The following is a 143,882-nucleotide window of genomic DNA, read 5'->3' on the forward strand; positions in this document are numbered from 1 at the left end:
ATTAAATTCTAAATAAAGCTCCAAGTTTTCAGACATTTTTTTTTGTTGCAGCTTGATCAAACATTTTCTATTGTCCTACTTACATATGAGTGCGTGCACACACACACACTGGAAATGGCTTTTTCTATTCTTCAGCTTGTGCTATGCAGTAAAATGGTTATAAAAATAGCAACATGGCAACAGTTGCTTGCACATGTGGATGTCATAAACATTTTGTGTTCCTTTCCAGCCAAACTCAATCCAAAGCACTGTCACAGCAGTGGGCCCACTCCAGGAGTCAGCACGGGAGAGGGGCTCTCAGGCACCAAGGTGATTTGCAAGTTGCAAGGGAGTAATACATACGGTGTGAATTAGCTGTAAATTAAATGCACAAGTGTTTTCTTTATAAGTGACATGTATTTCGGTGGAATTTCTTCACAGAAAGAGTGATTAGACATTGGAATGGACTGCCCAGGGAGGTGGTGGAGTCTCAGTCCCTGAAGGTTTTTAAGGAAAGACAGGATGTGGCACTTACTACCGTGATCTAGTGGGCACGGTGGGATTTGGTCATAGTAAAAAAAGCAAGCAATCACACTAATCACACTTTTTCTGGGTTGTGAGTGAATATGATCCAGGAGACTGCCCACAGTTATCAGACATCTCTCCCAGTTCCCCTTAGCCATTGCCCATCCAGGATCCCTCCCTGACTCCTGGCTCCCAGTGTGGGTACCCCTCGCTCGCCATTGAGCTCCTTCCCCAGCACAAAGCGCTGTCTTGATTCTCACCCAGGCTCGGGCTCCCATTCCAGTGTTACATGATTCATACAGCATCCCGTTCTAGGACTGTCAGTTCAGGAAAGACACTGAGGTACCGGAGCATGTCCAGAGAAGGGCAAGTGAGATGGTGAAGGGTCTGGAGCACAGGTCTGATGAGAAATAGCTGAGGTAGCTGGGGTTGTTTAGCCTGGAGGAAAGGAGGCTCAGGGCTGACCTTATTGCTTTCTGCACTGCCTGAAAGGAGGCTGTAGCCAGGTGTGGGTCAAGCTTTTCTCCCAGGCAACCAGTGACAGGACCAGAGGACATAGAATCAAGTTGTGCCCGAGGAAAAAACAATTTCTTCACAAGAACGGTGATTAGACATTGGAATGGGTAGCCCGGGCAGGCGGTGGAGTCACCGTACTTTGAGATCTTTAAGGAAAGACTGGATGTGGCACTCAGTAGCGTGATTGAGGCGGTGGTGATCAGTCATAGGTTGAACTTGATGATCTCAGCAGTACTTTCTTAAACTGACTCCGTGATTCTACGGATGCGCCGGGGATACTGGTCCCGAAACCCAGCTCGGCCGCGTCCTGCCCGGCCCAGCTCAGCCCTGGTCTCGCGATCCCGGCCTGCGGCCGCCCACAACGGGGCGCTAACATGGCGGCAGCAGCCACGACCGGCGGGCAGGTGAGCGGACGCCGCCCGTCCTCTCTCCTCGGCCCGCCCCGGCCCGTCGCACCCGCCCGGCCCCAGCGGCCTGGGCCTCGCCCCCTCGCTCTGCGAGGCGCGGCCACCGCACCCCGAGGCGAGGCGCGCTCCATCCTCCGCCGGCGGCGGAAGGTGCTCGGCTCCGCGCCCGGCCCCGGGGCGGCAGAGAGCGGCTCGGATCCTCCGAGAGAGCCGGGGCAGGCCTTGCTATCCTTCCCAGGCAGCGGCTGAGCACGCCTGAGCCTGGCGGGCCCCGCCGGGGCCGCGCGGTGCTGCGGCGGAGACCCGAGGCTGGCAGGGACGGGGCTCCAGGGTAGGAAGAGCATGAGATCTCGCATCACGGAGTATTCGAAATACGAATCTTTGAGCACAGCCTGACTGTGGAACGCGACACCCAGGATTGGTGCTCTCTGCCTCTCTGTCGCGGCGGCACTCCCCATCGGTGTGTCCCGCAGTACCGGGGCCTAACATCGGCACACTCGGGGTGGCTCACAGCTGCTTTACTCCAGAGATCACTTGGTGTTCCGTGGGCAGATTTTGCACGTGTAGAAACAAAAACTATGGCTATTTATGCCAGATCTTTCTCCTACCCGACAGCTGCAGCTGGCAGCTGACAGCTGGCCGTGCCGAGTTCTGGGCAAGTGGCAGGGCCCACACAGCGCTGTGTGGAACAAGCGGCCTGTGAGTGCCTGCCTGCCTCTGGTCAGAGCGTGACACAGGTCCCACACATTTGCAAATTATTTTGTGTAGGTTTAGTACACTCAGAATACGCAGGAGTGGTTGTGCAGCCAATACAGGCCACTCTTGACATGCCTGTGAGTGCTTCCAAGCCATTTTGTACTTGTAAAGTTGTACCAATTTTAAACAATAGTGATCATAATGATGTTGGGCACAATAGCTCATGTAATAAAATCATTTTTGCTGGTACACATTTTATCAACCACTAGTAAGAGATCCATCAGTCTTATGTTAATGGGTTTTGTTGCTTTTGCAAGTTATGACGCATCAGTAATGTACTCTGAAAATAAAAATCATGTCTGCATTTTACAATGTTAAATTTACAAGCAGAGTTTCCTAGATGCACAGTTTTAAGTTTTAAAGTAAAGCTGCATAAAATAAAGTTGTAACTGCCATGCAAAGTAAGCAGTTTCCTTAGTACTGTTAGGTACTGGTTAACTGATCTGAGGGAAAAGCCCATTCTCCAGTTAATTTTTCTCTTCATTTCTACCGACTATGATTCTCCACAAGAAAAGAAAATTAGTGTAGGTGTAGTCTAATCACCAGAGTATTTTTATCGATTTAAATTAGAGTCTGGAAATTTGATAGTTCTTTATCTCTCTTAGACTATGTTACAGTTTGCTAGGATACATGTATTACAGTAATTTCACGAATACAAGCTGCACCATTTTGACTAAAATTTTGCTCCCACACCGGAAATGCGGCTTACACTCAGAGGCAGCTAATATGTGAATAATTTTCTGACATTTCCAACCCCGGAAGTGCCAGCCAGGGTGCCGAGCCAAGCACCTGCCAGTAAAACCCAGGATTTCGTGATTGTTACAAATTGGTTACTGTGTTACGCGGCGGGTGGGGCCAGCTCAGCGCCGGCACCGCGGGGCGGGGAGGCAGGGGAGTTCCCTCCTTCAGGCGGGGGAGAGGCGGGGGGCTCTCTGCTGACATCCCCACGGCTCAGGGAGGAGGCGGGGGCTCCGTGCTGCCATCCTCGCGGCCCGTGGGGTAAGCGGGGGGCTCCTGCCCCCGCCTGCCGCCACAGGAGCAGGCAGGCTCCCCCCCCGTCCTCTGCTGCCGCGGCAGGAGCGGGGGTACTCTTTCCCCTCCTGCCTTCGCCACTGCGGGAGCAGGAGGGCTCCGTCCCTGCCTGCCACCACGGGGCAGTGCTGGGCCAGGGTGAGCGAGCCCAGCAGCGGCGGCGGCCAGCCCTGAGCAGCAGCGCTGAGCGGCCCCACCGAGCTGGACCACCTGGCCCCATCGGCAGCCCTGAGCGGGCCGAGCCTGCGCAGCCTGAGCCAAACCAGTAAACCCCCTGCCATGCCACGGTTCTGTTACTACTTGGCAGCTTTGTTGCACGCAGGTCCTCGCTGCGAACGACAGAGCGGCTTATAATCAGGTGCGGCTTATTTATGGACAAAGAACGAAATGTTTGCCAACACCCGGAGATGCGGCTTATAGTCCGTGCGGCTTGTATTCGTGAAATTACTGTAATTTTGGTCTGCATGTTACTTTAATCACAGAGTTCACATATGTTACCATGTAATGAATCCACAGTGATGCAACATATTATACTGACAAACGTACTCTATACTGTCAGGCAATAGAAAACCAGCTGAAGATCTGTGGCTATAAGAGCAGTGTGGATGTTGTAGCCCTGTATCTGGCTGGACAGTAAGTAAAATGTTTCTTGTTTTGACTTTTACTAAAAGTAGAGCATGTAGTAAATGGTAATCTTTCATAGTGCTTTCTGTGTCAGGAACTGTCTGAACATAATTTATATGTGAAATACCAGTAAATGGTATTCTTACATTGTCCATACACGTGAATGAAGAAGTGGTGAAGGTGCACTGACACGCGGCAGAACTATGCTCACAGCTAACAGCCTCATCCCTAGATACACAATCTGTCTCCAGCAACCCAGAGTTTCTTGATGGTCTGTGAGTTCACAGAGCTGCACATGAATTTCTGCCATGGGGAGCAGAGGAGTGAGACCTGATGGGCTGATCCCTGCCTGTTCTAACAGGCTCGTAAGGCTGGGTGGAAGGAGTATCAAGAAGGCAAATGGAAGAATATGGGACCTGCCCAGTCTAAGAACTGCCAAATTTCTGACCTCCCTGGAGAAATGTGTTACTGCAATGGCAAAACTCAGTGGTACCACCTTTGAAATTACCTGCATCTGTACTGCTAAGAACTGAAGAAAGTGCAGGGCAACATGCAGTGAATACAAGCACAAGAACACTTATTTTGGGCAGGCAGTACTGATGAGAGAACTGATCTCTTCTGAGACATTTATGAAACAGCTTGAGATGTAGGGCAGATGAGGAGAAGAAGACGTGCTAAGTGAAGGAAGGCAAAGCTTTCATGAACCTGTGGGTGATCTAGGTTGATAGAGGTGTATGTTGTAATATGAACATGCTGAGAGGCTGCCATAGGAGGGATGGATACATGACAGGACATACTTCAAAGTTTTGGGAAAGCATGCTTTGAATTTCTGGCCAGGGCACAATTCCAAGTGTTGCATACCTGTCTGCAGCCTCACAACTGCATTCACTGCTCAGATGGTTGATAGCTCATAGAAAAACTACTATAATTTAATACTTCAGGGACAAAGTTTTCAAGGTCTCTTGGTCCAATGAGTTAAAAAAAAAAAAGTGTTAAGGGATTTCAGTGTTGTCTAGTCTGTTTTTAGTGGAAATAATTTGAAAATCTAAATGTGCTTGCTGATATGTTTAAATTCCTTATCACATATCCTGATTTACACCAAGAAAGCATTTTATGCTTTGTGAAGTAAAACACATAGTTACTGTCAATTTTTTAAAAATGTGCATTTTAGAAAGAAGAAAAAGAACAACATTTAAGTGAGAAGTTTAAATAATGGGAAGAGTACAAGGTGCATATATACATGCTTTCTAAACAATACAATTATTATACCACACATGTAAAGAATTAAGACTGTGTATACAGTCTTAATTGACATATTTTCTGTTTTTAAATGCTTAAATGTGTGCCCTCACTGACTTTCAAGTATTTTTATTTGTATAGAATAAAAAGAAATGTTCACATGGCAAATACAGGAATGATCTGTCTTCCCATTAAACTATTTTGGTAAAGATGATGCAAGATGGATTCTTTCATGATTGGATAGAAGTGAATTCTTTTTATTCTTTATCAGTTTATATAAACTTGAATCCCAGCCAAGCTCAGTATCAGATCATACCTCCTTTCTGTTGGTTTGACATATTTTTCTGCTAGCTGAAATAAGAAAATGGAAAAAAAAATAATTAAAGTCAATCAAATAGCAGGGAATGAGTTTATATTTTTAAACCACTGCTATTAAAGGGACATGAAACAATGTATTTTGGACGCTGAAAGCTGTCATCCCAGGAAACCTGATTAACTTGGCAGTAGGTAGAAAAACAGTGCTGCAGGCCAAAAAGGATCAGTTTATAAAAGACATACAGAGTCTGGAAATATCTAGAAAAGGACAGGTTCTTTTAAAATGTTAGAAGAATTAAGCTCTACCTGGGGCAAATTAAATACCTTAATATGAAAAAAAACCAAAACCAAAACACCAACAGATTGTGGCTTGGGTAGTCAAGATGAGGCTGTTAATAGACAGGGAGTAAAGCCAATTAAATGTAAAGCTGTAAACTGGTTATAGAGCGACCCAGGATATAAGACATTTTGGCTTTGCTACCTGAAATGTAGTTCAGAGATGCACAGAAGAATGAGACAGGAGCTCTATGTTCTGTCGACAGCCATCTGCCTGTCCCTGCTACTTGCAGTAATGTCTTTTTCTGTTACTTGTGACAGTAGACATATTAAGCTGCAGGATTATTTTGTATGGTTTATCTGAAGAAGCCAAATAAACAGTTTAAAGTAACAACCTGAGAGGACAACCTGATTTTCGGTAATACAAGGGACTAAAAGTAGAGCACCTTAACTTTGTAGGGTTTGCTCATGACAGACTTTTCATGTGCAAAAGCAAGATGAGAAAATGCATCCACCCTCCCTTTGTCTGTACCTGGAGGGTGTTTTGGAAAAAAAAAAAAAAAACCCAACAAATAAAAAGACAACATGGAAAGATAGAGACCAGACTTCACAGCTGGAAAACAAACACGCCTTTAGCCTGATGATATGAGGTTAATTTTTATCAGTCCTGTTACTTTCTGAAACACTGGCCTTCATCTTGCAACACATTAAAATCCACAGGGAAATTTTTATTACGGCAATTAAAAAAATGTCAGGTAAAAATAATCTCTAATTTTTCTAGTGGAAATTAGGAACATTTATTTATAGAAATGAAAGTAAAGAAAAGCAATTAGTTAAAATCACTTGGCAGCTCACTAATATTTTGGTGGTGGTCAGTAGGTAGTTTTTTATTTATAGTACACTAGCAAGCTCTAAGTGGTGGATACACAATGAAACATAAAACCATACTAACATGTGGGAGATCATTTCAGCTTCAGTGGATGTACTAAGTTTCTATGAGAATAGGATAGGAGTGGGAAAAAATCAAAATATTTCACAATATACACTAATATGAAAAATAATAAAAAATGCACATTGCTGTGCTTGATATCTGTCTTCTGTTGGCTTCTCTGGCCCTGTGGCTGGACAATCACTGCTGCACCTTCAAAGGAGTTTTGCTTTTAGCTTCATGTCCCCAGGGTGCCAAACTTCTTGTCCGTTGCTCTGAGCAGGATTTCTACAAGCTGCAAAGTACATGTCACTCAGACTCATAACTCATGCTGTTATGGAAAAGCAATTAATGTATCCCTTATTTTGTTCCTGTTTCTTTACCACCTGCTGCCTTGTTATGTTTGCAGGTGTGCAGAGTGCTTACAATGTCTCTGCCATCTTTTCTTTGTGTCTTTGTCTGCTATATATTCTAAGGAAGTGTACCTTTCTAGTTCTTGTATAATATTATTTATCGAAAATTAAAATATTCATAAAATTAGTAAGCACACTATTAATATTAAGAAATTCATTAATCTTTTTTTTTCTTCTACCAGAGGACTAAGAAGTATCCCAAGTCTATCACAGTTTCGGAGATTAAGGTATTTGTGGATTAACAACAATAAGGTAATAAAATATTCCTTTAAAGAGCAGAACAATGCTCAATCTATACTCCCTTATTATTATTTTGTGGTTTTTTCTAGCATAAAGTATTAGATAATGGTCAAAAGAATAAGTTCTTCTAAATTTCCAGGCTAATTTAACTGTTGAATCTAACAGATTTTAAGAAAACTTTTTTTTTGTTTTTTACATTACATTGTATAAGCTAATGTATTTTCCTTTAGATTCACATCAGATTTATTAATTTTGTGTATTTAAGAAGCTGAGGTTTTGTGCTAATTCCTGAGCTCCCAGTGTAGCTAGAGCAGGCAGTTCTTTTGAAGAGTGATGTGGCTGTAGGACAGGATTGCAGGAAATGCATGGCTGTTCTTTTACATTCTTGCAGACATGCATAGTTTATTTCCCGGCAGGCTGGTGGTCGAGGTGAGGCTCCTTTTTGATGTCATGCACACAAGAGTGACATAAAACTCTGTGAAGTGAGCTTCTCCCTGTGCACAGGAAGCAGCACTGCAGCTCTAGGGATGACAGGGTAGGAATATTTTACTGTACAGTAGGTTACACGATTTTCATAGTGAGTCCAAATTCTTAAATCTCCAGAATTGCTTGCTCAGGTAAATAAGTAGTGCAGCAATTTCACGATTATAAGCCGCACTGAGTATAAGCCACATTTCCGGGTGCCAGCAACTTTTTGTTCTTTGTCCATATATAAGTCACACCTGATTATAAGCCGCACATTAAAACACAGAGTGTGATAAAAGGTATCGATTCTATCACCATCTGTTGAGGGTGGGGGCAGTGATCCTTATCTCAACGGCAGATATTCTGCTAATGGGCCATCCATTGAAACCAGGTTGGGCATTGTTCTTTATCTTTTCACAACCCATCCTTCCTCCAGCGAGTCATTTTCTGCTAATGGCCCATTGAATCCCACTGTGTGACTGATAAAATTACTGCATCCCATTGGAGGTTGCTCCAGCCAGGTGGAAGAGACCAACATTTCTTACCAAAATAAAAACAGAGGTTTGGGGACACTAAGGGAGCCCCTTTCTCCACTGGACTCCAGAGGAAAACCGGATTTCTCCACATCACCACTGGACCTCCGGAGGGAAACTGCACCTTGTACAGGAGCACTGCTCCAACTGAATCACATCTGTCACTGCAGGAGGATGCAGCCACCATTTAATGGGACTGCTACCAACACCCTGCCTGATGGGGTGTCAGGTTGTACTCTGTCAGGCTTTGGAGTTTTTTTCTTTGTAGTACTGCATTTCTATTTTAATTTCCCTAGAAAAGAACTGTGATTCCTAATTCCCATATCTTTGCCTGAAGGCCCCTTGATTTCAAAATTATAATAATTTGGAGGGAGGGGGTTTACATTCTCCATTTCAAAGAGAAGCTCCTGCCTTTCTCAGCAGACACCTGTCCTCGAAACTAAAACAGCAACTTTTCGTTCTCTGTCCATGTATAAGCCGCACCTGATTATAAGCCGCACTTTGGGTTTGGACCAAAATTTTAGTCAAAATGGTGTGGCTTATAATTGTGAAATTACTGTATATTGGATTTGACCTTCTCCAAACAAGGAGGTGTGATTCCATAGGGGCTGAAGAGAACTCTTTATTGGAAATACACCCATACATAGAGTGATTTTTTTTTCTGTAACTCTAATTGATTCTCTAAATATGATTAGATGACATTTCTGGTAAATTAGAACAAATTTGTACTCTTTGAACCTGCTGGTGAAAAAATAATTTAAAAACATGATGCTGGGTTTATTCCAATAAATTTTTTCAGGAATATTCTTAAATCAACGTAGGATTATTACACTCTACAAGGGTCTTCTCAAAAATTATTTCAAATGTGAATGGAAGTAAGAGAAAATGTGGAGACCAGTCATTCAAGGAAATGTTTCCAAATACAAACATTAAATCTGTAGTTCAAAAAATCAGTTAAGGCTGTACTACTTGTATTTGATTTGCAATTAGTATTTCTAATGAAGGCTCAGCTTTTAAAAGAGTCCTTAAACCAAGAGTCTTAAACAGAAATACAAGAAACTACCTGTGGTTAAACAGTTTTTAAGAAGACATATTTGTAATTCTATAACACTACATTTAGAATTACATATAACAATTTGTCTAACTCTAATTTCAGATCCAAGATTTAACCTTCTTGATCAAAAACTATTACTTGACTGAACTCTATCTCAACAATAATGAGCTGACAGATATATCAGGTACCAGTCTTCTCTTTTTAGGTTGTTGAGCAGAGGCCTATACTTTCTTTTTTCTGTATTGGCATTCAAATTTATGAAACTAGATGACTAGAGCATGTAACTTATTGGTAGAAAGCTCCCATGTATGCATAATTAATATATGCTAATTCTTAGGTATTTAATTTTTCCAGCATACTGGAGTGGCAATAAGGTGATGTACTCATTCTGGTCTAAAGGATGAAACGTAATTTACTTTATGTCAGGAAATTGTGAAATATTTTTGATCTTACATGACCATATTTAATATTGAGAATTTATAACCAGAAATATTTTGCAAAGTTAATGCCAAACTTGTTTTATTTTAAAAATGCATGTCTCATACTTCTATTTTAGTTTTGCTTGCCCTTGTAGATTAAAATGGTTTTACCAGACTAGTGAATTTGTGAATGGACAGGCCAAAGCATAATACATTTCTAAATATTTTAGACATTTTAAATGTTATTTTTTTTTCTGTCCCTATAAAATGCTGGGATGAGAAATAATGTTGATTAGTTTTTGTGAGATTGCATGCAAACTTCATCTTTGAAAGATATAAACATGGATACAACAGACAATTCAGATGATAACAAAATATGGGTAAACATAAATGTATCATTAGTAGAGAAATTTAGATAAAATACTGTATATAATTTGGAAAATGAGATGTCTAATCTTGATGTGTGAGGATGTGAACACAGTCTGGGTCAAAACAACACTTTGAAATAGCTTTTTAATACATCAATAACTGCTTGAAACGGAACTATTTTCTAAGGAATTCAATCTTTATTACTTGTGGACAAAGGTAGTATTAGGAGTTGTTTGTAGGGCAAAGGTAATATTAGGTCAAGGTAAAAGGAAGTGAATTAACCAAACATTAGGAGGAATGAAGGGAGGTAGAAGAGAGGTTGCAGTTGAGGCTGATTTGTTGATGCAAGGGTGATGTGGATAAATAGAAAAAACTGGAATGAAGAAAAGTTAGGCATGTGTTTAAAGGATGCGACTAAAAAGGTGAAAAGGATATTGAAAGATCTTTAATTTACAGTTTTAATTAACATCTCATAAAATGTGTTAGCAAAAGACAGGCATAGATAGATAACTAAAATATGAAATTCAGTGTACAGCATAGCAAAATAATGTTCTAATAAAGGCAGCTATGGTGAAAATGATTAATTATTTTTCATTTTATTTCAGGTGCTCTGAAACACTTATGTTCATTACAGATTCTGTTTCTTCACAACAACGAGTTAAAAAAACTTGGCAAAACAGTGAAGGAATTGAAAGGAATGATAAGCTTGCAGACTCTAAGTAATGCCTTATTTTTATTTTGCAGAACAGCAAGTAGCTTTTTAGTTTCTTATCAGGACATTTCTTGTCTATTTCCACATCATTTGCCAATAGCTTTTGAAGCTAATTAGCAGTTTCAGCCAAATTTGACAGAAGAAAGAGATCTATAAGACATGAAAATTCCACAAAGAGTACCTCAACTGAGGAACAACTGCTAAGTGAGTTCAGAAGTTAACTTTTTGGCTGCTGGCTAGCCAGTAGCTTGGATGAGTAGCTTGGAGGGTGTCTAAGCAGTTTACAGCTGCCTCTTTGTAATGGAGCACAGGAGTGTGGTGAGATTATCATAGAGGTGAAAGGAGTTGAAAAATGGCTGCTACTGCTCTTCAGAGTGTGAGTGATAGGTTATAGAACCCAAATTCCTGCCTCATTAATTCTCTTGCTTATAGAACTTCCTTTCTGCATCTTTTTGGTGGACTGTGGATTTCTGAAGTCTAAGAATAAATGCACTTTGGGTATTATTCATAACAATATCTGTTAAAGAGCATGCTTTCTGATACACTGGCTGAAAATGAAAATAGCACCATGTCTGAAATTTCAAATGAAATTATACAAAACAGTGTTGGCGCTACTAAGTTACAATGTAAGATGTAGCCTCCAGGGAAGGTAGGATTTTGTGCTATTAAGATGTTGAGAGTGAAAATATAAGCAGTCTTTTTCCATGATTCCTAAAGGAATGTCAACATAGGTCATGCCAAATGCTTAGTACTTGGGAGAAGACAGTAAACAAGTTTTGTGCCTTGGTGACATGGTTAAGGAGGTGAATGTCAGAATCTTACCAGGCCATCACACCTCCTTAGGCATTCAGAAAACTGAATGTCTAATTATGGGAAATGAAAATATGAATGAAAAATTAAACTTAATTGAACTTGACCCTGGACCAAAACTAAGAAAAACAAATCAAGTGCTTAGGAAGACAACATGCCAGCCAAACTATTGAAATTCTTTTCATTTTATCCAAGATAGAAAAATTAGTCCATTTAAGAATGCAGTTGTTTGAAGTGATTAGGCAGCATCTGGAGAGACATCCTATGTATGAATGGTGCAGTCACTTGAATTTAATGTTAGCTCTACAAATTAATAAGGAGCTTCAACAAGGACAGGAAGTTGTACTTGTTGCAACCGTCTGTGGGAAATACATAGCAGACAGTCAAAGTGCTGCTGAGTTATTATAAATGGCAGTTACAAAGGCACAGTGAAAATTGGATGTAAATTGGACTGGCCACCACCATAGAAAAGGAAGTGTTTGAAAGAACAATCAAACAATATATATAATATACTGATCTACCCTAATTAAATTTAAAAAAAAAAGTTTTTATAGATTAAGTAGTAAGAATAGTAAGAAACTTAACATCCTTAATAACCATAACTTTGAAGTCATTCCTTCTTGACCTTTGCAGTCATGAAAAAACTGTCAATGTGTTTACTTCAAGGGTATTTTATAATAATGAATGCTTGAATTAACAGGTCTCTATGGGTTTAATAAAATGTCCTGTCATATTTGAAGTCAATTAATTCGGTAAATGAACAAAATAAATTTAAAAAGTCATATCTTATATATCATATTACTATATAATTTATCTGCCTTCTTGCAATATTAATAAATATTAAATGGGTGCAAAGTTTGCCCTGTATAGCTTTGAAAAGGACTGTGCCCATAAATCACTTCTATAAAACAAAACCAGTGCGATTTCTCACTGTTATGAGGTAGATCTTTTTTATTGCCAATCTGATTAAAAAAAAAAATTACTTGCTAGCCTTCAGTAGAGCTCCTGGATGCTTAACAATGTTTTATTATTTTGTAGCTCTTGGGGACAATAGAACTATTAAATAGAACTATTATTGTTTGCTTCAGGAGTAGCCTGCCAAAATATTGCATTTCTCTTCCTGAAGGCTCTCTCGTGATTTTAGCCACTGCCCTGCACTGGATGTGTGGCATACCATCCTTCATCAGGTATCTAGGGAAGACACTCAGCTTCAAAAGATTTACTGCACATGCTGCTTACAACTGCAGCCTTCTGGGAGAGTTTCTTTATGGGCTCACCTTGTGCTCACATCTCCCTTTTGGAATCCAAGATTTTTGTTACGTACTCTGTAAATTGCCTCAACTGATTTATTGTCCGCAGCTGATTTATTGTCCTGCTCGGAAAACTCAGGCCTCAGAAAACTCTCCTGTTCACTGTGTTTCTGCCCCATGTGGCAGAGGCACACTGTTTTCCTACACTCCAAATAGAGAAAACAGACAAAACTGTGGAGGAAGAAAGCATTATCCTAATTTGTAGAACTAAAATTGCACGACCTTGACAAGAAAGTAGATAGCTCAGCCAGGAATTGATCCCAGATGTTTTGTAAAACAAAACCATCTTGATCTGTACAATGGTTAAATTCATTGTAAAAATGAGTAGCAGAAAAATGCACATTCTCTAAAACAAACCTACAAATCAGTGTTGTTGAGCAGGGATGTAGTCCAAGCAGCATCCAGATTCGCAAGTGTTTAATATCAGACTTGGTTTGTGCCTTGGAAAAAATCTCTCTTGAATCTTTTTTCTATTCCACCACCAAAAATATCTGATTTTAGAGATCTTTCAGGAACATTTTTCTCTTTGGAGTGCTATAGTATATTTTCTTGACTTGAGGACAGACTTATCAGATACATAAATAGTATCCTTTCTGATTAACACTTTCTAGGAAAAAATTCTTTCAGTTAAAATATAACTTTCTTTTGCTGCCACCTTGTGGGTGTCTTACTAATTTTAAGTACAGTGATTTTTTAAAAATTGTTAAAGAATTAAAATTAAAAGTTCTCCTCTGAATGTATGAACAGGTGTTTTCTGTGTAGGAGAGGACAAATGTTCATTCCAGCCTTGAAGTTGCATCTTTAAAATACCTGCTAAATCCCATCAAGCACTGAGCCCTCTCAGCAGTCGTATTTGTCCTGAAGAACATGAAATTGCATCTTGTAGTTTGCAAATCTGTGTGGAATATTTTCAGACTCTTTTCTTCTACTATCTCTTACTTGCTTCTGTAATACCATCTTCCTCCATCTAACTGCTAAAATAACATATTTTTTTTTTACCCTGGAGCAAGTATCAGTCACAGCCTCTCCCCAAAAAAACAGATGACTGTAGACTGTAGCAGTAGTTGTAAAAATGATTAATTTAAGATTTTTTTTCCCCCACTCTGGTCTCAAGGTGAAAACCTCCTGATTATTTTTACTGTCTTAGAGGAACAGCATTTGTATAAAGAGATAAAAAGCATTATTATGTTTTTTTTATTTAGAAGAGGTCCCATCCCACAACACTTGTTTATTAGCTCAGCTGTGAATGAGCCAGTTCCTATTTTACTCAGCCTCAGATATCCTTGTCACTAAACAACCTGATTTAGCATGTGAGCTAGGTTAATGTTCCCCACCTGGCAAAGCAGCAGCACAGGCTTCATACTTTTCTCTATGTTACAAAGGTTTGGTTATACAGCTAATGTGAACCTGAACAGAAACATTTTAGCCAAGATGCTAATGGGATTTTGGAGCTTGGTATCTCCAGTCTCAAGGAAAGTAACTGGGACCCAGGTTCTTTGGAATTTAGGCCCTCTGAAACATTTTTCTCGTACATTCCTTGAGTTTTCAAACTCATAATCTGTCAAAATATCAGAAAGCTGAATATTTGCATTTTATATTGTGTCTGTGGGATACAGCCTTTTATCAGCTCTGATAAAGTCTTAGGTGTCCTAAAGCTCATCTGATATTAATAACTCCATGCTCCTACAAATTTTGTCTTATATTTAAGCTGTCACACCTAAAAGACCATTACTATTTAAAATAGGCATTACCTAACAATAAGTAAGAAAATAAAAGCTAACACTTCAGTGTTTTTTTTCTGTAGATCTTAAAAAATAGACAAAAACTGTAAAGGTTTGGAGGGCATGATGACACCTTTACTCAGTTTTTGCCTCTAGTATTTTGCATACTCTGCAGTAGGTCAGTTCCTGCAGTCCATGTTTAGATAAGTGATTTCAGGTGTGTAAAGAGACTACTTTGTTTACCCAGCCGAAGAACAATTTGAATTTGGTATTTTGCACAAAATCTTTGGCTCCTAGTTACCTTTAATTTTCCTGTCTTGCAAAGTTGTTGTTTTGCTGGGTTTGTTTTTTTGTGACACTGTTGTTCTTTTTTTTCTGTATACATTTTGCAGACCTATTCCAAAACCCTCTGGCATATGATCCAGACTACCGGCTTTATGTGATATACTTCCTTCCTTCAGTTCAGCTCCTTGACAGGAAGTGTAAGGATTGCTTTCCTCTCTCACAAAGCATTGACAGTTGCTTTTGATTCTAACCAGTTTGGAAAAATAGGTGAAATTATCCTATCTGATCTTTTACACGCATTTGTTGATATAGAAAGAGAACTAATGAACAAGATACCTATTTTTTGTAAGATTTATCGCGCAAAAAGAGTTTGCATGGCATAAACACTTTGTCAAATGTTTTTGCTCTCTTTTTCTTTTTAAGTTGTGTTGGTATTTCTTGTGTTTTGGTCATTTGGGTAAAGATAAAAGCTTGTGCTTAGACACATGTATCTTCCTTTGTGCTTTCAGACTGTATAGTCACATAGATGAGTGTGCTTACTTAGGTTTGGATAATATCCTGAGCTATCTACATGTTTCTGTATGGTTTAAGTATGTATATACACATTTCTTGAGATAGTAAATGCAGACCAAGCTTTTGAATATAATAAATATTCACAAGTTATCAAGGGAGCTTTCATAGCTTGTCTACTGTAAATTCTACAGAAAAAAAAAATGTCTTAAGAATAGCCAGATTTTAAATCGGTGAATCCACAAACATGCCACAATGTACCCAGAAAATCACCTTTGGTGATTTTTGTCTCTGGTGTTTGGAGAACTGTGTGACTGACAGGACTGACAATTACTGGGGAGTAATGAGAGTAGCTGATTCCTACATCAGCTGTGTAAGAAAGTAGCAAGGAAAAACAGCACTTCTTTGAAAGGGGACTGAGCAAGGCAGATGCAGGACATGTGCAGGTGCTGGGAAGCTGTGCAGCTGCCGGGAAGGAAAGCTGGTGGATGGGCCCCAGCAGGTGCCAGGGGTTGAAGAAGAGTTGCTGGATCTGACCAGGTGCCCATTTGCTCACACAGTCATTTTGCACAGGTACCTCCACTCTCCTGAGCACTTGCTCTTGTATTTCACTTGTGCTTAACACATCTGTCAGGCTGTTACTAAATATCACTTTTTGACTGGGGAGTGATGACTGAAGCTTAATGTGCTGAAAAATAAGTGTTGCATTTGCATGTCTAGAAACACTTCCATAAAACTTCCTGGACTTCATCTCCTAAATACAATTCTACTGTAGTCAGTCCTGGATTAAGACTTGAGGCAGCAATTTGTATCAAGCTGTATCCTGGACTTTCTATTTAGTGAACAGTTTCTCTAAAACATAACAAAGCTTCTTCACCATCTGTAGAACATTACCAGCATAGTCCTGGCTGTCTCCTTCACACAAGACATGTGCTCATGTTCTGTTACCTTCAGGCATGACTGCTGCAGTTCCTTCCTAATTGGTCCCCTAGACACCATGACTCCAAAACTTCCCTGAACATGCTTCTGCCAGTTTCTTGTTCTAAAAGTTTAGCTGACTTCTGTTCCATAGCTGAATACTAAAATAGTATTATAAGATTCATAAAATTGAAGCTACCATCCCAAATTTAACAGTCTCAAACTATTTGTTTAAAAATTTAAGTTATTTCTCTTTAAGTGCAAAACAGGAAAAAATTAAACTTTTCTATTGATTGCACTCTTAGGGTTTTCTTTGTAATTGACCAATGGGAATTGAACTAGCCTTAAACCAGAACTTGTTTTTGCTATTGATAAAGACACTTCCAAATATTTACTGACTTTTGCAAAAGATCTCATTTAAGCAGCATGAAAAGTCTTGCTTTCTAGCATCTTCATTTAAAATTTCTGATCCTATTGCACTCAGAAGAAAATACTTTATTGTAAAGGGCTTCACCCTAAAGCCTTAGAAAGTATCACTCCATGTTTCCATTTTGAATTGCCATGAAATTGTGTAATTAACATCACTATTGTTTAAAAACTGCACAGAAAAAGTATGAATCACCTTTTGTATGCTGCCTTTTCAACCGATAGAAATAAAATTGCATTTTTAATATCCCTTTTAACAGTAGTTACACAAAGAGAAAGGGAGTCAGCGCTTCATCTCTATAACCCCAAAAGGACTTGGGTCACACAGTCAATAGCTTTTGGGAGGAGAGTGGATACATCCCTGGAGACTACAGTGGAATCTAACAGATGCACTCAACCAGCCACGAGACCAATAATGCCCTCAGGTATTTATAATACTTGAAGGAAGGCATATGTTTTTAGGTCATTTGAACTAGGAACCATTTTCTTTATTCATCTGATAAAACGTTATTGGTTTTAGTAATAAAATATAAATGCATCAAGAACTCAGCTGGTTTGCTTCATAAAGTAAGTAGTTGTAGCATCAGCAGGCAACAAATTAATTCTTCTACTGAAGAGTATTGTGGCAGATAAATTCTAGTCACACCCTGTAGTTACAAAATTGTCTTTTAAGATAACTGAATTTTTTTTGTCAGTATTAGTCTTATGTTTAGTTTTACTTATATTTAAAACATCTCAATACACTTCTGACTCTCAGTGCTCAGCATCATAGAGTTTGGATGCCCTCTAGTGCTTTTGCAAGATAATCTCTTCAGGAAAATATTTTCTTCTAGTGTTCTAAATTTTGTGTACCTTGCCTGGTTTTGTAAGCAGATTCATCTTTATGCTTTCTAAGGGGAGAATATTATAATCATGTCTTATGATACAAAACAATTTCTAGAGTTCTTAAAACATTTAGATCTGGAATACAGCATGATCCTGGCATAAGAAAGCAGGCAGATACCACCTGGAACCATGTAACTTGTATCACAATCCAGAACCAACTTCAAAATCCCACACAATTTTGTCAGCTTTTTTGATGTTTCAAAAATTAAAAAACCACCATTTTGCATAGGTAACTGAAACTGAAGCATTTTGAATAGTGTAGATGGAAGTCTGGAAAGTAATCAAATACCTGCAAGTTTTTAAAATGTATATATCACAATAGTAAAACTGAAAGCACAGCATTTAACAATGATTTTGAAGAGGTTGGAAAAAGGAGGATAGTTTAAGCATATGTAATAATTTGTTTTGCTCATGATTATCAAAGCAGGCAGACAGCTGTCTTTATCTCTACACTGCAACCACACACATATAGAGTGACACTATTTTCTGTGAAAGAAAAAAAAGCCTGGGTGTGTAGATCTATAGGATGTAATATGCAAGAAACTTAAAACTACATACACTTAAAAGCTAGCAAATACTTGCTTCCGTAGTAATTTAATAAAATGTCATCTTAAACATTTCAAATTGTGCTAATTTTGAATTTGAACAAGCAATTTAGGATCAAAATAGCAATCAATTCTCAGCTACTCAAATTGCTGTACAGCCAATAATGTCATAATTTGAACTTTCTGTTGTAGGTCATGAATTTGGAAATAACACAAATAAGTAAGTAATGTTTTCAGTGTCTTCTTCCTTTAGCATCTCCAAAGCATTTGAATTTCTCTTCCCATGCCTAAAAAATACCCTAACTGGAGAAAATGTCCAGTAAAAATGAGCTTTTGAAACTGTTTCAGGTCTTTGTATTCAATGTAGCTGCAGTTTGTTGTCTAAAATTTAGTACTGAAAGGTATTCCACATTTGGAAATGGGTACATAGAAATGCTATTTATTTATAAGATCAAACACTGATCACTAGAAAAAGAACGCTCGAAGTATTTGAGCATTAGAATAGTTGTTCTGTATTATGTCCCAGAAAATGTTCTCCTGACTGACTGTTCAAAAATACACTCTGGAAAATACTATGACTTGTAGAATTAAACTTTTTTAGTCTCTACATGATGTTACTTTTATTCTGTTCAGTTTCAAAATCATAGAAGTAAATGTAAAATTTTATCTCTGTGTCTGGATTGAGACAGGAGAAAGGTTGCATTTAATGTGATGGCATTTTAGATGCAAACATTATAAGTGTAGATTTACAAACTTTGCGTATCAGGCTTGGCTTTTCTGTTTAGCTTTACACATGAAAAGATTTGAAAAATGCATTGAAGGAAATAAGGAGAAACCTACATATAATATCCTTTAACAGTACTCTGAGCACAGCTCTTTAAAAACCAAGGTAATTTCAGTTGAAAAATTTTTACCTGCCTTCAGTGCAGTTAGCTGTCCTCATTGATAGAATGGATGAACAGCTGCCTCGAGTCATATTCTGGAAATGCTGAGGCTTTGCAAGGTGCCTTTTGGTTACAAAGTGCATTATACTCAGTGGAAACAGTCCTGTGGCTTATATGAGGTGCTTTACTACAGGGACATCTTTAAGAAATAAGTTCTTATAAGATAAAGTTTTAATACTGTATGTGAGTTGGAAGGTTTTAGTACTTTGTCAGTGCTGCTTTGATGTTGTGAATCTGCTGCTTTTCTCTCACAGACTGCAGCTGTGGTAGGATACATGAACACAAGCTCACAGTGATCTGGATTCAGAGCTTGGAGAATGGATATTTTTCTGCGGGCTAGTTAAGAAACCCACAGTGAAATAAATGTGCATTTCCATTAATGGGTACCAAATCACTTGAATCATTGAATCAGAGCATTAAAAGCACACAAGTATAACTTTCGTGGGTGAAAAAAAAATGAAAACAAAGAAACATTTTAAAATAGTTAATGTTTTAAAAATAATTTACCATTATTTTTTCAGCTAGAATCCCATGAATCTGACCTTTCCTCATTTTGTTTTGCTTTCTTAAATTTGGTAGAAGAAAACCTTCTGAAAATTTAAAATTTTTAAATCCGCCCTCTTTGTGTCATCATGACTACATCTTTCAGTTTCCAGAGAGTGTGTGTCGTAAATTAGTTCTGAAGTGGTTTGGAAATGTTCAGGTAATGGACTTGTTTTTCTCTTTTTGCAGAGTACCATTTGAGGACCCCAAAGATGCAGTTTTAGTACGGGCAACAACAAGATCTTTAATGGAATTTTCCTCTGTGGACTGGAACAAAGTACCCACCTGTCAAGAAAGACGGCTTAAAAACAAAGCAGAAGAGCCCCTTGAGAAGCTGACAGTCCAGTTTAGATGAGAAAAAACACAATTCTCTCTCTAATGTTAACCCCATAAGTAGGTTAACAGCTCAGTAAAACAAGTACACAACAACACACATTTAATTAAGTGAATTTCCTTAAAAAAAATAGTGTAACATTTCTTTTATCATATGTAGCATAGAGAGTGAAGAAATTAAGATAGCAAATGATAAATAGTGGCAATGTTATAATAAAAGTTGTTTGAAATGCAATTCTTACCATAATTTTGTTATCCAAAAGCTGCACATTAATTTTTAGGAAACTAAGGATAAATATTTTATTTCTTATAATACACTTCTGCACATATTTCTCCTTCCATTCTGTCAATGCTTAAAGCCTATGATGCTTTCTAAACGTATCAAAGCCCTTCTTTCAAGTTGCAGCTTGTCTTCTGAGTTCCTTCCTTCTCTCCTAAGTTAGCACAGAGCCACAGGGCAGCCTATGTTGGCAGGGATCTCTGGAGCTTATCTAGCCCAACCTTCCTGTTGGAAGCAAGTCAGAGATGAGGTTGGTTGTCCAGTGGCCTGTCAGGGGGAATCAAAGATTTCCAATGAGCAAGGCAGCACCACTGGGAGAATGTAAACAAGATTGGTGCTGGGGATTTTAGCACACTTCCAAAACCCTCACTCTTTTACCCTGAATCCTTGAAGAGCAACACACCCTTGTGAGCCCCAAACATTATGAGTGGAACAGGGAGGCAGCAGCACTTCCATGTTCCCAGATCTCAGAGTGGAGGGTGACTGCAGCATGACTACAGATCTGAGTTCCAGGCAGATATCTCTTGCTTGCCAATTGTCATGAAGTTAAACTTTTATACTCAAGCTACAGGAGGCCCCTGAATGTCCCATGAGAAAGTCACCGTGTTACAGATGCAGGAAACAGAACTGCCACACAGCCCCCTTCTTTTAAAAAAATTCCCTTTATTCTTCACAATCCACTAATCCTTGAAATTAAAACACAGGTACATTCCCTGCACAGGTGCATTTATGTATTATCACTCCTACAGTTTTCTGAACATTAAACAAAAACTTTCAACATATTAAAGAGTAAAAAAATTAATAGCGTCTTCCCTCTGTTTTGAGGATGGTCCTTACTCCTCTAGTTAGAAAAATACTGTCATGTTTAAACATCAGTGATTCAGTTGACAATAAGACAGTCTCCAATTGTGCCATCCTTACGCAGCAAGTGGCATTTTCAGTTGTGGCATTCCCACTGGTTTCATGAGACACAGAAATAAATCTGAGTGAAAAACAAAGTTGAGGGAAGCTATTTTCTAAATCTGGTATTTAGCTGAAAGCCAAAGTGAAATCCCAGTTGTACCAATGCACACATGAATTTTCTCATCTAATTCACTGAGACCAGTTCAGCCTGAAAAATATTAAGCATTTTTTGTAATGAAGTAGTTCATAAACAGCATCCCACTGTGCTCTAAGGCATCTTTAACTGAAAAATTATTTAGAATACATTAGTCTTGTCAGTCAAAATATTTTGAGTCATTCTGGTCTTTCCTTCATTAAACTTTGGAATATTTCTGACCAAACTAACAGTGAAATACACATTTCACCATTAGATTGAGACACCTGAAACAGCAGTTTCTTTTACTACAATTGCCACAAAATATACATTATTGTTGTGCTCTCACTAGTCAAAAAATTTACAATAATGTCATGAAAAGTTGAGAGTTCAGATGATTATCTTCAGAAACTTAATTGCTACTGAATTCCTTCAGATAAAGCTCCATAAAGTGCTGAGAAAAAAAAGCAATTTAATAGTTGGTCTTCCAGTGCTTTTAACTACAGGTCTATGTACTTGCAGAAAAAAAAACTAAATTAATTATGATTAAAATATGTTTTAAGTTTGGAAAACATGAATAATCCAAATCAAATGCTGTTCATTTTTCACTAAGTGGTTCATTAACCACAGAAACTCAAGAGTTTCACTAGGCTTATTATTGGTATACATACAGATGGATCTATGCCACTAATTTTTAGTAGATAATAAATACCTATCTTGACAATTTACGACAAAACCTGGAGTATTTATAGACAAAGTAGCCAGTATTCTATCTCTTGATGAACAGAGACACTGTCTTTTAAAGGAAATCTTTCACAAGCCATGCTCCAAGAACTAAGACATGGTCAGCATAAAAAAGTCTTTAGTACCCTTGAGAACTCTCAGTCCCTTCCTCCCCTCTTCCTACTCCTCAGAATCTTGAATTTTTTGAACATCAATGTCATCTAAGGCAGTTTCACTTTCCAATGGACTTTCAGGTTGCAGGGCTAGTGCCTCCATCTCTTTGGTAAATTCAGGTTCTTGTGTTCCATCTGTAGGATGATTTGGATCCACTTCCTTTGTAGAATCTGGACCAGGATCTGACTGTTGTTCACTTGTAGAACTACCCTCTATTGGTTGTGTTTCATCTAAACAAAAGAGAAATCACACAATTAATAAACAACTGAACTCCTTTGCAAGCAAATGTTTCTATTGTTGAGAACAATAACACTAGGATACTTTGCATCAATTACAGAAGTTATTAATTTAGAAAATTTTCATTGAAAAAACCCAAAACACTAAAGCTTTGCTTAAGTTGGTATAAAGTTCCTCTGGAACTAACCCTATACAAAGCTCTCATTAATTTATCTTCCATTTTGGCTAGACTTTTTTTTTTATTATTATTATTATTATAGAGAGGAACAGAATAGGACACTACAGTTATTTTAACTTTCAACTGAAACATGCTTTATTGACACTATTCTTATCATCAGCTTTTCAAAGAATGGCTGCAAGCCAGTTAAACACTGAGTACAGGTGAGGTTTGTTTTAAATCAAAAAGGCATGGACACAACTACATAGGAAACATTTCTGCATAAAACAGACTGAAGAAATTATGTGCTTAAAAACAATGAACCTTGGGTTGAAATGAGTCATACTAAAATTTGTAACTTGACTGCATGGAACAGAAGCAGCTGTTGCACCTTTACTCTTCAAGTAATGTTTTCTGAGAAAAAAAAGTCATTAAATAACTTTTTCCCTCTGATTCTACTAAGTATGGCTTGCATACTAGGAATTCTGAAAAGAGGGAGGGGAAAGCCTAATTTGGAGCAGTAGTTAAATCTTGGTTTCTTGTTCTCAGTTGCGATTGACAGCCAGCCAAAACCAGTCACAGCTAGCCAGCCACAACCCTGCCAAGGTCTTAGATGGCAGTGAGCTAAAAGCCTTCAGCGCAGGCTGATGTGTGAACTTCCCTGACACTCATCCCTGTACAGCAGAAATGCTTAAACTCTTGGGTTTGCTTGTAGGTGCAACTGTCACATTTTTTTTTTAAATTATTACTTTCCTGATCCTACAGGATTTGTAGGGCATATTAATAACTTTCTGAAATAAAACTGCTGTTGATATGAAATGCTCTGATACAAAGCCATTCACTAGGTGACCTGAAGCTCAGATGATTTCAGTGTCTTGCTAACAGTGCATAATCTGATAAGGTCTATAGTGTGCTGGCCATGTACCTGAATCAGTAATGAAGATTAACATGTAGATAGTGGAGTAGAAACATAAAAAAACATGTTAGCTTCCCTTTTTAGGCAGGGAAGGAGAAGAGAGATCCACCAAGATCCTGCCCTTCCCTCTGAAAAGGACACACCAGCCACTGACTCCTTCAGTAAATATGAACCTGCAAGGGCGTGTGTTCGCACCAGTGTGAGGCATCACTGTTTACAGCTCATTATGTTTTGCTGTACTAGTACACAATATATCCAGGGAATTTAATATCCTTGCCTCCAACTTCCACAGTCATCCTGATCCCATGTAACAGCAGCTCTTTGTAACAGGATCCACAGAGGAAACTGTTGAAAACTTCAATTATTACTGATTAACATCCTGTTATTTTGAGTACAGCTGAAGTGAACATTACCATTGTAAGGCAACCATGATTTTGCACAGTGCACTTCTGCAATCCTTAAAACAAAGGGAAACCCAGTAAGTTGTAAAAGTGAAAAAGTGATTTCATTCCCTCCTTTCCTATTATTTAACTTGGAGATACATGGGAAGGGGCAATATAGTATTTATTCAGTTATTATGTTTTAATTTCTTATTTCTTGAAGGGAGAAAACCACCACGAGCAGTTGGAAGACTACAGCTTGCTTTCCTCACATTCAAAGCACTCAACACAATTAACTTGATACTGTGATTATGAAGAGAAGTATTATGGGAGATTTAACATCTACATTTGCATCAACCTTTGCAACCCGAAGGAGCAGGTGGCTTGCTTATTATCCAACAAAACATAGAGAAGCATTGAAGTTCTCCACCAGCTTGGTTAAAGATCTGGATTTTGAAACAGCGCAGTGTAAATCAGAACACTTTCACTGTAGAAATCTGTGTAACTGCATCACTAAAAACACATTTGGAAAGTATAATTGAAAATTGAAAGGCCAGAATCCCAACAAACTCAGCTTTGCCGTTACGCTTCATCAAAGATTTTTCTCCCAACCTGAGCAGTTACAGTTTTAAGACCTGTTATATTGCTCTTTGTGATGCAGTTAACACAGCATTAGTTTCAGCAAGGGAACAGATTCTAACCTTTCTTTTGCTTCTTTTCTTGTTTTCTTTTCTCTTTGGCAGCTTCTAATTCTTGTTTCTCGTGAATTTCCTTCAGGGTCTTGCAGACTTTTTTGTGGGTAAACCAGTGTATTTTCTGGCAGTTCTGGTCACAGTACATCACCTGAAAGTTACCAGAGCTATCAATTCATTTTCATGTACTAAAAGAATAGACAATTTCTTTGCATTTCTTACTGCATCAAGTTAAACGTCTATATATAGCACTTAATGGTATTTTTAAAGCAATTTGTAAGGTCATATGGAGTGATTCTAATTTATAAGAATCTATAAAGAGTAATAACTCTAAACATACAGAAACTCTGTATTAACTCTAAACATACAGAAATTTTTCTCTTACTTCATTCTTAAGCATATATACTTGGAAATCCAAGTACAGTAATTTCACGACCATAAGGTGCACCAGACTATAAGGTGCACCCCCCGGGAGTCGGCAAAATTCGCAACTTTGTAGATCAGATAAGGCGCACCGGACTACAGGGCGCACTTTTTTTTTGCAGCGAGGCTCCGCCCCAAGCTCCCCCCGCGCGTTTGCTGGCCGAGGCCCCGCCTCAACCCAGCAGCCACGGGCCCCCAGGCCCACCTGTACCCGGCGGGGCCAGGGCATGCCCGCCACTGCTCCGTGCCGCCTCTCTGGGGCCGGGCTATGGCCGCCACCCCTCCGTGCCCCTTCCACAGGGCCGGGGGTGCCTCTGGAGGGGCCATCCCGCCTCCACGGGGCCGGACTATGCCTGTGGAGGGGCCGTCCTGCGCCTGTGGAGGGGCCGTCCCGCCTCCACGGGGCCAGGGTGTGCCCGCCACCGCTCCGCCCCGCCTCCACCTGGCAGCCATGGCACTACCGGCTCCCCCCACGGCTTGCAGCTCTCACTTCCGGGTAGGCAAATTTCTGAACTTTGTCAATCAGATAAGGCGCACCGGACTATAAGGTGCACTTCTGGGTTTGGGGGAAAATTTTAGTCAAAAGGGTGTGCCTTATAGTCGTGAAATTACTGTACCCCTTCCTACTTGTGAATTTCAGGCACCTTTCCCAAAAGTAGAAGGCTTGAATATCTCCAGTGCAGGCATGCATGCCATTCCTCCTAAGTCTACACAGTAAATAGGGAAGCATCCAAAATCCTCAGCACCACATGGAACTATTTCCTTTGATTCTTACCATTTTACATACTGAGCATCTTTTGTCTGCTCCCTTTCCCCCACAAGTTGTACAGAATTCAGCATCCACAAAACCCACTTGGCCAGTAATCGCTTGTGTAAGCACAGAAAAAGCTGTGGGGTCAGAGCCCTGAAAGACAAGAGGTTTTAATGAGATTAAAACCCAGCAGAGAGGAACATGCAAGGGAAGACCAGGAATGATTAACACAAGTGTCGGTCTCACTGAATCTGCTGCAGCAGTAAAAACATAAAACCAAACCACAGAATTTCAATTAACATGCACAACTTCAGATTTATCTTTAGATAAGCTTTTGTATATGAAGTTAACTTAAGCCTTGAGTTTCTGTAGTATTTCTTCTATAAGTTATTAATAACTCCATGTTCTTTACATCTGTAGATCCTATGCAGCAGATTTTTGCAGCTCAGTCTCTGTGCTGGCACACAAAAAAATGTTTCATTTGTCACTGTTGTGCTCAGTGCACACAGGTGCTACAGACCAAATGGTCAGAACTCGAAATTTTCTACTATTTAGATGTTGTTTGCAGCACCTTTCCCATGCAATGCGAGCAGTAAGCTTTAGGTAACCATACATTAGAACTGTTCTTTTGGGCAATGATGTAAATATTTGGAAAAAAACACCAAGTTGTTCTGGCTGTAAGTAATGCCTTAAACTGTTAGACTACCATGGAATATGTACAATTATAACTACTATGACAACACTGAGATGCCCAGACTAAATCCAGGTAATTGTGCAATGACAAAGGCTTCCACATAAATAAAAATTATAGTATCTCTTCCTTTCCAGTTCTGCATAATGGACAGAAATCCAATGTCATTGCTTTAAAGGCAGAAAAGACTGCAGGCTCTCCTAAGAAAAAAGCAACAGGAAGAAAAATGTTTATTCTAAAGCAAGTTGTAATGCATCACTGGGCTTATGTTTTCACACTGTGTTTATCTTCCTGGCTTAGACAAACAGTAGAGAATGCACTAAGCCTCAGGACATTTTAGCAGACCTGGAGCCACTTAAGATGGAGGCTATATTTAATTGGCTCTGAATAATCCAAACACGTCACAGGGTTGTTCCAATTCCCCAGTGTTTGTGTGTACAACATCTCACTCTCAGAGACCAGAGGGAACATGCTTAAAAAAGAACAGCCACTCTTGTGTAAAATTTATTATGAAGCAATAAATAGTCCTAAAATGAAGACTGTGTTAGCAAAGACATAAGAGGACAACTGAGGTTAGATTTTTAACTTGTAATTTTGATTTCCTAATTTAGATATAAATTTTGCTGCACATTGCATCATCTTGCCTCTCCCTCTCTGTGATAAAAGGAATCTCACAGAACGTTTCTCCTTTTTCTACCATCATATATTACCAACTTCTTGTGTACAATAGAACAAATTAATGCATTAAATCTAGGAAATTATTCAGTCTTAAACTGAATTTAGACACTGCAAAAACAGAGTGCAAATTAAACTTCTTTTTTGTCTGAATCTACCAATTCAATAAGTGAACTGGCATAGAAAAACAGACATCCCAGAGGAGGAAAAGAAAGACAGCTCAGAGACAGGAAAAAAAACATGCATCAGTTTTCTTTAAAAGCTGGGGTGTTTAAGTATTCGTTATGGGCACATGAAAAAAACACAAGTTGAAGTATTTTAGAGCATTTCGCTGCAATATGTAGAATCCAGCTACAGAGTTTAGGGACATCAAAACCCTTTCCTTAATATAATATGTTGCAGAAGCTGAGACCAAAAAGATGTCTCAGTCTGGATTTACTATGCAAGTTACTGAGAAAGGATTTTCGTGACAGGAAAAACTTACTATTTCAACAGGAGCAATACTTCTCACAAGCTGCTGGAGCAATGTAGCTTCACAATAAGGAAACTTCCGGATACTTTCTCGAATTAGCTTCTCTTGATACACAGGAAAACCATCTTTATCTCTCCCTTTCAAGAGGCTATATTTTTTTAAATGCATGTAAAATTAAGAAATCACATGGTAAATATTCAAAAACAAATATATACAGCATGCTGTACTCTGTCCCCTTTCAGATTATAGAGAATATTTCATAATAATTTGGCAACTTCATATGTTAAATGCATATGTTAAAATGCAAATGAAAGTGTCGTTATTCTAATGCACAATCATTATGAAATACACAATATATAAATGCATGCTTTGAAACCAGGACTTACTAATTCAGCCACACAGAAAGATAATCATCTGACTAAAATAAATGCTTTGTGCTGTTTAAAATTGATCATTGTAATAATAAACACTGATAAATGAACAATACCTTAAAACACAAATTCCACTTTAATAACATGTTATAGTCCTTACACCTCTTTGGCTACTGTTTTTTTATATGGATGACTGATGAACTATTCAATTTCATTATGTGAAAGCTGACTACATAATTTATTTTCAGTCTCACAGAGGATTTCAGTAAAAATTTACAGAGGCGTACAGAGAATGTGATCCTTCTAAAAGCTAGGTCACTTACTTTGATATGTAAGATCAGGCAGCTGGTTTGTAACTCAGTAGATTTCGAAGATCTGTCTAAGTGATTTAAGAGTCTAAGCCTCATTAAGAGTCTGTGGGATTTGCAGTTCTCACTTGCTTAAGTGTTTTTGAAAAAAAAAAATCTCTATCTGTATGACTGCTGGAGAGCAAAATGGCACAAGAAATGTTCCCAGATGAACCACATTGGACACTGAGAAATTCGTTTTTCAAGTCTCACTTCCCTTTTTTTTCCATCACACATTGCTGTCTGCTGCTTCATGGTGAATATGTAAATGCCAAGTTCAAATGAGTTCTAGCAAGAGCTGAAATTCTAGGAATGTTTCCTTTGTACCTTGAAAATGTCACTTCAGACAGAAAAAAGGGAGTCAGTGCCACCCTGAAGTAAATGCAGCTGGGATTATTTAACAACTTATTTGTCATAGCCTTCAGCCAAGCCAATCCAATCTATTCCTTCAGTTCTCTGCTTCCTGGTATCTGTAATGTTAGGGCATACATGTGCTTTCAGACCTCTCTGTAGAAAAACTCACCTTTTGATAAACCCATCTAGTTTATCCTCTCGCTCTTTTAAAAATGTAATACATTTCTGGAAGATGCAACTGATGTAGTGCATTTTCATAGCAAGAACTTCATTCATGTCTTTCTGCTTCATGCATTTCTCACAAATGAGATCCAGAACCCTGTAACATTTTTGCAGTGCTTCTACCTCGGCCAACAGAGGGTTCTCTTTCACCAGCAACACAATCTAGGAGAAAGATTGAAGAAAATGTAATCCACTTAAGACTTGTGCATTGGCATTAAAGCTTATATAGCTCATTGTAGATAAATTTCAGTGCAGTTTCTAATCTTCTTCTACTTCTTTCTTATGCCGTGTTCCCTTTTTTTCCCCAGTCATTATTTAGCATTAGTATTATTCAGCATACTATAATTCACATTTCCCATACAAGAAAACATTTAAAACTAAGACTGGTATTAAAAATAACAAGTTTGTTTGGGGTTTTTTCTTTTTAGAATAGAACCTAAAGAACCAAAACTACCTCTGTAAAAAGTTACAGAAACTACCATACACTATCCTAAAATCTCTTTCCTTTTCAACTCTAAAATAAATTGGGTTTGTATGATTTAAGCAGTTTCACAGAATACATCAACCTCACATAATCACGGAGTACTTCCTGTAGCCTAGTAAAGCACTGAATAAAATGTTCTAAGAGGAAACTTGTATGCTCTACTCACTCAATTAGCTGCCACTGGTGCACTACTGTCTCAGTGTACTGCAGATACCTGGCTGGAAACTGTTAAGAAATTCTGGACTTTGATTGGCAAGCCCAAGGAATTTGTATTTGAATTTAGGTGTATTCACTTCTCTGAACTACACTGGAGGAGCAAACCATAAAAGACATTATTGTCAGCAATACCCTGGGAAGTAAAATAAACATTCTCTTGCACATATTTTGAGAAACAGCAGCAATGGTAGATATTACTGTGGCAAACCAGTGACGAAGGTAGGAAGACACATGCGGAGAAAAGCATTGAGAGAACAACGAGATTTTGTTAAGATAGAAATTGTTCTATGTTTCCACCTCCAGTAGGACTGAGAAATAAAGGCAAAAAAAGACAGTTATTTATGGTTACTGATAGAAGAAATAAAAATCTCTCCACTTAAAGGTGTTAGTTCAAGATTCTGGTGTATACAAACACTGAAATAATATTTTCATCACATCTAAACATTGAGACTGATTCTTCCTCATTTTCAGAAGTAGTTGAATTAGCAGATGATACTTTTGATCTCAGTTCAACTTGCAGAAGAGCCAAATGCCTTCTGACACAAAGAAACAGCTCCCACACCAACGAACATACAATTTACATATAACTTCACCTTAACAGGATGCATATTGGTAGTAGTAATAATTTTATGCAGGGGCCCAGCTAATTTTACTGGCAGTTTTGGTTCTTTGTCTAAGCCTTGTGGTTTAGTATAGTAGTCCAGCCTTTCACGTGGAAAAAAGTTGTTGATGACAGTCACACAGTCATGTTGACCTAAAGGCACACAAGAAAAAAATCACCAGTGAAATAATAACAACAACAACAACAAAAAAGCCTAAACCCAAATCTAATACAAACAATAAAAGTGAGAATTACCCACATGCAAAGGAGCCTTGAATGATATATTTTGCACTGCAAAGAGGCAACTCTTGTCATTCTCTCGTGTGTAGCTTTTATCTTCAGTAAGTGTTATTAACGTACTGACTCCCAGCAGGGAATGCCCTCATGAAAATTCATTTTGAACATCCTGTCTGCTTCCTGCATCTTATTTCCCTAGTAAGCCACAACTAAGAATAGTTATTTCTCTCCCAAATTATACTATTCTAGTAGTCACATAATGGTGTTATAAATATTGAAGGTAAGATTTTTCACTTTGTACTTTTAAAATTAATGACACTTGCATTGAGACTCCTAAGTTTTCAGACCTGAAGCAGATATTACGGTATTAACTTATGGTGGGAGAAGTTATAAGATTAGAGTTTACCAAAAATAAAAGGACTGTAATGAAAGTAACAAGATGAGAAGTTACACCCTCTTCTTGTTTTCAACATCTGACAATACAATGGATTACTTGATTAAAGGGAAAATAAAACTTATCTTTTCTAGTCCAGGACCACATTCTTTAAATTGATTAATTTGTCTTGGCACTAATCCTATAATCAGTAGAAGACATAGCCAACCAAATTCCAGCATTTAAAATCCTCCACTGTTTTAGAAGAGACAGCTCTGAGCTAATAGAGCACAGTATAAGACAAATGACAGGGGAAGAAGTATCCTCACTTCCCACACACAGACAGATGAATTAATGTGGATTGGACAAAGAATAAAAAAAGGATCAGGAATAGATTACAATGTGCAGACTTTGACAGAGTAGTGTATCTCAGTATGCCTGAAAATATTTGTGCTACCTTGGTGATGTGATGAGATTTTAAACAAGAATTCTCAAAAATTGTGTTGGAGATAATATTCCCCATTCACTCCATAGAGCATCACATTGGAAAAGACTCCAAATCCAAAGGATAATTAATAGGAATAGACTTTTCTCATACATTAAATGAATAGTTAGGGTTCTGCTGCTCAAATCTCAAGTGAGCAATGTCAGCCTTTTCTTCTTTAAAACAGCAGAATGAGATAGATGGAACCTGAAACTTAGCACTAAATCACTATTCAAGGAAGTAAATCTAAAATGTCAAGGTTGGCTTGAATTCAGAACACCAAAAGGACTTGAAAGGGAATTATCAGGCATTTAAACACCATGAGAGGGTTGCATTTGAAAGAAAATACAGTGAGAGAAAGTTCATTTTTGGTTTTTGGGAAGCAATAGCTGTGCCATTGAAAATGACTCCATTTAACTTAATAATATTTTATCAATTCTCCTTGCTAGAGAAGAAGTGGAACATTAAGTCAGGAACTTAGTATTGTCAAGGAGGGTAAAAATATAAAAGGGGCTTATTAAAAAAAAAAAAAAGACAAAAAAAAAAGAAACACAACAACAGCAAAAAAGCCTGTTGCATGTTTTGCCATAGATAATTCTCCATGCTGGAATGACAAATCTTTATCTTGTTCTTGTGAAGTTCAGGTCAGTAAGTGGTGACTACCTCAGAAGAGGTTCCAAGACTTCTCCCTCTCCCAGAAGCTGGAGAAGGGCAGGAGGTGGCTTGCTGCCGGCACACAGATGCAAAGCCCAGCTGAGCTCCTGAATCCTGGCACTATGGAGTCCTTTCCTACAAGGGAAGCTCCAATCAGCACTTGGTGCTGCACTTTGGACCCCTCCAATGAAACCAGCTTCCTCCTACTATTCCCAAAGTGGTGATATTGCAAAAACTTACACACATGAACAGTAGCACCTGTTCTCACAGGTAAGATCATTTGTGTTTTTAGGAAATTAAACATGGGAATAGAACACAAATTGACTCTTAAATGATGAGATGTGGAAAACAAAGCTCAACAACGTGTCAGTTCAGAACAAGTCATTAAATAATGTTTCTCTAACAAAAAGCATCAGAATCTAACACTTTACTTCTTTAGGAGTTTAGGAAATGATAGTATTTTCATCTTACCCACAAAAGCAGCCATCTGAGCTGCTGTCCTTCCCACAGAGTTGACAACATCAGTTTCTGCTCCAGCTTCTAACATCATCCAGGTGATTTCTTTATTTCCTGAATTTGTAAGAAAGATAGGGGGAATAAGCAAGGACAAATCAGAACTTTTAATTCTCTGTGCTTCAGAAAAACATGTACTGAATTTCTTAAAGGCCAGGAACAACACTGAGGAAAATGAATGTTCCTAATGTTGTTATTTTAAGCATGGATTAAGAGAAAGGCATGTGCTTATTTAGAGTTCCAGCTGGTGTAACTCTGCTCTCTGTAATGCACAATCAGCTTCCCATGGAGCTTATGGGAGTCATACTCATGTAGCTACACTGGAGCTTGGTCCCTCTGGAAAGCAGTATAGAGGGAAATTCTACTAATCTAGTTTAACAGTTCAACTATATTCGCTTTTCTTAGAAGAAAAACACATTCAGGACTATGATGTAGCAGGAACACAGTGAACAGAACAGACTGTTCCTTTCTCCACAGTGGGAAATGGGTGTTCAGACTGGGCTAAATACCAAGTAAAATGAAGCTAAAATTTGATGGGAAGATTAGATGACTTAATTGGTGCCCTTCAGAGACTAAAATAGGACACTTGTCACCACTTCTGCTGGTTTTGCTTTCAAAGGTACTCTTACTTTAACAGTTTTTGTGCAGATGCTAAGTACAGAAAAGTGAATACAAAAAGGGGATGGTGGATGAAAATGAACATTTAAAAACAAAGTCACTGCGTCAGTAGTGCTCATGCACTTTTGTGCTCAGAGACAACAGATCCTAAAGTCAACATTCAGATGCTTTCACACCCAGGATGACAGGTTAAAAGCTCAGCTATGAGAAAATGGTAAAAATCCAACATTTTCCATAAAGCTGCAGTCATTTAACAGCCTTTAAGAGTCTGTTCTCATGAATTTGCTGCAGCTGTGATATTGCTCAATACCACAAAACACTGGAATTTCCCAGATCTTTTTACCAAATTTGTAGCTGAAAAACAATCTAATGATCTAGATAAGGTTCATACACACATATAAGCCTTTTTTTTTTATACTTACAATGAAAGAAAGCAGTTTAAACTCTACCTGCTAAGAAACCTGACTCCCCTAGAATCACATTTTTGGGAAAACCTAAGTGGCCTAGTAAAGAAGATACTTAAAATAACTTAACATTCCCGAATCGATTTTATTCCCCAGAAGGAACAATGTTTTAATGTAGTGTCTTTTTCTCACTCCAGGAAATTACTGTTCCTGCCATCAGGGAAAAATAATAGCAAGAGGAAAGCTGCAAACCATCACTTGAGACAGGAGAAGATATATACAGCTATAAGTGCTCTCGTTAAAAAAAAAGAAGAATGAAAATTATTGTGGCAAAACATGTTTTTAAAACTTACAAAATACATTTTTAAAAGTCTACATGATAGTTGGAAAAATAACGTAGGAGAAAGACAAAATTTGAAAAATGCTGGATTGAGAAGTCTCAAATATTACCAAAAGCTACTGCTGCACCATCCTTATCTGTGTAACATTGTCAAAGTAAACAGAATGTATCCCACTGCACAAGAAAACTGTCCCAGGAAAGTGAACGTTGAGATCTCTAACAAACAGGACAAAGTATGTATGCCTCAAAATGCTGAACAAAATTGATTTTTATATGAGCCTGAACAGCGGCTCTCTTGTTGCACTGCCCACAGGATTCTACTGGTCATGACATAGTTGCATGGTTCACATAAATAAGAACAAACCTGAATAATAAAAGCATATCAACACATTAACTTATGGTAAATTGTACCCATTGATATCATAAAAATCAATAAAAGTGATCTGAGTTTAGTAAAAAGTTACCTGAAAGTCCAGCAAACATCAAGGCAGTGTATCCATGCTCGTGTTCATTGCAGTTTACATCAGCTCCGTGTCTCAAGAGCAATCTGCACATGTCTACCTTCCCTTTGTAAGCTGCGTGCATCAGAGGGGTCATGCCATGCTGCCAAAAGAAAGCACAAGCAAGTAGCATAAAAAAAATAATGTTACATCTCTTGATCTTCATACCACTGATCATTTTTACTTGGCCATACATATTCAATATAACTACCAAAGCCTGACATAGTCTTTTGTTTACAAAAACCTCACAAAATCTCAATGAAAAAATATGGTTACTAACATGCAGCACATTTCCATGCCAGTTATCTGATTATGTTGTGCTACAGATTTGAAAACAGAGCAGTGTTTAACAAATTAAAACCATTTACAGTCAATTTATCATTGTCCTTTCATGTAAGATGTTAGTGTTGAAGACAACTAATGTTTCTGCTAGTTGGAAAAGCTTAGTTTAGAAAACTTGTTAGCATCCTATGTTATTCTTTTCTCCCCTGCTGTGGCTTATATGATAAGTAGCAAGAAAATTAGAAAAAGGCTGTTGTTATTTTAAACGTTACAAAGATTTGCAGTCTCTGAAACCCATCTTGCTCATTTTTAGTCATGATTTCTGGTAATTTTGCCATCCACCTCTCTCCCAATTCTCCATCCTTTTGGCATTGTGTCCATGATCAGCCAAAGCTCTGAAAGCCCTCATAAAGACACACAGCTCTTGTCAGACTGTTACAAACCTGGCTGCTTTGATCAACTGCCCCAGTACAAAAAGGATTTGCTTCAGCATGGGAGGACTGAGGTGTGATTATAAGTGCTAAGCTGGGCAAACCCCAGAGGAAATTTTCAGAACTAGGATGAACTGTTAGTGCAGGCTCTCTCCCTGTGCACTTTCAGAATATAGTATGCTTTTTCCAATATGCTGTTTATTTTCATTGAACATCAGGTTAGGATTCATGTTATGAGCCAAGACACTTTAATTGCCCAAGAACACCCTCCAACACTGCAGACCAGGGAGAGTGCTTTAGTTTGTCCCTGAAGAAAATCAAAATGGCATTCTGTTCCTTTATTTGCCAGCCAAGGCTATGTGCTTGAGTCCATTCATGTACACCACTACTGCAGCTCTGTAAATGCCTGGTAATGTGACTGTAATTGTCAGTTTGAGCCTTCACGTATTTCTTGTTTCAATTTATGACTGAGTGAAACCCAAGTAAGTTTAATTTAACAGCATAATTTTAAAAAAAATCTAAAGGTGAGGGATATTGGAAAAGTTAAAAGTATAATAATTTTAAGGTATTACAGTTTCATTACTCTCCATCCTAACTGGAAATAATAAAAAGTGCTTACTTGATGCATTTTATTTTAGCAACCCACAAATTTTAGTAAACTGCAATATAAACTGGCAGTAAAGAAACAAAATACTTAAAGAGATCACTTCATGAATATGGAACAGACTGTTTTTGCTAGATTTCATTTGGGGTATCACAAAAGTTGAATTAAGACTTTCTGTCCTACTATATAAAACATATTTTATTACATTTCATAATGTTACATCAAAAGCAATTTTACAGGCCAGTCCCAGTCTGGAGTCACAGCAGGGATTTGTCTCCTTTAGAAGCACAGAAAGGTACTGCAGTAAGGGAATATAAACACAGCATGGTTTCTGATGGGAGAAAGAATTTTTAGAAAACAATGACTGTTAAGTTTGGTTATATCTTGAAAGACAGTTGTTTCAACTAAGATCTGAAGGCTATATGAGAAAGTAAAGAACTGGTTTTGTTTTATCCTCTCCTCCAAGAAAACTGTTTCTAAAATCCTTTGATTAATTTTGGAAGTGTCAGGCTGTGGTGTGGATCAAAAAAAAAACACATCAGGCAGAAAATATGTGGTCAGATGCTATAAAATTTGATTTAAAGTCACATTAATATAAGTTTTTCACATTCACAGCAAACAAAACAGGGTCAGGTTAGATATAAGTTTATCTGGAAATGTTTGGTATCCTGTATTAATGTCCCTATACTGAAATTGGGTTGACTGCAAATACTTTTCTCAGAGGTACTTCTCTCATCTCTGTTTTCTCACAGATGGCATTTGGATTGTCAATACAACAAACTTAAAAGACAAAACTTGCAGATGGCTTATTAAGCATTCAGATGAAACAAATTTTGTTCCACTACGAAACGTCAGATGAAGGATCCTTTTTCTAGCAGTTACCATGCAACATTCTTCTGACCAAAAAAACTGAACTTTTTCATCTTATTCCCCAGGACAAAAATGAATCCTTCCCAGGCTTTTTTTGCAGATATGATACATGGTAACATCTCTTCTCTTCTGCACGGCTGTAAGTATCCCCTGTATGTCTACCATACAAGAGGAATAGAGTTCACAGTGCCTCTAAAAATTACCTGGCACTTCTCTTGGCTGGATTCTCCAGCTTACCGACCAACAAGGCCTCCCTGGCAGAAGGCTTTTGGCACAGCCAGCCTGGCCATTACAGAGCATCTTTCCCAGTTCCTCACGTTGAAAATAACCCAAAAGCAGACTGAGGAATGGGATTCCAAGAACTGCTGCCATGGTGGGGAAGTCAATTGATTAAAAAAAACCCAAACATGGCATTTGAGTACCAGAACCTGGGAGGGGTTGGACTCCACCACCAGACACAGAGGAAGAAGAAAGCAGGTCAATCTCTCTTCAGCATCCAGCCAAGGTTTGCTCGAATGGGATGAATAAAAACAAATTTATAAATATAATAAACTGGAAAAGCAACCTTCTGCCTCCTAGGAGCTACAAACGAAGTTTCCAACAAAACTCCTCCTCAACCTCCCTCAACCAGAGGATGGGGAAATACAGGACAGCTAGAGAACAAGAAGTGGGACAAACAAACAAAAAATACACAAACTATCTCCCAATCCAGTGACATGTACATATTTGGCACAAAACCTCTCCATTTTGTGAACATTTACATTGATACTGACTTCTAAGAACACAGACATCACGTATATCATTTTGTGGATAACACGATGACAATTCACCACAGAAATCGCCACATAAATCTGTTAACCGAGTGAAAAGTGCAATCCAAGTGCTCCCAGCATTCCCATCCTCACTTCCCCTTTTTTCTCAACCTTGTCAAGATGTGGTGGCATACAGGCTGGATCACACTAGAGCAGTCCCTCAGCAGGTACTGGGGTACACTAAGACATTGCACACGTGAGTGTCAGCTATTTAAATAGAGTGGGAAAAGTGAAAAAAAAGGAAAGGGCTGTCAAAACCCTAGCTGAAAAACTGCTGCAGACACATGCCAGCAATATTAAAGCATTCACCTTTCCCTTTCCCAGCTCATTTCCCAATGAGGAACACAGGCTCACATAAACACAGAAAGAGCGTCTTATTTTACCCTTTAGATTCAGGCAACAGTTTAAGTCAGAAAATTATAAACAAAACACATAACTCTAGGTTTGGCTTTTACTTGAGACAGTATTTGGGACAGTACTAAAAATTATGTATAAAGAACAGGTGCTACAAGGCAGAAATACTTGTTGATATATATCTTCAAAATCAACTCTCTGGTACTGAATGTTGCTAGTCTAGAAATACAACAATACAACTCTTTCCTGGATGAGAAAGCCTTTAAAAATGTCACCCTTCAAGCTTTTGAATAAGATTGCCCTTACACATCTTAAATTTCCTAAAAGCAGGATTTGGAAGGAGGGCAACAGTTACATGCACAAATGATTTTAGCTGTAGCTAAGTATGGACTAATTAAAATACGAAATACTATTCAGAAAGTGTCGATCACAGCTACAGTTCTCCTTTATAGTCATCCTGCTCAGCTGCTGGTTTTCACATATGTAACACATTAGATTTCTCTGATGATCTTTCAGTTCATCTGCAGTGATGAAAAATTAAAGCCTAAATCAATCAGCAACCTGAATTGAAACCAGATAATTCCTACTAGCAGTGGAATTTTCTTTGATTTGCATATTTTGAAGTACTATGTAAAAAACATCAAAAGACAAAACTCTTCCTCTCAACAAAGGCCAAGGATCTGGGCATTTTCTGCTAGCATATAGCAAGCTAGATTACCTAAGAACCTTCCACTGAACATACTCAGTATGAGTGAAGTTACACTCATCTCAGCCACAAATAAGCAGGCTGCTGCTGTAATTCCCAGGAAGTGCTCAGTTCTGTAGCATGGGGAAGGGGACTGTTTCTAAATGATGTATTATGGAACTGAACAGTTCAATTACCAAACTAGAGGAAAGAAGAAACACTGCTAATGCTAGATGATAGTTCTCTATGTAAGAAAATTATGAAAAACCTTACAGTTATCTTAAATAGAGAAAAAATATGTACTTTTTAGGTCAAGTCTGTTGCCTTGATCTGCAGAAAATAACTACAGTGCTCCTTTGCAACCTTAACTACCAACAGGACCAGAGGAAACTTCCACAGCTGGAAAGCCCATGCGCTTCCTTGAGCCTGCTCTTCTATAACAATCTGAAATATTTTAGCCACATGCTGCAGATGGAGTTCACGTCAGCAAAGTGCTGACAAAAAGTCACAATATTTACAAGCTCTGCAGTCTCAGTAAAAAGTCCTGAACACTTTCTCCCATACTAAGTTTCCAAAAAAAACACTCCCTTTAAAATAGGACAAAAAATTACTAAGCACTGTGCATTTAAGTTAAATATATTTGTGTTTATTTTACATCCATTTCTACAGCCCATGTATTTGTCCTAATGTCTGAGGACATCTGAACTTAAATGTCCCTGGAGTTTCACAGTTGCAAAACTGTTAAAGACCAGTTTTGCAGAATAGCCACTGCATTTCTTTGTTTTCACGAAGACAGTGATTAAGCCTAAACATCCTTCTTTTCTCCATCTACCTAAATCTACAAAGACACAACAAAACAATTTATTTGGTCAGAAAGGGTGTTGAGAAAAAACAGGACTGTATCTGCTGGATATCTCCAACCTTCTGGAAGATGGGCATCTGGGAAACTCATTGGAGTGAAGGAATCTTACTCTGTACTGATGCTCCCAGCAGAGCTTGGAAGAGAGCAGAAGGTGAAGTGTATGAGGGAGTCTTGGAATAAGGGCAGGAAAAGCAAGCAGACTTAGAGGAGTAATTTTTTATTTCTAAATACAGGTACCAACAGCAGAGGCAATGCTGAAATACTGCATCCAGCTCAGATGTATGTTTTTAAAGTAAGAAGTTGAAACAACTGGAAAGGATTTGAAAAAGAGCCACTGTTATAGCTCACTTGCTGCAGAATCGTAACTACAGGCAAGATACTTAAAAGGTCACTGCATCTGGAAGATGTTAAAATGTGACTTGGTCCTTGTCTAAAGGTACACAGATAAAAGACAGCTGATTGTTAGTAGTTTTTAATCTACAAGAAAGCAGATCCAATCAGTTAGAATATATGGTCAAACCAAAAATGAAAGAACAGATTATGTGTGGGGTTTTTTTATGTTAGAAAGTGCACTATATACCAGCCTGCTTCTGGATGCTGTGAGTTCTTTAGCCTGAAATTATTAAATTGTGATTGCATGCTTGCTGTACCACAGCCAGAAGAGAGAATGACATTAAACTTATTTTATTAATGTTAATAAGTAAGGAAGCCCTGAAGACTGAATGCTTAGGTATTGAAGTGGGAGCTCAATTCAGTTAGGAACTCATTTCCATCCTTAAAGACTTTTTCACATGAGAGAATCCACAGAATAAAATAAGTAGCAGTAGTAATATAAATGTCAGTTTCAGGATAAGCAGCTAAGGTAACAGAAAAAAAATAAGACCTGATGCACTGAGAGCAGTCTCCAGTTGTAGCACCAACAAATAACAGATGAAGCTGATGTTCAATTGGGATTTCACACACTCTTACTTATGTATAGATATTATAATAACACATTGGAGCAAATATGGCTTATAAAAGAAAAATTGTAGAGCTGATATGACTGATGGATTTAAGAAACCTAAACAAACCTGAACCCTTTCCTGTTTAATATGCATGATTACACACCATTCTTGGGGATAAAAAGAAGTCTACAAGAAGTCCAATGCATGAACTTTTAAAGTTTTATGGGCCTTATGCATATTTAGTCAGATGTGAGCCTTAGGCAAATACTGTTAATACTATTTCTACAACAATAGCCTGAGGCATAATGTGGATATGGTTTCTTTGAATAAGCTGCATCCTCTTAACACTAATCCTGGATGTTGCATTAACACTGCAGCAAGGCTGCCATCATTCAGCATGACTTCAGCAATTACACGTAAGGAAAACCTTTTGATGCCCATACAACAAAGCACACTTGCAAGCATACTTATATTGCATCTTGGGTTCCCAAAGTTTACTGTAAAGCTTAGTTTGACTAGTTTAACAGAAATTTGTTGACATTCATACAATAGAAATTCAGGTTTTGTATTTAACTTAAGAACAATCAGAACACGGATCTTTTGGCAGAAAAAAAAAGGCTAACAATACCTCATGAAGATATCTAGAAAAAAAAAGAAGTGGCAATTTTTCTCCATTGAGCACTCATAAGACCACATCTACAATAGACCCTGTCCCACTTTGAGCCTTCCAGTGCAACAAAGACATGGATAAACTGCAACAAAATCAATGGAATACCACCACTACACTGCAGGAACCTGAGCACTTGTGCCGTGAAGAGAGGCTTCAGGAGCTGGGCTTGCTCAGCCTGGAGAAGAAATGGCTTCGGTGGGATCCAAGAGAAGCCTGCCAGAGCTATCAGGGAGATCATTGGGAAGACAGACTCTTCACTTATGGTGGTAGGAGGGCAAGACGCACTGAGCCTAAGCTGAGGTTCAGACATAAGTAAAACACTTTTTCACTGTAATCACTGTAAGAGAGTAGAACAAGTTGCTCAGAAATATTGTGCATCTCCACCCTTAGAGATTTACAAGGCCAAACAGGTCAAAACTCAGAGCAATCTCAACCCTGGAGCTGAAGCTGCCTTCAGCCAGAGGTTGAACTAGATACACTACCAGAATTTCCCAGTGATTCCTATGAAATTATAAAGCTCAGAAAAAAACACAAATTAACATCTAAATTTATAAATTACACAGGGATTTAACATATATGATGGAGAATTAGTTTTGTTTGCATGTTACATTTCATATTAATGTTGCATGCTTTAGAAAAACATTGTAAAAAGAAGAAACATGAATATCAGGTAACATTCCTTTCTCCACGAACTTATTCCCATCTCCAGGTAGCACTTCAGGATTTAATCTTCTACATGTCTACCTCACCCACCTGTATAAAAGGCTGTAGTTCCATTTCTGATTGAGCTACTCACCCTCCAAATATGTTAATGGTTTGGCAAAGACAGGGCTTTGGGCAATGCTGTGTCTGCCACACAGACACTAAGCAGAAGGACTACTGCTTGTGAAGGTGACAAGAAGTTAGGGAGTACCCCATGTGTTTTGCTGCAGGGTTTATCTTTCCTTACAAAGCTCATGCTGGAACTTGAGACAAAACACAGTTCAGTCCTTTAAGTACCTTAATTTTTAAACTTTCTCAAAAAATACAGTAAGAACTCTTCAAAGGTTCATTATTCAGCTGCAGGCTGGAAATATCTTGACAACTCTGATTTTCAGGGCTATAGCAATTGCTGTTGGAGCAATGTTATTTAGCAACACGAAGGCCTTCAGACTTAGCATTTTCCTTATTAAACTCAGCACAAAGTTTGCACAGTTTTGCAGTACCTCATCCAGGCAATTGACACGGACATTCTTGTTCCCCAGTAGCCTTCCAGCTTCCTCGGTGTTTCCTTTGATTAAAAAGACACAAAAAGAAAAAAAAGGGGGTGAGAAATAGAATAAACTGAGAACCTGGAGGAAAATGGTCATTTCCATTTCTCATTAGAATCAAAATCTTTGTATGTTAACTGCTTGGGATGTAGATTAACCATCAATAAATTAACTGCACTTAGTGAAGAAGCCTAGGAATAAACAGTGTTATGTTCTAGAAGCTAAAAGACAAGAACGCACAACATCAAAGAACAGTTGGAAAGCATGAACTATAAGTAAACATCCATCTTTTGTGCAATAACTGACCTACACACACAGGAATGCGACACTCACGTCTCATCATAAACAGCACATGAACAGCTCTGAATTAGTATAATGATACTGAGCATTTTAACACATTTTGCTCTTTTGGAGCACCTTTTGTCTAAAGGAGCTGTCTATATTCTCAAAAAAAAATTTACCCCACTTCAAAGACTTTTTTGTTTGAATGAAACCTGCTTTATCATTTACTCACATCATTTTTCCTGTTTCAATTTGAAATTTGCAACATATCACATTCACAGGAGTAGAATGAATTTGCTTCAGAGAATAGAGAAGAAATGACAAGGACCCAGGTATCTTGATTGTTGACATTTCTAAAAACCGCCAAACACATAAGTAAACTGAAGTCTGAAAAAAAAGTGCCAAGAAAAACAGGCTACATCTGTTTTTCAATTCCTTACCAAAATCTTTTTGGCTAAGCCACAGGTCTAAGAACCTGATATAAAGCCCATTGAAGACTATTCAGATATTGCCAATGCAGCTTCTACAGGCGAAGAATATTGCAAGAGTCTGAGTTTGAAGAATATCTATCGCAAATTAACAGAAACTTCTAATAACTGATTTAATCATAAGCAAAGCTCTTTCAGCAGTGATGTGCTTAATAAAAATAAGCACGGCATCCCTTATTTTAATGATTTTTATGTTCACCTTCATTCTTTCAGAAGGAGGTAACCATCTAGCAATTCTTCAGCAAAATAGCTCTTGCAACTTCAGTTTTGGCTAAAAATCCCATTAAAGTACTAGAAATAATTTCTTTCCATAAGGCCTTTTTGTGTGGTTTAACCACACTACAGGAGTTTAAGCCATTTTTCTTTTAATTTACTAATTTGAGGAAAAAAAAAGACAATCACCTGAGTCATCTCACACACTTGAAAAAGACCCCTGACTGACAGTCAGGGAACCATCCACTACCTTACTCCCCCAGACATACACATATTCTAAATATGTTAGAAGCTTCTTAAGAACTGGATCAGTTTTCAGAGGAACATCCCAGCCAAAGAACAAGCATCAGTAAGAGAAAGTCTTCAAGTCGTGATCTTCAAGTAAATTTTAATACAAACAAAGCAAAGTCGCATTTACAAACTCAGAGTTCTGTATGACAAAACACTGAAGGATTTTCAAACAAGACACTAAACTGATGTAAGTCAGACTTCTAGAATTGGCCAGAGCTAAAAGTCCTCATAGTGGTGGCATGGTAGGAAGCCAAGAGGTATCAGGCAGCAGCTGAAATTAAAAGAAGCTTCAGACTGGATACAAGGAAAAACATTTTCATTATGAACCCAGTAAAGCAAAGAGATTGCCCAGAGACACTGTATAGCCTTCCTCCTTGGAAGTTTTCAAGACTTGATGGGATAAAGCCCTGAGCAATCACATCTGACCTCACAGATGATGTGTTTTGAGCAGGAGGTTGGCCTAGAGATCTCCTGAGGCCTCTTCCAACCTGAATTATCCCATGACCCTAATCAGAGGCATTAGGTAAGTTAGACAGAGGTGTCTGCAAGACTAAGATCTGCAACTCTGTTAAAGTGAGTCAATGTAACTGGCTCTGGTCCACAGGAAATTCACTGCTGACTGTCCTATGCTTGTGTCTCTGACACACAGAAACGTTTTAACACAACTGAGTGAAGCACCAGAAGCGTAGTAAAACTTTCACGGGTTCAAACTGCTTGGAAACTACATATCGAAATGTATGGAACACGAAGCAGTTTTAGCTTACCTCCAGCTAATGGATATTGCTTATGATTTTCAACATACCAGTCAGAGGATAACTATTTGGTCTGGGTTATGAAATTCACATTGCTAGACCAGGAAACCCAAATGACAGAAAGTTCCCCTGATAACAAGCACATGTGCCAGATAGTGCGATGAAACCGCGACACTCACATGAAATGTAAAATCACAGAATGGGTCAGGTTAGAAGGGACCACAGTAGTCTGGTTATCTGGTTCAACCTCCCTGCTAAAGCAGGCTCATCCTAGAGCACATGGCAGAGAACGACATCCAGACAGTTCTTGAGTATCTCCAGTGAGGGAGACTCCACAACTTCTCTGGTTAATCTGTTCTTGTGCACAGTCAACTGCACAGTAAAGTTCTTCCTCTTATTCAAGTGGAATTTTCTGTGCATCAGTTTCTGCCCATTGCCTCGTGTCCTGCTGCCTGGCACCACCGGGAAGAGCCTGGCTCTATCATCTTGACACCCTTCCTTCAGATGGACATTGATCCCCTCTCCTCTCTCTAAGAGGACAGTACAAGATGGTATAAGGGATAGTAAAACAGAACATCATAAGGGATAAGAGGTGCACAACACCCCAAACAAGCTCAAGTTCTGGTAATGTGAGAATAACGTGTCTGCAAAGACGCCCTGCTGTGGCAACAGCACGTGGAGATAAGTTACAGCACGCTAGACGACTAGATTACCCCCAAGAAAACGTTGGGGTTTTTTTCTGGCAGTGGACATTAATACCAATATTTATAAATATCAACAAACATTGTCAATAAGATGTAAGCTTTCCTCGGCAGAGTTAGACCCGCCCAGCTGAGCTGCCCCAGCTCGACTTCACCGCAACGCGCCCCCCTCTGTACTCCCTGGGTGCCGCGGGCCTGCCCGAGAGGGCGGTAAACCATGGGAACATCCACTCTCCCCGGCAGGGAGAAGGGCGACGGCCCGAAGGCGGGGCGGGAAGGCAGGCGGCCCTCAGCCCCAGGACCTGAGGAGCGCGGCCGGGAGCGGGGGGAGCCCGCGGCGAGCGGCCGGTAACGGCGCCTCACCCGCCGCCCCAACGTGCGGGACACCAAATCCCTCCCGGGGCACGGCCAGCGGGGCCCGTGGGAGCTGCGGCCCGGGGCCGCGAGAGGCGAGGGCCGGGAGGGCTCACCTGTGGCGATCACTGCCAGCAAGTCCTTCTCCTCCGCGCTCAGGTCGCCTTTCCTGGGGGGAGCCATCGCGGCCCCCGCGCACGGTAAGGCGGGATCAGCCCGGGACGGCGCCCGCAGCACCCCCGACCGCGGCACCGCCCCCTCCCCGCTCCTCACGGAGCCTTCCGCCCGCAGCCCCGCCCTGCCGGGGCCGGCTGCGGGGCGAACCATTCCTGCCCAGGGATGGGGGTCACTGCGTGCCAGCCTCTCGTCCTCCACCAGCTTCCCACCCGGTGCTGTTGGAGGGAAGGAGTCCTTCTGCTCTTGTTCCATGTTTTCAAGTTGAGAAATACATTCCTCTTTTCTTTTGTCTCCCCTTTCTGGCTTCTCCGCGGCTCATTCGTTCCTCCCCCCCGGGGAGGTGCCGGGAGTGGTGCGGGCGGGCGGAGGCGCCGGTGTGTCAATGTGTCCGTCCTTCACTCCTCCATTGTCTCCCGCCGTCGCTGCTGCCGTCGCGCTCGCTCGCCCTCCCCGCCCCGGACCGCGCAACCACCGGACAGGTGCGGCCGGGACAGGGAGCGCGCCGGGCGAGAGCTGTGCTGGAGCCCCGCCGGAGCCCCGCGGCAGCGCTGCCCTGGCGACCGCGGCTGCTGTGGGGCAGCTCCAGCCGGGCGGGCGGGCGCGGCGGCCATGGCGGGGCAGGGCGGGCGGCGGCGTCACAGCCCCGGTGTCGGTGCTGGAGCCGGGGTTCGGAAATGCCGCCGTTCGCGGCTTTGCGGAGCACCGGCGGCGCCGGGTCCGCTGCGGGAGGGCGGCGGTGCGGGCTCTTATGCACGCCGGCCCTTCCCTCCGTGCTCCTGCTTTCCTGCCTTTTTATGGCATCGGTTGGTTGGGTGGTTGGGCTTTTTGTTGTTTTATTTTTTCCAGGCAGGGAGAGCGTTGTGTTCGGCTAAAGCGGCCGAATGGAGCCGTGGTTGTGCCACGGCATCGTGTCTCCAGGAGGAAGCGGGCACTGATGGATCGGGAGGGGAAGGAACGCGCTCGGGGTGTTCGGAGCGGTGCCTTTTGTTGGCGCCTTTCTAAAATTAAACTGCTGGTGGAAAAATAATCTTTGTTACAGATCCAACTTTCCACTATTCCAGCGGAAGCTCGGTAGGCGCAGGGACGATCGTGCAGATTCCCTCCAAGGGACAGAGACTGCGTTTAATATCCTCGATTTTTGCCTGTGTTTATACCAGAGAAAAGAGCAGGACCCTGGTACTTGGTGCTGACTTCTACCCTCCTTTGCCCTAGTCTATATATTTTGCCCCTTCGGTCTATATTTTTTGTATCTTTCTTTTTAAGGAACTCATTTTTTTCCTGTAACTAGCTTTATCAGCAAGCCGAGTTTTCCTTTCCTTACTATTTGCAGGTCATCTCGTCTGTACTTACACACTGAAATTTCTCTAATACTAGTCTTGTTCTCTGTTTTGATATTTGTTGATGGCTTGTTGACTGACTTTCAGAAATGGTGAAGTCTCTGTCATGGAAAAGCATGCTCTCTGAATATAATATGTCTTCATAACTATTTAGGTAAAAAACCACCAGAATGTGACACAATTTTGTTTTAACTGAACAGCCAAATTGTGTATGTTTCCATGATTTTAAAAATCCTGGAAATACAGGGGTCTACCGCCATCTGGTTTTACTTGCATCAACAAGTGTAAATAAGTGATTGGTTTGGACTTCAGATTATAACAGATTCCCTTGACTTTTTTTGTGGGAAACAAAAAATGTCTTGAAAGAAATGCCGTTGAAGCACAAGTGCTTTTAATACTCTGATCCAGAAAACGATCCCCGTGTAGTGCTAACAGAAGTATGTCACTGGCTCAACCATGAAGGCTGAAATTAGGGTTTAAGTGGTCTTTTGTTGGTTCACTGCAGGGTGTGAATTTTACCTGCTGTGAGCAAATTTTTTGATACTACAGTGCCCTGATAATCTCTGTGGCACTATTAAATAAGAAGAGCCTTCAAGCTTCCTTTTGCATTAAAAAAAACCTAAACCAAAACTAGTTGTGCACTCATCACACAAAAGTATGTGTATTAGATTCATTTTATTCAATATGAAAATATCATTATTACCATCCCACCCTTGTTCACAGAGTGAACAGGCACACGCAGTTTTTCCTTGGCAGCCTCACTGGATCTCACTTGGTGACTAAGGCTACAGGAGTGCTCTATCTGCATGGGTAATAAAATACTTTTGGTGCTAGTTAAAGCATGTTTCTCACTCTTACCTGGCTTCTGTATGACCTTCAGTCCTGTATTATTCAGACATTCCACAATCTCCGGTTTATCCTTGTGAGATTGTGATAAAGTGGCATTGCCTCCATATTATGGACATAATTTGAAGCATGGAGGCAACAAGTGATTTTTTTTCAAGGCAGTGTAGGGAGTCCGCGTGAGGGCGGGGAACTGGAACATGAAAATGTAGGTTCTGTGCCTTTGTGTCTTGCCCCTTAATGCATTTTCTTTTATGTGCTGCAGCTGTTTTTTTCACATATTTAAGATGTGTGTATTACTGCTTGGTAATTAATAATTTATATTTTGGGTATTACAGAGGGAGAAGAAAATGTTAACCACACTGTCATTCAGAATATTTTTTAGGTTTTAAATTAAATGTTTACATATGAAAAATTTCCTATTTCCTCATCAGGTGATATATCTGATACTTGTGATTTGTGAAGCAGGGAACAGTGGTGACATTTTTCCCCAGTGGTTTACTGGTTTTACTGCACTGAGGTGTGCTCATGGAGTTTGTGATAGCTATTGTTGCCAATGTATAGGTAGCCCTAAGTGCCGTGTGCAATTGTCAGGAGTAAGATTCATGCAAGAAGATAAGGATTTCTTTAAGTAGCATTCATTTTGGGAGAATTTACAGAGCAGTAACCTTTTTATTGGGTCAGTTTGGGTAGAAGAGGCTGCCCTATGCCCTGGAGAGTGCACCTTGAAGCTCTTGGTCTTTGGACGTGGAACAGAGGGAAAGGAAGTGCTGAATTGGTTTCACTGTTTTCTGTCAAATGACCTACCTTCAATTTTGTCTTGGAGGGTTGCCCGAATTCTGAGCATATACTCTGCAGAGGTCAAAGATCCCATAGTCTCTTTCAGTGCCTGGACCTGGCAGGGTCAGAAACTTGTCTGACCTACTACATTTTGTCTAGGGGAATATAAAAGAATAGGTCAAACAAGTATGCATAGTTCTGTGACTTATTTCCTAGCTCTCATCTCACTGGTTCAGCTAGGGATTTCCTCAGCAAGAAGTGGTGTCTTTGTGTTTACCTTTATATTTGACAGCCTGAAGTAGGCTGGTAGGATTTTTAAATTTAGATAAATTGTGTGTATGCAGCATCCCATAATTATAACTTTCATGACTGCTTGAAAGCAGACCACTTCTTTCCTGTTTTTGAACTGGCTGCTTCATGGTTTTGTTCAAACCCCAGCCTCCAGTTCCTGTTTTGGGAGCCGACGAGGAATTGGTTCCTGTTCAGCCTTGACCTGCAATCATGCCTTGACAGACCTGTGGTGTCCCCTGCCATTGCCTTTTTGCCAAGCTGAAGTCTTCTGTGTATCGAGTCATTCCTATGTAAAATCCACTTCTTATTGTTGCCAAGTGTGTTTTTGTAAATTAGCTCTGTCTTCCTGCATGCCCTGGGCAATAGGAAATCTCCTTCAAGTGGAGCTGAGCTTTGCAGACAGACCCCCACTGAGTTTTGGTCCTGCTGTCTCCAATCCTTATAATTATATCCTGGCCAAAGTTAAGAGGATCTAATAGGATTATTCATTTAGATCAATTCAAGTTCATGCAAGTTCAAGGGGTTTTTATTGCTAGAAACATCCTCTGTTTTTTCCTCTCAGATCTCACAAATAGTAATCTGTGGATAAGTTGCTTCCGCCCCCACTTGATTGGCATTGTATAACTCTTTGACTTCTTTGAGTGTTTTTATTTTGTTGTAAGGGATGTTTTTTCAACTTTCATCTGTTTGTAGATCTCAGGGCACTCACTTGGTCTTTGTTATGATCTGTCAATATTGCTAAGGCCTGTTTTGTAGCGGAGGGTAGATTATAAAACCACAGAAAAATAACTGAAACTGGTGAGCACTGATGCATGTTTTTAAACACAATTGGTGTATCCACAGTAGCTACACACAAGGTATTCCTGTAGCTGAAATGCTAATCTGAGACCTAGATAGAGATCTCTACCTGCTACCAAGTCATTGTGAGACCTTGCACAAAGTTAGGCTTTCCCTGCACTTGGAACTTCAGGAGCAAATCCCAGGATTTTACTCTAGCTGTATCCAAAGTCTGGCAAGATGAGGCTTACTCTTCTTTCATCTTCTCTTAAATTCTGACTTGAAGGATTCTTACATGTATGGGACAGAAGGACGCCAAAATATTTTCCAAAAGGTTGATCCAGACTGCAGGATGAGCATGGTTGAGGTGAGCAGTGTTCTCCAGCAGGAAATACAGGTCAGAGCAGTGTGAAAAGTACCAGTTTGGGACTTGAAAGTCTATATAATGGTAAGGAACTCCTGTCTGGGCTTAGTAGCCTGATTTGACTTGGTATTGGCTTGCTTTAAGACTTGACCTGATTGAGCAGAGCCAGCTTTGGTGGTTTTGCACCTAAAATATATTCAGAATAGCAGTCACCTGTAGAATTTTCTTCTAAGAAAACTGTTCACAAATTTATATGTATGTGTTGCGAAGTGCATTTTTGAGCATATGCTTTTATTTTTGTATGTCTTTAACTGCTAGTCGTGGCAGGACAACCAGAATCTTCCCACAGGGAGTAAAGATTAACAGAGCAAAGAAGAAATTTTGAGGTGCTCAGGTATTGTGATGATGATCATGGGCAATGTAAGTGCCTTAGATGAATGTGCATTTTTACTACTGGGTTAAGAGTTTCCTTTGAAAAAGTCAGGATTGTTTTCACAACAAAATCAGATATGTGTACCTCTTTCTTCTTTTATTTACCCAGCATAGGAAAAAAATAAATTGCTCCTTTGCAGGTTGAGTTCACATTCTCTTAATTGTTTGTTCTAGGTGGTTCTGGTCTTGCTCAGACAATATATGTTTTGTGCTTTTTATGTGTAGCTCTAAGTCACTGTGGTTTTATTGAATTAAAATTAATATAAGCTTTAAACAAATTGTTTCATGCCTATGAATTCCACGTAGGTAGGTACTTGCATTATTTGGAAGAGAAGGCATACAAGTAGCTTTTTGCTGCTAAAGACTGAGATGTGTTTAGTGACAGCAGAGCAATATGTCAGAGAATGACCTTTGCAAAACTAACTTCTTTCCCACTTAAGCTTTGCAGGTGGTAGCAATAACCCAGTAATGCATTATCACAGCTTCTGTAAGAGTTGGTTCTCAGTGGCTTTTCTGATGGCTGTTCCTAAAATAAATTCAGAATTTCAGAGTTATAAAGCAAATAAAATTACATAAAGCTGCAAGGGAAATATATCTGTAGAAGGTGATTGAAAAACTGCAGCACATGTAGAATTTCTGCTGGTTTTGGGGATTCATGAGTGCAATACTGGGAAAAAGAGTGTTAGCAGCATTTAGTCAGTGACAATCCTTTTTTTGGTGAAGTATGGTGGAGACACTTGGGTTAAACATTTAATTAGATCTAATTAGTGAGTAATTTTTTTTAACCTCCAGACAGGATTATTTAAACTCTCCTTACAGTCATGTGCAGATAGATGTACCTCTTTGTAAGCTTAAGGTTATTGTTTAGGACAGAGGAATTAGATCATGCATTGAATGGATGTGTGCTGTTAAATTCAGATTGCTTTGAGACATCATCTTTTATTCCTTATGTTATTTTCTGTCCTCATTCCTCCTGTGCAAATTCAAGAATTCCTACATCTGTGTTGCTCATAAGGCAATAGGCTGTCACCCACATCTGTCTCTCTGCCTGAGCTTACAGGTGAAGTGATTCCATTTTGATATTTTATGAGTAATAAATCACCTGTGAACTGCCATGGTTGCCCATTAAACTGTAGATTTGATTTCTGAAACGGTTTCTTTTTCCACGTGATCCAGTGTTAATTAAAAATGACTCTTCTCCTCAACTGCAACAGTACTTACCTGTTAAAGTAGTAACTATCTGTTCAAAGATAATACTCAAGGATCACTCAGACGTAATGCTGGTGTGTGAAAGGAAAATTGACAAATTAAAAAAAGTCCATTTTTTCTCCCTAGAGAGAAGTCTGTGGAGTGCAATAATACTCTGCCATGCCTGAAAACCTTTTTAACTTGCCATACCACAGTTCTTAAATGAAGCTGTAGATCTTGTAAGAGACTGCAAAAGGCAAAGTAAAAAGCCAAACAGAGTCCAGTACCCATGTGCAGTGTTGTGGTGGCCATTTTACTGCACTGTAGTGTTCTTTACCATTCTTGCATGCTGTGCAGCAGAGAGAAGAATGAAACACTTGAGTTTCAGAGTTTAACAGCTTTGGTCTTCTGTAAAGTGTGGTTATATAGTGCAAGCACAATAGAGGGAACTCATATGTTTGTAACAGCTCACTGGTAAAACTTCTGACTTGGATCACTGTTTGGGCTGGGGATGGTTAAATCCAAGTGTGGCAGCTCATGTAGATCAGAGTGCGGGACTGTTCTCACTCCATCTTTAGATTTTTGTATGCTAAGCTAGTTTTAGTAAAGTAAAAAGTCTTCCTCATGTGTGCCGTATAAAACAAATAGTCAATGTTGAATTACTTGTTTTGGTTTTTAAATTGCAGCAAGTCAGGCAAATACGTCCAGGAAGTAAATCAGTAGTGATTCCTGTTTTGTCTATGAGAGCTTTTAGTTGCTCTATGTCTAAGAACTTTTGAAATTAGAAATCTGGGGTTTTTCTACTAGAGAAACTATAGAGTGAATTTCAAAATGCACCGTGTCCTTCATACGTATGTATGGTTTGGCATTCTGTTAAGAATTTGCTCTGCAAAATCTGAGCTATTCTTAGGTTGGATGGAGAAGTTTTGTGTAGAGATCACTTACAGTTTTTGCAGAGTTGTAGTGGCAGACGGAGATTACTGCTTTTATTCAGCCTCTAAGATCATGGATTACCTTTAGTGAGAATTAAGACTGAGGACAGACAGGTCAGACAAAGGAAAAGCTAGACCTAGTCTGGGACAGAGGTTGGCCAGGGACATTGGAAGGAAGTATCTTCTGTGATGTCTTGAATGTCTCTATGAGTTACACCCTTCTACAATTCCTTCAGCTACTGCAAGCAGAACAATTAAATATGAATTTGGGGTTGTACTTGCTTGTAATTACTGTCTTGTGTGTTTTCCTTAGATGTGTTTTCATGCAAGAAAAGAAGTCTAAGCAGTTCAACAGTTTGTAATTTGCAAGCTAAAGTGATCTTTTTGTTTTAGGTTTTGTTTCCATAAATAAAATCCTCTAGTTCTCTAGAAATGTTTTTAAGAGGGAAGATACATTCAGTGCATTCAAGTTACACATTAGTGATTTTCTTCTGATAAAACACAGGGCTGAAATCTTTGGAAGATACTACTGAGCATTAGGTGCAGGACTTGTCATTTATTTTCACTACCATTTCATGCCTTGAGTAACAGAAAATTAGACAAAACAAAGTATGTTATTTCTTTTAAATGCTTGAGGGGAAGTCAGCCCTTTAGAAAAGGGAATAGTGAGTTTCCTTTCAATCTACAACCTTCTTTATATGCACCAATATTGACGTGAGTTTGATTTGAGTCTGGTTGCTGGTTTTTTCCATGCACCTTTCTGAAGCCTGTGTTAACTCTCTTTTGTCTTAGGTCTGCTTTGACTATATTTTCCTTATTGTGTGGTTTCTTGTGACTCTGACCTGAGGATCCCAAAATAATCAGCCAGTGCTATAGAAACCCAGTGTTGTGCTTTTGAATACCATATTCTGCCAAGATAGTTGTGTGTTTCTTTCTCTACATTTTGTATAAAAAGAGGCCCCAGTCAGTGTGCCCCCAGGGCCATGTGAGTCCTTGGCTCTACCCTTCAAATTTGTCATCCTGCTCATCAGTCTCCACTCCCTTCCTGGCATGAGGAAACACCTACTTCTATACTCAAGCACATGCATGAGGTCTTCTGCCAGGTTTTCACTTTGGCTGTCTTGTTTTGTGGGGCCTTGTTTAAAGGCTTCTTGAATTAGAAGAAGGAAAGAACGCATATAATTCTCTAGAAGAGCCAAGGGAAGGGCTTTATTTGTTCAGTTGTTTTATTCCTGTTAAATTGTTTATAGGTATATGCTGAAAAGTGCCGTTTTCCCACTGTACTCTACCATCGGAATATCAATTTGCATTGCTGTTGTGCCTCCAAGATTCTTCATGGTGACAGTGGACTGGTTGGCTGGTGATTCACACTGCTGCATGGTCAAGGCATCAGACTCTCAGGTCTCTCCTGTGAGGAAGTTGTCCAGTTCTTGAACTTCTGTCTGTGAGTGGTAGTTCCCAGCTCACTGAAGCCAAAGGTGTCAAGCCAAAGCATTTCATGGGTAACCTGTTTGATGCTAGGATTAGTTTAGTGTCTCAGTGCCCTCCCTAGGCTGTGTAATGTTGAAGTATAGGAAGGTCTCATTCTTTCCCTATTTTCCTTTGTCCTGTCAGTTTAAACAATTGTTGACCTTTTTAGTAAGTATTGGCACTTAAAAAGCAGTGTTACGGTATGAGGAGATACCAAAGTCTTTTGAGGGTGAGGGAGAGTAAGATCTTAATGATGGGGACAAAAACTGTAGGCCATGTTTATTGTTTTCAACATACTTGTTACATTTTTTTTATTGCAATCCCAAGATAAATTGCTCAATTTATGTTGAAAACTAGGCTACTAAATTACTGAGTAAAATACCTTAATTCATGTTCCTAACACTTGGTTAGTAAAGGTTCATCTTGACATATTTTAATCTGAAATATCAACTTTATCTTTGAAGCATTGTCAAGAATAGCAAAAAATACCAGTTATTGCAAAGTCCCCAGCTGAGAGTCATGTTGACTGTCTGCTCTCTTCTGTTTTAGAATTGAAAGAAAATTAGGTTGTCAGTTCTACTTTGGCATTTTTACCCTCCCTTAGCTAAGAGCATATGCTAACTTTACTAGTTTTTCAGCTCTACAGAGTGTATCAAACTATGCAGAGCAGCATTTGAGGTGGGATACAAATGCGTTGGTTTGCATGGCCTTCAGCAGTCAGTTCACTGACTTGGGGAGTTTGGCTGTATCCAATGACTGAACAGCTCTGCATTCTAGGATTTAGCTAGGTTAACTGCTGTGTCTTTCTGAAGCCTCAGAGGGATCAACCAAGCCTTTCATTGCGGTTTCTCAGTCCAGAAAAGAAAAAATCCTTTAGGTGTCTCATTAGTAAACCTTTTGCATTCTTTGTGGTTTGCATCTTCATAGGAAGTGAGTTGTAGAAATCTAATGTAGCTTTTACTGGAGTTTTTGCTGTCTTTCACACATGTATGTATGCATGCACCTACAGATACGCATTCTGTGGAACCCTTATTAGGTTATCTGCAGAAGTAGGTTGCTGATATTGGTCTTTCCAGTGCATGAACAGTGATGCCGTAAACAACAAAATAGATTTCCCTATTAATAGTGTCAAATATCATTGTGCCAAGCTGACGTTGACATAGGCCAAACAACCACAAAGTGGATGCATGCTTTCTCTGAAGGAAGCAAGGCTGTCTGGCATAGTGATGCTTTATGCCTTTTAAAAAAGATACTAAGCATATTCTGGTTAGAAATGCATAACTCCTGCAGTAATGCTTGGCTTCAGAAACTGGGTTGGGAGTGGGTGGATGGCTGTGGTCTGATGCTGAGACTATGCTCTCAACATACTTGTGATACACTGCATTTTGAAACTTCTCAACCAACAATGGAAGTTTTGTGAATTATTTCAGAGAGATAAACAAGCAGGTCTACTGAATTAACTATAGAACTGAATAGTGTAGAAATTGTAATTGCATTATTGTTAATTTTGGGTGAGTAACTAAATTCCTAACTCTGCCTGAGATGTTTATAGGTATCACTGAGCTATAGACTTTCACACAGATGGCCAGTCTGCAGGTGTGAAGTTTGATCTGATTTAGATACCTAAAAAGTGTCTTAAATCTGAAACTGTGAAGCTGTTTACCCATCTCTAAGAAGGGCAAGCAGAATAATTTAGATAAGCTATTTTCTGGAAATGGTTATATTTCTTCTTATGGTGAAATTAGGCATGAATTGCAGGATCAGGCTAGGTGTCATCATTCATTTCTAAAGGTAAGTCAAATGCAGTCCATATTTGTGTTCTGACAGTTGGCTGTTTAGACAAGAAAAGTCCTTGCAACTAGGGTTTTGCGTTGAACTGAGCTGACTGACAGCTCTCTGTGCTTCCATTACCAGTGCGTGGGCACAAAGCACTGCAATGTATTCAGCACTGCCTGCTGCCTCTGTGGTGGAGTGGGGTAAAATATTATATACCTGCTCTGATCTACATCTGGGTGAAACAGATGTCTCAGTAACTTCTACTAGCTTCTTGTAATGTGATTAAGCTGTTAGGAGATGATGCTTATACTGGAAAATAAATACAAATTAGTGACACAATAGGCTAGTTGCTCTAGCATAGACTTTTTTTCTACCTCAAGTGATTTATATTGTTGCTTTATTTGACTTCCTTTTGTGGCAATATTTTTTAGTTCCGAGATTTTGACCACCTGTATATGTAAATGTATTTTTGAGAACTGAGTTTTCATCTGATTGCAATTATCAAAATTGCATATAATTACCACTTTTTCAGAAGCTCAACTTAAGAAGCATTCATAATAGCCATTGCTTGCAGTGCTGTGTTTGTAGATAGACTGTGAATTCTTTGGGTTCAGTTTGATGTATTTCAAAGTCTCCTGAATATAGATTACCATCAAAGACATATTCTTGGTTTTATGCATTTATATTTTCAGGTAAGTCTTGTGTTCGATGTCATTTATATTTAGATACAGGATGGAAGAAGATTAAGAAAAGCAAAGATAACTGTCAAAATTGAGAGAAGATGCAATGCTTTGAGAATTTTCAGGACTGTGTCGGTATATGATACTCCAAAATAAGGGAAACTTTGCCATACATGATTGCTTGGCATTTGAGCTTTGGGTTACCCAACCAAATCTGATATCCCAGTTCTGATATGTGAATAGTGTTGAAGTCCAGTACTCTATGATCAGCATCTTTTAGATATTCCACATGTAGGGGGTATGATGTTTAATATCTAATTTCCCCACCTGAAGATAGTTGATATTATGTGGGATTTCTGTTTTAGCAGAGTAATACAAATTTTACTGAGAATGTCTTACAATTGTAAATGACATGTAACAAAGTAAAGCAGTTGCAATGCACAATTCAGTCACAATACCGATGTGATTCCCAGTCCTGACAGTATTCTCTCTGGGCACTCCCAGTTTTTGGGAAGAAATATGTGGCTTGAATCACAATATGTCTCAAAGATTTTTGCTGTCTGAAGAAAACTGGCTTGAATGTTTTCCCTCATCTTACAAAAAGCAGCTGAAGTCCTCTTGCAAAATTATTAATACATCAAGCTGACCCAGGATAGTCCTCTTGGGATTTTTGTTTACTTTCCCTCCTATCCTGACCTTACTCAGGTGCCACCCAGCTGTCAGTGCTGTTGTCCTAATACTCTCTGATGGAGTTTACTGTCATGGGTGAGTCATGCTTGTCTTGTGTGTTTGTGGATTTAAGAGACAACCTTCTCATACCAAAGCTTGGCTTACTAGAAATTTGCCCTGGGTCTATAGTCTCATCTTTGGAAGTGGCCTGTAGTGTTGGTAGGTGAGAAAAGAAAAACAAAGAGAACAAAAAAACCCCAACAACACCACCAACAATATAGGTAGAAGGGAGTGCTACATTTCTCTTTCATGTCCTGTCAAACTCGCAGCAGTTTTCAAGCTTAGAAGGTTGTATCATTCGTGTGTTTAATAGCCCCGATAGACTCTTCTTCCAGGAATTAATCTAAGAACTTTCAGGTTTTCACATAGAGGTGAAGAAATGCTGTTCTGGAGTAAGGCTGAGTGCTGGTATGGGAGCTGCTAGGCAGTGGGTAGGATAGCAAGTGTCTGCTCAATCTGTAATAGCTATTTTTCTGACTCACCTAGCATAACAGTTGATTGTGTAGGCACCCCATGGGTGGCCTTTATTTCTTTTTTTTTTCCCCCAACACATAACTTGGATGTGAATCATATCTATTGCAATGGGATTATCTTAGCTTGATCTGAGAGGAGTTGGACCCACCATTGCCTAGAAAATAACTGTTTGCAGGTTGAAGCAGTCCAAGCATTGACTACTTCTATTCCCCACTCTAGGAATTTATTTACCCAAAACTAGTGTGTTCTGTCAAAATATTCACCTGCTCTGAGGAGGAAGAAGCAGCTGCAGGGAATATGGGACCACTTTTGGGATGCAGAGTGACACAAGTCAGTTATAGACTCATTTTTTTGTCCAAGTGAATGCTGCAAACTGCATAATCAGTATTAGTTGGTATGTTTGGAATACTAGATATGGTGCAAAGTGTTGTGTGTTTTCTCTGCTGGCCCTTTGTGCCAGAAAGATCAAAATTTAGATATCTGGAAGCTGATTCACTTTCCCTCAGGTAAAAAAAACATGCATTATCTTGGTCAACTCCTTGCACATGCTTTGAAGAAATAATTAGGGAGTTCTGAATTGAAACTTGCTTTAATGCTTAAAGCAGTTGTTCTGTTAAAATCAAAGCGTTCACCAGTTGCAGGTGTGTAGGAGGTGCTGGCTATTAATACATTCCTCCTCCCATTACTATTTTTAGTTCATTAAATAATGAATTGCTAGCATCTGGGGGGCATTACTTTCTGGAGAATGCACAGATTGTATTTATTTTTAACATTAGCCCCTTAGTTTATAATTTATTTTTCAAGTGCTGCAGTGCTGTGTCCTGGAGGCACTAGTGATGTCCAGTGCTTTTGCTGCTTCTCAGAGCTTTGTGGTAGCAAGAAGAATGGAAGAGGTACATCTTCTGATTTTTATTGTTGATACTGAAATTGTGTGAGTAGAGTCCCCATTGTAAAAGCTTCCAGTAGGCTGATACATTAAAAAAACAAAAGCAGGATGGACTTGAACAGAGGAGTGGTACTCTGTGAGAAAGCTGTTCTTCCTGCCTTCATTACTGAACTGTTATTGTGTTGTCTTGTATTTTATCAAGCTTTTTTCCTCGGAATGAAACCTCTCTAGTATTTTTTTTAAGATGCTTTCTCCCAAATACCTGTATTTATTGCTTTATTGGAGACCTGGTTCAAGGGAACCCTATAAAGTAACTCCATTAATGATTTCTTGCAAATGTACTGTGAATAGTGGCTGCTGCAGTTCTCCTCCCTGACATTAATGAAGGATTGAGCTGAATTGCTGCAGTATCTTTACAGTCATGTTTTTGCAGGATTTCAGCTACAACATTTTTCCTGTAACAAAATCTCTATGGCAATTGCTAAGACAGTTGTATTTTTCAAGATGATCAGGAAATCCAGTGTCTCCAAATTCGAAAACCTTGTTTTAGCTTTTACACAGTCCATTGACAGTGGTGTCTTGTGTGAGGAAGAAACTTTGTTACCTTTGGAAGAATTCTGTCTTTTTTCCACTTGTTTTCTCAGTTCACCTGACCCCATCTCTGCCTGATACTTTTTATCCCCTTCTTTTTCTAAGAGGTTTTCCTTTTGGCGAGGTATGCAAGCTTGGAGTTGGCATTTTACCTTAAGATGAATGTTAATTGGATATGAATTGATCTGTAGCAATACGGCATCTCCATTATCACAGCCTATTCCAGTTAAGAGTACAGCACCTAAGAGATCTCTCAACAGTGAGAAAAGCTCAGGCTAATACCTTGTTCTTAAAGAATTACATCTAATTCCTCCTCTTTAGTTGCTGGAAGAAATCTTGTTACTGAAAGACCGCATTTTTTCTGTGTCAACCTGAATGTGTGATTTAATTTACTGAACTTGTATTTGTACCTGTCACTTATTATGAAAATTTTACACTTTTTCTTTTCTTTCATTGACTCCGCTATGTCATATACATTTTTATGTGGTTCCTGGTGACATGACAGAAGTCCATTGTCTTGGTGCTCAGTCTACAGTTTTCGTGACACTGTGAAGTGCATTGAAAGTGCTTCAGCAGAGTTACTCATCTGAACCACTTCTGTAAAAATTCCTGGGTAGTGACCTAAGAAAAACCTGCTGTCCTGAAATAAATGCATTGAGGTGGATCTCTAATGCAGTGTGTGATTGAACATTCTTTGGTGGCAGTGGGAACTGGGGTTTTTCTGACTGTTTTTCAGGAAACATCTTCCTGTACATCCCAGTTTAGCTGTTAGGTGATGTGATTTATGGTGCAGACTTTGGTGAGTCTGTCTTCTCAATTTTTCTGGGTTTATCGTGTCCTTAAGTGCCATCTGCATGTCTGCCAAGTCCATGTAAGTGTGTTTTAAATGCTTCCAGTTACAGTAACTCTACCACTTCCCTGGGTAGCCTATTCCAATGCTTCACAATGCTTTCAGTGAAGAAAATTTTCCTACTACCCAATTTAAACCTCTCCTGATGTAACATGAGGCCATTTCCTCTTGCCTTGCTGCTCATTACTTGGGAGAGACCAGCCCCATCTGTCTCTGGCCTCCTTTCAGGTGGCTGCAAGGAGCAGTAAGGTCTTCCCTTCCCCCTCCTACTTCTCCAGGATAACTCTTCAAAAGCTTCATGCCTAGTTTGTTTCTGGAGAATCTTGCATGAGCACAGGTTTTTATTTATTATTTAACATGTGGTAAGTTTCGTTCTCTTCAGGTATTTGTTTCTACTTGCTGCAGAATTAAATCAATTCCTTCTGTTTCATCTCTGTTTTCTCCCACTGGGCATGCTAATAAGGGACAAATACTTTTATTGAAGTAGATACACTTTTTACTGTGGACCAATACTGTTCTGTGATTAAAAACTAAACATTTTTTAAAACATTTCACTCTCTTGAGAGCATCTGGAAGGCTCTTTAGGGAAAGACAGGGCATGTGGTTCAGCAATATTTATTTCATGTAAACCTTAAAACCCCATGTTGATTGTATTTACCCTGCAGATTCTTCCGTTACTGTTTTGTCCCTGTACATTGCCGTTGAGGCTATAAAATCAGAGAAGGTATTTTAATGTGACAAGAACCTGGCTCTGGCTTTATTGTTCCTAATAACCAGCACCTTTGGGTTAAAGGTTTCATAAACATGGCAGCTGTGCTGGTGCCTCTGTGGCAATTCTGCAAGGTAAACCTGGTTGCCAGTGCTGTACTTCCTGGTGATTTGTGCCATGGTTGAATTTGCATACTTCCAGCTTATTAGTCACTTCTTAAAAAAATCCCTGTGTTTTAGGAACAAAGGGTACGGTGTCCCAATGGAAAATGGGAATCCTGATGAGGACCTGTGTCTGCATTGCATCTGCTCTGTCTTCTTGTCCCTTTGCATTGCTCTGTTCCTCTCTAATGATTTATAAGTTTTCCACCTACAGATTTTGTTAGCTCATAATCTAGCTGTCTACTGCTTTTCAGAGAGCAGAGACAGCTGCTGGCTGCATGCTGACATGTTTCCTTTCTGGCAAAAGTACAAGGGCAGCTCTTCCTTTATGCTGCTCAAGTTCAGTAATTTGCATTTATTGTAACTTCATGGCTTGTGCTGGAAGGGGTGGAAAACCCTCTTTACCCCAAGGCTCGAAATGTAACTGAAAGAGAATGAAAACATCCTATAACATTGCTAGATAAAAAAGACCCAGTAAAGCCTTTTAATGTCCTGGATATTCTTTTGGGGGAAAGAAAAAGATTGCCCTTTATACGTAAGTTGGGATGTTTCCTTCATAGCAACTCTACCCATCTATGCTTCTATTTGATTTGCCTTTGTGATGAGTGCCCCTGCCTTACATGGTATCTCAGCAAGGGAAGGAGATGGAAATGATTCCTGCCAAGCATCTGTTCCTGTGAAAGCTGGTAGTGCTGTGTTGGTGGTGTTCTGGCAGTTCTCTCCATCGCCTTGTCAGTCAAACGCCATCGGCGCCAGTCCCCACAGCAGCAACAGCATCCTGGGGAGCAGTGCTGCTTGAGGCCCCCCCAATCCAGTGGGCTGCCCAGAGGGTCACTGCCTGCCCTAGGGGCTGTATTTTGTGCCCTGCACACACGGAGCCATAAAATCTTGGTAGTTTTTATTGAAACATAATTCTTTTTCTTATGTTGTCTGGCACTGATCCTCTTCTCTCTGTAACTGGGGCACTGAAGTTTTGCTGCTGTGAAGCAACAGTTCCCAGATTCATCTGAGCATGTTAATGTTTGAAGAATCTCAGATGATTCTGATATTTTGGTCAAAAGAAGTGTAAAATGATGCTTAGAAAAATAGTGTTGCTTTGAATAAAGGCTTTCAGTATTTTTTTTTTCAATTTGAGCAAAATGTTTCCAAGAACAAATGGGAGAAACTTCAACCTTACCAAGGCTTTAAATAATTCAGGAGTTAATCATCATAAGAATTTCCCTGTGGTGTGGATAAAAGACTGCATTTTTTTAACTTATTAAGTGAGTTCATGCTTGCTGAAGCAGTGAAGAAACTTTTACTTCATCTGTTGCAGATTTTATAAATTAATTTTATTGATTAATGCTGGATTTATTAATTGAAACTGTTACTATTTTTATTAATTGTGTGAGAAGGATTGTCTGATCAGACTAACTGCTGTATAATATATATCTGGATATCTACAACTGTAAATGTTCCTCAGTTTTATTTTAACTGTTTGGGGTCTTTAGCATGAAAATGAGGAGCAACTGTAGAGAAAGCTTAGTTCCTGGACTTCAAGCAGTCTCAGGACAATGTGCCAACTCACCAATTTATGTGTTTTTTAAGTAATGAATCTGTTTTATACAAGCCTGTTAACAAGAGTGGGTGTGGAATTTGGTAACTTTAAAGTCATGCTTTTTTAAATTTTTCTGATGAATTTTGTAGCTGCAATGGTAGTAATTAGTAATTAGCAGGCTTAGACATTTTGTGGTTTGTGTGGAAAATGAACCCATTGTGGAGCTTAGTGCCAGGTTCTGTACTGCTCTGACATCTGCTTGAGTACTGAGCAGTAAATTGAGAGTAAAGCTGCTATTGAAGAGCCTTTCCCATCTTCTGGTGAAGAGTGGAGTCTGCGAAAGGAGTGAGCTGTCATTTCTGTACCTCTTGCTTCCTTTCCTGCTGACAATTCATATGAATCCTGGAGGATGTTGGGCTACAAGATACAAGTTTGACTGGTGGTTTGAGTTTTATTTTGGAGGCTGTTCCCTTCCTGCTTCTATCTATCCGTAAGAACCTTGCTCCACTGAAACCATTATGACTTCTCTAGCTGCCATTTCAAAATTGGCCGTTGGCTTTGAGTCGCCCGGGTGCTGTACCTTTCAAAATGGAGAATATACATAATAGTTCAAGGTCTTATGTGGTTTCAAGGTTTTACAGCTATCTGACACATGGGAGGCAGGCTGCACTCTCTGATGTAAATGTATTGTGCAAGTTTATATGCTGCTCCCTGAATTTACAACCATCAACCACCACTTTTGTGCTGTTGTTGTTTCTTCTTGATTAAAAAAGTTTTTGTATTGCATTCACTTTTGTAAATTTTGAACTGTTATCAAGGCATCAGCAACAGCACTTCAAAAATCTCATTTTCGGGAGCTGATGCCATTCTGGATTGTTGTATAGATCACTGGGTTGGTTTTGTTTAGTCTCAAGATGCTGTTTCTTAATGAAGGATCTTGGGCCAGTGCTTGAGGCAGTGCCTCATGAACCCAGACCCTCACTCAAGCAGATTAATGCACAGTACATTTAAAGCTAAATATAGAAGGCATGTCCTGTGTTCCTAGTAATTAAAGAGTTTCTTCTGTTGCACTGAACCTAGAGTCATTAAATCTGCCACAAGTTGTGAGTCCTGCTTTAAGTGCTTTTTAAAAAAATCTTTTCCCCAGCTGTCTTAAAGAACATATTTTATGTTCACAGGCAATAGCTAAAATCCATAGTCAAGCTTCAGGGGCACACAAGTTTTTTGCGGCTTAAAAATACACTGCATTCAAGGAAAGAAGTCTGGTGTTAGAAATCTAGTGTATGCATTTCTGTCTTTTATAGATACTGGGTATGCTGGGTTGAAGGTTTTTGTGTGTTCCTTAAGGAAGTGGGCACTGTCGATCCCAGACTGAGAGCACGTTTGGAAGAGCTGTGAAAAGTGGATTCTTACAGTTCTTACCTACTGTGTGGCTCGCTGGACACTTTCTTTACAAGTCAAAAATACTTAGGTGAATGTTATAGATCATTCTCTTTACAAATAGCTGAAGGTCAGAAAGACAAAGCAGGTAAATATGTCAAATCTAACCACTCACTGGCTGGAGGCTGGGCTGTTGCTTATCCCTGTAGACTGCTAGATTATGTGTCTAATTAACTTGCAAAGCACCTCCTGTTCCTCTAACACTGAGCTGTCTCATCAGGGGAAAGAGCCTTTTGAGCTCTGCTGTGAGGGCACTCTTGGATCCTACAGCACTTGGAAAGATTCTGGTTTGCCATGTTTAACTCTCTTTGCAGATGAGGAGAACGTTTCTCCAGAAGGCTGTTAAGTGTTGCAGTTGTTTGGAAATGCTCCTTGGGCTATTATAACTGCAACTTTAAATCTCAGTGATGAGTGTGAATCTCAGATGAACTGTTTGTTGTGTATTTGTGGTTTTGTCACTTCCAAGAAGCAAACCCAGTCTTGACTCTGAACTTTACTGGCTATTTCCAGTTCATGTGCCTGGATGCAGAGTTTTTGAGTGTGGATAAGTGGTGAACCTAGACTAGAAGGAAGTGGTTTGCCAAGTAAAATTTTTGAAATGCTGCAAGAGTGGTCAGCTAGGAATGCTGCTGTTAGAAGTCTGGTGAATGACAATATATTGTATAGCTGGAGCATTGTTACATTGGCTTTCAGGGGTAGAGAAAACACTTGGATGTAATGTGTGATTGATGAACTCTTTCTCAACATGGAGCTTGAGTTTCTTTTCATTTGTGGTAGGAAGCATCTTGTCAAATCTGTGTACTTCTAAACTAGACTTGCAGAATCCGCAATGAAGAAATACAAATCATACAGATTTCTGTAAAACTGAAGTTATTAGAAGAACATGCTCAAAGTCTTGTATGAGAAGGCTTAATTTTGGACAAGCTACTCATATATAACAGCAACCTAATGGCGTGCAGGGTGAGAAGTAGGTGTCCTCTTAAGTCTCGGGGCTAGCACCCGCTGTGGGCAGAACAGGGTGATGACCTGTGGTGATTCCTGTGTGCTGCAAAGCTTCCTTTTAGTTGCTGCTGTTTGCATTCAGCTCTTGTTTTAGCTGCTTTTTGCATAAGCTCTGTTTTGTGTGATGAAACTGATTATATCCAAAGCTTAAAAATAGTTTTGTTTTCTTTAGATAAAATTACATTATATTATCACTTCCCTATTTTTATTTTTGACATTTTGTGTTGAGATATTCTGTGAAGGTCTGAAGTAATGCAAGCCCAGTATTTATTACTGTTGTATGATGTGCCATGTCCTTAACTCTGTATTTATGCTCAAAGTTGATGGGGTGAGGGATTTGTTTATCTTCTGTTATTTTTACAACACCCACATGCTTTTCAGAACTATCAGTTGCTAAGATACAGTGATGCTTGTAAGAAATTTTTGATTAGAATTTGATGGTTGAAGCACTGTCTTTATGGTTAGACCACAAAATCTGGTCTTGAGCTGGACAGTGTGTAACCCTGGGCATTGGTCTGCCTGGTGACCGTGCCAGAGGGTGAGACCTGTGCCATGCTGAGCCTCACCAGAATGGTTCCCAGTCCTCTGCCTTCATGGCTTCTGTGCCCCCAGCATCCCCATGAGCTGCATAGACAGTGGTGCTGTACCTCTGCCCCAGGAGTAAGGGCAGTGACTTCATCAACTTCATCCTGTTCAGTTTTGAATCTTCATGTTTTTTTTCAGAGATACCAACAGCCAGGTTTTAAGAGAAACGCGTCTCATTTAAGTGATCTTTGGATTGTAGTGCTCTTCATCTTAAAGTTAATGTGAATTACTCTTGGAATATGTGTCAACAACTTTCTTTACCTTTCATATGTTGGGATTTTGCTACAGGGAGTCCTTATTTTGCCTTTAGATTAAACTGTTGCTGTAAATGCTAGAGTATAAATATTTTTCCCTTTTTTCTTTCTCCAGAAATTTTATGAATAAGAATCAGAAGCCGGTGCTAACAGGCCAGCGGTTCAAAACTAGGAAGAGGGGTAAGTTGGATTACATTTTTTGCTTTATTTTCTTCTTTGTTAAAATGACTAGAAATAGAGGAGGTGGAATAATTGAAAGTTCAGCTTAAGGATTTTTCTCCCCTTCTTTTCAACCATCTTGAAGATGTTACTTTGAACTAAGCTCTATAAATTTTATTATTTTCACTATATACCCTAGAATTTTATTTAAAATTTGAGTTTATTAACTATGAAGTCTTGTGGAGGCTTCAGTTAGAGATTAGATGCTACATGAATTTATAGTATATTTACATATGATAAAGAAAATTTATTAGATGTTTGGTTTGGGTGTTTCTTAAAGTATCCTCTTTAACTAAGAAAGCAAAATATGAGCTTTTATTTAAAGGCTGTGTAAAGAAATTAGCTTTTTTAGTTTGATTTTCATTTTTACTTTTTGACTCAAAGTAGTGCCATGTCTCTAAGTGAACCTTTCATTATCTAAAAAGGAATTTTCTTACCTTCCTTCTCCTTGAGATGGTCAGATCATCTCACTGGCCCTGCTTTCAGGTCAAAAGGAGGTCAGAAACTTGCTTTTTCACAAATATTTATTTGTCCTGTGTTAGTGTAGTCTTTCTTTTAGTTCTTAAAATGAAGCAATTGTGTGAGTCCCAATTTACTTATTGTGATACTGATTTTCTCTAAACATTCCCAACACTTTGTTTCATTAAGTACAGTAGAGCATCAATTTTTAATGAAAGCTGGGTGGTGCTGGTCGTACTGACCATTCAGGTATTCTGGCAAAGTAGATGTTATCCTAACACGCTAGGTCATACTATACTCAGAATTCATTTGTTGCAGTTTAGGTGGCTGGGATGAATGCCCAACAGTTTGAGGCAGAGACACAAAATATATGTACAGTAATTTCAGGCATATAAGGCACACTCTTTTGACTAAAATTTTGGTCTGGAACCTGGAAGTGCACCGTATACGCTGGAGCGCCTTATATATGGACAAAGTTCGGAAATTTGCCAACACGGAAGTGCAAACTGAACCGCACAGGGCCGCGGGGCTCGGGAGCTCGGTGGGGTGGGGGGGGTGGGGGGGTGCGCACCGCGGGGCTCAGCACGTGTCCTGGTTTAGAGGAGGACAGGTGTCTGCTAAGAAAGGCAGGAGCCTCTCTTCGAAATGGAGAATGTAAACCCCCTCCCTCCAAATTATTATAATTCTGAAATTAAGGGGCTCTCAGGCAAAGATATGGGAATTAGGAATAACAGTTCTTTACTAGGGAAATTAAAATAGAAATACAGTACTACAAAGAAACAAATCCCAAACACTGGCAGTGTCTCGAGTTACAATACAGGATGTGATCAAAGTTTCTATTCTATCACCATCTGTTGTGACTAGGTGGAGCAGTGATCTTTATCTCTGGGAGATACTCTGCTAATGGGCCATCCATTGAAACCAGCAGGGCATTGTTCTTTATTTTTGTACCCCCCATCCTTCCTGCAGGGAGGTATCTTCTGCTAATGGCCCATTGAATCCGACTGTGTGACTGATAAAGTCACTTTATACCATTGAGAGTTGCTCCAACCAGGGGGAAGAGCCAAGCCTTTCTTACCTAGATAAAAACTGAAATTCTAGGACACCGAGTAGCCCTTTCTCTACTGGACTCTAGAAAAAAAACGAGTTTTCTCCACATCACTACTAGACCTCTGGAGGGAAACTGCACCTTCTACAAGACCACTGCTTCAACTAAACCACATCTGTCACTGCAAGAAGATTGCAACCACTATTTAATCAATCTGCTACCAACACCCTGCCTGTTGGGGTGTCAGGTTGTACCCTGACTTTGTCAGGGTTTGGAGTTTGTTTCTTTGTAATACTGTATTCCTATTTTAATTTCCCTAGTAAAGAACTGTTATTCCTAATTCCCATATCTTTGCCTGAGAGCCCCTTAATTTCAAAATTATAATAATTTGGAGGGAGGGGGTTTACATTCCCCATTTCAAAGAAAGGCTCCTGCCTTTCTTAGCAGACACCTGTCCTCCAAACTAAGACACAAAGTCAGAGTACAACCAGACACCCCGTCATGGTAACACCTGTCAGGGTGTTGGTAGCAGTCCCATTAAATGGTGGCTACAGTCCTCCTGCAGTGACAGAGGTGGTTCAGTTGAAGCAGTGGTCTTGTAGAAGGGTGCAGCCTCCCTCCGAAGGTCCAGTGATGATATGGAAAAAAAGTCCTGTTTTCCTCTGGAATCCAGGGAAAAGAGGGTGACTTGGTGTCCCAGAATTTCAGTTTTTATCTAGGTAGGAAAGGCTGGGCTCTCCCCCCTGGCTGGAGCAACTCCCAATGGGATGAAATCATTTTATCAGTCACACAGTGCGACTCAATGGGCCATTAGCAGAAGATAACTCCCTGGAGGAAGGATAAGGGGTGCAAAGATAAAGAACAATGCCCTACTGGTTTCAATGGATGACCCATTAGCAGAGTATCTCCCACGGAGATAAGGATCACTTCCCCACCTAGTCACAACAGATGGTGATAGAATAGATACTTTGATCACGTCCTGTATTGTAACCCAAGACAGCAGGGCTGGTGTGATTGTTACTAATTCATTACTTTGTTGCGCGTGGATCCTCACTGCAAAAAAAAAAAAAGTGCTCCTTATAGTCCAGTGCGCCCTATATATGGACAAAGTTCGGAAATTTGCCGACACCTGGAAGTGCGCCTTATACTCTGGTACGCCTTGTAGTCATGAAATTAATGTACCTAGTAAAAAGTCCATATTAACACCTTTATGTTAGCTTGTTTGGCCCCTCTTCTTACTTCATGTTATCTTTTTTCTTCCACAGAATTACGGTTGTGGGCCTTTTGTTGAAGTGATAAATTTAATTAAGGACAGGGTCATTAAAGTACTTCGTGATTTTATTGGAAGCAAAAGATAGGAAGTAAGGACCTGGGAACATGCTGAAAATGAAAAGCTGTGTATAGCACTGCTGCCGTGGATATTGTGTGTGTCACATCTGCAGGCTACACCTGCCTCTGCTAGCCCATGATTAGAGCTGTGCTTGTTTAGTAATTGTGCACTTGACAGCTCAACAGATTGTCACCCTTTGTTTGGTGATGGCTTCTTACCCTCTTGTACTACATCAGCATATGCCTCTTCAGTACATTAGCTTGGTAGGAAAATCTTTCAATAAAATTATAAATAGTTTTTCATGCAATAAATTCACCTCCTCTTCCTGTGTAAATTTTTAGATTGCGATAGACAAGAAAATAGTAGGGTACTACAGATGAGAGGAGGACTTCTGGGGCAGGGGAAGAATCTATTTAAAATAGCTAAGAAATATTAATCATGGTATTTGTGTTTGTACTGAGCACTTGCATACCCCTGATACCAAACATATAATACCTTCCAGTTTAGATGGGAACATCTTAAATTTTTAGGCAAAATACATTTGAAAAAATAAAACAGGGGTTTTTTTGATGCTTAAGACAAAAGTCTGTGTTCTTGCTGGTTGATGTGTGATCAAACTTTTCTTTTTCTCTTCAAATAACACATAATTATTTGGCAATCTGAAAGAAGAATACAGTAATTTCACGACTATAAGGCGCACTCTTTTGACTAAAATTTTCCCTGGGACCCAGAAGTGCACCCTATAGTCCAGTGCGCCTTATATATGATCTACAAAGTTGCGAATTTTGCTGACTCCCAGGGGGTGCGCCTTATAGTCCAGTGCGCCTTATGGTCGTGAAATTACTGTAATTATACTCAGATGCTTCTTTATGGGTGGAACTGTGTTTCTTGTGCACAAGTAAAACTGCCTGAAGAACACATACTGAAGTACTTATTTCAGTAAAAGACTGGTTTGTTCTTTGTTTTGGGTTGGGGTTTGTACTTCAAGCTGGAGGGGAGCTGCAACTGAGTGTTGGTAAGAGATCTGGTGGCTCAGATGGGATTCCAGTAGTAGGCTTCTCTGTGGGCATTTCCCTGGAGCAAAGGCATATACTCCAATTCCCCTCTCAACTTTCTGGTTTGTCCCTGATGGCCATGCCCTGCAAATAGGAGACGTGGTTCCTCAAAGCACAGGTTTTCATCGCAGCCAAAGTTGAGGTAGCATGGCTGAGAGCCTGAACATCTCCGAAGTCTGGTGTGGAGTAAAAGCCTGGGAAGAAACAATTTTCAGTTCAGAGAAGGGGCATATTGAGTAGTGTATTGGGTGGTGAGAGTGTGATAGTGGTCCTATGTTTGTGTGCATTGCTTCAGCATGAGCCAGAGTTGGGAGCAGATTGTTGCATGAGCATATATATGGATGTCCATGGAGTTGTCTCAGTTTTGGTTTGAGGAGGTCAGATTTGGGGCATGGGGAAGCATGGAAAGCTAGGCATAGCAGGGGATTTCTGGAAAATAAGGGAACGCTTAGTGCTTGAGAGACAGCCCTTGAACTGCAGCTGGCAGTATGCTGCCAGACTCCTCGGAAGGACAAGGACAAGTCCCCTGAGCTTCCCAGTGGCCTGGGACGCTGAGTGGAAGCGACTGCTTTACGCCTTCCAAGTACAGGTGCTATGGGAGAAGGAGATGCATTGGAAGTGGAGGAGAATGTGCAAATGATGTACTGAAGGTGCTAGAATAAGCTCTCCCTGGGTACATGCAGTAGAGGAGAGAGAGATTTTCTGTATGAGAAATAGAAAAGCTATCAAAAGTAGGAATTGTCTGTAAAATAGTTATTTAATTGCCATGAAAGTACTGTGGCAGGAGGGAAGAGAGGCTGTTAAAAAGCAAGGTCTCTTGTTTAAGGCCTGGGATGAAAAACTGCGCTATGAGAAGCAGGAAACAAAAGCCTGCAGCCAGAGGATGCATCAAGGCTGGAACCATTTTTTGTGACAAAAAGCCTGCCAGATTTGCAGGTGGCATGTTTCAGCACATGTTCAGACAGAAATTTAACCAATCCTCATTTATCTTAGTAAATAAAAATCTCTGTATTTATCCTCTGGATGTGATATTTTCCAGTTTTTCCAGTTTTTCAAGAGCTTGTATCAGTGTTTGTGTCAGCCGGTGATAAGAACCCTGGGTTTGAGTGCGTAGAACAGCTTGCAATTTTGTTTCTGAAGTTCGAAGATATTTTAACAGTAACAGGCACTTCATTGTGCCCTTATATAAGGCCAGGGCAGGTTTTCTTAAGAAGCTTCAAGTGGCCAGAGTAAGCTGGTAACTACATGCCCAAAAAGGCAACAGGAGGTATGGGCAAATCTACATTAGCATTTTCTGGAGGTTGCAGTTGTTTCTGCTGTGACTAATGACATTGACGCAGGGACACTGGGGGTCAGGCTGACCTTAATTGGATTCTACAAGGGACAGCTGTGGAAAATGCAGTGAGTGCTGTATTCCTAGTGCTGCTAAGGTCTGTGAATATAAAAGATAAATTCTTGGTTGCGTTGTGTTGCCTTAAATGTTTATTCAAAAACTAGCTTTATTAATAACTCAACCTCCTTTTTTCCCTGAAGACTCATCTTTTTTAAAACATTTTAGTTATGTGACCATAGTTACTGAAAGAAAAATAACAAGAGATGAAAAATTAAATGTTCATACAGTGATACTATGTACTCATAGGTTGGCATTCCCTTTCTTCTGCTCTCAGATTCAGCAATGCACGGTGCTACACACATGGGATAATATCCTCAACAAGTGAACAGTATGAAGTTAGAAAACAATTTCAATAGTTGCTTTTGCTCTATTTATTTACTCCCATATGTTTGTGTTTGTTTTGGTGTTAGGAGATGAGGGGGGAAGGGGAAGCAAGGGTAAACACTGCAGACTTTCCAGAAATTATACAAGCCAAACTTCTGGTGTGTTGATCAGAATGAGAAGAGTATATTAGGTGCTATGCTCCCTTCAATTGCTGACTGATACAGGATTTTAACAGGCTTAAAAACTGACACTGTCTCTCTTTGTCCTTTCTTTCGGTTTCAGATGAAAAGGAGAAATTTGAACCCACAGTCTTCAGGGATACAATTGTCCAAGGCCTCAATGAAGCTGGGAATGACCTGGAGGCCATAGCCAAGTTTCTGGATGCAGCAGGATCACGACTTGATTATCGTCGCTATGCTGACACACTCTTTGATATTTTGGTAGCTGGCAGCATGTTAGGTAATCTGCAGAGTGTCTGGCAGAGAGTTTTGATGATCAACCTTGCTTGCTTCTTTTAAGATGCTATCTTCCTCCACAGTAGAAATTATAACCTGTATTACAATTTCACTGCTTGCATCTTGTATCATAGCACTGTTTGTTGTGCAGTAACACCTCAGTACTTTCTGGATACTACTTTGAGAAGCGTTCAGTTTGAGCTAAACCGCCTTATAATTGCAACAGCAAAGAGAACGAGAGAGATGCTAACTAGGAGAAACAGAAGGATTTATTAGCATAAAAAGTTACACTCCAGGTTAAGAGGTGCGGCAAATCTTGCTTTGTAGATGTTGCAACAAAAGGTAGCTCAGGGAAGTGAAGGATAATGAGGCATGCTTTGTGGATGTTCATGGTACATTTCTACCAGGTATCAATGGTAGCTTCTGGCAAAAACATACTTTTCACTTCTGTCTTTATTTTGAGTAAGTTATCTCCTTTTACTGATCACATTGCTTTGACCTCTACTCTTTGGTGTGTAAGAAGAGAAGATGTTTTTGTATGACTTGAGGTAATGCAGGAAACAACAGCTATTGGAAATACCTAGGAAAAAAACTCAATAAAATAAGTCAGTGTTTTGAATGTTTACATGAGCCTGGTAAGCATCAGAGGGGTTTAGCAGGATGTTCCAAGTACTCAGATTACTAACACAGTGCTAATACTTTTCTCTTTGGGAAGGATTTACATTATTGTTATGATGTTTAAAGTAAGAGTTAAAATAATGTGTAAGGGTTGTGCTCAAACCCATACTTATATGATCACTCTCAGTGCTCTTAAGACCAGCTGAGATTCTTTAGGGTGAACTGAATAACTCAGTCCTGTGAGGACTGTGTGATCTATGATGCAGCATATCAGCCAGGTGTCCCTTCTGTCAGTTGCCACCACATCTGAGCAAAGTTTGGTCTGTCTCTATTTCTCCCTCTCACCTGTGGCCTGTTACCTCAGTGATATAAACGTAAGATTTACTAGACTTATTAAATCTTACATTTTTAAAGTAATAAATAATTCCTTGCCTTTTTTTTTCTCCTTTCTTGTAGCTCCTGGAGGCACACGCATAGATGACAATGACAAGACCAAGATGACCAACCACTGTGTATTTTTTGCAGATGAAGATCATGATGCCATTCGAAATTATGCTCAGGTCAGTAAAGGCATAGCTGATTACTGTTGTCCATTTATATGTCAAAAGAGTTTATAGTGGAACATCTGCAGACTGTCTAGGCTGCACTAGGCTAGCTACAGACTGGTTGAAAATCCAGTTAATCATTAATCTGCCCTAACATACACATTTTAGGTAAGAAAATAGGATATCTAAGATAATGTGATCACAGTTGGCAATGCTTTCTTTACAAAAAGCATTCTCGCTTATCACAGTCTACCATTGGTTGAGTCTATTTCTAGACACCACCCTTATTAATTTTGTTAACCTTTTCTGTGTGCAGACTGAAATATTTATATGAGCATATTTTGAGAAACACATGAACTGTATCAGAAATTCAGCTTTTGTAAGCAATGGTGTGTCTGGCAGGACCAGGGCAGTTTACGTCTCCCTGTACTCACACTGGTGAGGCCACACCTCAAATCCTGTGTTCAGTTTTGTGGCCCTCACTACAAGAAAGACACTGAGGTGCTGGAGAGTGTCCAGAGAAAGGCAGTGGAGGTGAAGATCTGGAGCACAAGCCCTGTGAGGAGCAGCTGAGGGAGCTGGGAGTGTTTAGCCTGGAGGAAAGGAGGCTCAGGGGTGATGTTATTGCTCTGTACAACTGACTGAAAGGAGGCTGTAGCCAGGTGGGGGTCAGGTGGTTCTCCCACATAAGAAGTGGCAGGGATGAGAGGAGATGGCCTCAGGTTGTGCTAGGTGAAGTTTAGATGGATATTAGGAAAAATTTATTCACTGAAAGAGTTGTCAAACATTGTAGTGGACTGTCTAGGGAAATGGTGGAGTCACCAGTCTTGGAGATATTTAAGATATCTGTAGACATGGTAGCCCAGGGCCATGGTTTAGTGGTACTTGGCACTGCTGGATTAGCAGTTGGACTCAGTGGTCTTAAAGATATTTTCAAACCTAAACAATTCTATAAAGTACATGCATGCCAAAAATTATAAAGCTCGCACCTCCAACCTTTAGTTGCATAACTACTTAGGAGTTGGGCGTATATTCCAAGAGCTTTCATTTCTCCTGCATATGTGATGTGTAATTTCTTCCTGCAGGGAAAAAGCTTGCATGAATAGGCCTATGTGCAATTAATACAAAAACCTTAATACAAAAAATGAACCCTAAAACATTCTTGAAAAGAAGCTAACTTTGTGTAACTCCTTAATGGAAGGTGGTAATTATATGAGAAAGTACAGTAAGAATTCTGTGGAAAGTTCAAAGCCACCATGCAATTCTGGATACCAATAGGATTGCATAAAAATGCAATACCCTTGCAATGGCCATATGTCAAAACTCTGTTGTTAATCATGTATATATTTATCTTTTTAAATCACTAGGTATTACTGGAATGCTGGAGACAGTGATTAAAAACAACAATGCTGCTGTCCCTGCTAAGGTGTCTAGGGTGCTAAGATCCTGGAAAGGTGCATAGTTGATTTGAACAGTGCTGAGATCAAAATCTGCATTGGTAAAATGCAGATTGGTCTTGTTTAATAGCAGAAAACTCCTTAAAAAACATATTTAATAACCTAAAATAGTGAAATATTCTTATTTTTGGAAAAGGAGTCTATTTCTTACACGTCAGCTTTATCATCTCTTAAAAACACAGTATTTTGTTTCAGGAAAATCTCTGTTGTCAGTGAAGGCAATGATTCTGTCTTCCTGAATTTTAATATTTTAATAATCTTTTGAACAAAAATTGACAGTACCAGTCCTCCAAGGAGAAATTTAAAGTAAAGGATTGCATATTGAAAAATGAAAAGAGAGGCTTTGCTTCAGGATTTAAAGGAGTGGAATTTTCAATTAATTCTCTGCACTTCAAACCTAAAGCCACCAAAATAAATGATCATTTTGTAATTAATGCCTGAAGAGATGTCCTTTTATTGATTTTGCAATTTTTTCATGCATAATGAAAAATAGAGCTCTTACTGTATTATGAAAATGTGGAATTAGTCTAAAATAATATTTAGATCTTTTTTTATCTAGAAGATACCTAGAAGGTAATTTCTCACTCTGGCTCCCAAATGAACCAGTAGTGTGGCTGGATTTTTGTGGATTTACTTATGGAAACAATTAAAAGTGAAAAGTCAAGTCAAAAGACTGAAGTTAGTATTGATGTTGTAGCAGATTATTTGCATATGAAGTCATACTTCTGTCATTTACAGAGACTTAATATGCAGAATTTTGTTTGGAAATATTAACAAGAATCTTACATTTTCGTCTTCTATCTTATTTTATTAGGATTCTGTGTGACTCTACTTCTCAGCATGGCTGCACTTGATTTTCCACTTTTTCTGAGCCAAAATACGACCAGTTAGGATGTTTGGATGTATTTTATATTCTGGAAAGTGAATGGAAGCTTTCTAAACCTAATTTTCCTCCCTCCCCCATCCAGTGTGGCAATAAAGTCATTTGTTCCCTACATAAACCTTTTTACCTGTGACAGTGAGTCATATGCTTTGTGCCTTTGTACAACAGTGCAAGTGCTGATTTGTTTATTTAATTTCTTATCTCTTCCTTCTTCACCCTGAATGAGCTCTGCACCTGTGCTGCTTCTGGTTTCATAATCTGTGGTCGCATGATGGGAAACAAATGGTCAAAACTGGAGAACAAGTGGTTCCAATAACATAGTTGTTGTAGAAGCTTTGTTCTTCCTTTTTCTCTGGCAGTAGTGTGTTTTGTTGTAAACCTTTGTTAGTTGATTTGCCAAGATGATTGAAGATGCCCAGCATCCTGACTGCCTTGCTCCATCAGCCTACAGCTGAGAGCTTCCCCAGCGCTGCATTACTGGGTGAAGGGTGCAATTACCCTCCTTCTCCTCCTCTCCCCTGCTGTTATCTATGGATAGGATGAAAAGTGGAGAAGGAAAAAAACATTTTGAGAAATAGGAAAATATTCAAACTGCAATAAATTCTCTGATTCAAGCATTGCTCTGTAAAGCAAGAATCACAAAATTGAGAGAAGGGTGTTTCATGCTCTCCATGTGGCAGACTACACTAGAGAAATACCATTCTGCAAGCTGCTTGTTTCCCTTTACTTTTTTTTGTAAAGAAAGATGGCTGTAATTGTTGCACTTTTTAAGTTAATCTGTGTTTGTCTTTAGGTCTTCAATAAACTTATCAGGAGATACAAATATCTGGAGAAAGCATTTGAAGATGAAATCAAAAAGGTAATGTTGATGGCAATCTTTGCTGGAATGCTGATGTTTTTTACTGTATTTATAACATAATTGTATATGTACGAATGTGGTGCTGTTAGGTTTTATTTAGCTCTACTGGAAAAGAGGATGGAATCTACAGGAGGCAACTTTTACTCTGCAAATTCATCTCTGTGGGAATACTGCAAGAAGCACTTGCTGTAGAGTATTTCTGAATTAATGATTCCTTTGGTTGCTCTGACCAAACTCACTTTCTTATTCCAGACTTTTTTGTGCAGAAGTTTGATATACTTTGGGATATACCTCTTAATGAGAAGTGGTATTACTGTATTGAAAAGAGAACATCTCTCTGTTGTTTTTCCAAAAGAAAAAAAAAAACCAAATCTGCTATGCAGAATGTCTCTTGATGTATGAGTATTAAACCACTCTTGCACTGTGGAATGAATCCTATCCATAAGTTTTTTGTATTTGAGGCCACAGATATATGTGTAAGAGTGGCAGAGTGCTCAGGATTTGCCTGTTAGACTGTAGTGGCTGTTTGTGGATACTGTTTGGTTTTGTGATACTGAATTCTAAGGAGACAGGAAAAGCCAGGGCAAAAATGTTTGAAAAACACCGTACAGATTTATTTTGTCTATTTTGAGTTAGTAGTAATAGATGTAAATATATTTTTCTAACTGCCTCAGTAAGTAATAAACACTGTACTGTCCTGTACTTAATAGGCATGCTGATAGTGGTAAAACCTGTCCCATGACTAAAGTATCATGTTTGTTAGATATAAAAACATGTTTTCATATTATTTAAACATTAGAAAGGTTGCTGCAAGGGTCACATGAGGGCACATTTGGAGCTTGATACTTTACCAGCACTTCTTGTGTCTGAATTAATTTGGCTCTGATTTATACATTCTTGCTCATACAGGAAATTATTTTTACACTTGTGGCCAGCATGCCTATCAACTGATGCTGATTACTCAGTACATCATTCTAAAGACCTAAATTTACCTCTATCCCCACACAAATCTAATGTTCCTGCTGTTAATTACTGTAATCACTGACATGAGAAGCGCTGACTCACAGCATTCAAGTTTCAGAGAGTGCTCAGCATATTAAGCAAGTGCCATGTCAATTCAAGCCGCCTCTGCTCATTTCTGTAACTTGCTTGGCTTTGCATCCTCTTTAGCTTCCAAAAATTCATTTTGCACTCTTAGTGACAAGATGAGACTATGGGTAATAAATAATAATTTAACTCTTAGTAAAGGATAAAGTACCTCTGATGTGAAGTTTAGCCACATGCCAGCTTGAGAGAAAGCAGTCATTTGAGATGCAGTGTGGCAGGAGCCAAGCTACTCATTGAAAGCCTTTGGAAACATCCTAGCCATGCCAGTGTGGGATCAGAGCAGGCTTGTTCATCTTGCAGACTGCAAACTTCACTTTTATGTACATGATTTTTGGATAGTTTTCAGTGTCAGGCTACATCTTCTATGACGAATCTTGAGATGGAGTTTGCAGTGGTCCTTGCCCGTGGGGAAATCTTTCCATCTGCCTGTCCATCACCACTCATGCTGCTGGTGTGAATCTTGGTGTGGCTGCTGGAAATGTGGGGTGTCTTCTCCTCCTCTGGTAATCCAGACCTAGAAACTAGGAAGGTGGTTGTGATTGTGTTTGTGTCTGTGTATTGCACCCCCACTCCCATTGCCCTTAAAACCCTTGAGGACTACGTGTAGGTGCCTTTTGCTTACCTTCTCCCTCCCCCTGCTTGTGTGAACCCACAAAGTGGCTGTTTTCTCATTTATGAGGCTGCAGGGTTTTTAACCACTTAATCCCTTAATCCCTGCATGCTGTGATTTGTGCAGGAGTAGCTGCCCACGGAGGTCCAGAAGATAGATAGGTTTTTATTTCCAGGAAGTGTTTCTGCTAGAACAGAGACTGCTGCAGTTAGTCAGTGGTTAGATATGTAAGAGAGTGACTCATTGATGGGGTTTTTTTGTGCATCATTGTCCCAGCAATGAAAGTGATGTTTCTGTCAGACTCATTAGGCAGATAGAGCATTTGGGGGAAAATAGCTCTTCTCATAGAAAAAGGTATGCCAAAAAGCCAAGGCAATACCAGCAGTTTCACACTAAAGAAGCAGATGGTGTCAGTGGGATTTTCTTTCAGGAGAGATCATCTTAAATAGCGGTATTTGCACAAGTATTTGCTTTATGTTTTCTAGATCACAACTTTGTCATTAGGACATGATTTTCTACCATCTTTCCCCTTTTTGTCTGCTTCTAGCTTTCAGTTGTTTTATTTCTTAACTCTCTGTCCTCAAAATTGCCAGTTTGCATAAGTAAACCATATATCTAAAGTTTTACATCTAAATTATTTTGTTCAAGCAATTTCAAAAGAAGACAAAGATATTTAGATTGCTTGCTTGCTGTGTTTTGATGTTTGTTCACGTGAGCATGGCCCAATGTACTGGCATAGGCCCATGACATTTTGCAATCATTTCAGTAAAATTCCAAGTTCCAAACTTGTGTTCATCTTTCTCTACATATGTATTTCCTTGGATGAAGAATGCAGTTATTATCTGTGTATTTAGTATGTTTGCATGTTTAGTAATTTTATATATAAACTTTTAAATATCAGAATTGGGATAAACTAAAAATAAGTTTATTTTTTGTCTTAACAGTGTTAAATATTACTGAGTTATGAGAGGACATCTGAAGTGATGTGAGATGTTGTGACGTCCTCTTTTGTGTTCCTATTTTCCTAATGAAAGAACCGTAAATTAAGCTAGGAATTAGGAAGTAAGAGGAGAATAGCATTCTGAGATTGAATAGGGAGTAAGCAAAAATGCTTTAAGTCAGCTAAATGAAAGGCAAGACGCAGTCAGCAGATATCTGTTGCTATATTAACTACCTTCTCTATTGCTGGCAATTCAGTGCTGTCTGCAGATGTGACAAACTGTCAGCAGCAGACCAGTTCAGATAATGAAGACATAATAAGACACCATGCTCCCTGTGTGGGTAGAGTTCCCTAATTTTCACCATTTAAGATTTCCACATCACCAAAGGTGATCAGAAGCACTTGTTTTTCTTGTGTGCTTTTTAATCTTGCATACGTTTACTTGTGTGCATCTTCTATGCCCAGAAATTCTGCTTAAAATACTTTTTCTTTAATGACAGAAACAACATGGAGCATCACATTAGATCTGGTCTTGTGCTTATTAGGTATTCTGAACTTCTGCTTATATAGTTGGGAATTCTTACAGATATCATAGAAATACAAAATTATGAGCCAGAGCTGCTCTTTTTATGCCTGGAATCAGTTTGTATCTAAGGAAGGCAGTAATATCTGTGCTTGGCTAACAGCAGGGAATCATTAGCTTAGAGAATGTTCTGTGGGTGGTTGGGAACTATTCTGAAATGTCTTGGACGTTTTGTGACTTCCCTACTGAGGTTTGTAATTGTGATGGTAAAAGAAGAGTGCTTAAATTAATCAGCAATAAAAATCTGAAGTAAAAACTTTAAAGTGAAATTTGGGTTCTGTTTCATGTTTTTAGAATGGGTTTATGAAAGGTTTTGGGTTTTCCTATCACCCAGTCACTCCCTAAATTATGTTTCACAATTGTTGGAAAGTATAGAATGTATCCTAGATATATTAGAAGAATTAGAAATATAGAGTATCCTTAAACAGCAGAAAAGGACTAGTCTAGGTTTGAGCTGCTTTTGAAAAGTAATAGTAAAACAAAAATTAGGCTAGTAGCACCAACAGTACTTTAAGTAGCAAGGATGTGTAGAAGATGAGGGTTCTGTTTAAGACATGCTGCAGTGGGATGCAGTTCAATAACACCAGAAACCACAGTAATGCTAAGAGACTTGCAAAGAGCGTGTTTCAGAGGAAGGGGAAGAAGATGAGACTGCAAACTCCACAGACGTGGTTTCATGTTTCAAACCTTCCAAAACATTTGAACAAATACAGATTTCTCAGAATTAGAGTTCATAAATTTTTGGTTGTCCTTCTCATAGAATCTATCTGTGTCTTGGGCTGCAGCTATAACTTTGGCTTTGCAGCTGGGTTCTTGCTTTCCTGGCTCAAATTTGACATGAATGGGTATAACTGTTTGTGATCTACACGTTACTGATAAAAGAATGGAGTTTAGAGCTCAGAAGTATATAAAAATCTGGTCTGTTGTGTTAAAGTGGTCAGTGTGACCACTTTCTTATCAAAATCCTGATCTATTGCTTATATTGAAGCAAAAAGAAAAAAAGATGTAAGTGGGGTACACAGAAATCTGAAGCCATTCCCTCCTTATTAACAGTCTCAGTACTTCCAGTAAAGAGGTCTAATTCTGGGATTTTTTTTTTTTTTGTGCAGATCTCATTTTAGTACAGTATTATTGATAAAGCTTGTATAAAGAAACCTTTAAATCCACAGGCTTCCAGTTTACACTAGGATTATATTGAAATTCTGTAAAAATGTTCTGTTTTCCATTAAATGTAGGCCTGGAGTTACTTTGCCTACACCATTATTACACACCAGTTCATTGCTGCATTTGGAAATACAGCACACCATTTGTTTCTCATTCATATATTTAGAATAATAACTCCACTCTTCTACATCCCAAATTTCCATACATTTTGTGGTTGAGTCACAGTTTGCTGAAATAAAATTACACCTTGAGATTTGGTAGTTTCATAATTGTTCTTTTAAGATAAAAGTGTATGGCTGAAGCCCACTGAAAAAAAATTCTGAGTGATTTGTCTGTGGCTGAGTCATTCAGGCCTATGTAAGCTGTAATTTAAAACTGATGCTATTATGTAAGTACTACCATATGAATGAGGTTTTTTTAGTTCTGTTCACAGATGCAGAGCAGAACTATTCATAAAAAACTGCATGAGATTTAATAACTTAATTAGTTACCTGTATTTTTAAAACATCACTACATTCAGGAAGCTTTACAGTTGTTGATAATCTGCTTACATATCTCAGAAAAGATCTCTCGCTGTCCATGGTAACAAACAAGGACAATGTGTAATATTCTGTCCCTTTGTATAGGTAGAATCTGGTAATTAAGAAATATCCTTAATGTGGAAACCTGGTGGGAATTTTCTATCAAAAGAGACTGTTTTGCTGTAATTGCATTTGCTGCTCATTTAGAAAAGAAAAAAGGGTGTCCTGACAGCAGGTGGTCAAGACACCTTTTTGGAGGAATACCATTTCTTCTTCCTTATGAAGAAGAAAATGAGAATTCTTTTTAACTCTGGAAAATTGTATCTGAAGTACTTTTATTTTTTTTCTCTTTTGTAAGCTAGCATCTGGTAGAATCAGCAGCTTTTTGCATTGAATGAAACTGTCCTTTATTGTCTCCTCTCTTTTTTTGCCATCACCCATATTGTGATCACTAACAAAACATTAGGAAAACATTGTTAAGAGTAATGCCATTGAAAAAATCTTGATTTTGCTTGACTTTTTTCTGATGTAAAGCAGAAAGAGCATAATGTACTTCATCAATATGTTCTCAAGTCAATAATTTTAACATATAAAATAAAGATTTTAAAAATAGACTTAATTGTTATTTTTAGAATTACAGTAATTTCATGACCATAAGGCGCACCAGACTATAAGGCGCACCCCCTGGGAGTCGGCAAAATTTGCAACTTTGTAGATCATATAAGGTGCACTGGACTATAAGGCGCACTTTTTTTTTGCAGCGAGGCTCCGCCCCCAGCTCCCCCCGTGCGGTTGCTGGCCGAGCCCCACCTCAACTCGGCAGCCATGGGCCCCCGGGACTGCCTCCACCCGGCAGCCATGGGCCCCTGGGACTGCCTGGACCCGGGAGGGGGGGTGCCGCGGGCCCCCTGGCCCACCTCCACCCGGCAGCCATGGGCCCCTGGCCCGCCTCCACCCAGCAGGGGCGGTGCCGCAGGCCCCTGGGCCCGCCTGCAGCCGACTGCCGTGACACTGCTGGCTCCGCCCACGGCTCACAGCTCACACTTCTGGTTTGGCGAATTTCACAACTTTATAGATAATATAAGGCGCACCAGACTATAAGGCGCACTTCCGGGTTCAAGGGAAAATTTTAGTTAAAAGGGTGCGCCTTACAGTCATGAAATTACTGTAAAAGGTATATATGTAGTTCAGATCTTCCAAGATGATGAGATTTGTATTATTTTTCTCAAGCTATTTGTTTTCTATTGTATTTGGTACTGGGAATGGCAAGGTCTTAAATCAACCTGTGTTCCTGTCTATCCTTCGTTAGTTTTATCAATAATGTCTGAACTTGAAATATAATTCTTATTTTAGCCAGTAAAAAATCTGTTGTAATTGTACTGTATTCCTTTCCCTAAAAGAAAATCAGGATATTTTCCCATCATTGTATTGTTTGCATGAGCAATAATTTTTGAGACCTAGAAAACAAACTGTAACTCTGTGAGGCTTAGCTGGAAGTCTGAAGATGTGAACAGGCAGGCTTCTGTCTGTGATCTTGTAAACAAGCCTGTGGCAAGTACTTTTGTCTTTACATATATGTACATATATTTGGAGAAGACAGGTGTTTTATACCTGACTAAGACCATATTCCCCACACAATTAAAGAATCATAGAATGGCTTGGGTTGGAAGGGACCTTAAAGACCATCTAGCTCCAAACCCCCTGCCATGGGCAGGGACACCTTTTACTAGACCGGGTTACTCAGAGCTCTGTCCAACCTGGCCTTGAGCACTGCCACAACGGGGCATCTACAGCTTCTCTGGCAGCCTATCCTAAAGCCAACATCACACTAAAAATTTCTTTCTAATATCTAATCTAAACCAGCTTTCTTTCAGTTTGAAGTCATTCCCCCTTTTCCTGACAGTATCTGCTCTTGTAAATAGTCTCTCTACATTTTTTTTTTGTAGGCTCCTTTCAGGCACTGTCTTGTGTTCTTAGAGAAAGTGAAATTAAAAGGGATCAGTGAAATGACACCAGCACGCTTCTGGATAGATTTTGATGTTGATTGCTATAATTTGCATTGAGACTTCTCAAGAAATAAGAAATTAAACTGTTAATATTGATTTCTGCCTGTTGTATACCTATGCCTCAAATATATACTTTTTTCCTTGTCTGGCCTACAGCTCCTGTTGTTTCTTAAAGCCTTTACTGAGACGGAGCAGACAAAACTGGCAATGCTTTCTGGCATCCTGTTAGCCAATGGGACTCTTCCAGCTACAATTTTAACAAGCCTCTTCACTGACAATATAGTCAAAGAAGGTAATTTTCCATATCTTTCTTCTTATCTTAGCTTTTTTATAGGAGATGTATTTTATTGCAACATATTAAATATGTTGCAATAAAATGAAAGTTGGAAACTTTTGACCATACAGCAGAAATCAGTATTTTAAAGTGGAAGCATATACAGACAGCAGTGCCCAAAATACTTTGTGAAATCTTGTAAGAGGCCAGACAGACAGAAAAAAGCCACATAACAAAAACAAACCCCAAAGGATTTATGGTTTTTTGCAAGTCATTTTTGTGTGTGCAAAACTGTAGAATTTATGTATTATTGTGGTACTATAAAGGTGTGAAGTATAATATCTATTCCTGAGATAGATCTGCTGGCATTTCTTCAAGTGTTGCCAATATCTTGTGAATGAGAAGTGGGACAGAGATCCCATGGAGGCCAATGGGATATTGCAGAACAAAAATCAATTCCCATTTTGCTTTCGTACTACTAGTGATCAGTGACTGATAAACTTTCTTATTTGTGTTTCTTATATGATGAGTAAAGGAGTTCTTTCAGTCTTAAGGTACAATGCCTTTTTGAGATCACTTTTTTTAAGGATTTTTGTTAATATATTTGTAGCCATCTACTTTGGAGTCCTGATTCTGCAACCGCTTGTTCAACAATTTCTTTCTCTGGCAGTTCTGACTACCTGATATGATTGCAAATGTACTGGTAGTGTTGTGCAGTTTACATGACCTTTCTTTGGTTTTGTTAAAGAGTTACATATCAGCTAAAATGTATTCTAATTTTCATTTTTTAAAAAATTATTCTAACTTCATGTTCTTATTTACAGCATGCTAACCACTACATTTGTCTTCTAAATGCTGCAGAAAGAAAAGCCACAGCTGCAGTATTGCTCTGTCATCACTCACAACTTTTGGAATCAGAATTAAACTAGGAAAAATCTCAAACAAAAGCACTAATCCATGTTTTTAGGGTGATTGTCTGCAGTGTGATTAAATGAAAGTCTTCCTAGTTACGGGAAGACAAGATGCATTGGAAAACTCAAATTTTTAAAAATCATCAAAATTGTTATATTTTAAATTTAGCATTTTAAGAATACAATTTTTATTTGCATTATGAGCTTATGTTTCTAGGACCCCAAACTTTTGCCAGAGCTTTCATATACTTTTAGTTCTTGTTTTATATGTACTAAAAATGTATTCTTGACAGAATTTGAGGAAAGATTGTTCAGTCAGTATTGTGGGGTAGGTATTTTATGTGAGAATAATTGAAGATGCAAAGATAGTTTAAAAATAGGGAACAAAGCAAGTAGATCATACATTAATAAACTCAATGATTTCTTTGATTTACAAAAAAAGCAATGCTGCAGGCAGGTGAGGTTAAAATACATGAAGAAACAATTAGGTGAGCTGAGGGAGTTGTTGATCAGCATTGGACTTGTAACATTGGCTGGGAAATGGCTGAAAGTGAGATGAGGGTAGATTGTGTGTATGGGAGATCTGTCAAGTTTGAGTGCAAATTTAATTTATTTTTAGATTACCTTATTTTAGTGTTGTCTGTTATATATAGATGGAAAACAAAATAATATTTCATGGATTGCTGACATACTTGTAGTAGAGATAGAGAAAGGTCTAGGTGGTGGTGGAATCTTCTCAGGGTTAAATGTGCCCTGTGCTGGCAAAGTTATGCAAATACAAAGAGCAGCTAAGGGTTAGTCGATAAAATAAATGGCTGAAATTACTTTCTGCAAATAAGGGAGAAAAAGAGCGAAGCAAACGAAAAGAGAAGAGCTATTTAAAGGAAAAGAGTGGCAGCACGTGCACAGAGTTTAGGAACAGGCCAGTGATAAACTTGGGCTGTAATGAGAAGCAAGTTTGAAAATATGTGGGTAGTGAAGCCCTAGAACAACCTGTCTCTGTCATGGTGTAATCCCAGCCAGCAGTCAAGCCCCGCACAGCTGCTTGCTTGCTCCTACACCAGCAGGATTGAGGAGAGAATGGGCGGGGTAAAATCTGAAGAACTCTGGGGTTGAGAGAAAGACAGTTTAATGGGGAAAGCAAAAGTTGCACACAATGAAAACTAAACAAGGAACTAGTTCACTGCTTCCCATGGGCAGGTGTTCAGCCACCTCCAGGAGAGCAGGGGTCCATCACACGTAATGGATGCTTAGGAAGGTACTTAAAATGTTCACTTGCTTCTTCTCCCCACCTGATATATGCTGAGCATGATGTCATACAGTCTGGAATATCCCTGTGGTCAGTTGGTGTCAACTGTCCCAGCTCTGTCTCCTCCCAACTTTCATGCCAGCAGGGCAGTTGGAAAAGCAGAAAAGGTCTTGGCTCTGTGTAAGCCCTGCTCAGCAATAACAAAAACATATCTGTATTATCAACGCTGTGTTCAGTATAAATCCAAAATAAAGTTCTATACAACCACTGTGAAAAAAATTACCCCAGCTGAAAACAGCACACCCTTTAATACTGGTACTGGCATAAAACTTATTTTGTTTTAAGCTAAAGCTAGGAAAAAAGTGTAGGATACATCTATTAGGACAATGCTTGGTGGCAGAGACCATTCCATTCAATTTTGGTGTTGAGCATATAAGAACGTGGATATGCTGAAGTGTTTGCAGTGGAAGTTATGCCTAAGTCACCTACTGGTTCACCAAGATTTGTGAGTCTTGGCTAGTCAGCTTGCAGCACTTAGGTTTGCTGCATCTTGTCCAACATTTAAAACAAGCTCAAAGAATTTGCCAAGCCTGTCTTGGCATGGCATTGTGCATCCCTGGTTCTGTACAGCACTTCTCTAAGGATCGTGTCTTATGACTAAGCTCCTGAAATAACCTTGCCAAAACTGCCATAACAGTCAAGATGTGTAAAGACTGTTAGTGAACTTTACAGTGGTCTGGGAATAGTCTCTTCTGTTCTTGTTTGGTGACTCCTTTAAGTCAAAGTATCCTAGAAATAAAAATAATTATTATCTATCTATAAAGGTGCTAAGAGTGATGAAGCTCCTTCTCACCAGTAGGTCCTTAAGAGCTAAGAGCTTCTGGACTACCTGGAGGTGAGACCAGAAAACTGCAGTGGCCAACTGTAGCATAGGATTGTGCTGTTCATTATGCATTACCATTATCACTGCCTTCAGTAGCCCTGATGTTGGTATGAGTGTAGTATGGAAAATCACAGCTGACCTTAGGTGACCTTCTTCAAGGATGAACTCCATCTCTGAGCCCTTTCAGCTTCCTTCAGCTTCCTGCAGTGGAGAATGGTGCAGCTCTAGGAAATAAGAGGTGTGGGTTTAATGCTTTATTAACTCCTCTGGGAAATCCACAGCTAGTAGAGGTAGAGTTCATTTCATTTAATACACAAAATTTGTGTATTTAATTAATAATTAATACACTAATTTGTGCCTCGAGGAAGGAATTTTTTCACTTAAAACAGTGTTTGTGCCTGGTACAACTGGCTACTAAATGCCTCCTAGGAGGACATAGTACTATCAGTCACCTTGAAGTTGCGAAGTTATTTCACCCTATTCTAGGATTTGCTGAAAAAACTTTTGAAGATATGGGGTTTTTTTAAGTTCTTGTTCCTGATTATCATTTGTTTTGTGCCAGTAGTTTCCTGTTGGTTTAATGCATAATTTTTCTTTTTGCACTGTACTCAGTCTGTGAATTGGGAATGTAGGAAAAATAATTGCAAAGAAAATCTTTGAACAGCTGAATGGAGATGGGCAAAAAAGATTTTCAAGCAATCTAGCATAATTCAGAAAACTAATTTTGCATTAGAGAAAAAAATAGGCGTTTCAGTGTGATGTGTTTGTTTCTGTTGTCATAAATGTATTTTCATTCCACAGTCTTGTAACTTTTTTGTAACCTTGAACTTCTTATAATCAACTCTAATTTATGTTGAAAATTGCTGAAACGTCTTTTGTCCTTTTCTCTAATAGGGATTGCAGCCTCTTTCGCTGTAAAGCTTTTTAAAGCATGGATGGCAGAGAAAGATGCCAATTCTGTTACCTCTGCTTTAAGAAAAGCCAACCTCGATAAGAGATTGCTAGTAAGTACAATATATTTTCAATAATCTTTATCTCTCCCAGGGAAAAAGAAGAAAATGAAATGCAGATGGTAGTTTGCTGTAAGCATGTTAACTCCCCCTCAGACTCTGTTAGCATTTCTAAAATGTTTTTAAACACAGCAATATTGTTATGGCTGTAGCATTGATACAGGTTCAGGAATATTAAGTATCACATGGTTTCACATTCTGTCTCTATTTTTCCTGTAGTCAGATGCCTTCTGAGAGACTGTATATATGGGACTTGGGAATTAAATAAATGGGTTTTGTTTTCTAACCACTGCTAGCAAAACATAGCAACAAATGGGTATGAGAAGCTATATTTCTTTAAATATGATTTCATTTTGTAAGTAATATACAAAGTATAAGGAATTATGATTAGAATTTAAGTTTTTGAAGCGGCAGTGTTTAAATAGTGTAGTGAATGAATAGTAAGCTAATTTTCTGCAGCAGTAGCCATCTAGGTATCATAAATGGTCCTGCAGCGGTAACAGCAGACTTAGCAGGTGTAGTGCAGGAAGACTTTCAGCCTTAGGAATCAAAACCTGTGTTCTGGGTTTGTAGCAAGGTATTCAGAGAATATATGAATATATAGCAATTTCATGTGCCTTTTTCTCCCAGTATTTTTCTGAAGATCATTTAGGGTTTTTTAATCCTCAGAAGGATTGCTGCTGCAATAATCAAGTCAAACACGCTTGCTGTGTAGCACTGTCTGAAGACTGTAGTATTTCCTGTTTCTACCTCAATAATCTATAATTAAGCAAGTATCTTTCAGAAGTGAAGCAGCTTCCCACGCCCCTCCATGTCTTCAATTTGTATTTGATTTTAAATGTCCAAGTCATACATAATTTGCCATTAAGATGGGAAATGGGCTAATTACACTGTTTATTGGGGAGGGGAGGTGAGGAAGAAAACTGCATCTTAATTCTGTTACAAGCTTGACTGACTTAAACTTTCAGCTGTTGGCTCTCACTAATCTTCTCTATTAAACAACTGTAAAGTATCAGATGATGTTGCCTAGCATAGATACCCTCATGAAAGTTTCTTCTTAATCTCATGGATTAAGATGGAAAGTCATCAGCTGCTTTGTTAAAAAGAAGTGCTATCCATCCCACAGATCATTGTTAGGACACCAAGAATGGATGGTAAGCAAATGCCATGGAATGCTTTCCAAGATGGGGCATTTTCTATAATGTTTTTAGGAATAATTTTAACTTTTAACTTTTCTAAGTAGCTGGACTTTAATAAATTGACAGTGTCTTTTAATTAGAAATGCCTACAGGAGTTAATATTAACAGTACGTAGTAGATTTTGTGATTTTTGTTAAATAATGCATTAGTGGTGGGCCAGGCTGCCTGCCCACTTATGTATTATTGAATGTATTTTTCTTAAGAGATAAATGTGTAGATGCACTGGGAGGGTGTGATGAATGTGCTTTGCCTTTGATGGCTTTACCATCTATTTCTTTATACTTTCCCTTCAAGACTCTGGAGTCTGGAAAAAGTGTGGCTCCTCTTAGGACTGTTTTGAGCAACATGTTGGGCTCATGGCTATTCACAAGTACATGCACTTCACATAGAGTGGATATTAGCTTATTTATGTAACTGGACGTAATTTTTTACCTCCACTACAGTGAAGCACTGCAATATGAATGAAGTGTTGACTTTTCCAGTGTGGATACAAGCAGTGTTTTAAGTGAAGTAACAGGTTATTCCCACTGTTCATTTTTTAAAAATGTTCTGTCCATTCTTTCCATTCTGTCAAGAATCATAGTTGGTTGTTTAACAGAGAGCATTCCTGTCTTTTTAGGAACTATTTCCAGCCAACCGGCAGAATGTGGACCATTTTGCCAAGTATTTTAATGAAGCAGGTCTAAAAGAGCTCTCAGATTTCCTTAGAGTTCAGCAGTCACTGGGGACTCGTAAAGAACTTCAAAAAGAACTACAAGAACGTCTCTCTCAGGAATGCCCAATTAAGGAGGTAAAAGTGGTTTTTTACAACTTTCTGTTTATATAATCATAATCAAAGACTTAAATCAACATTAGGTAGAGAGGAACAGATTTCTTCTGTTTTTCTTTAAGCTATTTTAATTTATTCATCGATTCACTCTGTGCTTAAGACTAAGGAAGACAAATATCTCTTGGATTTCCAAGTGTAGTTAGTTGCCTGTTGGGTGCGGGGGGAGGTTTCCTTATTTATCCGTGAGAATATATTTCCTTAAACTGCACTAAGTGTTAGGTTGGAGGGGAGGGACAAAATCTTGTTGTAATTTTGTTACTTAATACTTCTACACCATGGTGTTTTAAATGACTACAAAGTATTTGGAAAGTCAGCATTGTTTCTGGTTCATTGGAAATGTCCCTTATTTCCTTTTCCAGGTAGTGCTTTATGTAAAAGAGGAAATGAAAAGGAATGAGCTGCCAGAGCCAGCAGTGATTGGTCTCCTTTGGACCTGTGTCATGAATGCTGTGGAATGGAACAAGAAAGAAGAACTGGTTGCAGAGCAGGCCCTCAAACATCTAAAGGTGTGTGCATGGATAAAGAGGAGAAGAAAGCTGTGAATTCACAGAATACATTCTTTGGCTTTCAAGTTTTTACCTGTTTAAATACAGATTTAGATTTTTGAAGGCTGATGCTGAGCATACCAAGCATTGTGTATAGTCTAACTTCAGTCAAATGGATGCAAAACTGAGGTAGTTCAGCTCATAGAGTGCCCTGAGTCCCACAGTGCCAGGGCAAGCCAACGTGGTCACAGCCTGAGCACCTCTTCCTTGTGCTTTCCCAGGGTGCCAGATCCCTGAGAGGCTCCTTGCACTGGGGCAGGGCTAAGCAACTTCTGGGACTCTGCCTGCTCATACTTGTCAAGTGATGAGCCAGGAGCTGGCTTGGGAATGTGTGTACATCCAGTGTGATTATTCTCTGATCCAACTACTGTCCTTGAGGATGAGGGAACTGCATACATAGAAAGACAGACTGCAATATTGCAGTACCACCATTGCATGTTGGTACCAAAACTCTAAAGACCTTGGGATAGAAAAGAAACACCAAAGCAATGCAGAGACATCAGTCACTGCCATCATTGGTGTTCCTCATCTAAATCTGAAGTAATTGTGCAGTGCCAGGCACTGGATCTGAGAGAAGAGGCTTTTCAGCAGACTTAGTCTTTTTAAGCAGGTAATCTATGACCAGAATACTCTCTCACAGCCAGGGCTTCAAAGCTTTGCCTCGGAACAGAAACAATCTGGGCTTTATTCTTTATGATAAAATAGATGTTTCTTCATATTGGATGTCTCTCCATACTTGGGTGTTCCCAAGGACTGGTCCTGTCCTTTTGTCTGAATTTGGTTTCCCAATCAGTAATCCTAGAAATGCAGTCGCTTGGGGTGTTGTGTAGTCTTTGATGGGAAGACTGAATGCCTTCAAGTTTTCTCAAGTGGCTCAAATAGCAGGAGAAAGACAAGATAGTTTCCAGAAGGAGGAGAGACATTGTTTTTCTTGTTCTTTTGATGTAAAATTTGATTATCTCTCTTTGAATTGTAACAAAGTATCCATTGAGATTTACTGTCTAGTACTGCAGGGCAAATTAACAAATGTTTTCTGGAATATTTGAACTCTGGGAAAAGAGAAACATAGCTGCCTTTGTACAAATCCTGTTGACTGGATGTTTAGTCCTATGCATCTCACTGACCCAATCCCTTAGCTATGTATATATCCCAAATGAATTAGGGGTATCTTGCTATATAAGAAAGGCATCTTTCTAGGTACATCCTCTTTCTAAAAACAGAGGAAAATCTGTATTGGGTATTTACTATTTGCACTCAGGGATAAGATTTTAACAGAAGCATTAGAAATAGAAATTTAGACTTTGACAGCTGCTTCTTCACAGTTCAGTCTTCAAAAATGAAACAGTGTTTTTCACATCCTTCTTTCAGGATAAGTGGAGACAGATCGTGGATCCTTCTTAGGGCTTTCAGCCACTTCAGTGTATGAGCCAACTCCAGAAAGTGGATTAACAGTGTTAGGATGATACAGAGCTCAGTTCTGTGTCCTCCTGTGTGTCAGTGTCCCAGGAAACAGTTAGGCAGTTGCTTTGACCTGGTACCATGACTGGGATGTGTATAAATACATACTTGATGTGTGACATGCCAGATGGTGGGATTTATTCTTCTGTGGCTCTAGCTGACAGGTAACTTTGACAAAGTACATTGCCAGAGCTTTGGCATCTGGATACCAGTCTCTAACTTACTAGATTCTTTCAGTAAGTTGTGCTCAAGGCACCCCTGAAGAGATGTGTCAGAACACAGAGTATTGACCTAGTTTACAGATCTGAAAAAGCATTGCTGTATGGGTGGCTACCTAATGGTAGGCAAGCAGCAGTACTCAGACAGTGCAGTAAAAGTCATGTCTGCCATCCATATGGAAGGACTAGCAGGAGCTGACCTCAGGAGGAGACAGGGCAAGCTGTTCAACCCTGGATCTCACAGAATAAGCTCCTCATTGTCCCAGTAACCTCACTGTGACACTGGGTCTTAGTGCCTCGACCTCCCCCAGTGCAAAGAAGAGATGTTCTCTATGGGTGAGGAGACTCTTCAGACAATTCTCACTGGGGGCAAGGCTTTGGTGAGCTTCACAGACTCCCTCCCTGCTCCCTAACATGGCACAAACGGAAAATAATGCCACTTGCTCAGCCTGCAATGTGAAGAGAGCTCCTTAGTCAGTTAGACATTTGTGAAACTCATAACTATGAACCTGTACCAATTGAGAAGTGAGGGAGGAATGTGAAGGGATTAAAGTCAGATGTGGCAAAATGAAGACAATTTACTTCCAAACTGATAACATAGGATTTTTATTAGAAGTTATTAATGTTTACAGACAGCAGCAGTTCACAAACGTGTGGATGGGGGTGAGTTCTGCTGATGGTGTTAAATCAACTGCACTGTATATTGCTCTGCCTCCCTGCAATTTGCCTAGATACCAGCTTGATGCTACAAGGGCTAAAAAGGGAAAAAGAGCTGCTCAAGCCTGCACAAATTTTTCAGTGCTATTACCAAAGCACTGATGTTGTTTCTAAAGATGTGACTGTACCTGCCAGGAGTAGAAAAACTTGGCCTGTGGTGTTAGCTCTATCTAGCCATTTTAAGAGAGTTTCTTCCCAAAGTACTAAATACCATCAGCCTGCTGAGCTGCTCGTTGCTATTGTGATTTCATGCTCTCTTAAATAGCTGATAATTATTGTAAAACATTCTTTGGAACACCCTTTCAAATTTCAGTTGATTTTCATGTGTTTTAGTAAGTATTGCCATGGATCATATTGGGTAAACCCCACAGGATTTAGCCCCTTGCAGAGAGGTGCTGAAGTTTTAAACATGCCCATCAGTGCTGTGGGTGATGGGTGGTTTGTCACCTAAGACCAGCAGCAGTCCTGGTCACTCAGACCAGAACTCTGTGATACCAGGCTGTTGCAAATCCAGCTGGAGAATGCCAAACTGGGGGTTACTGAAAATTTGGAAGAAAGACTGAGCTGATAAGAAATAGTAATATGTAAGGAATATTTGACTAGGGTCTTTGAAGATCAAAGGTAATTTAACTTCATCTCTGAAAAATGCTCTTAATATTACCCTAAATTTAAGATTGCAATCTTAGCTGGACTCATCACAGGCTAAGATGACAGGAAATTAGAGAGATATGGACATAAACACTAGCTTTTAAGGAAAGATATGGTCCTTCAGCATAATTTTTAGTTTTAAGATCTGAAATAAGAGGGAAAAATTGCACAACAAATAAGTTTTTGCTGTATTTTTTATTATCAACTCCAGGAAAAGACAATGAAATTTACTATTACTGTCTTGTCATAGTAACATTAGCAGTTAATACTGTGCTTGGAAAATGTTGCTGTTTACCAAAGGTTGTCATGATATTCTTGACTGTGGTAATGAGAAAAAATAAGGACAGTTGATCAGAGTCAGCTTGGAATAATTTACTTTAATTCAGTTTCCTGGGACTTCTAAAAATCCTGTCAAACTGGAGACCTTTTTCCATGTATTTCAACATGGGATGTCTTACGTTATGAACATCTGTAAAGTATCACTCCTGAATGAATAGAATGCTGCATTGTGAAATGTATGACAGAAGTAATGCCAGATTGTGGGCTTTATAAATTGATTTTACAGAATTCAGTAACTAAGTGGTACTGAATTTTAGTTTACAGCATGCAGAACATGCTACAAAAAATCATGGATATTTGTGTGTATGCATTGTATGCGTTTTAGAAAATGCAGTGTGCAAGTAAATCTAAAGTTTCAGCAAAACATGTTCAAGGATGACATTCATGATGTTTACTCTAAAAAAGTTTGTTTATTTTTAAGTACACTGACATGCATTTGGGTTTTTACCATCTCTTCCTTTCAGCAATATGCCCCCCTGCTTGCTGTGTTCAGCACTCAAGGCCAGTCGGAGTTGATCCTACTCCAGAAGGTGCAGGAGTACTGTTATGACAACATCCACTTCATGAAAGCCTTTCAGAAGATAGTGGTACTCTTTTATAAAGGTAAAAATATATAATTCATTGTTGTATTCTGTGCTTGGATTCTCAGTGTCAACCACTCTCCTATGATGTTTCACCAGGTAGTGCATATGAGAAGGCTATGTTGGTGTTGAACTCTGGAATGCTTTGTGCTTTGATACTTCAAAGGACTGTGTGGCAGCAGGAAAAGCCAAAACAAGCCCTTCTCTCCCTCTGTGTCTTTCGTACCATATTCAAGGAGCATAAGGAGGATCAAGCACTGTCCAGTCACTTCAAATGCAGTTTAGTCGTTGTATAAAACCAGTTCTAGGAAGACATTTCTATAAACTTCTGGCAGATTTCAAAAGTAGATCAGAGCTTGATTTTAAGAAACCTTGAAAGTACAAACCCTCTTAGCAGGAAGATTTTTCAGGGATTTGGAGGTTTTTTTACTCACTCCCTATCAGAAGGAGCTTTCCTCATTCTTCTTTTCCTGCCAATTTTTTGCAGGTGCCATAGTTTTGATGGGTTTCATTTTTATTGTGAAATTGACTTCTTCACAAGTTTATTCTGATCAGGTTGTCATAGAGACTAATGCTTTTGCACTGCGTGTGACGGGTGGGTGCCTAACAGTTTGTTCTGACGTTCTTGCTATAAATAGTTGGAGGAGAAAAATCAGCAGGAGTAGGATCCTAATGTTGATCTTTGTTCACCCTGTTGAGTCCAGGTACATGTTCAAGGCAAATGAGTTCCAACTGTTAAAATAATTTCATGGTTTCAGAAGGCAGAAGGAAGTGAGTCATGTGGATTTATTTCTATCCTTCTTTCAATATAGCATGGCCTCAATGGTAAATGAAAAAGCAATGCACCTTGTCCTTCTGCCCTCAAATTCTACAGTTTGTAAATACTGTTAATGACTGTAGAACAACTTGAAGCTGCAAGCTGCAGCAATCAATTGATTCAATTTTCTTTCAGAAAGAACATTTGCTTCGGACATGGTGAATGAGAGGTATAATTGCTGTGCATTCAGAGCATAACTGATGGTCAAACCAGAAATAGTCTTGTGTGGGATTGCCTTCAGAATTTTTGTAGATTAATTACTGTGTTAACCTGCAAGAGCAACCCTGACATTCTAAAGCATTTAAAAATTAAACAGAAAATAAATCACTGAATTGTATATTAAACTTAACGTGCTTGAAGAGCCTAGTTCCCATTTACTCTGCTCATCCCATGTGCTCTTGTTCTGACTCTGGAGATTACTTGGGCAGGCTTGTTCAGAGGGCTGAGAAGACTCCAGCCTCAGCACTACAGGTGCCACAATACAGTTTGGGACTCACGTGATGTTGGAGCTACCGTACGGTCTGTCCAATATGTGCAATATGTGCTGTGCCTGTACTCCTGCTTGGAATATCTGGGGCGGGTGTGCTGCAGCACCTGCCTCTGCCATCTGATGCAGTCATGCGGCAGCACGGCTGCCAGCCCTTCCTGGCCCCATTTAGGCTGAAGCTGGATCTGCCCTGTTTGACAGACCTGCTGCCTGCTGGCAACTGCTTGCCTGACCTTACAACCACTGCCACAGGGCCCTTCTGGGTGCTGGATGCAGGGAGCATCAACTCCATCTGGTTTTGGCAGCTTTGGAGTTAAACAGTGTTCATTAGGTGAGGACATGCTACTTTGTCAACCAGGGCAGATTCTGGGAGCACTAGTCTTTCAATTCCTGTTTCTTCTGCATGACTCTGTTGAGCTTTAATGGCTCATGGTGTGGTTTGTGCAGTGCCTTGCTTCCTGCCTCTTCTTTGTTTCAGTGTTGGTAGATTTCACCCTCTCCTTCTCCCCAGTTCATATCTAACCACTAAAAACAAGCCATCAAGTCTTTTTAGAGACATACACTTTATTTAGATAACTTCCCAATGACAGCATATCTTTTGTTTCCTAATAGCCGAGGAAAAAATCCCCCTAAAGTTTTACTGGCTGTGTCAGTGGTGAGGCAACAGCAGACAGCCTTGTTCCCCTTTCTGTTGTTCTTAAGTGGAACATGCACAAGATCTGGAGAGGTTTCAGGGTCCCTAATGAACTTCATCTAGTGACAAATAAAGGTATCTGAATATCTGTGAATGGGCAGATTAAAATGCAGTTTTGTACCAGCATGAATGTGGACAGTTTGTTGCTTGCTTGTTACTCATTATGAGGGAGTGCTTCCTGGGCATAAAAATAGTCAGCAGTGATGATAGGCACCTAATGCCAGTCACGCTTTAACTAATTTAGTTCTATGACTACTCTTATCAGCATGTCCAACATCTTGAACCTCAATGCTTTCCATATTTCCATCATGAAATAGCCCTTGGATTACTTTCCTGTGAATTACCTGGGAATACCTGAACATGTTGACAGCTGGAGCTCATTAGCACCTAGATCTTGATGCTAAAAAAGTCTGTGGTGTTGATTTTTTTTTTTTAATTTCTTATTCTGTCTCTAAACAAGAAGGAGCTTCTGTTTTTTCCCCAATGGAAACCCAAGCCCTATTTTTCCTTGAGTAGCAGCAGCTTCTTACCAGCTTGTAGGTATAATTTACAAAAGTAGTTCTGTAGCTGGTTAAAGCTTGTTGACATCATCATCATTATTATCATTTGTATTTTAATTACTACTATCTACCCTTGTGTTCCTGAGACAGTATAGAAAAAAATAAGCTGTCCGGTTCTATACTGATCCTCAGTTATAATGTTGCTTCTCTGGTTTTCACTTAAAGCCAGGACAGTTGTTAATCTGACAGCTGCGTTTTGGCTGAGATCTAAAAGCCAGTAGCAAAATAAGAATTGCTGAATTCTGAGTGGCACTCAGTAAGTTTGCTGATTTCATTGCTTGCATTGTAAGATGTATGTTGTTTGTTAGTTCCTTGCAGTGTGTCCCTTAATTGTTAGAAAAATAAGCACTGTTTTTATTGGAATACATGCTATATATGCATATCATATTCACCTGTTGATCCTTTTAGTTTATTCTTTATGTCTATCCTTGAAATTTCAAATGTGAAATCTTGACACTGTTGAAATTAATGGTCATTCCTTTCATGAGATCAGAATTTCATCCTTTGAATGGCAAGCACAAAGCCTCTGTGTACTTTTTCATTAGAATTCAAGACAGCATTTACAAAATACAAGAAGAAATAACTGATGGCAAGTACACGTGAAGTAGGTTTGAGGCATAATTAAACCTCAGAGATATTCTTTTGCAGTACAGCAAGTGATGCAGACTGACAGAGATTCTCAAACTCTGTAGGAAACACTTAGAAGAATGGAATCTTCAAGTTCCACTTCATATAATATTTTTGGTTTTTGATGGATCACAATTATCTTTAAATAGCTTCAATATTCAAGTAGTTTTTGTGGTACTCAATACAAAATTTTCCTGGGAAGAGCCCAAAACAAACCAGAAAGGCTTTAACTGTACAGTGGGTGACATTCCTTGCATTGAAAGAACCCTTGCCTGAAGGCTCTGTTCTCCCAGCTGACTTAGCTGCAATAGAGTTGAATTTTGCAGACTGATTGACTATGTTGGCAGCTGCCAGGGTGTGCTTTTCCCTTTACTGCCCGTGGCTATGTGGTTTGAGTTAAAAGCAGAAGTTCTCTTGAACTTGGGTGATTGAGTGCAAAGCTGAGACCTGAACTTCAAGTAACTTTCCAGTTAACCCTGGAGAAAGGAGACTGGGCTGTTCAGTCTCCCTGCTCTGCAGCTTCTCCCTTTCATGAGGGAGGCTCTGGCTGTGGGTGGTTTAAGTGGCAGTTGGCTGCACCTGCAGGAAAAGCATCTCTCTGGGGCTGACATCACCTGGGACTGCAGTGAAAATGATGTGCACACGCCCACAAACTGCAGTGCTCAGCTTCAGCCATTAAAATATATCTATAATCAACTTTAATGAGGAATAACTATATATATACAAAATGAGTCATTCCCTTCATCCTCCTTCCGTTTTCCCTTCCCACTGCTTCAAAGCAACTTAGAGGTATGATTAAATACACCATGTCCCACATGACTGTTGAATTGAGCATCTTTGTGCTGGTGGGAGAATGCCATCCCTTATGAGCACTGGAGGCATGAATGTATTACACATAATATTTCTTAGAAATTAAAGGAACATTGCAGTTGTCCTTTTTGTAGTCCAGGGCATTTTGTTCTTCTCTGTTAGGGTAGGAGGTTTATTGCCATGGAGTTAAATACAGGCAAATTTTTCACCTTTCAGACTGGCAAATGTTTTAATCTTTGAGGCACACTGTGAGATTACATGTTGCTTTTATCAGATTGGGGTTTTGGGAAGGGAGGGAGAAATTGCACTTTCCCCTTTGGCAACAAAACATCGGGCTTACAGGCTTCAAATAAAAAAAAACAGACTTGAGTCCTATTACTTTTGAACTGAGCTGTGTGCCTACCTGGAGGTGCTTCCTTGTATTCCTTCATAATGTGACTTGTCATGCAGCAATGGGCTTCAGCACTTCTATACAGCTGCTTCATACTTGTGAGTGTCCACAGTGCCCCAGAGCTTGAGCTGGGAACAGGGTTGCTGTACATGGGTTTTGTTGTTGTTGTTGTTTTTCCTGTAATCTCTCCTGATTTTCTTTACCTGTCCTTATGTGTTATACCCTGAGTAATTTTGCAGATGTAGTTGTGTGAACTTCAGTACTCTGAGGTAAATGTAATCTTTTCACACCCCCTTTTACATTAAACTGCAGGTTCATGAGTCCATGTGAAATATTTTCAGGTTTGCTAAGTTAAAATCCAGATTCATTAAATACTGTAATGCCTTTGAACTGCTGCTAAGGACTGCCATCAAGTATTTAATGCAACATGTTGGAAACATCTTTCTTGTCTCCAGCATTTCTGTAACATTGGAGAAAAAGTTCATTGTGGCAGGTTGTGATTTCAGGAAGATGGTGGATTTTGTGCCTCTGGTAGGTTCACTAAGCACAGTTTGTATGTACAATTTATAATGCAAAAGCCTAGAGCTAGCTCAGTCCCATTTTCCCTGTATTTTCTAAGCATTACTGTCAGCTGCAGTAAACTGCAGAAGAGGTTTTATTTTGGAAAAGTGCCTGAGAGACAAGGCAAATTTCCAGTCAGATGCACTTACTAAATTCCTAGTTTTCAGGGAGATTTCATGTTCAGTTCCTTTTGAATGTCTTGGAATAGTTTTGATTAAGTTCAAACGTATCCCTGGTTGCTTCCATCTGTTTATTATTCAACAGCATATGTGAAATGTGTCTCTTCTGTCTCATTTGATCAGATGCTTTGGGGTTTTAGTGTCATTTATTTCAGTTTGTCTTCTTCCTTTCCCTGCCACATCTGCTCCAACTTTAGGCTGAAGCAGAAGGTGATGGTCAGGGTCGGTGCCTTGGCAAGCAAATACCCAGTGGGTGGGTGGTGGGACAGCATCAGGAAGCTCAGGGAAGTAGTGAAGTACATAAATGTGTTGATTTTGAGCAGGGAGGGTAGTTTGTTCAAAGACAAAAAGAATGGAAATTTTAATGAGGTGTAGAAAGCTGTTTTTAGTCTTTTTATAGAACAAATACAGTTTGATTTTTTTATTGTTGTTGATGTTGTTGTTTGTTCTTCCTCTTGCATTACATAACTGCCAAAATGCCATTGTGGATTCCAGATTTTGCCTCCACAGCCATCAATTACTGAGATACTTGGCTTGGCTGGATCACAGGAGCTTTGTCCTGGGGCTAGAGGTCTGTTGCTAGACCTAAATTTGCATATGCTGGTAACAATAAGTGTCCTTGCTATTTATTAGTGTTTCTTTATTCTGAATTGTACTCAGCCTCACATGTCCTCACTGACAGCTATTTTATTCCCGATGCTTGACATAAAAATGTAATCTGTGCTCTCCATCCAAGCCAATCCCTTAAAATAGGAGGTCTGAGTAGTGACCTTAAAACTTATTAGCTACAAACAATATAAGACCTTTAGGAGGAAATGATTGCAAAAAATCCCTACTGACTGTCTCTTAAGTCAGGAGGTATCTGTCACTTCATACTTCTAGAACCATGCACCATTCTCTGATAAAACAACAAGAAAAAGCATGGTAATTCTTATTGTGGTAACTTCCAAGATGTGCAAGCTGATTATTATATTTCTTTTATCCAGCAATCTTATGTGGTACATTTAAAACAGATGAATAAAGAACTCTTCTTGACAAAAGCACAGTATTTGATATTTTATTTTAAGCCTAATTCATTACACATTTTGTTGCGTCTGGAACCCATTATATGCATCAATATTCAGTATTTGTAGCCTAATATAGATCATGCAAAGCTTATTCCACTGCAATCATATTAGCTTTATGCTGCCTTTTAAAAAAATCTTTCTCCTCTCATGTTCAAAATCTGCTAATCTCTAAAAAATACTTTCTTTTTTTACAAACACTGATCTGTATTTCAGCTGATGTTCTGAGTGAAGAAGCTATCCTCAAGTGGTATAAAGAAGCACATGTTGCTAAAGGCAAAAGTGTTTTTCTTGACCAGATGAAGAAATTTGTGGAGTGGCTGCAAAACGCTGAAGAAGGTATGAGCTCCTTTAAAGAACTATGCAAACTCTTTGCAAAACACTTTTTTTTCAACATTTTAGTTGTACCAGGATATGAAGTTTTCAGGACTCGAAATACAAAACAGCAGGCATGACAGTCTCAGTTGTTTCCAAGCATGCCAAAGCCTAACAACACTTGTTCCTTTTTTAGTGATTATGGTGTCCCTGTGAAGCCCTTTATTCATTGGGTACCACTTGTCTATAGATAAACTCTTTTTGCTTCTGCAGGGAGGAACTCTGCACTGATGACAGCATCAAGTGCCTTGGTGCTAACACCTGCAGCCAAACAGTTTTCTGTCTGTGCCTTTTTTGCAATTGCCATGTTTAATGGCATATAGCATGTTCTTGCCTGTGCTCTGGCTCTTGAAGCTGGCTTTAGCTGAATGGTCAGGTTAACATAATGTGGTCTGTATTTGCTGCTTTAAAGGGGTTATTTAGAAGGGGAACTACTTTCTTTAGTCCCTAACTTTCTTTTCCTCATGTTCTTGATAGGAAAATACTTCTACTGAATAAGTTATCTTTTTTTTTTCATGGAAAAAGAATTCCCCATTAGTTGGGAATATAAATCCATGTGTAATAGATAGGGATAGAATTATTAGGCTTCATTTGCATCCATTTAATATAATTAATTTTATAAACTTGGAGGGAATATGTACTAGTGACAAGGAAAAAATAAAACTTAGCAGCAATTCACATGTTCAGATGGCAGTATAAAAATGGCAGCTGCTTTCACACTTGAGATTTTGAATGGGCAAGCTTGGTCAAATTATGCTTTCTTTTTTTCCCCCTTTTAATTTTCTGCTTGTATGCCTCAGTTGCTCTTTATTTTTATCCTTTCCTGCATGTCCCCTCTGCCAGATGTCCTTAATTACAAAGTCCAGTACAAACGGAGACAAAATGTTTCTGTAAGAACACGCAGACCATGTTTGCTCTCAGAAATCTGATCTATGGTGTAATATTTTTTGGCAGTGAGCCCTTTCCTGTCAGGTGAACATAGAAATGCAATATGATGCAAAATAGCTTCAGGTTACAAAACCAGCATGTGTATTTCTGCTTCTAGGTTACTACTACTACTTCTGCTTCTATTACTAAATGAACTATATCTTATGCTATAGAAATCATTAGAAAATTAGTTTTGTACATGTTTCATGCCTCCTGTAGGGTAACACCACTTAGCCTTTCTAAATAGGCTGGATGGTGATGCCGATACTGGTATTTGCAAAGCAAATAGTTTTAAGGGTGCTTCCTGGATGAGAGCAGTACAGTCTACTTCTAGAGATTAGAAGAGTGAGCAAACAATACTGATCCTTTATTAAACTCAGCTGTACATTTTGTGGCTCTGTAGATGAGGACCAGAATCATTCATAACAACATGGTGAAAATTTTAGTGACAGATCTGTAAATGAAGAGCTCTACCATAGAGGGCAGCAGAGTAAACCTTCATCTCAAACTGTGTATTTCTTTTTTGTTTGCTCTTTTTGATTTGCCAGCCTTTCCTAGGAAGTACTAGGTGTGGTGAAAATTTTCATTTTCATTTTGTAAGGATATGTTGTTATTTTTATAGAATTATTCACATCATTGTCCTTGTGCAACCTACATGAAGTGTTTTATTCTCTTCTCTTCTAGAGTCGGAGTCTGAAGGGGAGGAGAACTGAGGTGGTTCCACAAAGCACAGTCTCAATCTAGGTTAATGCCAAATGCGCTTGGGAATGCCATACTGTTCAAGCAAAGAGGCTTTACTTCAGTGTCATACAGAAAACTATAGACTAGACTTTCCTTTTGTTTAGAAGAATAAAGGTTTTTAATGGAGCCCTGAGGCATTAGATGCTTTACTTGGGACTCTACCTCTGGCTCAGTGTACACTAACTTAGGCAAAGACATTCAGCAAGGAGCCATATAGAAAAAATGAAATTAAATACTTATGGACTCCTTTTTATTAACGGTCTTTTTCAGGTACTATGGTATATGAACACTCCAATTTCTGTTTATAGAACTGTTTGGTCTGTGTTTGTAGCTCAATATTGGCTTGTGTATGTGATTTGACACCACCACATTTTTTTGAATAAATGGCTTTTATATCTTAGTTTTGTGGTATTAGTGTGTATGTAAAAGTTCTGGCTTCCCAAAGTTTTTATGATTCTTCAAGTAAAAATCACACAAGAATAACAACAGACCATTTTCATACTTCCCCAGAAAAATCAGCAACTGTAGTAACTGGTGTAGAGATCATTGTTAAATCTTTATTCCCATCCTTACAAACAATTTCAGACAGATTAACAATATTCCATAAAACAAATATTGATTCATTCTGTTCCTTAATTCAAAGAAAATGTACAGGAACAAATGTGCGGAATCCCAGTTTTGGAGGTACAATTTATGCAAATGATATATAGAATAATGTGCTCTGCTCAGTCCAGACTACACTCAGGTTTTTGGTAATTGCTGAATTTCGAAAGAGAAATTGTCTCATTTTAGAAGAATTAACTTCAAAACATACATGACTAGAAGTCATTACATGTGAAATATAAAATTTATTTACATCAGGTTTAGAAAAACCAGGCTTGTATTGTTACAGGGGAAAAGCATGACAAGGCATAATCAATTAATGAAGTGGTGTATTTTGTCATTAAGAACCAATAAGCTAACAAATAGTACAGATTTTTCTGAGGGAAAGTCAACACTTCATATAAACCTCAGATAATACGAATGTGTCCTGTCTCAGTATGTATCTAGCTTTACTGTAAACAGCAGTTAGCAAGTGGAAATCAAGTGCTGCTGAGTGCCAGCTTTCCATCTAGTACAGCATTTATTTTCGTAACCGGTATAGATCTTTGGAAGGGGAAATATGGCATGGTGATGTTTCCAATAAGTTCGACAAGACCAGAGCCAGTCATATTAAAAAGCAGAACTGATGCATTAGCTGCATACTTTCCATTTTAGTCCTTGTTATTACAGAAAATGAATTTGCTGGGCATGAAAACACATGCACTGAACTCTGCAGCTGTGACGTGGTAGTACTGAGTCATTGATATGCAGCCAATATTGCTAAAAACATCTTAAATTAAAAATTGCCGTTTCCTGAGGTACTAATGATTATTTATTTTGGTGTACCTACACCCATTTTTCTGTATAATGTTAAACTTAGGCCAATCTCAAAGGTGCCAATCTTGAGTAGTGTGCAGAGATCCCAATCCCATTTCCCTGCAGTAAGGCTGCCAGGGAGAGCCAGGCACAGCTGCGGGCTGGCTGGGCCATCTGCTGGAGACAGAAATCATCGGCTGCAAGAGCACTGCGAGGCTAAAGGCAGCAAATCTGAGGTGCCTGCCTCAACTGTGCCCCCAGCACACTGCAGGTGAAAGCAAAGCTCAGTCGATCCACTGCATTGAAGTTCAGGTGTCTCCAAGCCAGGCGCCAGTTGTACGTGATGATTGTTTCAGGTCCCTGCCAAGTTGAGATATTCTGTGACTGCTGACACAGTTGTCCTAGCTCCATTTATAGTCATTGTGTTGGAGAGAAATGGGTGTTTTTAGCACAAGGCTGCTGGCCAAGTTGAGACTTGTGAGTTGGAGCAGGGTGAGGAGTTGCACTCTGGGCTGACAGGAGTTGTTCACTTTTCAGTCAGGCCATGCCCAAAACCCAAACGTCTTCTGTGTTCATATCATGCCTAATGTTGTTGCTCCTGGGAGCTCCTCTCAGCTTGCCCTCCCCCAGGAAAATTATTAGGCACTAACAGTTTCTGAATCTAGTTTTCAGGAATTTTTCCCACTTAATCTCTGAGATCAGATGGGAACTTACATGAGTATTTTTTCTTCCAGCATTTCACATATATGCTGGTAGGTAGGGGCACATACAAATAGATCTGGTTTGCATCAGACTGAATGTCAGTACAAAAGCATATTCTGATAAGGTTTTTCAGGAAACCTGCAGATTAGAAGCTGAGCAGAGTTTTTGATGTGACTCCCTTCAGGGGAAGTGCCCTTCCCTTGAAGCCTTCAGAGAATGTGTATTTCAGTTTAAAATGTTCCCAACCCAAGGAATTTCTTCAACACAGCTCTTGAATTAGTGTTCCTCTGCTAGAGAACTCAAAGCTACATTCAGCACCAAATGCATGTTTTAAATATGGAATCAGTTGTCTCATAAAAATAAAAAGATACTTAATAGAAAATGTGCTTCACATAATAGATGGCATTCAATTTTGAAACTGCGATCTTAACTGTACATATTTTACTTTACAATAAATTGCAATAGGGTGCGCTTTAAAATGGGGATTGCTGAATTTGAAGGTTATTCTTCTATTCTGGCCTCTCCCTTCTGAAATCATGCTGAGGTTTTTAACTAAGAAAGCCAATTACATTGCTTTAAAACATTCTTCTGGTGTACAAGTGCTCTCCAGGAGAGAGACCATCCTTGGGATGTAACAGTGAGGTTTTACAGTGAGGTTGGTTAAAGTGCTGGTTATGAATCTGAAAGGGCTGACACAGTTCCTATTTCTTGCTGGTCCAACTACCTAATTGCATTGCAGCCTTGTCTTAACTATGTCGAGCCCTGTCAAAGGGAGCTTGCAGCCCACTGCAGTCAGTACAGTAATTTCACGATTACAAGCCACACTGACTATAAGCCGCATTGCCAGCTGTTGGCAAACATTTTGTTCTTTGTCCATACACAAGCTGCACCCAATTATAAGCCGCTCTGTCGTTCTCAGTGAGGACCTGTGTGCAACAAAGTTGCCAAATAGTAACAGAATTGCGGGGTGGCGGGGTTTACTGGCTCAGCTCGGGCCGTGAGGGCTCGGGGCTGCTGACGGGACCAGGTGGCCCAGCTCGGCGCTGCTGCTCGGCAGGGCCGCTCGGGGCCGGCCGCCGCCGCTGCTGGGCTTGCTCACCCTGGCCCGGTGCTGCCCCACGGTGGCAGGGGGGCATGGAGCCCACCAGCACCCGTGGCGGTGGTGAGAGGCGCAGATGGAGCCTGCTGGCACCCACGGTGGCGGCAGGCAGGGACAGGAGCCCCCTGCCTCCCCTCGAGCTGCGGGGCCAGCAGGAGGGAGCCCACGCCTTCCCCCCAGGCCACGGGGATGGCAGGAGGCAGCTCCCCCGCCTCTCCCCTGCCCCAGTGCTGCCTGAAGGAGGGAGCTCCTCCGCATCCCCCCCCTCCCCGTACTGCCTGCACGAAGCCTGGCTCCACCCGCTGTGAAACAGAGTAACTAATTTGTAACAATCGCGTAAATGCCGGATTTTACTGGCAGGTGCTCGACTCGGCACCTCGGTTTGCACTTCTGGGGTTGGAAATGTCAGAAAATTATTCACAAATTAGCCGCTCCTGAGTGTAAGCCAAATTTCTGGTGTGGGAGCAAAATTTTGGTCAAAACGGTGCGACTTGTAATCGTGAAATTACTGTAATCCCACAGATCACAAACCATCATCAAGATAATGCTCCCTGCATTGTTTTCACCCTTACTGTGCTTTGGCTGATAGAGATTTACCCCCAACAAGGTGATGGCCTGCTCTGCCAGCATCCCCCTTTTCTGCTTGGCCAACACATCCCAAATCCAGCAGCCAGACCTGTGCCAAAAGGAGTGATGGAAAACTCCCCACCCTCATCCTTACGGCAGCTGCAGGCTGGCTGAGCAAGGAAGGCATTTAACACCCAGAGAAACCAGCACCTGCCAGGTGAGATCCCCTAGGAGATCCCAGGGTCCACTCCATGACCACACTTGGGAGAGGGAGGGCTATGTAGGTGATCTTGTGTGCGGCACAATTAAGATTTTTCCACAAAAGTGGCTCTTCAAGCAATATAGAGCCATTTTCTCAAGTCTTTAAAAGCCTTCCCCCTCTCCATTCCATTTAGTGACAAGGTAGTGTTAAATAATGCCTCATAAAAGGGTGGGTGTGGGAGTCACACACCCTTTAATGCTGCCATAATCCACAGTTTCGGAGGCAGAGCTCCGATCAGAGCAAACACCCATCACTGACTGAGCAGCACTGAGGGGCTGATGGACCGGGCAGTGTTGGAGACACTTCCTCCCCACTCCGGGTAACACTCGGGCTGAGGGTGTCTGGTGCAGTTCTTCATGGGGCTCCTGCTGCCAGCACAGCTCCCCAGGGGTGGTGCCTGGGTCAGGGCACAGACAAGCAGCTTTGGTATTTCATTAGCAGCAGGAAACAAGCTTCTTTGCATCTGAATTTGAGCAGCACAGCTTTATTTCAGCGCAGCTTGTGCACTTCAGCAATGACAGGCCAGCACTTCAAGGCAAGCAGGGGGCAAGAAAAGGTGGCCCAGTCCCTTATGTTCACTAATGTAAGGGAGTAGGGTTGCTGGACTCTGATTTTTACTTTGAACCCCTTTCTCAAAATGTGACCTACCAGAACCAGCTGGTTCAGCCTAGAGTGGTTGCAGATGGGGGGCATATGGTGAGTCAGTCATGCCAGGTTTATCTGAGCAGCATTTGGAGAATAAAACCTGTTGCTCCCAAGCACACCCTTAACTAAGGCCCTGGTAAACTACCTGGTAATTCTAACAGGTCCCTTCTGGCACCTCAGAGGCTTTTAAACTCCTGTCAAGAATAACTACCTTTAAAATCACATTTGCACTTAAAAACGGTGATTATCTAAAGTAAGTCTTGTGGGCTGAGACAAACCAGTCCTTTCTCAAAAAGAGCCACAAATAACATTGCATGAGTTTAATTGCAGCAACCATTCAGCTCTCACTGGATTAGTGCTGGTTATTAAGAACCAAAATTAGGACAAATTACATAAGTTATATTTTTCCAAAAAAGCCACATCTTTTGATTTTGAAGGGGGGAAAAAGCAAGGGTTGGCTTCTTCCACTTTTCCACCAGGCTTTTGGCTTTGTTTTTGTTATGACATTTTAAGCAAAAGTTTATTCTTGCTCCTTACCAGCCACATGGGCTTTTTAGCTTCATGTCAATGAAAACAAATCCCAGGAGGGGAAGTTATGCAAACACCTTCAGAAGACATGATTCAGGCAGGTGAGGACTCCTGGGCTGTGCATGTAACCTATATTTGGTCCATGTCACACTGGTGTCCTGGATGACAAAAATAGCTCACTTGCTATTTTTCCCTGACAGGAATCTGATTAACGCCACGGTGACAGTCTCAGTTTCCTCCCACGGAGGCCTGGTAGCTCACGTCACACCACACACTAGCAGGGGATTCAGGTGCTCCTTTCCAGTTTACCAACATTATTCCATGATGAGAAAGAAGTCCTCAGCTTACGAAACCTCAGGAACTCGAGTGGAGCTGTGCAGGTTGGAGTCCTCTCTCACCATGGCTCCCTGCTGCCCTGGGGCCCCAGAGGCCATGCTGGGAGAGCAGTGTCCTCAGTGCTTACCTGAGGAGATCCCGATTAGGAGAGTGAAGGGTGTTTTCCTGCTGCTTGTCCCACATGCATGCAGAAAAGAAATGCACTTCTCAGTCTCAGTCATCAGCAAGCAGCACCCATGCATGGCTCTGTTCTGCAGACATGCAGGACATGTCCCCCACCCATGGGAGAGGCACTGCTGGACTGTGTATGCCAAGATCCATCACCTCCAAGTCAGCACAAGGGAAGAGGACAGTGCTGGAGCTGCTAATGTGACACAGCTGCAGACTGACAGGTAACATTTTGCTGCTTGGCTCTGTCCCTCCCGTGGCTGCCAGAAACTCAATGGCCTCAACCCAAGTGTCTCATAGAAGAGTTCAATGTTATCAATTGCTTACTGTGTCCTACACTCACCACAGCTCTTCTGCTGGTGGTGTTGCAAGATTTGAGTGTCTGCTTCCATGCTGTTTGTACCCTTCACCCCACAGGACTGCAGGGAAACTGCAAACTGCTCTGGAACGTCACCAGCAGGGAAAAACACAGCCTGAATACCAAATTTCCCTGATTTAGGAACACACAAGAATAATTGAAAAAAATTTATTCAATCCACAGTGAACAGAAGCCTGTATCATGGCAACTTCGTTATAAGAAGATTCATTTGTGTTGCAGTCTCTCAAAATGCATCAGTTGCCTGAGATTTTTCTGTTTATTTTTCTCTGATGAAATGAGCTAACATAACACTCTCCATATCATTAACACTTAATGCTGGGATATTTGCATAGCACTGACAGCCATAAATTATGCTAGAAGAAATAACAAAACAGTATTGTGGATGTATCCCAGGACAAGATCAAAATAAGATTTTTAGCCAGACCTATGTTATTAAACCCACTTGTCTAGCTGGGACAAATCAATAAGCTTTCAATTACATTTCCTTTCCAGGTCCAAAATAGAAGCAGCAACCTTGAAAAAATAAAAACCGACTGAGAAAAACTGATCTAAAATGTAGTTAATTTGTATCAGTAAGACCACCCGAAAGAAAATAGATGGTATCTGTGATACTGAAGGAGATTCTAAAGAGAAATGAGAAGGCAGATAATTTACAGTTTGTGGAGTAAATAGGACAGTCAGTGAAACAAAAAGTAAAAAAATTGTGACAGAATCTCTCTCTTTTACTGATGACATAGCTAGAGAAGGTGAATTTATCATGAGACTTGCTGCCCATCCATACATCAACTCTTTTGCTTTTAGTCCCTAAAATCCAAACCCTTGGGATAACAGCAATGCTAAGACATCTTCTGAAAGAGCCTGGAGATGATGCTCTACTTCCACAACCAGAAATTTTTCTAGTCTAAAGAAATGGAAGCAGTGGAAGACCTGGAAGATTATACTTTTCCTACCTTTTGAAAATAGTTTTCTGTGACTTTATTAAGACAATAGTATTCAGGGATTAATAGAAACAACTTTTTTGTTATTATCACAAAAAGATTTTTTATCTTCTGCATTTTGCTTTGAGTTTGAGAAATTAGTGAATCCAGAAAACTGAACCTGTAAAGTTGTTCCAGAAGAAAAAATTAGAACTGATTTCTAATCAAAGAGTATCTCATCTGTACCCAGCTGAGAAAGTCCTGATTTCTCTCTCCCATCACAAATCACACATAATTCAATAAATCCAACATGGAAATGTCTTCTGCTTCCAGACAGATCACCTCCCACTTACTGTGGTTTCTCACCTTCCTCAACCTCACAGGTTGGCCTAAATTTCCAGAATGATTGAGAAAGCATTTTGTCACACTCAGCTAAATTTCTGGACCTGCAATCAGAGCTGTGTGCTCTCCCATGCTGCTGAAGAGCCTGTGCAGAGAGGCACGTCCTGCAGCCCTTCTCTTGGAGGAAGGAAAGAAGACTCCCCTTTCCCAGGGGCTGTGGCAGGCACCAATACCACTGCTCCAGGCCCCTCTTGGTGTCCCTCCAGCTGGCACAAAGCCTTCCTGCCGGGCCCAGGGGAAGCAAAGCGCATGGACCACATCTGGCACAGTTCCGCTGCTCCTCGGGGAAATGTGCAACGAGGACTAAAATAATCACAGCAGCCACATTTGTAGGGATGCAGTCCCTAGAGATCCCAAATAGGCCAGTAGCTTGTCAGGAGAAATGCCAGCAAACACTCCAAAGACAGAGAGAGACAAAGAGAGAAAGAAGCAGCAGTCCCAAGAGAAGTATAGGACAGTAAAAACAGGACAGGAAGATAATTCAGAATACCTGCATCAATCAAGGTCATGTGTTGTCCCTTCTTGCACCAAACAGCACTTATGTAACACTCCCATGTGTTACCCCTCTTAGAGTCATACCACATCCCTGTTACTGATCAACAGAGACTGCTTTATTTCCATATTTTTCTTCTATTTCATCTTTTAACAGCATTTTCTGCATAATCACATCCAAAGTTCTCTTTACATGTTTTTTTTTTGTTTGTTTGTTTTGTGGAGGTGAGTTTTAGTATTTTTATAACTGGCTATAATTTGGTGATTTTTGTAGCATTTGTGTCATATTTATATTATAATTTAGTGGCTGTTATAGCAACTAATTTCTTTACTAAGAAACTTTCTTGAAACAGCAGCTCACAGTAATCCAGTTTAAAGGATTCTTCTGGCAAAAGGCAGCTCAGATGATACCAGCACACATCTGGATGATTTACTTAAACTGAATAAAACTATCCTCCCTTCAACTACTAAAAAACTAAATCTAATGTTTTGTCTGTGTGCAACTTCACCTTTATGCATTACTAAACTTGAGTAGGAGGGATGAAATGCAAGAATCAGATGCAGCCAAGAGGAACCAGCATGGATAAATCAAAGACATGGATATATTTACTAAAGAAGTCCTAAAGGAACTGGTTCTCATGACCCTAAACTCCAAATGGCTTCAACAGGGTGTGGGAGAGGTCTGAAAGCTGTATGGGCAACTGACTGAGGAGAAACACATGGTGGTGCTGATGCTGCAAAGCAGCCCTGGAGTTTTAATGTGAAAAAAGCAGAGAGGAAAAGTGTGGTGTTCTGGGGAACATTATTCCTCAGAGAGGAAGCAAAAGGACAGCATCTTCCCATATCAAAGGAAGAATCCAGTAGGGACAATGTTAATAGTATAGCTAGGGACCTAAATTAAATTAGGGGAAAAGCACAAAAGCATGGCCTTCTACAAACACAACAGGCAGCAGAGCAACAACCTGCCAGTCCTGCAACAGTGGGAGGTCTGAATCATGCTGTAGATGACATTTAAGTTGGAATTTTGTTTCCATACTGAAATTCATGTTAACTTTTCTCACCAGAAGTCACTTGAAACATCAGGAACCCAGAGATATTCTGAATTCCCAAGGGGTTTTAGTCCAGCCCATAAAATGGAAGGATACAGATAACCTCCCAGGATGAACAAAATTATCTCATCACAGCCAAAGACACTTTCCTGTTTAGAGAAGCTGTTTGGAGACAGTATCATTTTATTTCTGAGCCACCTCTCACAACCACTTTTTACTGCTGCTAGTCTGTAATGGACAGAAATATATTCTTCAGAGGCAAAATAGCCCAAGAAATCATCCAGCTCAGGAAAATAATATTAAATAGATAAAGTGACAAAGCACTGTGAAAAAAACCTGACTGCCGAATAAAAATATCAAGTGTGCTCTACTCTCCAAATGCAGAGGGGCCTTGGTTAGTGCAGTGTTTGGTTAGTGAAGGGCACATGCCTTTGACACAAGAGTGTCAAACAAAATAATGAAATGAAGAACTGTCTTAGTAGTTAAGGATTTACCCAGCATTTGGAATAAATCCTTTAAGAGATCTTCTTCTTTGTTCTGTCAGACCTGTGACCTTACTGCCCTTTGACTCAGAAATGGAGATGACACTTAAGGAAGGCATTAAGATGCCTGTAAATGCTGGATGAGTTCTGACAGCAGAGGCTTAGCAGGGTGAAGTGGTGCTGTCTCAGCCCCAACATAGGTAAGAAATGACAAGCTGGTAAGAGATGTGAGGTCCATTCCTTTCTTTCTCAAAGAAAAACTTCTTTGCACCCATAGCCACAACTGAGACAAGAAACAAATCCTGGCCTGCTGGTGCTAAGAAGAGGGCCATTGTTAGAACCCTGGTCACCAAGAATTTTAGACTTTCTGTGCTGACAGGCACTGATCCCCAGAAGAACATTGCATTTGACCTGAGGCCCTGGAGAAGGCTTCCAATATTGAATAATAAAACCATAATTATAGGTGTGTAGTTTGAATAGAAGTGTGTAATATCACATGGTGGAAAACTTAAAAGTTTAAAGTTTTAGAATATAGTAATATAAAAAAAGCAAGATGGAAGTTTCAGGGCAGAAGCTAGTCCTTCCTCACCTTCTTCTTCATGACTTTGGGTAATATTGTGTAATTGAATAAAAAAGTTGGCATTGCAGGCCACAAGTGGTTGGTTATTAAGTTAAAAATAAAAATAATTTAAGTAGCATTTCTTAATTCAAAAGTTTATCCTTAAAAGACCTTGTAGGAAAAAAAATAAAGCTCAATTTTTTAGTTTGTTAACTTGAAGTTCTGTAAAATTCACAGTTTGTAAGACTATAATAATAATTAAAACTAATAAACATCTAAATCCAAACAGAAAATGCTATCTCATTCATTTAATCCCAACTCTAACAAAAAAAAAAAAAAAAGCACAACAGCTCATAAAGTCTGTCTCACTTTTGTCAGCCTGCTTCAATCATCACTTGTAATATCTGGTAGCAATCTTTTATCTCTCATGCCAGCAATCCGACTGAACAGGTGCAAGGCAGAACCACAGTGCACCCAGAGGTGTGAGTGCTCCGCATCTCTCCACTCCTTACATGACTGATTGCTTGTTCTCCCTAAACCATGGGAAGAAACATTTCCTGGGGAAAAACAGCCTGCAGGAGCACTTTATTCAGAGTACATATTACAGTAATTTCACGACTACAAGGCACACCCTTTTGACTAAAATTTTGATTGAAACCCAGAAGTGCGCCTTGTAATCCAGTGGTCCTTATATATGGACAAAGTTCAGAAATTTGCCAACCCAGAAGTGCAAGCCGCGAGAGACGCGTGCTGAGCCGTGAGAGCTGCATGACAAGCTGCGAGCCGTGAGCCACGAGAGCCACGAGAGCCATGCCAGCCATGCCAGCTGCGAGAGCCACACCAGCCAGCGCTGGGGGTGGGCAGGAGTGCCGGGGCCTGTGGCATGGGGAGGGCGCCTGGGGCTGCGTTTAAAGGCTACGCCGATCTGTGAAAAATGTTTGCAAATTGAGCACCTGACAGTAAACCCTGCAATCGTGGGATTCTGTTACTAATTCGTTACTTTGTTGCACACGGATCCTCGCTGCAAAAAAAAAAAAGTGCGCCTTATACTCTGGTGCGCCTTATATATGAATATTGTTCAGAAATTTGCTGACACCTGGAAGTGCGCCTTATAATCCAGTGCACCCTATAGTCGTGAAATTACTGTAATTTAAGGCTGGATACTCTAAAATACTGGTTCATATTTAAAATGGTTTCCTATTGCTGAAGCAGCCTTATTTTCCATCCGCATCCAGTTATTGCTTTGCCAGCTGCTATGTCTGTCTTGGTGGCATCCACAAGGAAGCAGCACCAAGCATGCTGCCAGCTGCCATGATTGGGCTGCTCTAAAGAAACTGTGCCATCAAGTTCCAATACACCTCTCGGAGACAAGCCACTCCTGTGGCTACAGGCTGGCAGCTCCAGAGCTGCCATCTCTCATCCATACACAGAAGGTGGAAATAAAACACAAGATGGTGCCAAAAATGCTTTCCACCTGATACTAGAAAGTAAAACAATTATTAACTATATGAAATTATACCATCATTCCACCATCATTTAAAATTGTCTGCAGAATTAATTTTAGATCTACCTTTTAGATTTGCTTAGACTTCAGTGTGCATTCTGTAGAGCACAGTAACTGCAAATACTCTACTTTAGGATTCTTCACTTACTTTCTTAAAAAAAAAGTAGAACTGTATAAAACCTACTTTATTCTTCCTTCATTCCTGTTTTCTACTCTTACCCTCTTGCAGAAAGGTTCTTGATCCATGTGAAGTACACAATTAAATGGAAACTGTATTTGCACATTGGCAGAACACTTCTCTTTGTCCATGTAAACTGTACAGTAAAAAACAACCATATATAAAAAACCAAAAAAACCCCAAAGCTTATACCTGACCAATTAATATAAAACCATTTTCAACTGATGGCTATCTTGATCAGCACTGACAGAAACCCATAGTTTCAAAAGGGTAAACCCTAAACTGGATTGCAGGTGAGAAGCCAGATGGTAAAAAAGAGACAAATCTTGTGACACCAAGAAGACACTTTGATGAAAAACAAGCCATGACCTATCAGCTTTATCTTTCTTTCAGAGAAATTGCACCAAGACAATTCGACTGGCAGAAAATTCCTGTGTACTTAAGGGATTAATTACTTATTGCAGATACCAGTATCTGACTGTCAGCTTGTGTCATGCCCCTAACACAGATGTTTGGGCACTGATAGGAAAAAGCACTGGCAGTAGACTCCATAAGCAGCTAACTTGTGGGATAAAACAGGAAGCTGAGTTTAAATATGTAAGCTTATATACTGCTTAGCTTACATAAAGCCAGAAATGCACTCCACACTAACACAAATGGGCTGATTTTCACAGTGATATGTGTGCCACTGCACTGGAGCTGGATTTATATAGCTCAAGAGCAAAGCAGAGAATTCAGAATAAGCATGAGACTTGAGGGTTTCACTGTCAAGCCCTGGGTTACCATCTGACACTTCAAGTAACAAACAAGGTTTGTTTCTTCTATTTCCATGTTACTAGATACTCATTCTGCTATTAGTGTCATCTGCTTGCAAGAAGACTACTGCAAAATAAAGACTTGTTCCTATAGATGATCATACTCCTTAGCATTCTTGTTGCTTTAAATTTTTATGCAAGGACCTGGTAAGCTTTTAGTGCCATCAAGGGAAAAGACCAGATGATGAAACTGCTTCCTAGCTTTTCCCAGCTTGCGCACAGATGATGGTGGTGATGCAGCAGAACTGGCTGGCAGCAGCAGGTTGTTTTCCTAACCAAAGAGTCATAGCTTTTTCTATATGCTCCTCACGCATGCTCAGAAGTGCTGAATTCACATTACTGGCAGCTCACAGCTATAGGTCTTCTGTTTGCAAGAAAAGAAGTTAGGCTAATCTAATGAGATATTTTAAAGAAAGATGACTTGCTAGAGGCATATAGCATTATCACTGAACCAACTGCTTCAAAATGTATGTCAGGTGTCTAAATTAGTTATGACACTGTTTTAAGATTTGATATTAGGAAAGAAATTGGGTTCTTCAGATTTAACTTCTAAATTGTGAGCCATTTACTGTTCATGATTTCAAGGTTTTGCTGATAACCAAACTGTCTATTTCTGAAAAGTTCTTACCTCACCAAAGGAGCACAGCAGCTAACTTTACCACAGCTAAGCCACGCTAATAGAGAAGAGAGACTATGCTTTATAGAAACCACAGAAAGAAGTAACAGATTAACCAAAACTTGGCATTCTGTCTTTCTCTTTGCCCTGTGAATTTGTTTCACTGGGGGATTGCCGATTTGGATGAAATGTCTCTATCTCTATCTTTCTCTCTGTTCTGTTCTTTAGCAGGATATCAAAGGAAAGTACCAGTCATGATATCACCGGGAAGAAAATTACTGTTCTGGTTCCTGGACAAATGACGTAGGAATGACAATGGAACTGTGTTTATTTAGTCTACATAGAAGGCTGGGGGTAGATCTTACTGCAGTCTTCCACTCCAGAAAGTGGAAGACTCTTCTAACTCCAGTAAGGAGCTAGAATGAAGACAGAGCCAAACTTCTCATCTGACACAGCAAAAGAGCAAGACAATGGCCACAAGTTGCAACAAGGTTAATTCTGATAATGGAAAGGTTTTCACAGTGAGAGTACTCAACCACTGGAGCAAATTGGTGTTGCCCTTCATCCTTACAGACATTGAAACTTTGTCTGAACATCTCTAGGAAAACTGCTGTGGCTTTTGAGCTGAATGTTGGATCAGACAGCTCCCAGGAGCCCCCTCCAACCTGTGTTCTCCATGGTTCTGTGACAGGCAAACATGGCTCATCACACAGCTCACATCCAAAGGAGGAACAGTGACACGGCCAACACATACACCTGGTGATGACCACTCAGCAAATCAACTTACATCAGAACCTTAATGCTCAGATTTCCTTTGTGATGCCCAGCTTTTCCCCCCACCCTTACACTTCCACCATCCAAGGTCCTGGTCAAATAATGCTCTTCTGTTCTGCTATGTACTTATAAAGGCTTAGGATTTCTGCTTCTTAGAATTTCTTGGAAGTCTCCCAGGGAATCACCTAGAAGGGATTCAGCAGATGGTATCCATTTTCCCTTGAAGAGGCGGTGGTTTCTCCAGAATGTGATAAATAGGAACTCTTCAGAATGCAAGGGTAATGAGAACCCACAGCAGACATAATATAAACCCAATGAAATCTGCAATTTATCTGAAAGCTAGTTACTCTCCCACAGCTTAAACCCCAGTGTTAGTCCACAAGCATTAAAATGTCCTGTTAATTACAGAGTTATTAACTTGTATCTGCTGTTGAAGTTTGCTGGGTTTATTTCAGACCTGAAGAACAGATGTGGCAGTGGGTCAGGTACCAGTATGTTGCCACAATCCCCTTCCCATGGAAACAAAGAATGATACACACAGTCTCTGAGAGGCTACTCTCCTGCTAGTTATCCACTTCTCCAGAGAGACACACAAGTGCCTTATACATAACAGGCCAAGTACGTTTGGATTTGTCTGAGCGAAGCCCTAGACCACTTCACTTCCAGGATCTTGAATTCTGCCTTTTTCTCTTCCAGACTTAACTAAAAAGAGCATTTCTGAATCCTGGTCCTCAATAGAAGGACTGGGCTATCAGTCAAGCCCTTTGAGTACTACTATTAAGAATACCATTATACTGCTATTTTCATCTTCTGGTTGCTTCTTTAATACATTAGATATAACAAATTCTCTTTATCCAAATCCTCTATCAGCTTAATTCAGAAAGGACTTTAAATGTCATGAAAAGTGATTCTTACAGTTAAGATCTTTAGAAATCCCATGACATAGCTTCTGAACTTATAAGTATTTGCCTCTTTTACTATTTTTAGCAGGCTGGCCTCTGAAATACACTTTCCCTTCAAAGTCTGTGTCCTGGGGCTGTTTTAGTTCTTTGTTTTGTTGTTTTGCTTTTTTTTCTCCCTCACCTGTCTATAAACTTTAGAGGGACAAACTTCACCAAGCCCATCTTCTCTGGTAAGCATTATTCATGAGACAATTCAAAAGATGTGGGCATCAACTGAGTTAACAAGGAGACATGCTATTGTTACACTGCGATGTTATTTTCCACCAGTGCGTGGTACATCTAGTGGGAATCATAAAGAATGGCTCAAAAAGCAAGGCTGGGCAAACAGCTGCTCCATCCAGCACAACAGTTTTGCACTTGCCTGTGGCTGCTTCTGCTTGAGTAAGTCTCCCTTCTAGGTAGTTTCCTAACAGCAATTTAACTTTCCGGGCTCAATCCAAGAGCTTTATGCTACTTGGATTCTGGTCAGAAAGTTTGTCAAAGAATACACTCATTATCTGTCTGTCCAAGAGCAAAGATGAACAAACCATTATTTCCTTTGTAACCGCTTGTTAGATTTATTAAACTGAACAGGAGCTATGTCTTTGTGCTTTTGGAGGAGCTAATTTCTGACCTAGTTGTGGATTGCTCCAGCCACAGTACTTAAGTATCCTATTTCCCTGTCCTAATTTCCCTTTCTCTAGCTACAATGCTCCATTTCACCAAATAAATAAATAAAAATGCCAAACAGTTTTATACATTTTTTTTTCTCTGCAGAGAAGACTCTTCAATTCAAAGAACACAGACAAAATTTTTCTACATGCCAGGCTTACCTCTCCACTGTGTCTGGCTCGTACTGATCATTAACAAGAAACAGCACCACAACACTTTGTCTGTCAACCTGTAAGGCAGCAAAGATCCATGCAACAGCTCTGCCTACTCATGCTATGCCTCACTGCCTAGTGCCAGAAAGGGCTTCTTTAAGGTTGGTGATGGGATGGCACAAGTGGAATAGCACTGCTGGGAGCTGGTTTTGTTCCAGGAAGTAGGGAGAATTTCATGACTGCAAGCAAACACCACGGCACAGCAAATTCATTACTAACACCTCAGGAAATAACTGGGGTATGTCCACAGGATATTTGTACTGAATTTGAGGGAAAAAAAAAAAGTCTCAATTGTTACAGCAGATAACGTTTTAAGGGTATGTTTAATTGATTCCATATGTTCAGTCATAGGTACTGACAACTAAGGTGACTAACTAACATGACTAAATAAGTGAGGCAGTTCAGGTGACTGAGATGACTCAGATTTTCCTGCTCAGTGACACAAGAAATGACTGGACATTGGAAACTCTATATCCATGGAGAAACACGATTGATGATAAAACAGCATTTTACTTCACAGACTTTACTGATAGATTCTATGTTTGTCACCAAACTTCAGGCATACTTAACTGGCATGGGAACATGCTTTAATGGTTAACTGCCAAGGAAGGATAAGCACTTTATTTACTCCAAGTAAAGCCAGCTGAAACCCTGTCTTGTTGTGTGTATACACTATTCACCAAAACTAACATCTAAATATGTCAACTGTATGCAATAAATACTACTCCTGGAAACACCTGGCTTTCTTAACCCTCTTTTACCCATCCCTGGTTTTGATGTGCATGAGAAACTTTATACAAATGAGAGGAAGAAAAATGACTTTACAAGACAAAGAGTGAAATGAAATACCTAAAGTGCTGTAAATGATTTATTGTAAACCTGGGAAAAATAAAGCGATAAAAATCAATTTCTGCAAGCGATGTTTCACTCACAACATTTTAGACACTCCATAATAGTAGAGAGCAACAAAAAAGGTCACACTGTCTTAATTTTAAGACAATATTATATACTTTAGGAGAACTTTGTACATACTTGAGCCTTCACTTTTCAAATTTGTGTCTCAGAAGTGACACAGACCTTTAGATTTCAGGCATGTAATAGAAACCAGAAACCCATGTACCCCATGTGAGGTCACAGCCTACAGAAACTGAACAGATTTGCCTATGAGCTGAGTTTTCATTTAGTGTGTTTCAGTAAAAGGCTTCATGCAGCAATCCTCTGGAAAGCAATCCAGCTGATTTGAGCTTACTGGGAAATCAACAGTAAACTACCCAAACAGCTTCATTTTAAGCTATTCAGACTAGCAAGAAGTGAACCCCAGTAACTTTGTGTTTCCACTCCCCTCTCCCTTTGCACAAGCATTTACGTTTTGTACTGTCTTGTGAGTGCACGTCAGCAGCATTACAAGTGCCCAGGGTACTCTCCCCCCACTGCAGTTTCCCATGAAAGAAAAACTAATTCACACTGTTTGTAGCTCCTCCTGCTGCCAGCAGCGCCACTGAAACACACCATAGAAGGGCAGGAGAACAAAGAGTGTGCAAGGAAGCGAGAAATAAGCACCAGAAAGACAGTGAGGAGAGGAAAGAAAAGGAAAAGGCATATTCTGCTCTTGCTTATGTCCAGCTCTGGATTTATGTAACGGAATGAGAGTGCAAAATTTATCTCCTATAAAGACAAAGGCTGAGAAAACAAATACCTAGGATCCTCATTTGGACCAGGTCATTAATCTCAAAAAAACCCCAAAACAAACAAACAAACAAAAAAAAAATATCAAAGTATCACTATCTATATTTTTCTTACAAAGAAAATTTCCCTCCAGCTGCAGGAGAGTCTTTTCAAAACTAGCAAGTCATAATAAGCCATTTAAAATAATTCAGCCAATTTAGTTCTAGCCAGACTACAAGCTAAGTAGTGAAGCCTGATTTGAAATGGGAGCACACACTCCTGACCACCATCAGAAATTACAGACATCAGTACAGGTGACTGCTGTATCACCAAAAGTGTTATTTTAAATCCAAACCATATTACTCCAATTCTGTACTACAGCTTGTGAACAAAATTGGAAGGGGGATTGAGGAAGGAGCCCTGCGACATTTGTCATAGCTCTATTTACTTAATTTGAGCCTTTGAGTGCTTACATCAGCTGAACTATGCCCCACAGTTTATGGCCAGAGGTGGGTAGGAACCACGTTGCATCACACATGGTTGGATGCCTACCTGAGCATGAAGCAGTGAACATGCAAAAGGTACTTCCCACCCAGAACAGGCTGTAGGAGCTGGATACTTTAATAAGAAACGCCAGCATTAATTAAGAAAGCGGAGGTACAGCTTTTAATAATTAATAGTGAAAGAGATCTTCTAAAAAGACGAGCAGTGGATGATCGTATTGAATAATTCAGCACTATAACCAAAGCAACAATAGCACAGTAACTTTAGATGTTAGCATTTGCAACAAAATCCAACAAAAACATTTGATATGCTGATGGTTGCTTGTGTTCAGGAAAGGGCATACATCCAAAATACACTTTTCTATCAAGTGGACAATTTCTAAAACCGGTCTTCACAATAAAATTATAAGCTGCTACTAAAATTACACTGAAACAAGTGACTTCATACTGGGTTTATGCTCTGCCATAAGTTGGGCCCAAAGGATCAGAAGCATGGCCCAGTAAAGGCAGTACCTCCAGTCAGTAAATCTGCATATCCAATAGGACAAATTAACTACAACATTAAGTCAGTTTAATTATCAGAGAAAAAAAATCTCAACATATTTTTAATGCTTCCTGTAATTTCACAAAGGTCTAGCAGCAGGGATGTCAAGTTTAGAAACAAACATAAAGCTTCAGTAGCTGTTAAGCATTCAGATTTAATTTGTGGTCACAAATATTGCAGAATTTGAATTTTTTGTCTGTCTAGCAGCTGAAAGGTAGATATACATCAATAGAAAAGCAATAGGTCTTTGTTACTGCATAAGCAAAAAAAAATGTGTATTGCATACAATTGGAGAAGTCTAGCAAAATACCAAAGAGCATGGAAAAAAGATGCTTACAAATAAATGAGTGACAGACTAGGAAAAAAGACAAATTGTGCTGCTGTTCAGTCTCACTGCTGGCAAGGATTATTTGCCTGCTGGGGCTTCCTTAGCAGAAGAAGGCCATCCAAATTACAGAAAAACCCCTGCTTTCATAATTTCCTCCCTGAACTGTTTTGATGACAAGTTCCTGTTAAGAATTGTTGTGAATTCATCAGAAAATAGATGCAGCTTCCTTTGCTTACTAGGAACTGATGATCACAAGTTCTGCGGCACCAAAAAAAAACCCTGATGACGTGAAACTACGGTGTCATGCTTTACAGACTCCCAAGGGAAGAACAAGCATGTCCTCGTTTCTTCGTGAAGCCCAGCAAAAAAGATATGAAACTATCTTGAACACTAATCCCGCAACAAATGTCCACACTGGAATAGCTGGCAGATACTAGATCTGTTGTATTTAATATAAAGCATCATTCAGCAGGCTGCAGCCCATGGGGACTGTGAAGACAGGATTTTGGATGGTTGTAGTGAACCAGGATGCTATTCAAGCTAAGTATGAACATTTCATAAAAACTAAGTACTGAGTAGCAGGAAATTGTCGATACGGGTGGGAGGTTTTTTAAAGGAGAATAATTGTAATTGGAAATATTTAACCCTCAAACTAAGGAAACATACAAATATGTAAGGAGGTACAGTACAAAGAAAAAAAGATAAATAAATAAATAAAATATGCTAAAAATAGAACTAAGCGGACAGCAGCAGCGCTGGGTTGACGGTTGGACTTGATCTCTTCCACTCCTCATGAATCAATGAAGCGCTGGTAAAACTGCCAGCGCTCCGAATAATTTCACGCTCTGCACAAGTAAATCCCTGGATGTTTTCCTTGGGATTACACAGGCCGTGGATTACAGGGGTGCGCCGGCACCGGCGAGGCGCCGCCGCTCCTGCGGGGAACGGAGCGGAGCCGCGGCGGGGTCCGGCGGGCGGGGGCGAGGCGCGGCCTCGTGTCGTCACCGCAGAGGGGACCGGGGAGAAAGGGGCTCGTGTCGTCACCGCAGCAAGGATCAGGGATCAGGGACCGGGGCTCATGTCGTCACACCAGCGGGGATCAGGGATCAGGGACCGGGGCTCATGTCGTCACACCAGCGGGGATCAGGGATCAGGGAGCGGGGCTCGTGTCGTCACACCAGCGGGGACCAGGGACCGGGGACCGGGGCTCGTGTCGTCACACCAGCGGGGATCAGGGATCAGGGAGCGGGCCTCGTGTCGTCACCACAGAGGGGACCGGGGACGGCGGAACGGGCCCCGCCCGCGCAGCGCGAGCCGCCGGACAGCGGGTGACGGCAGCGACGTCACCGCCCTCATTTGCATACATTTACCTTTGCGCCCCGCGGCGGCCAATCAGCGGGCGCCGCTCACCTGCTGCGGCCGCACCCGCGCGCGGCGGGGGCGGGGCCGCGGCCTCCTGGCGGAGCGGCTGCCGCGCGGGGCGGCGGTGGCGGCGGAGCGATGGCGTGCGGGGGCTTCGCCTGCTCCAAGAACTGCCTGTGCGCCCTCAACCTGCTCTATACGGTGCGTGCCCCTCGTCTCCGAGCACCCCGCGGGGCTCTGCTCGTCCTGCCCCTCCCGCCGCCGCCTGAGCTAGGCTGGGGAGGCGGCGGGGTTCGCTGCGCTTCTCCCGGCGGGATGTGGGGGGGTCCGCGCTGCGGCCGCTGGGCGGTCGCGGCTTCCGGCTCGGGAGGACGGGGTTGGAGGGGTGAGGAGGTGACAGCGGTTAGGCCGGGTTTTGTCACCGCGCGGACGTGGCCGCTCGGGATCAAAATCCAGGGCGGCCTGGGAGCGCTGCCCGCCCGGGGCGGCGGCTGGCTCATCTCCTGCAAGGAACGGCCCCGGGGCCCGGCCCGCCGGTGCCCTTTTTCTCCGTCTGGAAAGGGCGCTGCACCAATCCAGGCGTGAAGCAGGAGATTTGTTATTCCTCAGCCGAGGATCGGCGCCCAAATGAGTGCGGTTCGGTCCGTGACAAGGCCACCAGCACCCCCGGTGTTCCCAGGGAAGGACCCGGGGGTTACCAGGTCGGGCGGCCTGGGGTGGTGGCGACATACCTGAGGAGGGGGAAAGAAGTAGGATGTTAAATAAATGACTTTGCTGAGGAGTACCAGGCAGGTGCCTGATTTTGTTCCAACATGTTGGAGGGCTTGTTTTCAACAGAAAAGAATAAAATCTCGAATTGTGGTGTAGGTACGGGAATTTTTTTCCTCGCCATCTATTTTTAAAGGGCTCAGAAATAGCAAGAAATGGGAGTAAGCGTAATGGCTTCCTCTCACAGCACATCTGGAGAGGTAGAATGTCCTCTAATGTTTCAAGTTAACAACTGTGCTTGGGAGTGACTTTCAGCAGACTGAAATTGGGGTCAGTCAGTGCTTGTGGGCAGTTGTATCCTTGGTTTTCCAAAAGCACTGTCCAATCTCAGCTGCAGGCAGGACGGGAGAACCAAGCAGGTCTAACACTGTTCATCAGAGCAAGCAGTAGCTGGCAATGACTGGACCTGATGGTGCTCACCAGGATGGAGCACGAAGGGATGTGGGAGCACCTATGCTGAAGCCAGAGTTGGCCAGTGTTATATTCTTGGGTGTATGAGGTCACTTGACCCCTCCTTTCCTCAGAAAAGAGCAAAAGAGAAACCTTTATATAGGAGAGGCTGCAATACTATTTGGTCTCCATCCTTGGAGGAGTTTGAGTAGTGAAATATGTCCCTGAAAAGTGTGGAGCATGCTTAGGCAGCCCAGCCTACCCACTGTGAAAGTCAGCCTGGATCCCTGTGATGCCTTGTGTTGTTGGGCTACACCCAGCCAGAACAAAGGGAAGCTGATAGGTGTTTGGTATCTGTAGTTGAACGTAATTTTAATGTATGTAGAGTGTCATGATGGAGCTAAGTTAGAGTCATAAAATAGCTCAGGTTCAAAGGGACTCCAATCATTGTGGTCAACTTTTCTTGGAATTTTCCTGTCCTAGTAGGTGGGTTATGGGTGCATTATCCCATCCCAATTTCACTTTTCAGTTAATGCAAGACTTCTTTTGTTATTATTGCTATTATTCCTTGAGTGACGGAAGAGTGAGAGAAATCTGGATCATTCTCAGATGGATGCACAAATCTTATTGTGATGTCATGTGGACATCAGGTATTTTTTTCCTGATGACTCCATCGTTTATTTCTGAAGTCAAATAACCATATATTAACCAGGTGTAATGGGTCTGGTAGGTCTTTTGGACATACCTGGCCTCAGCAAGGGTGGGTTGAACTTTTGGACTTCTGTAGTTCTGTCCGTGGTACCTGTACAATGTATTTACAACCTTAATCTCTGATGTCTCCTTGAGTAGACTTTACTTTGTGGGTGTCACTTGGTCTAAAGTCACTTGACCTATACAGAACATATGTTTTTGCTGAAAGAAAGGAATGACATCTTTAAATAATAGTTACAAGAATATCCAGTTGTTATTGCTAGTATTGTTAATTAATTACAGACAAGTTACAAGACTTAATGCTTTTAAATCCATGGTTGGAGAAATAGCATAGTGCTTAGTTGGCCTGGTAGAGTTGATCTAGTAAAATGTGTGTGCTTCTCTGTTCTGTTAGACAGAAACCTGAAATACAAGGGTTGGAGCATCACAGTGAATGACGGACTTCTTTTCTCACAGCTGGGAAAAAATACAGGAGACAATCAGGGCAATAACTTAGTAATCATCTCTTTAAAACAGTGTTGATTCACTAATAAGTGTTGAGAAGGAAGCAGTGGTGGTAAGAAGGGATATATAACACTTGGATGTTTTTATTGCCAGCACTGATGTATCTGTATGACATGAATTAACCCTGAAAACTGTATATTGGACGTTTCAGTTTATATTCCGCCTTTCTTTAAAACACTCCAAGATAAAATATTATATTGGACCTCAATTTATTTTTTTAGTACTCCCTTTTTTGAGTTTTTGTTGTAGTACACCAAGAAAAATTTATGTCCTGACATTAGTTTCTGGTTTAAGGCAAAAACCCAGAAACCCAGTTACCTAATTGCTCACTTAATGTTCTTTTCAGATGTTACTTTGCTGATGACTTTTGGTTCTTTTCCTGACTAAGTTAGTGTCCTTAGGCCCTGATTCTATTTTTCAATCTATTTTATATGAGTAATTCTGGTATCTGTGCTGAGTCTTGCTGACTTCGGTATGGCTCCTTATGCGTAGAAAAAAATAATTGAGACTATTTATTGACTCTGGGTATATGATGATGTAAATTGTCAGAATAAAACCTTACATGGAGGAACTGAATACAAGAACATTTAAAGTACTAACTTTGGGTATCTGACCTATTTGGTTTTTTATTTAGTCAGTCATATTTGCATTTCCCATCAAATGGCAAATTCATACAAATTATTTAAAGTGCCTGTCCACAGAATTAATTCAAATTCAGGGATGTGTTTGTAGCTTAAAACTTAAGCTTCCAAGGAATTGTTCAATGTTTGTGTTGAAGTGCAAACAATCAATATCTTTGTTCAAATCTGATTTTTGGAAAGGGAAGTTCCTAACTACTGGTGAAAGGTTGAAGTGGTAGGTGAGCCATGGGATTACATATTCAAATTAAAAAAAAATACTGACAGTTCATTCAGGTGTCATGTGCTGGTTTTGTCACCCAAGCAGCTACTTAATTATTGCTGCAGCAGGAAACATAAAATGTTTGTTGGCAACATGTAAACATCTCACATTTTGATGAGCAGGCTTTCTGTTTTTCTTACACCTAGAGCAGCCATTTGATTTCAATTAAAGCGTACAGAACCTTTTCCATTATAAATGTGTATTTTTTTATAGCACAAAGCTTATTCTATAAAAGCATCCACATTTACTTGTAACAGTAGAAAGTACCGTATCAAAATAATTCACTTTTAATATTACTCCATTCTCTGAACCTCTTTTTTTGATTACCTATTAAGTGACTTGGTTTTTGCATCCATTTTCAAAGCGTTGTGTTTTTGGGGCTTATTTTGTTTTTCCTATCACTGTTTCTTTTTCTCTGGGTGCTGTAATTATTGAAGGTGCATTTGGGCTTTCTTCCCTCTTTATCAAACTTGCTTTCCCTCTGTTATGGAAATATGCAAAGATAAGTTTAGAAATTCTCAGATTTGGACAATGTGTGCTCGATATCATAGAATGATTTGGATTGGAAGGGACCTTCAAAATCGTGATAGTCCAACCCCCCTGCCATGGACAGGGACACCTACCACTAGACCAGGTTGTTCAAAGCCTCAACCAACCTGGCCTTGAAGATTTTAAGAGGGTTTTTAATTACTAAGCTATTTTATAATAATGTTTGTTATACTTTCACAGTTCCTGATGCAGAAGAATATTGCATCTTCCATGCAAATCAGTCTGCTTGATCTTTTTGCTGCATAGGGGAAACCTGGTATTAGAGGCAGGGCAAGCATCTGGATCTTCCTCGGGAGAGGGAATGTGGCTTCGCATTCTCTTGATATTTCCTGCTTGCCATAGTGGCTACACAGAGCCAGGTGCAAGCAGACAGGAGTTAGAGAAGCACAGTTCTTGCTTCAAGTGGCAATTTGTTTCACATTGGTAAGTGAACCTGTGATCTCTGAGTGCAGCTCTGTTTTGGTTTGTCCTAAGTTTGTTTTCAGCTGTAAGAAGTAAATAGCCCGCTGCTTGCCCTGTCTGACGGGCTCTATCTGACAGCATTTAGGTGTGCAGCATCAAGAGTTTGCCCCAGCACCAGCCTGTTCTGTGCTGGTCTCCCTCATTGTCATGACTGGATGGTCAGCAAAATGGGACATGTTGCCTTGAGGCCATTTCTGTTCTCAAGAACATTTTGAAGATGACAGTATAAGTTGGGCTATCTAGACTTGACATGTAAATAAAATTGGTACAGAGGCTCCAAGGTATTAGTCAAGGAAAGTAATGTTGGTCATGTCAGTCTCGTGGCCTTTTTGTTTTCATTGGCATTTTGGGAAGGCTACTATGCTCACGCTTGAGAACACAGAAGAGTACAGCAAAAGTACAGATAAATATTTAAAGATGTTTTCCCAGGGCTTGGAAAGGCCCTTGGCTAGTACTGTGTGTCAGTTTATAGCCAAAGTGACAGCAGTTTGTGGTGGTGGTGGGTCAGAATCGAGGCGTGTGCGGGGTGCATAGACCAACCGGGAGTGGGTTTTGGTTTTTTGTTGTCTTCTGCAGAATGTGCAGTGGCGTTTGGAGCTAAGAAGGCAGCCTGTCCTTAGGGAAAGAGCAGGAGAAGGACAGGGCACAGAGGAGAAGGGTATATGGAACGTGGTGTGTTTGATACTGCTGATCTTTTCAGCCATCCTGGTAGTGCAGGTGGGCACTTTAAAACCAGCACAATTATTGAGAACCCCTTTGAATGCCCTGTAGAAGCCTTGTAGCATACCTTGTTAGTTGCGGGGTTTTGTACTCTTGTTTTTGTGTTGAAGGGGATATGATGTATGTAAGAAGGATCTGTGGGCTCACCAGACTTTCTGAAAACATTTCATAACCTCTTAAAAAACAATGAACAAACATGTGAGTAAAAGTAAACATTTTAGATCATAATTGCTCCTGCTGCACAGCTCAAAACTTCCATTTCCAAAGACCAATATTAAGCAGGGGTTAATCTGACATTTTAGTGTGTAAGTAGTTTGTTACATGGCCAATAACGTGAAGAACTCTTTACAAGGCCTGAAACTGAAAGAACAAGCTTTTGTGACAGGAGTCAGGAATGCTGCCTTTCACATAAATTGCTTGTTCCAGACTATGTGTCTCAAGGCTGTTCAGTAATCAGACCACTGATCACTTTTCATTTTAAGTAAGTCACGTAAAGATGGAAGATTTTACTTTCTGCTGGAAATCCTTTGGAGAGCTTTCTTTTGCTCTCAGTAAAGCTGAAGTAGTACTGTAAGGAAATAAAGTTGCTTGCAGGTTGAGTAGCTTTTAGCTGTGATAGAAACCAATTCAGTTTCATTTTGACTCACTAAAGGTTATGGTTACACCACTATGGTTATACCGCCGATTGTTTTAATGTGGTATTTTTAAATGAAGTGCCAGGAATCAGAATTGTCTTTTAGATTCTCTTTGGCTGTGCAGAAGTGGTTGCCCAAGTTGAAGGGGAGAGTGGTGGAAACCTCTACCTTCAGTATATATGCCATTTGACATTTAAATTTTAAAGCACCCTTAAAAGTAGTAGAATATGAACTTACATGGAGAGAGAGAGGTTAGAGAGGATGTATTTCATCATTTGTGTAATCTCTCTGGTTTTAGTTCCTGTTCCATATTCACCCTGACAGCTATTCTGTAAATATTTCCCTTGCTGATATGAGTTTAAATGCTATATAATCTCTTTACCTGAGAATGGTGAGTCAGTAGTTCGGGAAATTTAAATTCTGAAATGTAGTTTTTACCAACTCCTGTTTGAGCTGACGTGGTAAGGAAGCAGTGGGAATACCAACTTCTGTGTATGACTTCCTTCCTAGCCGGTAGTCCAAGCTAGTTGAAATACCAAAAAGTTGCCAGTTAGTCGAGACAGCAGAATTGCTGTGGCTTGCTGTTGTAGGAAGGAGGAAGTGGTTTTAGCATTTGGATTGTTTTTCATGGCATTGTATAGAGAAATAGTTTGTCAGTATCTTTGTTTCTTTTTTGTAATGTAGACTATAAACTTGCACATCAGGGGCACTGGTGGAGAGAAATGGTTTTTTTCAGTACAGGAATGAGGGGAATGAGCAGCTATGTGTACAAGAGAACTTTGATTCAAAGAAGAGAGCAAATTAGGAGATTGGTTTGAGAAACTATTATTTTTGGAACATCTCTGAAGTTCAAATGTATGTATATATGTGTATAAAAAAAAAAGGGAAGTAATCTAAACTGGAGGCTGATCTCTTCCACTGATCTTGAACTGAAATCTTCCCTAAAATTTTCCCTATACAGACACTGGCAGGCATTGGAGTAATGTTTTTTCTACTGACAATATGCTTGATTTTTTTTTCCCATTTTTTTACTCCAAAGTGGAAATGCTTTTATCTCATAGGGAAGACCACTGATCATCACTTAGAATTTGTGGTACCTAAAGGTTTGTTCTGGTAAAGCATTTACTTAATGTCAAAAGTGCTAGCTTATATATTGAATTATGCTAAGCCTATATTTCTGTGTGTGCCTTTTAAGTAAGGTAGTTAGGGCTTGAATTGGTGGAGAAGATAATATAGTAAATGAAGATATTAAATAAAAAATACTGTCACCCCTCCATATTTATGCACTTTCTGTGGCTTTGTATTGTTTTTTCTGTTTTGTGGACAGTATGTGCTTATAGCTTCGCTCTGACACAAACTACTCCAGTTCGAGGTTATTATAATTCTTTGCTTGTAGTGCTTGTTGGCTTTTATGTGAACATGCCTTAAGTGAGTGTGACCTTTAAAATAATTTCTGAGAACAAGACTTGTACTTGTGTTTTTGAAGCCGTATAAGTACTTTTGAAGAATCATTTGCTGTCCTTTTATTGAGAGACTTTCTTACTGCTTGTAAGAAGGTGTTTTGCTGATAGACGGTTTAGAAACTGTGTAGTGAGCTAAATGGTGCAGAAAAATCCTTGCTCAGTGCTAAATCCGCCTCTTATCTACCTGTTAATACTTTGATTTTTGGTGTGGAGAGAGTGGCAAGGTCAAAGTGCTGGCTGTGGTGTGTGGGAATGTTGGAAGGCATTTTCCAGGCTCATCAGTCCAGGCACCTGCTCAGAGCAGGATTAGGAATAACAGTAGCTTGCTGTCTGTGGCTTAGTCTGTGGAGTCTTGGAAACCCCTGAGAACAAAGATCATCACCAAACCACCTTGGAGATATGTTTTCTAATGTCCAGTGTGAACCTTCCAAGCTATTATTTGTGATATCCAGAAGAGTTTGGCACCTTGTTTATGTAATGTGCCTTTAGCATCAATTACTATGTGATTAACCCTAGGCAGCCTCTTTGTCATACTAAATGAACCCAGACCATCACCGCTTCTCAAACCTCTCATTCTCAAGGCTCCATGCCGTTTTACTGGCTCATACCAGGTTCTCAAATTCCTTTTCCACCTGGGGTACTTGAAATAGAATGCAGTATTTGAGCTTCAATTGCACCAGCATTGTGTTTCCTTTGATTGCACTCCTCTTGGCTTTCTCTGTTTGCAATGAGAGCTGACTCCTGGCTTGTATGCAACCTGACGAACAGTTTGATCTCCATATCTATCTCAGTAAGGCTGTTGTTCAAATGCTCCGATCCCAGGCTCCACTGAAGCACCCAGGAGCACAGTTTTTCACTTTGCAAGGTTCCTAAGGTTGGCTTATTCCTCAAGTTTATCGTATATCTGAGTTCAGTCTCTTTTTGGGGAGTCAGCCATTCTTTCTTGTTTAGTATCATCCATAAATTTTCTGAGAATTCATTTTGTGTTGTATTCAGATTGTTGATGAAGTTACTGTGTGATATTGGCTCCAGTATCAGCCTTTGTGGTGGTGCTTACCTGCTACCAGCTGGATGCTGAGCCATCAATTACTACTCTTCATGTTCAACAGTCTGGCCATTCAGTCTAACAGGTCATTTCTCCAGCCCTCCTGTGGGAAACTGGATTAGCCATAATCACTAAAAACTGGACTGTGATTTCAGATATTTCTGGTGAATACATCAAGCAAATATTTGAAGTGTTGCTAACCAAAGCTAGCTTTGTGTAAGTAAATTCGTATAGGTAAAGTTTCACAAGTAATTCAGTCTTCCAAGAATGGTTTACTTTGGGAGTCTTCTGCTACTGTGAAATGTCGTTTCAGTCAAATAAAATGTGACATTCAGAAGCTCAGTAGAAAGTCCTTCTTCTTTTATTTAACAGAAATACATTTTTGCATGTAGGTAAAGCTTGTATGTTTAGAATGTAGATGTTACTCATTTGAAGTGGTTAGGGTCACTGATTTTGTTTCAAGTACATTATACTGTAACACCATAGCAGCTTCAGTTTTAGAAATACTGCATTTAAATCCTTTCATCTCAAAACACTGGAATAAGCACTGTTAAGTGGTCATTTCTACTGGCTCAACCGTGCCTTACACTATGAGCCTTGCATTGTTTTACAGACTTGTAAAAACTCTTCTCAAAACAACTTACGTTACTTTTCCTTTTTGTAGTAGTGTTTTACTTTAGGTTTTTGCATTATGGCACTAAAAAAATTATACAGAGGGAGTTATTCCTCTTGTTCACATAATCTATGCCAAACCTGAAATTATTTCATAATTTCATTTTTCAGTATACATGTGAAGAGACAGAAACTTAATACCAAATGAGTTTCTGGAGTGGTTAGTAAATCTGTAGTCTCCGTTTTAGTTTTGAAGCAGTCCATTTTCCACAATGGCAAGAAATGAATGGCCAGTAATAATTTTGATCCAAATCATGGATCTACCTGACTGGATACAGCATTTTTACATATTTTGTCAGCCAGAGCCCAGTAGCATGGATCTGTGATCGCACTGAATTTCCAGTTATTTTAAGGAATTGGGCCACGGACAACTTTGTCAAGTGAGAGAAAATAGAGCCTTGGTGTTTTGGAGGTAACTCTTGGAAATGAGATTGATAGCTCTAAAACTTGAATGTAATCAAATGTGAAACGAAACTATTTTGTTTCCTGAATGTCTGGATTTCAATAATGGGTTTAAAATCCAGAGAAACATTTATTCCTCCATATTATTTCAAACCAGAGCTGTTATAGATTCTGCATGTGTCTGTTTCTACCAGAAAAGCTTCTTGTGCCAGGGTGTCAGGACATGTCTAGTGTCACTTAACTAATTTCATGCATATATCATCAGATTAATGTAAGATGAGATCAGTACTGGCAGCAAGAAGCAACTGGTATCTTGCACCTCACGGACTGTGTTTATCCAGTAGGTCTTAGAGGCACAGATTTTGTCTCTTGTTTTGATTTCAGTATTTTAAGAATCAACTAATTTCAACTAATGCTTTTAGAGCTCTTATGAAATGAGCAAAGAGCTGAACAAACACACATTTTGGTATCTTGGAGGCAGATTGCTGAAAGGTTTGCCCTCTGACAGAAAAGTTTTGGTGAAAATCATTAGGAACGAAGTTTTCTTTGTGAAATAAATTGAAATTTGTCATTGCTTGTCTTTTTTTAAATTGTTTCTAAGACATGTAGTAGCAGTGTGAGTTAAGTGCATAGAAGCTGATGTAGAGCATGGGATGTCAGACAACACTTCTTGATTGGAAATTGGGTATGGGGTTTCTTTTGTTAATTGCTTCTGGTACTTACATGGAAAAATAAATCTTTCCAGTGGAATGAGACAGTGAAATTAAGTCAATAGGCACAGATCAAAAAAGGTTGGTCTTGGAATAAACTGATTAGCAAGGCTAATATTTAATGTACCGGTATCAGGAAGTTTATGGCATTGTGCAGCATGGATTCAGAAAATTTTTCTGTGTTAGAGCTAAGGTGTTTTATTTTTTTTCTTCAGTCCTCTCTGTAATTTTGATTCATGACACATTGGGCTGTTGTTTTGGTTTTAAATAAATGTGGTAATTCAGACTTTTTTAAGAAAAATGTGAAATCATCCTAAAACTGTGTTGGCATTGAACAATTCCTTTGAATTTTATATATTATGTCTCTTAATGTGTTAAGAGAGAAGTGTAGGTATGACAAATATCCTGCTTTTATTCTTGCAGGCTCTTAAATTTCTTGTGTGGATTACTGGTTTTTGGTAAAAAGTTTTTTGAGATGTGTTCCTGTGTGAACACACAAAAAATCCACCTGCTGTCTTTTGATCTTGAAGAGCATCTCTAGTTGTTTTACTAACTTTCATTGTTATGTGAGATTTCCATGCTTCAAGAGCTGCGTTACATAGGTTAGTCCTCTAAAATGTACTTAAATAGAAAAAGTGTACAAATGTATTTGGCATTAAAACCAACAAGAATTCCCAGCTGTAGGGGAATTCTAAAGTGATAAGTTGGAAATTGCCTTTTTTTTTTTTTAATCCTTCCTGCCTCTGAGTAAGCAATAAAATGTAATGAGAATGTGCCTTGTTTGGATGGAAATGGTGAACAAGTGTCAGTGCTTGCTTGATACCTGTTACTAAACAAAGCCAAGTAGTTGGACTAGACTAAGTGCCTACTGTTTTATATTGTTGGCTTGGATTTTTTTGAAATAGCTGTAAAGCTGGGTATTTTCTGATGAGATCAGAGTTTTGGAAAGTTAAAACATGCATGTTGAATTGATGTCATTTAACAGAGAATGTAATGAGCAATGTTACATGGGTTGGCTTTGTCTGCTACTTCCCTCCTGCTGGACTTCATTGCAGATTTCTCTGCAGCTTTTCATGTTGAAATTCCTTTTTTCTCAGGGTTGTGTTTTTTGGTGTGGAAACAGGAAAGGCTGGAGCTTCCTGCCCATATAAACAATAAATCTCTGTGAGGTAACTGGGACAGATTCCTGCCTGCCTTCCCTGAATACCACGTTTAAAAGGAAGGAAACAGTATAAGTGTTTTGAGTATTGAAATAGGATTCCCTTAATAGTAGAGCTATTTTCTTGAAGAAATATGCAGAGGAGACAGGATGCCCCTATTGTTTTACTGCATAACATCCTTGAAATTCGGTTCTGAAATGTATTTTTGTGTGACCATGTTAACTGTTGTGTTACATCATCAAGTATATAGAAACTTCTTTAATGAATTAATACAACTGATTATAGTTAGTTTTGGCAAAGTGCCCTTTTTTATACATTCAGAGCTGTGCAACTGTATATTCTATTTTCTTTAAATATACTGCCACAGTTTCACAAAACATTCAGAATTTTCATTCTTATTCCACTCTGAATTAAAGCTGATGATTTTAGCTTATTATCAGTTACATTATGATCCACAGTTTAGTGTCTCTAGTCAATCACTGATAGTGCAACATGGCTTTACTTATAGGTAGTTGGAGTTGTAACAGTTCCACATTGGCAGTGTGGAAGAATATGTATGCCTTAAAACATCTGGAACTGAAATTACCTATACAATGATGTGGAGGGTTGGTTTGGTTAGGGTTGTGTTTCTTCTCTTTGCACCAGAAAGAAAAATTGTACCTTTCTAAAAACAACTTTAATGTAAAAAATTCTGTGTAATTCTGTGTGTGGGAACCTGTTTTAATATGCAGTCTAACTTTGTGTTTTCTCTTCCCTCCAGCTGGTGAGCCTGCTGCTGATTGGAATTGCAGCATGGGGAATTGGCTTCGGCCTCATCTCTAGTTTCAAAGTTGTTGGAGTGGTAATTGCAGTAGGAGTCTTCCTCTTCTTCATTGCCTTAGTTGGATTGATTGGTGCAGTGAAACATCATCAAGTACTGCTATTCTTTGTATCCTTCTGATGCATTGCATTGATTGCGGCATGGCTTGAGCCATGTAAACAGCCTCCTCTGTCAACTGAGATGGCTGGGGGAAGTGCTTCAGAAACAGAACAGAAATTCACAATCCTACTTTGGTCAAGTGCAGTCTATATTAGACTTCCATCCTAGTTAACTTTATTTGAGTTTCCTCTTTTTCTTCCATTGTTTGTGCTCTGAAGATAGAAGTATTCACATCTCTTTTTAAAAATAAGACTATTTTAATTATTTGAGAGCTTTTTATGGTAGCTCACTGTGTCACAGGTGCCTCTTACTGTGTGCTCAGCCCTACACAGGGCTAAAGTAGGTGAGCTATTAATGTTTAACTTCTGTGGTCTGTGAATAAGAACTGACCTCCACTTTACAAACAGCTTAATTGTGTGAAGTATCTGCCTCTGAACACAGTAGCCAAATTTTGAAAGTACTCCCCAACTTTCAAAACATGATCTTTAGTATCAAAATTTATTCTTTTTGTTTTATACAGTCTTCAGATGAAGTACTCCAGAGTGTGTGAGGCAGTGTTCTAAGAGCAACCCTTGCCTTCAGTAATCTGAATGTGCAATACCCAGAAAAATGTTTCCTCTACTACTTTATTTAAGTGAAGTATATTGAAATTACATGGATCCCTAAAGCTGGAGAAAATAGCTGGAGATTTTTCTCTCAAAGCCCCTTTCATTAACCTCTCTGCTCATGTTTTCTTGCTAGGCAAGAAATACCTAACCCGGAAATACCAGCTATGTATAGTAGTAGCCAAAAAGAGATAATACATGGTGATTTGGTTTGGGAACATTATTTAGATAATCTTTTCCACATCCAGTCATAATTTGCTTCCATAGTTCTTTTGTTTTAAAGGATTTACTCAGTGAAATAAGGAATACCATTAGATGTATATGTCATAAAAGCAAAATTAATTTGAGAGTATATCCTTAACTATCCGTTGTTTCCAGTACATGATTATTCTTCTGCTAGTCTTTATTGTCCAGTTTTCTGTCTCCTGTGCCTGTTTGGCACTAAATGAGGAACAGCAGGTAAGAAAACTTTCCTGACTTCTCAGTTAATCTGTAGCATAACACTGTAAATATATATATACACAGGCACATGTATTTGTATATGGTCCTCCGTAAAATGGAGAGAGCATATTTCAAGAAAATCAGCATTGTCCTATTTCATAAATACTAGACCTTGATCAGTGCTTGGCTCTGGTAGCTAGAAAGAAATACATTTGGGTCCCAAAATACCTTTTTTTTTTAAATTGATTTTTTTAAAACTTCCTTTCTAGATTTATGGTCACAGGTGTAGCAGCATGATATCTTGAGTATATCTTATATTCAGCAATTTCAGATAAGCTGATGAAATATGCAGTAATCATGGTGTCAGTTTGGTAAAGTCACTGAATTGTTCTTGTGTAACTGGAAAGGTCGTAACTACATTAGGCAGTTATGTATGAGAGTAAAACAGTCTTCCATGTGGTATGAAGACCAGTTCTTAAAGTGAGTAAGGGCACAGTGAATAAATAATTGGTTTTTGCCTGTGAGGGTGCTTTTTATGTATAGCCTGGGCAGTCCCAACTAGATTAGTCACATGTCCCTTTGCTAGTGATCTTGTTGGGTTAAGAAAAACAAAGGAAAGAAAGGAATTATACCCGTGAATGTGCTGCTGTTAGATGCTGTTCTTTCATTGGACAGCAACCTCTTTGGACACTCTAGTCATTCTTTAATATATTTGCATTCTCCTGTTAAGCATCAAGATCTGAAGGCTTTAGGTAGAGCATTGTCAACTTGATTTTGTATATTGGCTTGTAGTGTAAAACAGTTCAATAATGTAATATGTGTTTGTTTATGGCTTCTAGAGTGAACTTCTAGAGGTGGGATGGACAAACACCAACAGCGCAAGATCAGATATTGAGAGAAATCTGAATTGTTGTGGATTCAGAGTTTTTTATGCGAATGCAACCTGCGCTGCTGTAAGTTCTTCAAGTGTGAGAAACTATAACTTTTTCACAGTGTTTGTTCAAAAATGTACAACTGTTTTCACAGTTACAGAAAGCAGCATTTTAACAGATGTGTGATGTAGTTGTTACAGTGATGCTAAGCTCTTAACTTGCTGGAAAGACAATTACAGGGCACCCTGCAAAATTTGTACTCCGCTGTCATTTATACATACTTGCTCTCTTGGAGGCTTAAAACTGCTGGAGTTTTGTCCATGGGTAGCAGTCTCTTCTAGAGCAAACTAGGTGCTTTCAAACAACAGTGTCATCAGCAAATAGAAAGCAATTTTGTCTATCTGCTACAGGATTGTCTTAGAACTCTCCAATGTAGACCATGTGCACCAATAATGGAGGAATATGCTGGAATGGTGCTGAGATTTGTTGGAGGGATAGGACTCTTCTTCAGTTTCACAGAGGTGAGTGGATGGTTGGAAAATTGAGTGCTTTTTTCCCACTATTAAAGTTTTGTTTTGTGAAACACAGTTTTTGAGGATTTATTACAGGTAACCTCAGTCTCAGGAGTCAATTAGGCCAAATTTTTCAAAACTATGAGCTTGTTTAAGTTTGTCAGAAGGAAGACTTTTCTTGCAACTTGTTATTTAGACAAGAAACTTCAGCATTAAAATATGGTGCTGTAAAGTTTAAGCTTTTCAGAAAGGTGTTTAATTGTACCATTCTCCAACAGTGAGTGCTGTTGCTTTATCTTGTTCCCTCTTCTTTCCACCTAGTACTTGCTCACTCTAGTACACAAGGTCTTTGAGGTTTGTTTTTTTTTGTGGTGCCACCTGTAGTGCAAAGATAGAGTTGCATGAGGAGTGAACTGTATTTTAAACAGTAGCTTAAAATTAAAAAGGTCTTTAGGCTCTTTGCTTTAGTGCCATGATAATGCATAACTTGCTTTATTGATTGGAGTATAAAATCCTCAGAGCAGGTCTTTTCTAATCCCGGAGCTGAGCATGTGAAAATGTTCTTCCTGCTACTTAGTGGAGTTTTTAGAAGGTTTGTACATATGACAGCAACAAGAGATATATGGCAACTTAAACAGAATCATGCTGACCTCAGCCATCTCAGCTAAAAATGTGAAGGGAGGGAGTGGAGATAGCTGGGGAGAATAGCAAGATTTGAAAATGCACAAGAATAACTGTATAGTTGGTAATGGTAAAATGAAACAATTTGGAGGATTTTTTTGTCATTATACTAAAAGCAGCTTTATGAGTATTTATTTTTGGAAGAAGAGAAGAATAATTTAACTTTCGTTATAACAATGGAAATTTTTTATTGCATTGTGAATATAGGTTTGGCTTTTGTTGTTTATAGTTTTGTGGGTTTTGTTTTGGTTTTCTCTCTGTTGCTAGGGTATGATTTTTCTCAGAGAGAGAGGGTGCATTTTTTTTTTCTATTAAGAAAGATGGAGTGTGGTTGTACAATTTTAGCAACAGTACAATATCCCAAACTTGTATACTGGAAATTCGTTGTCATGTTTTTATGTTTAAAGCAAATTTTGTACAACCATAGGATGGGGTGGAGACCCTCTGCTTAATAATATTTTTGGTTTTTATTTTCAGATTCTGGGAGTCTGGCTGACTTACAGATACAGGAACCAAAAGGATCCCCGTGCAAACCCTAGTGCATTTATTTGATAAGTTTATAAAGGACTAAATCTTCTCTCTGCACCCTCTACTTAAAAATACTGATTCTCCATAGTCTGGCATTTCTCCATAATAGGTATTCTACATGTACCCAAAATAAAACGCAAGTTCTGTAAGAAATGTGTAGTTTTCACATTTAATTTTTACTGTTTTTCTTCTAAGAATCTCTATCTTAAAGTAGATGGGTGCATTCAGTAGCTGGACAAAGTTGAACTGCTGGTTAAGACTTGTTATTTGATTTGGTGAACGCTATATAATGAGTTTTATAGCACTACTGGGTTATCTGGTGTAAAAAAAACTCCAGAGGTATTTTCTGCTGTATTCATTGATTACAAAAATTCACATGAATTCTCATTAAAGTGATAAAAATTTATGGTGGATGGTTGGGTATGATTTACTTAGGTTTTAGGATGTATTCTAGTAAACTTTTTTGTCTCCCACTTTCCTGTTAAAATAAAAATAGAAACTAGAGATGTTATTTTCTATAGTGCACATAAGTGTATGTTAATGACTACTGTAGTCTTCACCCCTCCCCTTCCCTGTTTGTTTTGGTTTTCTTGTAGCTTTAGAATTTTGTTGAGAATAAAAACAATGTTAATGAATACTGTCATTATGAGAACAATGAATGATGAAAACCAGGAGAATGTAATCTGCAGCTGATTAACTTGAAACTTTTTTCCCTTGACAAGTGAATGAGGTTTGGTATTTGCACAATCAATGTCTGTCATCTCTGATGTATAAAACTTGATATCTGGAAAGTTGTTGTACAGCTATTTTTTTTAGATGGTGTAAAGTCATTGTTGTAATAACTCAGCAGTATATATTTCTGTGTCATCCAGATAACAGTCTTGATTTCATGAGAGATTGAATGATGTGTAAAAAAAGAAAAACAGCAACAAAAACAGGTTTCCAGTAGTTTGTTTTCTGAAAACAAAAAATTCAAGTTAGAATGGTCCATTAACCATGTAGAAGGTATTGTGTGAGTTGAAGTAAAACATGGTTGCCTGTAAAAGAAGTGATGCATCAGCTGAAACAGCAGACATCTAAACACTCAAGGTGCACAATGTTCCATTTGTTTCAAATCATACTGAATTGCAGATCTGCACTGCGCCTTTTCTTCATTCGTTCTTCACTCGCTGCTGCTGGCAAGGTAGGCAGTTGCTGTAGCCTGAAAGACAAGTCTACAGACAGAAAAGGGGAAGAGTATTAAGGCCCTCTGCCAAGGAATACAGCACCTGAGCAAGGTGGAAAGGAAGTCTGGAGGCAGACAGAAGTAGATTCTCATACAGTCACCCTTTACTAGAGAGATCACTTCTTACTCCTGCAGAGAAGGCAAAAAGAAATTGAAGCACATGCCCATCAAAGCACTTTCAGATTTTGAGGAACTGAGTGCTCCTGAAAAAGGAATTATCTTGAGGTTTTGAAGGAGAAGAGCTGAAACTGAAAGCAGAGGGATGTCAAGAACTTGCTATAGAACTGCTTCACTTCAGATGTAGCTTAGTTTTCAGCATCCATGGTCATCATGGAGCTGTTCTGGGAGCTGCTGCTGTGCCTGCTCAGCTGCTGTGTCTAGCTCGAGCACATACCTAGAGAGCCAGGGTACGAGCCCACTCGTGTGCTGAAACACCTTAAAAGCCTTCAGGCCTACTGAAGTCTAATAAAATGTACACAGCACTTTTCTTCTCCCAGTTGCTGTCCTGTTTCCCCCAGTTACTCTCCAGCCATTCCCAATACATGTCAAGAGGGCAGTGGTGCTCTCATGGCCACTTTTAGGAACAGTTAATTTACCTGGTTTAGACAGCCCTGTGTTTTGTGCATTGCAGTAATAAATCCAAGGAGTTGTTACATGGAGAGGGTTAATGGAGCTTAAAATAATACCACGTTGCTGCTTCAATTTTGACCTTTTTGTTCCTGATTGATTTTGTAGTGCTTAGTTTTGGGTGGATCTGGTTTTATAAATGCGGTAGATGATGCTGGAGTGTAAATGTGCACCAATGCAAAAACACTGAAAATATTACCACTTCCAAAACTCTCATGTCTCATAATGTGAATTTGTTTTATAGTCAAAATACAGATCAGTGGGTTGTATGGAATGATTAAAGTTTTTCTATGCTATTAAGGATACATCATCTCTTTGGGATTGTGGTTAAACAAACCCATCCACTCACGCAAATGTTGAAATTCCCAATCAGAGGTGTGGATTTGCTTTCCAGACCTGGTTCTGAAGTAAAACACGAGTGACTTTGCTTTTGGAAGGTGAAGAGTGTTGCCTCTCTAAGTCTGACTTGTGTGAGTATACACGAAATGCTGTACTATTCTGACATGCCAAACTAGAGTACTTTAAAAAGTTATTTATACTTGTTCTTGTGGGTTTTGTCTTTGAACTTTGTTGCATTTTCTTCTTGAAAAACTTTTTCACTGCACAAAGATTTTTTTGTTGTTGTTTGTTTTCTAGAGATGCATTTTAATTTTCACCTGACTGCTTGAGATTTGGACTTGTCACCAGATTTTCTAGAAGCTATTTACAGCAGCACAGTGTCAAAGTAATGGAATTACAGTAATTTCACGAATACAAGCTGCACCGTTTTGACTAAAATTTTGCTCTCACACCGGAAATGCGGCTTACACTCGGGAGTGGCTAATATATGAATAATTTTCTGACATTTACAACCCCGGAAGTGCAAACTGAGGTGCCGAGTTGAGCAACCTGCCACTAAAACCCGGGACTGCGTGATTGTTACACATTGGTTACTCTGTTGCGCCGCGGGTGGAGCCAGCTCCGTGGAGGCAGCGTGGTGGTGGGGAAGGTGGGGGAGCTCCCTCCTTCAGGCAGCCCAGCCCGGGGGAGGTAGGGGGCTTCCTCCTGCTGACCCTGCGGCTCGAGGGGAGGCAGGGGGCTCCCGTCCCCTCCTGCCACTGCCGCCGTGGGTGCCAGCGGGCTCCTTTCCCTCCTGCCGCTGCTGCCGTGGGTGCCAGCGGGCTCCTTTCCCTCCTGCTGCTGCCGCCGTGGGTGCCAGTGGGCTCCTTCCTCTCCTGCTGCTGCCGCCATGGGTGCCAGCGGGCTCCTTTCCCTCCTGCCGCTGCTGCCGTGGGTGCCAGCAGGTTCCTTCCCCACCTCCCACCACCGCCACGGGTGCTGGCAGGCTCCGTCCCCGCCTGACACTGCGGTGCAGTGCCGGACTGGGGCGAGCGAGCCCAGCGGCGGTGGCGACTGGCCCCGAGCAGCCCCACCGAGCAGCAGCGCCGAGCTGGGCCACCCGGCCCAGCCCCGAGCCCTCACGACCCGAGCCGAGCCAGTAAACACCGCCCTGCCGTGATTCTGTTACTAATTGGCAAATTTGTTGCACGCGGGTCCTCCCTGCGAATGACAGAGCGACTTATAATTGGGTGTGGCTTGTGTATGGAGAAAGAACGAAATGTTTGCCAACACCCGGCGATGCGGCTTATAGTCAGTGCGGCTTGTAATCGTGAAATTACTGTACTTAACTTGGAGCATTCTTGCTGCTTACATTAGATGTCTTTTGGCCTTAGTTTGTTGAAATGCTTTCTTCATGTTGATTATTCTGTAAAAATGTAGAAAGATGACTTCTTTCAAAACACATACACATTTTTATCATATAAAAATAATTGGCTACAAAACAATCTAATTCTTCTCTATCTACGGGAGAAAGTGAATCCGGATATTGACTAACATGCTGATACTATGCACAGTATCTGCCACCTTTCATACGAAAATAACTATTACAAAATGGAAAGCTTGTATAATTTGAAGTGATATCTGTAAAAGCGTACCTTAAAAGCTATAGCTTTTTACTGGATGTTATATATAGCATCAGTACCTCTGCTTAAGAAAATTATGCTACTTCCCATGGTGTTATAAAACAGCTTTGTAAAACATGATGACACGGGCAGCCTTTGTTTTACGCCACATAGCTCTAGCAAGTATACTTTGGGTTGAGTAAGTAAAGGTGATTTGATAACCAATTGCTCTGGCCTCCCTCTGTGCTGTCCCCCTGCTAAGTGATATGACCACATTTTTTGCTTTTTCTGACTGATACGTGATCTAGAGACTATTTCTGCCCCTCACAGCATCTCTTTTTCTACGGTCTTCTGGATGCTACAATAGAAAGTAACATCTTAGTGAAGTGCTGAAGGAATGCTGAGTTCCATGTCTGGGACCCTTTCCAGGTACCTCTTGAAGTTTCCTGGTAGGTGGGGTTTGCACAGCTTGCCAAAGACCTATGAGCAAGTACCTCCCTTCTGATTTTGCTGGGAGATTCCCTTGAGGTGAAATCCTTTCTTCTCTCACCTGTCTTGCTCTTCCAAGCGTTTTCCTCTTGTAGTTCTCACTATAACTAGTAGTGGCAGTAATGGTAATAGAAGTAGTAAGAATACTGCTGTTGCCAAAGAACTGAGAGAATAATGAAGGTGTGGTCATGGCCAAAATGTTTCTCACTGATGCTGCTGCTGAGTTCAGAGACAGCAGATATTTGGGGCTGGAAAGTCTCCTTTTTGCATATGCACATTCTCAGGGCGTTCATCTGCAGCATTTATTTTAGTTCTGACTTCTCTTGTCCCTTTTGGGCTTAGGAATAAGCAATCATGAAACCAGCCACATAGTCAATGTGGTATCCCTTTATTAGTCATCTCAGGGCTTTACTGAAATCTGATGTAAGCAGGGGCCTTTTAAGGGAAGTAGTTACATCCTAAGTCACTTCAGAATACAACCAGTTCAAAAGAAAAATAAGCTCTGTATGCAAATGATCCCATTCTCTAGTCTCAAGTACTTTTCTGTGAAAGATTTCGACTTCTTGCTGTTTTAGCTGTAAAGAAAGGGCTGATAATGAAAGCTCTACATGGGCTGGTGCTACTAGAAAATAATACGAGATAAAGTAGGGTGAGTAATAGAGAGCTTAGCTAGCTGCTGAAACTGGAGATAAAAAGCTGCTTTCCTCTGCTGGGTTTGGCTGAGTGAAGTTGAATCTCTTCACAGTAGCTTGTGTGGTGCTGTGCTTTGGATTTGCAGCCACAATGGTGCTGATAACACAAGGCTGTTTTCTGTGATTACTGACACGGAGTTGAGGTCTGCTGCTCCCTCACACTGCCCTGCAACCAACCCTGGGCTGCAGAGAAGTTGGGAGGGGACAGAGCTGAGACAGCTGAATGAGGGACATATGTCATGCTCACCAAACAAACTGGGGGAAGAAGCAGGAAGGGGAGCACATTTGGAGTGATGGTGTTCGTTTTCCCAAGTCGCTTACATTTGGTGGGGCCCTGCTCTCCTGCAGGTGGCTGAACACCTGCCTGCCTATGGGAAGCAGTGAATTAATGCCAATGAATTAATCCTGCAATTTGCTCTGCTTGTGCACACAGCTTCTGTTTTACCATTAAACTGTTTTTATCTGAACCCATAAGTTTTCTCACTTCTCATCTGATTTTCCTTTCTCACTGGAGTGGAGTCAGACAGCAGTGGCTGTGTGGGGTTGGGCTGCTGGCTGGGATTAATCTATGACAGCCTTTTTCCTTCCAAATTGCTTGGATGTAAAATGCAAGCTGTGGTCTCAAGCAACATGGTGATTTTACTATTTCTAATAATGGTAAATGAAGATAAGGGGAAAAAATGAAAACAGCAATGTTTTGTATGTAAACACTTGAAATGAATTTATTTTTTAAAAAATCATTTTTACAGTTGAATCATACAGTATATTCTTCTGTACGCCTTAAAATAAAAGCCTCCAGCTTTTAAAAATGCTTCCCAGTACAAAAGTGCTAATGTAAAACTGTAGTGTTTATGTATAGAAACCATCACTACACATCACTAAATATCACTCTAAATGTCTCTTCACCAGTATCAAGGTGTGGAGAAGAGATGGAAGATAAGACTTCATAATATTTAAGGGCTTTCTTCTTCCTCTTACAGTTCAGTCTTCAGGAGCTTCAGCGCTTTCTGCATATTTGAATACA

At 39.9% G+C, this 143,882-nt stretch overlaps 5 protein-coding genes across 9 annotated transcripts in view; 3 read left to right on the forward strand and 2 right to left on the reverse strand.

The window, feature by feature from the left end:
- The first annotated feature begins 1,220 nt into the window (after positions 1-1,220).
- On the forward strand, positions 1,221-20,267 carry LRRC72 (leucine rich repeat containing 72). 5 transcript variants are annotated; one of them, XM_033071107.2, is made up of 9 exons: positions 1,311-1,424; positions 3,775-3,848; positions 7,193-7,262; positions 9,405-9,486; positions 10,696-10,809; positions 15,036-15,125; positions 17,043-17,207; positions 18,405-18,432; positions 19,889-20,267. In XM_033071107.2, the coding sequence occupies exons 1-9, from the start codon at positions 1,395-1,397 to the stop codon at positions 20,052-20,054; spliced, it is 819 nt and encodes a 272-aa protein (XP_032926998.1). In that variant the 5' UTR covers positions 1,311-1,394; the 3' UTR covers positions 20,055-20,267. The 5 variants fall into 5 exon arrangements, with proteins under 5 accessions (XP_032927023.1, XP_032927006.1, XP_032926990.1 ...); XM_033071099.2 differs by lacking the exon at positions 3,775-3,848 and having other exon boundaries at positions 1,250-1,424; XM_033071132.2 differs by lacking the exons at positions 3,775-3,848; positions 17,043-17,207 and having other exon boundaries at positions 1,221-1,424.
- Positions 20,268-20,955: 688 nt separating this feature from the next.
- On the reverse strand, positions 20,956-45,646 carry ANKMY2 (ankyrin repeat and MYND domain containing 2). The gene is made up of 10 exons (XM_033071074.1): positions 45,319-45,646; positions 42,077-42,141; positions 34,322-34,460; positions 32,454-32,552; positions 30,227-30,387; positions 28,881-29,095; positions 27,652-27,787; positions 25,826-25,954; positions 24,637-24,778; positions 20,956-22,475 (listed from the first exon to the last, which is right to left on the reverse strand). The coding sequence occupies exons 1-10, from the start codon at positions 45,629-45,631 to the stop codon at positions 22,252-22,254; spliced, it is 1,623 nt and encodes a 540-aa protein (XP_032926965.1). The 5' UTR covers positions 45,632-45,646; the 3' UTR covers positions 20,956-22,251.
- An 86-nt stretch (positions 45,647-45,732) lies between these two features.
- On the forward strand, positions 45,733-102,537 carry BZW2 (basic leucine zipper and W2 domains 2). Its single transcript, XM_033071086.2, has 12 exons — positions 45,733-45,858; positions 65,583-65,647; positions 71,578-71,754; positions 72,825-72,928; positions 76,047-76,112; positions 83,200-83,335; positions 87,255-87,364; positions 89,189-89,359; positions 89,758-89,904; positions 93,788-93,926; positions 100,311-100,433; positions 102,081-102,537. Exons 2-12 carry the CDS (start codon positions 65,590-65,592, stop codon positions 102,107-102,109), a joined length of 1,260 nt encoding a protein of 419 aa, XP_032926977.1. The 5' UTR covers positions 45,733-45,858; positions 65,583-65,589; the 3' UTR covers positions 102,110-102,537.
- A 19,787-nt stretch (positions 102,538-122,324) lies between these two features.
- On the forward strand, positions 122,325-140,047 carry TSPAN13 (tetraspanin 13). Its single transcript, XM_033075341.2, has 6 exons — positions 122,325-122,437; positions 134,088-134,255; positions 135,230-135,310; positions 136,132-136,245; positions 136,575-136,685; positions 137,835-140,047. The coding sequence occupies exons 1-6, from the start codon at positions 122,375-122,377 to the stop codon at positions 137,907-137,909; spliced, it is 612 nt and encodes a 203-aa protein (XP_032931232.1). The 5' UTR covers positions 122,325-122,374; the 3' UTR covers positions 137,910-140,047.
- Positions 140,048-142,493: 2,446 nt separating this feature from the next.
- Positions 142,494-143,882, reverse strand: part of AGR2 (anterior gradient 2, protein disulphide isomerase family member) — a 4,566-nt gene continuing 3,177 nt past the window's right edge. The window contains exon 7 of the mRNA XM_033079091.1: positions 142,494-143,882. Within this exon, the coding sequence (XP_032934982.1) occupies positions 143,833-143,882 (50 nt within the window). The 3' untranslated portion in view covers positions 142,494-143,832.

The sequence above is a fragment of the Catharus ustulatus genome, chromosome 1 (assembly GCF_009819885.2).
Source record: "Catharus ustulatus isolate bCatUst1 chromosome 1, bCatUst1.pri.v2, whole genome shotgun sequence".
In the NCBI taxonomy this organism is placed as follows: Eukaryota; Metazoa; Chordata; class Aves; order Passeriformes; family Turdidae; genus Catharus; species Catharus ustulatus.

What these genes read in the sequence shown, in the direction of transcription:
- LRRC72 (XM_033071099.2), top strand. Translation starts at nt 1,285, where the DNA reads ATGCGCCGGGGATACTGGTCCCGAAACCCAGCTCGGCCGCGTCCTGCC. An exon ending in GATAAGCTTGCAGACTCTAA is followed by an intron (nt 10,810 to 15,035) that starts GTAATGCCTTAT and finishes TACATTTTGCAG; the next exon opens with ACCTATTCCAAAACCCTCTG. An exon ending in TTTGGAAATAACACAAATAA is followed by an intron (nt 18,433 to 19,888) that starts GTAAGTAATGTT and finishes CTCTTTTTGCAG; the next exon opens with AGTACCATTTGAGGACCCCA.
- ANKMY2 (XM_033071074.1), bottom strand. Translation starts at nt 45,631, where the DNA reads ATGGAACAAGAGCAGAAGGACTCCTTCCCTCCAACAGCACCGGGTGGG. An exon ending in GCTGGCAGTGATCGCCACAG is followed by an intron (nt 42,142 to 45,318) that starts GTGAGCCCTCCC and finishes TTTTAATCAAAG; the next exon opens with GAAACACCGAGGAAGCTGGA. An exon ending in TCAGATGGCTGCTTTTGTGG is followed by an intron (nt 30,388 to 32,453) that starts GTAAGATGAAAA and finishes GTGTGCCTTTAG; the next exon opens with GTCAACATGACTGTGTGACT.
- BZW2 (XM_033071086.2), top strand. Translation starts at nt 65,590, where the DNA reads ATGAATAAGAATCAGAAGCCGGTGCTAACAGGCCAGCGGTTCAAAACT. An exon ending in AGGCCCTCAAACATCTAAAG is followed by an intron (nt 89,905 to 93,787) that starts GTGTGTGCATGG and finishes TCTTCCTTTCAG; the next exon opens with CAATATGCCCCCCTGCTTGC. An exon ending in AGTGGTACTCTTTTATAAAG is followed by an intron (nt 93,927 to 100,310) that starts GTAAAAATATAT and finishes TCTGTATTTCAG; the next exon opens with CTGATGTTCTGAGTGAAGAA.
- TSPAN13 (XM_033075341.2), top strand. Translation starts at nt 122,375, where the DNA reads ATGGCGTGCGGGGGCTTCGCCTGCTCCAAGAACTGCCTGTGCGCCCTC. An exon ending in CCCTCAACCTGCTCTATACG is followed by an intron (nt 122,438 to 134,087) that starts GTGCGTGCCCCT and finishes TCTTCCCTCCAG; the next exon opens with CTGGTGAGCCTGCTGCTGAT. An exon ending in CACTAAATGAGGAACAGCAG is followed by an intron (nt 135,311 to 136,131) that starts GTAAGAAAACTT and finishes TATGGCTTCTAG; the next exon opens with AGTGAACTTCTAGAGGTGGG.